This window comes from Neoarius graeffei, chromosome 17 (assembly GCF_027579695.1).
Source record: "Neoarius graeffei isolate fNeoGra1 chromosome 17, fNeoGra1.pri, whole genome shotgun sequence".
NCBI lineage: Eukaryota > Metazoa > Chordata > Actinopteri > Siluriformes > Ariidae > Neoarius > Neoarius graeffei.
This window is the reverse complement of record NC_083585.1, coordinates 4,589,682-4,733,860: the sequence shown is the minus strand read 5'-3', so window position 1 is coordinate 4,733,860 and position 144,179 is coordinate 4,589,682. Positions and strand designations below refer to the sequence as shown.

General features: G+C 43.4%; 1 pseudogene; it reads left to right on the top strand.

Moving 5' to 3' along the window:
- Positions 1-57,686: 57,686 nt before the first annotated feature.
- Positions 57,687-112,606, top strand: LOC132901331 (serine/threonine-protein phosphatase 2A 56 kDa regulatory subunit delta isoform-like; annotated as a pseudogene).
- Positions 112,607-144,179: the final 31,573 nt, after the last annotated feature.

Genomic DNA, 144,179 nt, shown 5'->3' with positions numbered 1-144,179 from the left:
CAAGATTTTTAAAAACAAGTAAATATATCTAGCTTTAGAAACCCCACAGATGTCTTAAAACTAGTGTATTTATACTAAAAACAAGTAGATTTGTACTATTCACTTTAACATGCTAGATACCCCAACCAACCAACAGTTTGACTATTTCATCTGGGCATATTGGTGTGCTCTGTTTAAGTAAGTGTTTATACCAACTGAGACCGCCAAATAAATCAAAACAACAAACCAATCCATTTTGTAGCCTATTTTTGTTGCCAGATTGGCAATACAACAATTCATTTCATTTAGTTATCTGTTTTGTGTTAAGAGATTAAAAGAAAGGATAAGATGCTTGAAATAAGAAATTCTGGCTTTGACAAACTTGTCATGGTTAATATAACACCGATGAAATTATGGTAATTCTCATTTTAAGACAGAACTTACTCAAACCAGTAATAAAATCTCAATAACAAGTTATAATACCTTATTAAGATGATTGAGGGAAAAATGCTTAAAGTAAGTGAAATACTCTTACACAAAACCTGCCTGGAAAGGAGAATTATCTTGGCAGACAGATAACAAGCATATTTTGTCTTGATTTAAGATATTTAATCTTGGTTAGATTTAACTTTTTGCAGTGCAAAGGGTAGCCTGTTAAAGTGGTAACACCCAAATGGCATAATAAAGGTGGTAAAGCGAGCTGATTCTTTAGACAGGGGTATCTGCCAAAAGCCCATGTTGGTGTTGAGCTTAGAAAAGTACCGTGCCCCAGTCAGCATATCTAGGGTGTGTTCAATGGATGGCAAAATGAACTTTTCCCTGCGTACTGACTGATTCAGGGGTGTCATGTCCACACAGACTCGGACTTCATCTTTATCCTTTTTTGGAGCTACCACCATTCCACAACACCACTCTGTCGGTGCCTCGACACGGCTGATGACCCCCAGTTTTTCCATCCTCTCTAATTCCTGCTTCACCTTGCCCATGAGAGGCAATGGCACTCGCCGTGGGACTTTAAGAGAGAAAGGTTTGGGATCTGGCTTGAGCCTTATCGTGTAGGGCTTCTGGACCAGCCCCAGTCCATCACAGAGTTTAGGATATGTCTTCCTAACTGTCTCTTGGTCTATACTGTCAACTCTAGCTACGAGTTTAAGTCTCACTGAAGCTGGCCTGCTCAATAGACCAACATGTAGGTCTTTAACCACGTATGTAGATTTTCTCTGTGGTGTTCCTCTCCTTATATGTGAGTGTTTCGGTGGCTGACCCCAGGACCATCAGTTTCGCACCACCAAGGCCATACAGCTGTTTTGGGTCGTCCTGTAGTTTTTCATCTCTGTGTATGACTGTTTTATATACGTGCTCGGGTATGGCTGTTACATCGGCACCAGTATCTATTTTAAAAGTTACCTTGCTGCCTCATAAGTTTATATCCGCCAACCATGGTGCCTAACCAGAAGACACCACTCCTAGGAACAGTCCATCCATGTCCTCTGCAAGTTCATTCACTGTGTTAGATAGTGTCCTCTTTTGCCACAGTTGTGGCATTCAGCGCTTTTTGCAGGACACTGTACAGCTGGATGGGATGGAGATTTACACCATTTGTGGCACGCTTTGTTTTCAGTTGCACTCTGTGCCATTTTCTTAGCTTTCAGATTTCCCGGAATCTGTCCTCTTCCTTTCATTTGTTTAGCATTGAGCGGTTTCCCTCTGTTTTTGTGCAGTGCATCTACAGTTGCTTTAGCAGCGCTCAACTCTCCCCTCAAGTCAGTTTGTTGCCGCTTTACTTCCTCTGACTGCCTAGCCATGGTGATCGCTTTTGTGAGAGTGAGTTCCCGGTCGAGTTGCATTTTCTCTGACAGTGTTGAATCTTTTAGTCCAACCACTAATCGGTCTCTCAAAAGTTCGTCATGCAATTCACCATACTCACAGCTCTCTGCTAGTGCATAAAGTGACATGAGGAATGCATCCACGGTTTTTGTGGGCTGCTGCACCCTTTTGTTAAACCTAGCCCGTTCGTAAATCACACTTTTCTTCAGGACGAAATATTTATCAAATCCTGTTTTTACTGCGTTGTATTGCTGACGCTTCTCACGAGTTAGCTCTAGCCCTCGTAGCATGTTGTCAGACTCATCACCCATGCAGTACACCAGCGTATTTACTTGATTTGCCTCAGAAGAATTGTTTAGGTTACTTGCCAGTCTGAAACGCTCGAACCGCCGAATCCATTTCTCCCATTTGTGTGGTTTGGCGAAATCAAACGGTTCCAGAGGCTTGATTGTAAACGTTGCTGTGGGGGGTATAACATTAGCTACTCCTTGCCCGCTGGGCGCAGCAGGTGCTCGCTCGTCTTCCATACTTCTCCTTTTTTACTTTCGCTTTCGTCGACACTTTTGGGATCGTGACATTAACGCGCTGCTGCTGATCGTCCGCAGCTCAATGTCGCCACTTCTGACACCATGTTGTGTTGTTTAAGTCAATAATGACGACTTGGTTCTCATTCCATAAGTTTTACTGAACAATGTTTCAATTCAAGTTCCACATATATAACATGAGGTCACCCTCTAGTGACCCAGAGACCTATTGCCCGTGACCTCCACATGTCAAATCCAAAAACAATACAATATATATTAGATTACACCACAGTATGAATATGAACAAATAACATACTTTAGTAGTGAATATACAGCTAAACAGGTGAGAACTGACTTGTACTGCCCCACTACCTACAGTAGTTTTGTGAGTCAGTATTAATGAGAACTTGGGGCATAAACAGGATTGTAGTTAAACAGTGACAAATATGCATGTCAGCATTTTTCAGAAAATGTGAAACTCTGGAAAGAGAAAGCAGTGGTCTGTTGTGTAGTTCCCTCCAAAATGGCAGATCATAAATCACTTTTCAATCAGTTTCTGATACTGGATAACAGACAAACTCAGTAACAATTTAATCTGCCTTAGACAGCTTCAAATGTTTAGATTATGTCCATTACCCAGATGGAGCTCCTTAGCACAAGATCAAAATCATTAGGAAGATCTGGGTAGTTTTGGTAGTAATTATTGTACTTTTTAAGTGGCAATTGTAGTATTTTTTTAACACCTGAAAATAGTTCTTAAGATCATAAATAGTCTTAACACAACTACTGTGACAAATAGATTCAGTGACCACTCCAGCTGAGGTTTTGTATGAAAGATGAATGTCCAACTGCCATTATGGTCATTCTCTAACAGCTGAACCAGATTTGAATATCGATGTTTTTGAACGCGACAAAGACCAGGTGGCATGAGCAGGGGATTCACTTAACCAGAGGAAGCTGTTGAAAACGAGTGTCTGAGGTCCTGACATGCTTTGGCCGCTAAAGAAACATAAAAGCGTAGCCTGAGAAGCTCACTGGGGAGCGCATCAGTGTTTTAATCTGATGGTCCAATGGCTAGTTCACTCCTTGTCAGAGGAATAGGCTTGTTTTTTCGTCATTTGGTCTCCTTGTCCCAAAAAGACAAGCGTGTGATGCATGTCAAACCAGTCCAATACCATGAGAAGAAAGGCATTCCTTGAACCAAGGCAAGACCTCTATGAAGAAGAGTCGTGCTGGTAGCATTGTGCAAGTGAGCCGCTGGTCAAGATCCTTCATGTTATAAAAGAAAGCACATGTCCCATGCTCACCTTAGAGCCTGCACTGCTCAGTAGATAGGTCCAAGGTTCAGCTTTCTTTGAGTTAACTGTATGGTTTGACAGGTTAAACAAGTACTTTTTTGACATTATTTGTGCCAGCCGATGGCCAATCAAGAGGAAAAGGTGCTGAGGGCTGCTTTTTATGAGTGAAGCAGAGACAAGATGACACCTTGTTGTCATTGGATAGTGCTGTTGAACAAAAAATAGGGGACAAGCACCCTGCTGTTCATTTCATGAGTCAGTTACGCAAATAAGCTTTTGATGGCCGCAAGAAGGTCTCTGATCCAGTGCGGAGGACAAATTTTCTCAGCGGAAACAGTTGGATGTGTGCGTCCATGGGCCCGACTGATTCTTTCCCGAAGACTGATTCTTTCCCGAAGGCTGATTTGGGAGCCTCAGTAGCTCAGTTGGTAAAGCATCAGCCTTTTAATCTGAGGGTCCAGGGTTCAAGTCCCTGTTTGGGTGCTTGTTTTGACAGGTTTACCTTCTCGGAGGGGAAAGCCAGAACCTGGTATATCAACAAAGAACATACATTTCATAGGATACTGATGATATCATTTTAGACAAACTGAAACTTCTGAGGACAAATTACCAGTTACCAGCATCACTTCAGACTAGTGATAGTAGCAGTGCATCTCATATACATCAACCACTGGTGAAAAGCACAGATGGCCATACTTCCACTGTAAAGCCTCTGATATCAGTAGCTGACCGTGTGAATAATATTGTATTGTGAAAAGTATTGTAACCTTATCACTATTATAAAAAGAACTTCAGAGAAAGCAGCCCAGTCTCCATTTGGTAAGGAATTTTATATATTTAAAAAATTATATATTCATTCATTTACTTGATATCCACATGTTAACAAAGACATGAATAGCAAAAATGCAGAAATATGATACTGTAGAGCTCTTGTTTAGATTAAAAGGTGCATTTATTTTTTGAAATCATCAAATGTGAATTGATTAAAAACAAGTCTCATGTACCATATTAATCATTTTCACCTGGTAGTCCACCAAGAAGGGGAATTTATTTCCAAATAAACTAAAACTTTTTGCTGATAAAATTTAATGGTTTGGGGGTAAAAAAAAATAGCCAAAAATCATTAGCTCCCAGGGCTCTGCCCCTGGGCCCTGCTGGATGCCTGCGACCCCCAAACCCCCGGCTTTTTTCAGATTTTTTTAATATTTTTCATTCTCATCCCTGGACAGTGTATTGTGTTTCCAGGCAGTATTTGATGGAAGATGGATATGATGTGTTAATAGCAGCTGAAGATACAGTATTAATTGAACAGTGTACATTTTGCTCATGTTGTGAGAGAATCTCTTTCAGAGTCTATAAATACAGAAAAACCCTGATGAGTTAGTTGAGAGAGATAACAGGATGGCGTATCCATTCATTTTATATAGAAATCATGCTTTTAGATGCAATATAATGTCGCACATGTTTCAGTGGGGCGGCACGGTGGTGTAGTGGTTAGCGCTGTCGCCTCACAGCAAGAAGGTCCTGGGTTTGAGCCCCGGGGCCGGCGAGGGGCTCTCTGTGTGGAGTTTGCATGTTCTCCCCGTGTCCACGTGGGTTTCCTCCGGGTGCTCCGGTTTCCCGCACAGTCCAAAGACATGCAGGTTAGGTTAACTGGTGACTCTAAATTGACCGTGAGTGTGAATGGTTGTCTATGTGTCAGCCCTGTGATGACCTGGCGACTTGTCCAGGGTGTACCCCGCCTTTCGCCCGTAGTCAGCTGGGATAGGCTCCAGCTTGCCTGCGACCCTGTAGAAGGATAAAGCGGCTAGAGATAATGAGATGAGATGAGATGTTTCAGTGGACAAAAAGGCAATGACAAGATTCAGAAATACACAGGGAAGTTTATCACAGAGTGTAAATTATAAATTAATCTTGCAGTGGCCTTTTCCTTCACACCAATTCCGTGATTATTGTAGGGACTTTACCTTAAAATTTCAAACAGGTTCAATTCACCTTAAAATCAGCTCTCTGTAAAGGGACACCGCAAGAAGATCATAGGGTTTGGAATTTTGAAAAAAAAATGGTTGCAGAGATACGATGATTTTAGTAAAAACTAAATAACGGTTATTGCGTGCTGACCCCCCGAACACACACACACACCTCCACCTCTACTTAACATTGTAGCACAAAATAGAAAGGGTCTACATGGTTCTATTAGAACCAGAAAAGGTTGGTAGTTTTATGAGCAACTTAGTTTTGGAGGTGAATCCTAACAAATTCCTGCCTATTGTGCGCCACCTGCTCCTGCAGCACTGTAAAGTGAAAATGTACTGCCATGATTGAGCCATCTGCCTGGCAAGTGAGCTGACAAAGAGACACTGCTTTAACATAACTCTGAAAGTCGAACACCAAATCAGTTGAACCATGCAGCCAAGTGAAATCCATGGAGCCAGCAGTCTAGGTCAGCCATTTAAGGTAAAACCTGGGCTCATCTAGGATTTGAACCCAGGACCGCTTGTACCCAAAGCATACCCCTAGACCAAAAAGCCAAGCAACCCACAAAAAGAATACTTTTTAAACTTAAGGATGTTGTTAGGAATCTTCAGAACTTTTGCACATGCAAATAGAAAATAGTCACAATATTTCTGCTATTTGTTTTAGTCATGAGACACTCAAGTCTTGCTCAAGGGGATCTGAAACAATGTTTTGAAACACACACTGACTGTCAAAAGTTGCCAGTAAAAACACTTTTGTTTTTGGTTAAACAATCTATTGTGTCATTTTACATACCATAAAATCAAATGCTGTTTGGAATTAGGAATTGTGGGTGAAATTTGGTGTGTAAAAATCCCTGTAGGGTTTAAGGTCTCCAGTGCTTGAGTTTCACTCCCCTGATGTGATGTATGCCAGGGGTTCTCAACCTTTTCTGCTTTGAGGCCCACCTATTCATACTTGTAACGAATCAAGGCCCATTAAAAAAGATCCCCAATTATTTTGTCTCATCTATTCTATTAGAATCTAATAATCTATTGTAAAGTGTATTAATGGGATGCAACAAATGAAGTTTGGCAGGGGATATAGAAACGGGTCCTGTCCATCCGTCCGTCTGTCCATCCGGTGTTGTTGATGGTATCAAAGGCTCAAAGAGAGAGATTTAAGTGCAAGATGTTTTGAAGAAACTGCCCCTTCCTCAGCAGCAGTGAGAACTCACAAGCAACAATACATGCACCACTTCTCTCAGGTCCCAATATTTTCAGATTGGAGCCTGAGAGGCTTCAGCTGGCATGCCTTTGCAAAAATAAGCACTTGAAATTTTTTTGGAATGGAATGCTTAGACAGTATTTGGAATCCTACTGCAATAAATAGAATTAGATCATAATTAAATTCCTAGCATATACAAAATTACATGCTTGAAAGATTCATATTTTTCTATTCCATTCAGATTTAATTCATTTCATCTCATTATCTCTAGCTGCTTTATCCTGTTCCACAGGGTCACAGGCAAGCTGGAGCCTATCCCAGCTGACAATGGGCGAAAGGTGGGGTACACCCTGGACAAGTGTACCCAGCCTTCAAGAACTGGCTCAAGATTAGGCACCAGCTCAGAACCAGCCCTCAGTGGAAAAGTGGTGACTTGGTGGACAAGTGGTACTTGAGGATCAGCAGAGGGTCCTGAAGGTTCTGCTTTGGGCTGAATCTATGATAGGTAAGTGTCTACTTCAAATCAAATCAAGTTTATTTGTATAGCGCTTTTAACAATAAACATTGTCACAAAGCAGCTTTACAGAATTTGAACGACTTAAAACATGAGCTAATTTTATCCCTAATCTATCCCCAATGAGCAAGCCTGTGGTGACGGTGGCAAGGAAAAACTCCCTCAGACGACATGAGGAAGAAACCTCGAGAGGAACCAGACTCAAAAGGGAACCCATCCTCATTTGGGCAACAACAGACAGCCTGACTATAATATTAACAGTTTTAACAGGTATAACCCTCAACTGTCCTCATGGGGCCGTCCTTCACAGGAGCGGTGCGATAAAACTCCGACCAGACACAGGGCACCAGGATGGATCAAGCAGGTCCGAGGGGCAGAAGAGGCCAGCATCTCAATCCCAGGATCAACATGTAACTCAGAGGGACAGATTGGGGGGGGAGAGAGAGAGAGAAAGAAAACACAGGTTGTTAGGTATGCCCTAAAAATGACAAGTATTAAATCTGTGTGGTAGGCTCGCAGAGACAAGAGTCTTTACATCAGGCATAACACACAACAATGGCATGTTAATATGGTAAAAAATATCATGACCTGCTCTGGCTGGATGCTTGATTAGGTGATGGGAGCACACTCCTCAGCAATGATGAGATGCAGATGGGACCCTTAGGGCTGGCCAAGACAATTCAGTTACATTTCACCGGGTCTGGGACATGCGACAGAATGTCTGACGGCCGATTCCCTGCAGGCTACGATAGCCAGTCGAGGTCTCCACCCTCTCCACCAAAAGATTTCCTGTTGACTCCATGTAACTCAGAGGGACAGATTTGGGGTGGGGGGGAGGGAAAGAAAACACAGGTTGTTAGGTATGCCCAATGTCACCTGAATAAGTAGGAGCAGTATACATATTGCACCGAGTACAAGCAGGGACTCCGGCAACTAACTATGACAGCATAACTAAAAGGAGAGAGCCAGAAGGTAACACAGGCATGAGGGAGCCCCGGGACATAAAGCAGCCAGCCACTACACCGTCAACAAACTCGAGTGAGCAAGCAAGTGGGGACTGACAGCATCCATACATCCCAGTTTACCAAAACACTCTATGTCTGAGGACCCTCCAGATCTACTCCTTTACCTCATAAACACCATTAACAAAAGGCTTGACTAAACAGATATGTTTTCAGCCTAGACTTAAATGCTGAGACTGTGTCTGATTCCCGAACATTACTTGGAAGGCTGTTCCATAACTTTGGGGCTTTGTAAGAAAAGGCTCTGCCCCCTGATGTAGCCTTCACTATACGAGGTACCAGCAGATAGCCTGCACCTTTTGATCTAAGTAGGCGTGGCGGGTCATAGAGGAGCAGAAGTTCACTCAGGTATTGTGGTGCGAGACCATTTAGTGCTTTAAAGGTCAATAGTAGTATTTTATAATCAATACGAAATTTGATTGGGAGCCAATGCAGTGTGGATAAGACAGGCGTGATGTGGTCATATTTTCTAGTTCTAGTAAGGACTCTTGCTGCTGCATTTTGAACTAACTGGAGCTTGTTTATGCACTTGTTGGAACATCCAGACAGTAAGGCATTACAGTAATCCAACCTGGAGGTAACGAAAGCATGGACTAGTTTTTCTGCATCATGCAATGACATTAAATTTCTTATCTTTGCAATATTTCTGAGATGAAAGAAAGCTATCCGGGTGATGTTATCAATGTGAGTTTCGAATGAAAGACTGGGGTCAATAATCACTCCGAGGTCTTTTACTGCTGCACGTGAAGAAACAGAAAGGCCATCCAGAGTCACTGTGTAATCAGAAAACTTACTTCTAGCTGTATGTGGTCCTAGCACAAGTACTTCAGTCTTGTCAGAGTTAAGCAGAAGGAAATTAATAAGCATCCAGTGTCTAATGTCCTTAACACATTCCTCAATTCTATTAAGCTGGTGTCTCTCATCAGGTTTTGCAGAGACATACAACTGTGTGTCATCAGCATAACAGTGGAAACTAATACAATGTTTATGAATAATATCGCCCAGAGATAACATATATAGAGAAAAAAGCAGTGGACCCAAGACAGAACCTTGTGGAACACCAAACTTTACCTCGGTACGTCTAGAAATATCACCATTTATATCAACATACTGATAACGATCAGTTAGATAAGACCTGAGCCAGGAGAGGGCCAGTCCCTTAACTCCCACAACATTTTCTAGTCTATCCAGAAGAATGGAATGATCAATGGTATCAAATGCTGCACTAAGGTCAAGCAACACAAGTAGCGAGACACAGTCTACCTAATGCTCCATAGCTCAGTGGTTAGAGTACTGGTCTTATAAACCAGGGGTGTTGAGTTCAATCTAGAGCCCTATGGGACCCGATGCAGTGCGGCGCGGCACAAATTTTGAAAGCTCATTGGGAGGGGGAGTGCACAATGCGGGCACCGGCGGAAGAGGTGATAAGCTGCAGTCCTGCTAACTAAAAACGTGTTTAAAATAAAATTTATAAACTATTAATTTATGTATATCGTATATAATTTGTGCTGGATATTTTATTTGGCATTAATAAAAACATTTTAAGATGCCTAAATTTGCGGATGTGGTCTAATCTCGCGTACGTTTCCGATTCCTTTCCGCTCTTCCGTGTTTGAGATCTCCGATCATGGCAGAAGAGCAGAGCTCCTCTAGTGAAGCTCACAGTGCTTCAGACGTAAGTGCTGCTTTAAAAAGAGGTACATTTACCGTTAAAAAGTCAAGAGTATTAGTCCTAAGTATTAAAAAGTATTTTAAAAAGTATTAAAAATTATTAACTAGTATTAAAAAGGACTATGTATCGCACAGATTGTTCAATTTAAAGCTAGAAATGGACAGTGTATAATCTGAGGAGCTGGTTGTGGTTGCGCAGCACTTCATATGAGAGGAGAATGAAATCGCGGTTGGAATCATAATGCCACAGACTCAGAAGTGGGAGTGTGAGTGCGCAAAGTGAGAGCTGTCAATCAAAGCGAGAGCTGTCAATCATGAGCGCATGCAGCGCTCAACTTGGAATGTGTCAGCAGAATGTCAGAGTCTAAACAATAAACTTACAATAAATGAAGGATCGGTCAGTGGAGAGCTCAGCTAAGCTCAGCATGTTTAATTTCCCAAGCCAATGACAAGAACTTTCGTGAGAAATAACGCGAACGTCTGCATCATGCGGGATTTGCGGGCGGGAGCGGGACAAAATATGGCAGGCGCGGGTGGGAGCGGGACTGAAAATCATAATTCTTTGTGGAAGCGGGACTGCACAATGCGGGAGCGAGCGGGAGCGGGACTGAAAATTCTGTCCCGCGCAGACCTCTAGTTCAATCTTTATTGGAGCCTTAAACCTACTTTTTGAAGGGAGAGAGCTCTGATCTGAGATATTGCAACTGTATCATTCATTGCTTGTGAGTTCTCACTGTTTTTTCAAAACAGTTCTGCTCAATTCTCTATCAGTGAGCCAGTTGATATCAACAAAAAGACTGCAGCTAAAACTCTAAAGGATTCTTATCAGGCTGCACATATTCATAAGTTCCTGGTTACACAATTATAATTTTGGACTATGTAGCACTAGGAAACTTGGGACAAGTCTGTGAAATATGCATGGAAAAAGCATGAGGTTGAGAAAATTACTTTTTCCCCCACAGTCCAAAGACATGCAGGTTAGGTTAACTGGTGACTCTAAATTGACCGTGAGTGTGAATGGTTGTCTGTGTCTATGTGTCAGCCCTGAGATGACCTGACAACTTGTCCAAGGTGTACCCTGCCTTTCTCCTGTAGTTAGCTGGGATAGGCTCCAGCTTGCCTGCGACCCTGTAGAACAGGATAAAGCGGCTGGAGATAATGAGATGAGTTAGTTTGATATGCTCTCTAAATAAAGACGGCAAAGGGATGTTTTTACACAGAAAGCTAATTTTGGGATTTGATCTTTTTGTTCTATGCATCTTTATGGCAATATAGTAGCTTTGCAGTGCGTTCTGGATACAGATTATTTTGAAAAAGACACAAAAGCTCTTCAAATTTGTTCTCAATCTTTGTTTTTTTGTTTGAGAATGATTTAGAACCTATAGCCATGCGGAAAGAGGTGAACGAATACACAAGCCAAGTTGCTCATGAAGAAGAAGAGCAACAACTGCAGCAGCTGTTTTCTGGAACCCTGGAAGTTCATGGGACGTTTTAAATTTTTTTTTTTACTGATTTGATGCTCAACTTTCACAGTTATGATAATTGTATGGTAATTGTCATGTTTGTATACATGCTATAATGATATAATCTATGGGTTTTTTTTCAAGACAGTCTAGGTTATGATAATATTTGCACATTTACATCAGGCTTTTCTATCAAGGAAAAACATTTTGTGTTTATGAATTTTCCATGTTCTTGAATGTATACCACTATAGGAAGCATGGCAACCGAAATATCTTTTCATACTTGTGTGGATTGTCTGGAATCTGGCAACATAAATATCACGATAGTGGGATAGCCTACTGTATGTCTTAGCAATAATTTGTAAAAATATATCATGTACTGACATAACTACCTAATGTAAGCTACATTACAATATCAGTCCAAAGTTGGAGACAAATTTTTGCTGTAAATTAAAGACTGGATTACTTGAGAAAGGCAAAAGGCACAGATGAATACTTTATAGTATTCGAAATGGTAGGGACTGTTGTTTATTTTGATGTACGGTTTGTCGTGTAAACGCAGGAGTTAGTGAAGTATTGTGCCGATAAGAACGGGTGTGGAGATGGACGCAGAGCTGTATGCAGAATATCATTACATCTGATGTGAATTCATTGATGTTCATTTTATCACAAACTGTTTATCACAGGAACTCGTGGGTAGCACCTTTGGGAAGCTCAAGTCATGTGGTTTCACATGATGTGTGTTAATTGTGTGATGAGTGTTCCACGAGCAATTTAAGAGAGACAAATGGGTGCGATTTGGACACATTGTTCGTATACGGTTATTCCGCAGTGCCAGATACATTACTGTTTCTGAAATGTGATCAGGAAATTTTACTGGGGCACAGCAGATATAGATTGCGGCACATGCCCCAGTAAAATGGGTCTGGCGATGCCAATGGACAACTCATAAATTCAAGCAACAGGCTAAACACAAGCTTGACACTTACTGTGCGGTGAGCTCTTTGGGATGGCGTTGCTGACTTTTGTTTCCAGATCATAGGAACTGCTTCATGTACCAGACATCGCTCAAATCCTTCTATGTGAATCTGCCTCACAAATGTATCTTTCCTAAAATGTATGGAGCAGACACCAAACCATCCTGTCGGCTTGAAGTTACCTATCTTTGTCAGTACAAATCAAACCCATTCATTCCACAAGTGTCCTGCCGACTTTGGGCTACAATGGATCAAAATTCTGCATTTTTTATCAGCTACACTTGAACAGCCTTGAAGGACACACCCCTTAGGAGGCACACTTTGGTTTAGTTTTGTTGCGGAATTTAAAAAAAAAAGTTTAAAATGTGCTACACTTTGCAAAGCAGACGAAGCCAGAAATGCCATGAACTTTCAAGCGTTTTGCATATGATGTCACTTCTTTGAATGAACAGTAACTTACCAGGAACGCGTTTGTGTAATGGTGGACTCAAAGAGCCAAACTTTACCAACTAAACAGAACATGTTCCTGTTCTCGTATTAAAATGCAATTTAGGCAGTAAACCAGGGCTTTTCAAAGTGTGGGGCGCGCCTCCCCTGGGGGCGCCAGAGTTCTTTGGGGGGGCACAACGTGAGGAAAAATAAACCAGAATAAGTTACTATTGCGGACATTTAGCGAACTTCAGCTAGCCTTTGCCAGAGATAAAATGGATCGATTTTTAGTACCTAAAGCTACAGTGAGTGAGGAGACAGAGTCTGGGCCAAGCAAAAAAAACAGAGCCTCCAGGATTTCGCGATGTTGCGATTTGCAAATTCAACCAATCCCCGCGAATTCAGGGTGGTGTTGCAATTATATCCAATCACCGCAACCTTCCCGCAAATTTGACCAATCCTTGGCGTCATCTTGAGGTGACGTCGACAAACTACCTTCCGCCTTACTTCCGTGTATATGTTCAAGAGAAGCAGCATGCGCGCAGTGTTGCCAGATTGGGCGATTTTAAGTGCATTTTGGTGGGTTTTGAACATATTTTGGACTTGAAAACGTCAGCAGTATCTGGCAACACTGCATGTGCGAGACAATGTTTATATAGGCTTAAATTCTGTTACTGAAAGTGTGTTATGTTTACAGTGAAGGACTGTGCACTTTATATTAATTTTTTACTTAATACAAGAAATTAATGGATGCCAACATTTTTGCCAAAATGGTATTTTATTTTCCATTGTTTAGGCAGCTTCAGCATCATACTGTGAGATTCTGTTCAAATTGTTTTTTTTCTTCTATGAAGCCTGAGCCATTTATTTTATTAGTTTATAATTATTGTTTAATTTAGTCTTCAGGAGAGACTGCCTGCACACAGTACTAGTATTAATAGTTTTTTTTTCTTACATGAAAGCTGATGCATTTATATTATATTTTAAGGTAACTTCATGTTGTGCTGTGAGGTTCTATGCACTTTAACTTTTGAACCAACAGGTGCATTTGGATAAGTAAAGCCTATTTTTCTGCATTTTTGTAGTCCTAGTAATCTTTTATATTGGTAAATTTGTTTATAGGACCATTTCTCAGTGTCTTTGTTTTTTTAATCAATAGTTTTTCAGTGATAACTTAATATTTAACATATCAGTCAATTTTAATCACAAAAAGAGAAAATCACAACAATTTCTTGCAACTTTCACTTCCTCCTGCAATGCAATTGCAACAAAAACCTAAAAAACACCGCAACTTTCATCACAATTTTTGGAAACCCCCCCCCGCAACATCAGACATTTTAGCCCGCAACAATCACAAAAAAGGCCCGCGGAATCCTGGGGGGACTGAAAAAAGAAGGAAGTATGACCACGATTATTTAAAGTTTGGATTTTCATGGACTGGATCTGAAGATGCTCCACTGCCACAGTGTGTTGTCTGCCAAGAGGTGCTAGCTAATGATGCTATGAGATGTTTAAAATGTGTAAAACAAGATGTTTTAAAAAGAAAAGCACAGATGTTTAAAATGTGTAAAAAAAGATGTTTTAAAAAGCACAGATGTTTAAAATGTGTAAAAGAAAAAAATAAAAATGTGTACAACAACCATTTTTTTAAAAAATACGAATGGAACATTAAGTATAGCAACAACAAAAATTGTGAGGGGGCGCTGTTGTTTATTTGCTCTCTGAGGGAGGGCTGACTCTCCCACACTTTGAAAACCCCTGCAGTAAACTATTTAACATGTCGAGTTTTATAAGGTATAATTTCCAGGGGTAATGTAATTTTCGTAAGACAAGCACTTTAACAGAAACAAAGGGTTTGGGACATGACAGCTTGCTTGATCAAAAAGACCCTGTAGTTGAGAAAATCTGTGTATGTTACAAGCTGCAAACTAGGACTCTACTGAGATTTGAATTCAAATCACTGGAGTCAAAGTCCACAGTGCGAACCATTACAACATGGAACAGAGGTCAGATTGCTTTCTCATCTCATCTCATTATCTCTAGCCACTTTATCCTGTTCTACAGGGTCGCAGGCAAGCTGGAGCCTATCCCAGCTGACTACGGGCGAAAGGCGGGGTACACCCTGGACAAGTCGCCAGGTCATCACAGGGCTGACACATAGACACAGACAACCATTCACATTCACACCTACGGTCAATTTAGAGTCACCAGTTAACCTAACCTGCATGTCTTTGGACTGTGGGGGAAACCGGAGCACCTGGAGGAAACCCACATGGACAAAAGAAGGTATTGGCGCAAATAACGTCATGCATGCAGTGCCGCTGACCTGTAATTTGCTGCGATCTAATAATGGCGGAGTGGGCGGCACAGTGGTGTAGTGGTTAGCGCTGTCGCCTCCCAGCAAGAAGGTCCTGGGTTCGAGCCCCGGGGCCGGCGAGGGCCTTTCTGTGCGGAGTTTGCATGTTCTCCCCGTGTCCGCGTGGGTTTCCTCCGGGTGCTCCAGTTTCCCCCACAGTCCAAAGACATGCAGGTTAGGTTAACTGGTGACTCTAAATTGACTGTAGGTGTGAGTGTGAATGGTTGTCTGTGTCTATGTGTCAGCCCTGTGATGACCTGGCGACTTGTCCAGGGTGTACCCCGCCTTTCGCCCGTAGTCAGCTAGGATAGGCTCCAGCTTGCCTGCGACCCTGTAGAAGGATAAAGCGGCTAGAGATAATGAGATGAATGAGAACTTTACAGCATATTTGAGCACATCACACACAGAAAACTGGGGATTTTCTGATATAACTTTCATTAGACTAGCACTTTAAGAATGATGCAGCCAAGTGAAATCCATGTAACCAGCAGTCCAGGTCGACCATTTAAGGTACCCGGGACCTCTTGCACTCTAAGCAAGAATCATACCCCTAGACCAACAAGCCAAACAACCCACAAATAATTGTTTTTGTGCTGCTGGAATTTCATTATATCCTTCAAAGGTTTGACTTTTTCATGTCTGCAGGATCCTGCTCAACATTTGAGATGGTTGCATGAGATGTGTGGAGGAAAGCAGGTTCATGTTACTTTCTTCAGAAAATCTCTATGGCTTAACTGATTTTGCTGTGTTCAACCAGGGCTATCATTAAATTGTCTTTGTATGTGTGACAAATTCCATAGCAAGGATGTTTTTTTGATTTTATCGACTGTGCATTGATGGAGCCTTGAGTGCAAAGTGTTTTGCAGAAATTGCACACCAAAGACACCTTCAGGTCCTCAGTCTCATCCACAGTAATCTTACTGATCTTCAGATTATCCATATGGAGCCATTCTCACCAGCAGAAAGTAGTCTTCAGGTGATGAGAAATCATGAGCAGCACTTGTGTCAGTATTCTCAATATTCCCTCTTTTATCTGGATCATCTTTCTTCCTTCAGAATATCCCTTCCAGTCCCCAGCAAAGACTGAAATCACAAACCTGGTTTACAAGACCAGTACTCTCACCACTGAACTATGGAGTCTGTGAGTGAGCCTGTGTCCATGATAGCCTCAGATTCCTGCTCTTGGCAGACAGGAGTGGAACCTGATGTGGACTTCTGCTATTGTAGCCAACCCAAGGTTTGTTGTTTTGTCCATGCTGAGATGCTTTTCTGCTCACCACATTTGTAAAGAGTGATTATTTGAGTTAGTATATCCTTCCTGGCACCTCAAACTAATCTGGCCATTTTCCTCTGGCCATTTTCCTCTGTTATAAACAAGGTGTTTCTACCCAGAGAACTGTCACTCACTCAATTTTTTGTTTGCTTGTTTGTTTGTTTCACCATCCTGTGTAACCTGTAGAGACTGGTGTGTGTGAAAATCCCAGAAGATCAGCAGTTTCTGAAATACTCAAAGCAGCCTTTCTGGTACCAACAACCATGCCATTATCAAAATCACAGAGATCACACTTTTTCTTCATTCGGATATTTGATGTGAACATTACCTGACGCTCTTGCCCTGTATCTGTATGATTTTTTTTTTGTATTATGCTGCTGCCACATAATCAGCTGATTTGATAACTGCATGAATGTGCAGGTGTTCCTAATAAAGTGGACAGTGAGTGCAGAGGGAATTTAGTGTGACCAATCCACCTAAATGCATGTTTGAAAGTTTGAATCACAGAATAAATTGGAAAAAAATAGTGCTTGATAAAAGAGTCATCAGGGTGGCACGGTGGTGTAGTGGTTAGCGCTGTCGCCTCACAGCAAGAAGGTCCTGGGTTTGAGCCCCGTGGCCGGCGAGGGCTTTCTGTGTGGAGTTTGCATCGTGTCCGCGTAGGTTTCCTCCGGGTGCTCCGGTTTCCCCCACAGTCCAAAGACATGCTGGTTAGGTTAACTGGTGACTCTAAATTGACCGTAGGTGTGAATGGTTGTTTGTGTCTATGTGTCAGCCCTGTGATGACCTGGTGACTTGTCCAGGGTGTACCCCGCCTTTCGCCCGTAGTCAGCTGGGATAGGCTCCAGCTCGCCTGCGACCCTGTAGAACAGGATAAAGTGGCTAGAGATAATGAGATGAGAGAAAAGAGTCATCATCCCTTAATCACATAATTTTGTTTTACATGATATACATGACCCATATTCATCAAAGTTCAGTGCAATCAAATCTTGTGATGGAAAAAGGAAAAGCAAATTCCACTGGGAGTTTTCTTATTTTTCTATTTCATTATTTTTTTGTATCTGTATGATCAAAATCACATCTGTTCGTACATATATACCTACATGCATAATCAACACATGAGCAAATTAATGAGTGAATGAATGAACAAATGAAAATTGATGACAGTAGATTATGGGGAAACCCAGAAAAGAGTTCATTAGTTTTATTTCAGTAGTGCAAACCAGCAAAACCTGACACAATGAATCTGGAAGTGTCATTAAAATATTTTGGAGAATGAAACATGTAGGTTTGTGAATTCACTGTAATTAATGTGGAGTTGTTGTGTTAATCTCTCATTATTATTCTGTTCTATTTCCTCCAGGTGCATGTGTTACCACAAATGCTGTTTGTGTCTGTGGTTAACTGACAAGTTGGTAAACGGAGTATCTTTAATCTGTGGTTTTAGAAGCTTCATGTATACCATATGTATGTTTTTGTACAGCCTTTTATTGACTCTGTATTACTGTGCTACTCAGAGCACAGTGATAGAGTGCAGAATCTGAGAGCTTTAGACCTCTGATAGTAAGTTCAGTGGAGTCTCTGGTTGTTTTTAACTCTAATCGACGATCATCAGGAGTGCTCTGGTAGGAGCTTGACCTTGCACCTTTAAGCAGTAAAAACTGTGGTACGCTGTTATGATATTGTTTGTACCAGTAAAGCCGAATGCTCTCACTACTTGCTAATCATCAGTTTATGTGCTGTTAAATGTAAAATAGCGAGTAGAAAGCACTTGTGGCCAACATCATTTGCAGTGTTCCTCCCTTTTTAATTCACAAAATCGTGTCCAATAGGGAAGCAGAGTCGGCTTGTCTCCAGGCCAGCGGACCAATCAGCGTTCAGCGGGCCTGAGAGTGCAGCGCGAGCCCTGACTGCTTGAGCGCGCGAAAAAATAGTCACTGAGGCGCCGCTGAACACCGTGTCTGCAAAAATGCCAAATAGAACGAAAAAAGAAAAGGTAAATAATTTGCAAACATGAACACAATTTTATATCTGTATAGATATATTTTTGCTGAAGTCAAACATGATGGTAGTTTGTGCGTGTGCACACGCCTGGTCTCTTACAAACCGTCCAGCAGCTTGCAGTTTTCGTCCCGAGGCCTAAGTAGCTAATGCTGCTAATGCTAGTGAGCTAAAACTAAGTGCTAGCGTGCAGAAATCTCGTTATTCGGATTGATGGCTGCACTGAATATCCGCTCTGAGGGTAAAATCGGAGCTCCGATCCAGCATATTTTAATGGAGTATTAGATACCATACCATATTATACCAAACTATGTCATGTCCTGTCAAATCTAGTCTAGTATTGTTTCCCTTCCGAACCAGCCAGCAAGTTTCCTGAACATGCAGTTTGGCAGTATCGCCGATACACCGAGCTGGCTATCAGTGTTTCCATTCCTAACTAACCAGCCAGTTTCCTGACCATGTCATTTGGCAGTATCGCCAATACATTGAGCTGGCTATCAGTTTTTCCCTTCCTAACTAGCCAGCCAGTTTCCTGACCATGTCATTTGGCAGTATCGCCGATGCACTGAGCTGGTTATCAGTGTTTCCCTTGCTAACTAACCAGCCAGTTTCCTGACCATGTCATTTGGCAGTATCGCCGATACACCGAGCTGGCTATCAGTGATTCTCTTCCAAACAAGCCAGCCAGTTTCCTGAACATGTCGTTTGGCAGTATCGCCGATACATCGAGCTGGCTATCAGTGTTTCCATTCCTAACTAACCAGCCAGTTTCCTGACCATGTCATTTGGCAGTATCGCCGATACATTGAGCTGGCTATCAGTTTTTCCCTTCCTAACTAGCCAGCCAGTTTCCTGACCATGTCATTTGGCAGTATCACCGATGCACTGAGCTGGCTATCAGTGTTTCCATTCCTAACTAACCAGCCAGTTTCCTGACCATGTCATTTGGCAGTATCGCCGATACATTGAGCTGGCTATCAGTTTTTCCCTTCCTAACTAGCCAGCCAGTTTCCTGACCATGTCATTTGGCAGTATCGCCGATACACCGAGCTGGCTATCAGTGTTTCCATTCCTAACTAACCAGCCAGTTTCCTGACCATGTCATTTGGCAGTATCGCCGATACATTGAGCTGGCTATCAGTTTTTCCCTTCCTAACTAGCCAGCCAGTTTCCTGACCATGTCGTTTGGCAGTATCGCCGATACATCGAGCTGGCTATCAGTGTTTCCATTCCTAACTAACCAGCCAGTTTCCTGAACATGTAGTTTGGCAGTATCGCCGATACACCGAGCTGGTTATCAGTGTTTCCCTTCCTAACTAGCCAGCCAGTTTCCTGAACATGTCATTTGGCAGTATCGCCGATACACCGAGTTGTGTAGTAGTGTTTCCATGCTGAACTAGCCAGCCAGTTTCCTGAACATGACGTTTGGCAGTATCGCCGATACACCGAGCTGGTTATCAGTGTTTCCCTTCCTAACTAGCCAGCAAGTTTCCTGAACATGTAGTTTGGCAGTATCGCCGATACACCGAGCTGGTTATCAGTGTTTCCCTTCCTAACTAGCCAGCCAGTTTCCTGAACATGTCATTTGGCAGTATCGCCGATACACCGAGTTGTGTAGTAGTGTTTCCATGCTGAACTAGCCAGCCAGTTTCCTGAACATGACGTTTGGCAGTATCGCCGATACACCGAGCTGGTTATCAGTGTTTCCCTTCCTAACTAGCCAGCAAGTTTCCTGAACATGTCGTTTGGCAGTATCGCCGATACACCGAGCTGGTTATCAGTGTTTCCCTTCCTAACTAGCCAGCCAGTTTCCTGAACATGTCATTTGGCAGTATCGCCGATACACCGAGTTGTGTAGTAGTGTTTCCATGCTGAACTAGCCAGCCAGTTTCCTGAACATGACGTTTGGCAGTATCGCCGATACACCGAGCTGGTTATCAGTGTTTCCCTTCCTAACTAGCCAGCAAGTTTCCTGAACATGTCGTTTGGCAGTATCGCCGATACACCGAGCTGTTTCGCAGTGTTTCCCTTCCTAACTAGCCAGCCTGTTTCCTGACCAGGTCATTTGGCAGTATCGCCGATACACCGAGCTGGCTATCACTGTTTCCCTTCCTAACAAAGCCAGCCAGTTTTCTGAACAGGTCGTTTGGCAGTTTCGCCGATACACCGAGCTGGTTATCAGTGTTTCCCTTCCTAACTATCCAGCCAGTTTCCTGAACATGTTGTTTGGCAGTATTGCCGATACACCGAGCTGGCTATCAGTGTTTCCCTTCCTAACTAGCCAGCCAGTTTCCTGAACATGTCGTTTGACAGTATCGCCGATACACCGAGGTGGCTATCAGTGTTTCCATTCCTAACAAGCCAGCCAGTTTCTTGAACATGTCGTTTGGCAGTATTGCCGATACACCGAGCTGGCTATTAGTTTCCCTTCCTAACTAGCCAGCCAGTTTCCTGAAAATGTCGTTTGGCAGTATCGCCGATACAACAAGCTGGTTATCAGTGTTTCTCTTCCTAACTAGCCAGCCAGTTTCCTGAACAGGTTGTTTGGCAGTATTACCGATACACTGAGCTGGCTATCAGTGTTTCCCTTCCTAACCAGCCAGCCAGTTTCCTGAACATGTCGTTTGGCAATATCGCCGAGACACCGAGCTGTTTAGCAGTGTTTCCATTCCTAACTAGCCAGCCAGTTTCCTGAACAGGTTGTTTGGCAGTATTACCGATACACTGAGCTGGTTATCAGTGTTACCCTTCCTAACTAGCCAGCCAGTTTCCTGAACATGTCGTTTGGCAGTATCGCTGATACACCGAGCTGGCTATCAGTGTTTCCCTTGCCAACTAGCCAGCCAGTTTCCTGACCATGTCGTTTGGCATTATCGCTGATACACCGAGCTGGCTATCAGTGTTTCCCTTGCCAACTAGCCAGACAGTTTCCTGACCATGTCGTTTGGCAGTATCGCTGATACACTGAGCTGGTTAAAAGTGTTACCCTTCCTAACTAGCCAGCTAGTTTCCTGAACATGTCGTTTGGCAGTATTGCTGATACACCGAGCTCAGCGCTCGAAACTAACGGTGTCCCGATGTCCCGGGGACCATAAAAAATGTCGTCGGGACACAAAATTATCATATCTGGGACAATCCCGGGACAATGGAAAAAAAATCGATCTAGAAAAAAAGTTCTAAATTAAAGGTGCAGTACAAGATTTTGGAATAACGGTTCCCGCAAGCCATATTTTGAAAAGAAACACTCCCATCCCCCGCGTCTCCACCCCTCCTCCCCCTTATAAAGCCTGAGAAAGTCAGGCTTTATAATGGGTGTCTATTGCGTTACACACCAGTGGAGCTCGTTAAGTTAGAGTGTAAAGAGCTTGGAAAAATAGCTCAAACTTTCTCATTTAAACTGTGTTTTCAGCCCCAATTTTCACTCCACACACATAATTTTCTCAAATGTAGTAGCCACACTTGTCCTGATTCACACAATGTGTCTACCTGAGCGATAGGACTTGCAGTTTTTGAATGAGAAGCCTGAAAGTAACGAGAGCACAGCCGCGCAGCCTCATAGACTCCCATTATAAACGTGGCAGAAAAGTCACTCGTTTTTAACTCGCTCTAGTGACCTCATTTTTTACACTACAGACAAAAAAAAAATTACATCCGTGTGTCCAGGAGAGCCTTGTGGCGCTCACTGTGAAAGAATTTTGTGAATATCTCCTTCCGTTTTCGTGTAAATCCCCGTTGTTTGGAAGGAGCGCACTGAGAGAATCCTGCGCTCTGTGTGACACTCTGCTCGCTCTCACACACACACAGAAGGGCCGGGCTAGTCGCGGGCTTCAGTCTGATTGAAGTGTCAGTATCCAATCATTTTGAGCTGGTACCTCAATATGATTGGATGGCGTTTTTCCTTTATTTTACACTGTAGACTGGATTAAAATATTTCGTTTTTTGGGTCAAACCTTCTATTGTACTGCTTGCAACATGGGTGTGCATTTCATCCATTGATGTTATGGCTGATGGCTTTCAAAACATCTCTGAATGGGGCAACAGGTATATTACATAAAAATGGATAACGGTAATGGTGAAAATGATAAGTTGGCCTTATATATGCCAACAGATATTCAAGATATAAGTAGATGAAACGAACATAAAAGGGGTCTTATTTTCAGCTAAAGTGTACTGCAGATGTAGTGAGTTGAAACATTTTCTGAATGAGCTAGTTGGCCCCTTTTAAATGAACGGGTATCTATTCATACAGTGAGATCGCCAAAGTTTAATGAACTGAAAATGCAATAACTGTAATTTTGAAGTAGATGATGTATTGGACATGTCACTTGTGTTTTGTGACTTATTGTAAAAATGATATAAAAGGTTCAAAATCGGATAGTTACAAATATAATAGTAACTTCATATGATAATATTAACGACTGGTTATTTCAGAGAGGAAAAAAATGGGGACACTATTGCTTCCATTCGGGACAATACAACACAGAATTCGGGACCACTGGGGGACACAAAGAAAAAAAGTTAATTTCAAGCCCTGACTGAGCTGGTTAAAAGTGTTACCCTTCCTAACTAACCAGCCAGTTTCCTGAACATGTCGTTTGGTAGTATCGCCGATACACCGAGCTGTTTATCAGTGTTTCCCTTCCTAACTAGCCAGCCAGTTTCCTGAACATGTCGTTTGGCAGTATCGCCGAAATGCCGAGCTGGTTATCAGTGTTTCCCTTCCTAACTAGCCAGCTAGTTTCCTGAACATGTCGTTTGGCAGTATCGCTGATAGACTGAGCTGGTTAAAAGTGTTACCCTTCCTAACTAACCAGCCAGTTTCCTGAACATGTCGTTTGGCAGTATCGCTGATACACCAAGCTGGCTATCAGTGTTTCCCTTCCTAACTAGCCAGCCAGTTTCCTGAACATGTCGTTTGGCAGTATTGCCGATATGCCGAGCTGTTTATCAGCGTTTCCCTTCCTAACTAGCCGGCCAGTTTCCTGAACATGTCGTTTGGCAGTATCGCCGATACATCGAGCTGGTTATCAGTGTTTCCCTTCCTAACTAGCCAGCCAGTTTCCTGACCATGTCGTTTGGCAGTATCGCCGATACACCGAGCTGGTTATCAGTGTTTCCCTTCCTAACTAGCCAGCCAGTTTCCTGAACATGTCATTTGGCAGTATCGCGATACATCGAGCTGGCTATCAGTGATTCCCTTCCTAACCAGCCAGCCAGTTTCCTGAACATGTCGTTTGGCAATATCGCCGAGACACCGAGCTGGCTATCAGTGATTCCCTTCCTAACTAGCCAGCCAGTTTCCTGAACATGTCCTTTGGCAGTCTTGGCGATACACCGAGCTGGCTATCAGTGCTTCCCTTCCAAACTAGCCGGCTAGTTTCCTGAACATGTCGTTTGGCAGTATCGCCGATACACCGAGCTGTTTATCCGTGTTTCCCTTCCTAACCAACCAGCCAGTTTCCTGAACATGTCGCTTGGCAATATCGCCGATACACCGAGCTGGCTATCAGTGAATCCCTTCCTAACTAGTCACCCAGTTTCCTGAACATGTTGTTTGGCAGTATCGCCGATACACCGAGCTGTTTATCAGTGTTTTCCTTCCTAACTAGCCGGCCAGTTTCCTGAAAATGTCGATTGGCAGTATCGCCGATACATCGAGCTGGTTATCAGTGTTTCACTTCCTAACTAGCCAGCCAGTTTCCTGACCATGTCTTTTGGCAGTATCGCCGATACACCGAGATGGTTATCAGTGTTTCCCTTCCGAACTAGCCAGCCAGTTTCCTGAACATGTCGTTTGGCAGTATCGCGATACATCGAGCTGGTTATCAGTGTTTCCCTTCCTAACCAGCCAGCCAGTTTCCTGAACATGTCGTTTGGCAGTATCGCCGATACACCGACCTGGCTATCACTGTTTCGCTTCCTAACTTGCCAGCCAGTTTCCTGAACATGTCGTTTGGCAGTATCGCCGATACACCGAGATGGTTATCAGTGTTTCCCTTCCTAACTAGCCAGCCAGTTTCCTGAACATGTCGTTTGGCAGTATCGCCGATACATCGAGCTGGTTATCAGTGTTTCCCTTCCTAACTAGCCAGCCAGTTTCCTGACCATGTCGTTTGGCAGTATCGCCGATACACCGAGCGGGTTATCAGTGTATCCCTTCCTAACTAGCCAGCCAGTTTCCTGAACATGTCGTTTGCCAGTATCGCGAGACATCGAGCTGGCTATCAGTGTTTCCCTTCCTAACCAGCCAGCCAGTTTCCTGTACATGTCGTTTGGCAATATCGCCGATACACCGAGCTGGCTATCAGTGTTTCCCTTCCTAACTAGCCAGTCAGTGTCCTGAACATGTTGTTTGGCAGTATCGCCGATATACCGAGCTGGCTATCAGTGTTTCCCTTCCTAACTAGCCAGCAAGTTTCCTGAACATGTCGTTTGTCAGTATTGCTGATAGACCGAGCTGGCTATCAGTGTTTCCCTTCCTAACTAGCCAGCCAGTTTCCTGAACATGTCTTTTGGCAGTATCGCCGATACACCGAGCTGTATATCAATGTTTCCCTTCCTAACTTGCCAGCCAGTTTCCTGAACATGTCGTTTGGCAGTATCCCCGATACACCGAGATGGTTATCAGTGTTTCCCTTCCTAACTAGCAAGCAAGTTTCCTCAACATGTCGTTTGTCAGTCTCGCCGATACACCGAGCTGGCTATCAGTGTTTCCCTTCCTAACTAGCCAGCCAGATTCCTGAACATGTCGTTTGGCAGTATCGCCGATACACAGAGCTGTTTATCAGTGTTTCCCTTCCTAACTAGCCGGCCAGTTTCCTGAACATGTCATTTGGCAGTAGCGCCGATACACCGAGCTGGCTATCAGTGTTTCCCTTCCTAACTAGCCAGCCATTTTCCTGAACATGTCTTTTGGCAGTATCGCCGATCCACCGAGCTTTTTATCAGTGTTTCACTTCCTAACTTGCCAGCCAGTTTCCTGAACATGTCGTTTGGCAGTATAGCCGATACACCGAGATGGTTATCAGTGTTTCCCTTCCTAATTAGCCAGCAAATTTCCTGAACATGTCGTTTGTCAGTATCGCTGATAGACCGAGCTGGCTATCAGTGTTTCCCTTCCTAACTAGCCTGCCAGTTTCCTGAACATGTTGTTTGGCAGTAACACCGATACACCGAGCTGTTTATCAGTGTTTCCCTTCCTAACTAGCCGGCTAATTTCCTGAACATGTCGTTTGGCAGTATCGCCGATACACCGAGCTGTTTATCCGTGTTTCCCTTCCTAACCAACCAGCCAGTTTCCTGAACATGTCGCTTGGCAATATCGCCGATACACCGAGCTGGCTAAAAGTGTTTTCCTTCCTAACTAGTCAGCCAGTTTCCTGAACATGTTGTTTGGCAGAATCGCCGATACACCGAGCTGGTTATCAGTGTTTCCCTTCCTAACTAGCCAGCCAGTTTCCTGACCATGTCGTTTGGCAGTATCGCCGATACACCGAGCTGGTTATCAGTGTTTCCCTTCCTAACTAGCCAGCCAGTTTCCTGAACATGTCGTTTGGCAGTATCGCGATACATCGAGCTGGCTATCAGTGATTCCCTTCCTAACCAGCCAGCCAGTTTCCTGAACATGTCGTTTGTCAGTATTGCTGATAGACCGAGCTGGCTATCAGTGTTTCCCTTCCTAACTAGCCAGCCAGTTTCCTGAACATGTCTTTTGGCAGTATCGCCGATACACCGAGCTGTATATCAATGTTTCCCTTCCTAACTTGCCAGCCAGTTTCCTGAACATGTCGTTTGGCAGTATCGCCGATACACCGACCTGGCTATCACTGTTTCGCTTCCTAACTTGCCAGCCAGTTTCCTGAACATGTCGTTTGGCAGTATCGCCGATACACCGAGCTGTTTGTCAGTGTTTCCCTTCCTAACTAGCCGGCCAGTTTCCTGAACATGTCGTTTGGCAGTATCGCTGATACACCGAGCTGGTTATCAGTGTTTCCCTTCCTAACTAGCCAGCTAGTTTCCTGAACATGTCGTTTTGCAGTATCGCTGATACACCGAGCTGGTTAAAAGTGTTACCCTTCCTAACTAACCAGCCAGATTCCTGAACATGTCGTTTGGCAGTATCGCTGATACACCGAGCTGGCTATCAGAGTTTCCCTTCCTAACTAGCCAGCCAGTTTCCTGACCATGTCGTTTGGCAGTATCGCCGATACACCTAGCTGGTTATCAGTGTTTCCCTTCCTAACTAGCGAGCCAGTTTCCTGAACATGTAGTATGGCAGTATCGCCGATACACCGAGCAGGCTATCAGTGTTTCCCTTCCTAACTAGCCAGCCAGTTTCCTGACCATGTCGTTTGGCAGTATCGCCGATACACCTAGCTGGTTATCAGTGTTTCCCTTCCTAACTAGCGAGCCAGTTTCCTGAACATGTAGTATGGCAGTATCGCTGATACACCGAGCTGGCTATCAGAGTTTCCCTTCCTAACTTGCCAGCCAGTTTCCTGAACATGTCGTTTGACAGTATCGCCGATACAAGGAGATGGTTATCAGTGTTTCCCTTCCTAACTAGCCAGCAAGTTTCCTGAACATGTCGTTTGTCAGTCTCGCCGATACACCAAGCTGTTTATCAGTGTTTCCCTTCCTAACTAGCCGGCCAGTTTCCTGAACATGTCGTTTGTCAGTATCGCCGATACACCGAGATGGCTATCAGTGTTTCCCTTCCTAACTAGACAGCCAGTTTCCTGAACATGTCTTTTGGCAGTATTGCCGATACACCGAGCTGTTTATCAGTGTTTCCCTTCCTAACTTGCCAGCCAGTTTCCTGAACATGTCGTTTGGCAGTATCGCCGATACACCGAGATGGTTATCAGTGTTTCCCTTCCTAACTAATCAGCAAGTTTCCTGAACATGTCGTTTGTCAGTCTCGCCGATACACCGAGCTGGCTATCAGTGTTTCCCTTCATAACTAGACAGCCAGTTTCCTGAACATGTCGTTTGGCAGTATCGCCGATACACCGAGCTGTTTATCAATGTTTCCCTTCCTAACTAGCCAGCCAGTTTCCTGAACATGTCGTTTGGCAGTATCACCGATACATCGAGCTGGTTATCAGTGTTTCCCTTCCTAACTAGCCCGCCAGTTTCCTGAACATGTTGTTTGGCAGTATCGCCGATACACCGACCTGTTTATCAGTGTTTCCCTTCCTAACTAGACAGCCAGTTTCCTGAACATGTCTTTTGGCAGTATTGCCGATACACCGAGCTGTTTATCAGTGTTTCCCTTCCTAACTTGCCAGCCAGTTTCCTGAACATGTCGTTTGGCAGTATCGCCGATACACCGAGATGGTTATCAGTGTTTCCCTTCCTAACTAATCAGCAAGTTTCCTGAACATGTCGTTTGTCAGTCTCGCCGATACACCGAGCTGGCTATCAGTGTTTCCCTTCATAACTAGACAGCCAGTTTCCTGAACATGTCGTTTGGCAGTATCGCCGATACACCGAGCTGTTTATCAATGTTTCCCTTCCTAACTAGCCGGCCAGTTTCCTGAACATGTCGTTTGGCAGTATCGCCGATACATCGAGCTGGTTATCAGTGTTTCCCTTCCTAACTAGCCAGCCAGTTTCCTGACCATGTCGTTTGGCAGTATCGCCGATACACCGAGCTGGCTATCAGTGTTTCCCTTCCTAACTAGCCAGCCAGTTTCCTGAACATGTCCTTTGGCAGTCTTGCTGATACACCGATCTGGCTATCAGTGTTTCCTTCCTAACTAGCCAGCCAGTTTACTGACCATGTCATTTGGCAGTATCGCTGATACACCGAGCTAGTTATCAGTGTTTCCCTTCCTAACTAGCCGGCTAGATTCCTGAACATGTCGTTTGTCAGTCTCGCCGATAGACCGAGCTGTTTATCAGTGTTTCCCTTCCTAACTTGCCAGCCAGTTTCCTGAACATGTCGTTTGGCAGTATCGCCGATACACCGAGATGGTTATCAGTGTTTCCCTTCCTAACTAGCCAGCAAGTTTCCTGAACATGTCGTTTGTCAGTATCGCTGATACACCGAGCTTGCTATCAGTGTTTCCCTTCCTAACTAGCCTGCCAGTTTCCTGAACATGTCGTTTGGCAGTAACACCGATACACCGAGCTGTTTATCAGTGTTTCCCTTCCTAACTAGCCGGCTAGTTTCCCGAACATGTCGTTTGGCGGTATCGCCGAAACACCGAGCTGTTTATCCGTGTTTCCCGTCCTAACCAACCAGCCAGTTTCCTGAACATGTTGTTTAGCAGTTTCGCCGATACACCGAGCTGTTTATCAGTGTTTCCCTTCCTAACTAGCCGGCTAGTTTCCTGAACATGTCGTTTGGCGGTATCGCCGAAACACCGAGCTGTTTATCTGTGTTTCCCTTCCTAACCAACCAGCCAGTTTCCTGAACATGTTGTTTAGCAGTTTCGCCGATACATCGAGCTGTTTATCAGTGTTTCCCTTCCTAAATAGCCGGCCAGTTTCCTGAACATGTCGTTTGGCAGTATCGCCGATACATCGAGCTGGTTATCAGTGTTTCCCTTCCTAACTAGCCAGCCAGTTTCCTGACCATGTCATTTGGCAGTATCACCGATACACCGAGCTGGTTATCAGTGTTTCCCTTCCTAACTAGCCAGCCAGTTTCCTGAACATGTCGTTTGGTAGTATCGCCGATACACCGAGCTGTTTATCCGTGTTTCCCTTCCTAACCAACCAGCCAGTTTCCGGAACATGTCGTTTGGCAATATCGCCGATACACCGAGCTGGCAATCAGTGTTTCCCTTCCTAACTTGCCAGCCAGTTTCCGGAACATGTCGTTTGGCAGTATCGCCGATACACCGATCTGTTTATCAATGTTTCCCTTCCTAACTAGCCAGCCAGTTTCCTGAACATGTCGTTTGGCAGTATCACCGATACATCGAGCTGGTTATCAGTGTTTCCCTTCCTAACTAGCCCGCCAGTTTCCTGAACATGTTGTTTGGCAGTATCGCCGATACACCGACCTGTTTATCAGTGTTTCCCTTCCTAACTAGCCGGCCAGATTCCTGAACATGTCGTTTGGCAGTCTTGCCGATACATCGAGCTGGTTATCAGTGTTTCCCTTCAGAACTTGCCAGCCAGTTCCTGACCATGTCTTTAGGCAGTATCGCCGATACACCGAGCTGGTTATCAGTGTTTCCCTTCCTAACTAGCCAGCCAGTTTCCTGAACATGTTGTTTGGCAGTATCGCCGATACACCGACCTGTTTATCAGTGTTTCCCTTCCTAACTTGCCGGCCAGTTTCCTGACCATGTCTTTTGGCAGTATCGCCGATACATCGAGCTGGTTATCAGTGTTTCCCTTCAGAACTTGCCAGCCAGTTCCTGACCATGTCTTTAGGCAGTATCGCCGATACACCGAGCTGGTTATCAGTGTTTCCCTTCCGAACCAGCCAGCCAGTTTCCTGAACATGTCGTTTGGCAATATCGCTGATACACTGACCTGGCTATCAGTGTTTCCCTTCCTAACTAGCCAGCAAGTTTCCTAAACATGTCGTTTGTCAGTCTCGCCCATACACTGAGCTGGCTATCAGTGTTTCCCTTCCTAACAAGCCAGCCAGTTTCCTGAACATGTCGTTTGGCTGTATCACCGATAGACCAAGCTGTTTATCAGTGTTTCCCTTCCTAACTAGCCGGCCAGTTTCCTGAACATGTCGTTTGGCAGTATCGCCGATACACCGAGCTGGCTATCAGTGTTTCCCTTCTTAACTAGCCAGCCAGTTTCCTGAACATGTCTTTTGGCAATATCGCCGATCCACCGAGCTTTTTATCAGTGTTTCCCTTCCAAACTTGCCAGCCAGTGTCCTGAACATGGCGTTTGGCAGTATTGCCGATACACCGAGCTGGTTTTCAGTGTTTCCCTTCCGAACTAGCCAGCCAGTTTCCTGAACATGTCGTTTGTCAGAATCGCTGATACACCGTGCTGGCTATCAGTGTTTCCCTTCCTAACTAGCCAGCCAGTTTCCTGAACATGTCGTTTGGCAATATCGCCGATACACCGAGCTGGCTATCAGTGTTTCCCTTCCTAACTAACCAGCCAGTTTCCTGAACATGTCTTTTGGCAGTATCGCCGATACACCGAGCTGTTTATCAATGTTTCCCTTCCTAACTTGCCAGCCAGTTTCCTAAACATGTCGTTTGGCAGTATCGCTGATAGACCGAGCTTGCTATCAGTGTTTCCCTTCCTAACTAGCCAGCAAGTTTCCTGAACATGTTGTTTGTCAATATCGCTGATAGACCGAGCTTGCTATCAGTGTTTCCCTTCCTAACTAGCCAGCCAGTTTCCTGAACATGTCGTTTGTCAGTATCGCTGATACACCGAGCTGGCTATCAGTGTTTCCCTTCCTAACAAGCCTGCCAGTTTCCTGAACATGTCGTTTGGCAGTCTTGCCGATACACCTAGCTGGTTATCAGTGTTTCCCTTCCTAACTTTGGCATCCAGTTTCCTGAACATGTCGTTTAGCAGTATCGCCGATTCAACGAGATGGTTATCTGTGTTTCCCGTCCTAACCAACCAGCCAATTTCCTGAACATGTCGTTTGGCAATATCGCCGATACACCGAGCTGGCCATCAGTGTTTCCCTTCCTAACTAGCCAGCCAGTTTCCTGAACATGTTGTTTCGCAGCATTGCCGATACACCGAGCTGTTTATCAGTGTTACCCTTCCTAACTAGCCAGCTAGTTTCCTGAACATGTCGTTTGGCAGTATCGCCGATACACCGAGCCGGTTAACAGTGTTTCCCTTCCTAACTAGCCTGCTAGTTTCCTGAACATGTCGTTTGTCAGTATCGCCGATACACCGAGCTGGTTATCAGTTTTTCCCTTCCTAACTTGCCAGCCAGTTTCCTGACCATGTCGTTTGTCAGTATCGCCGATACACCGAGCTGGTTAAAGGTGTTACCCTTCCTAACTAGCCAGCTAGTTTCCTGAACATGTCGTTTGGCAGTATCGCCGATACACCGAGCTGGTTAACAGTGTTTCCCTTCCTAACTAGCCTGCTAGTTTCCTGAACATGTCGTTTGGCAGTATTGCCGATACAACAAGCTGGTTAACAGTGTTTCCCTTCCTTACTAGCCAGCCAGTTTCCTGAACATGTCGTTTGGCAGTCTTGACAATACACCGAGCTGGCTAACAGTGTTTCCCTTCCTAACTCGCCGGCTAGTTTCCTGAACATGTCGTTTGGCAGTATTGCCGATACAACATGCTGGTTAACAGTGTTTCCCTTCCTTACTAGCCAGCCAGTTTCCTGAACATGTCGTTTGGCAGTATCACGATACACACCGAGCTGGCTATCAGTGTTTCACTTCCTAACTAGACATCCAGTTTCCTGAACATGTCGTTTGGCAGTCTTGACAATACACCGAGCTGCCTATCAGTGTTTCCCTCCCTAACTAGCCAGCCAGTTTCCTGAACATGTCGTTTGGCAGTATCGCTGATACATCGAGCTGGCTATCAGTGTTTCCATTCCTAACAAGCCAGCCAGTTTCCTGAATATGTCATTTGGCAGTATCGCCGATACACAGCTGGCTATCAGTGTTTCTATTCCTAACTAGCCAGCCAGTTTCCTGAACATGTTGTTTGGCAATATTGCTGATACACCTAGCTGGCTATCAGTGTTACTCTTCCTAACTAACCAGCCAGTTTCCCGACCATGTCGTTTGGCAGAATCGCCGATACGCCGAGCTGGTTATCAGTGTTACCCTTCCTAACTAACCAGCCAGTTTCCAGAACATGTCGTTTGGCAGTATCGCTGATACACCGAGCTGGCTATCAGTGTTTCCCTTCCTATCTAGCCAGCTAGTTTCCTGAACATGTCATTTGGCAGTATCACTGATACACCGAGCTGGCTATCAGTGTTTCCCTTCCTAACTAGCCAGCCAGTGTCCTGAACATGTCGTATGGCAGAATCGCTGATACACCGAGCTGGCTATCAGTGTTTCCCTTGCCAACAAGCCAGCCAGTTTCCTGACCATGTCGTTTGGCAGTATCGCTGATACACTGAGGTGGTTAAAAGTGTTACCCTTCCTAACTTGCCAGATAGTTTCCTGAACATGTCATTTGGCAGTATCGCTGATACACCGAGCTGGTTAAAAGTGTTACCCTTCCTAACTAACCAGCAAGTTTCCGAACATGTCGTTTGGTAGTATCGCCGATACACCGAGATGGTTATCAGTGTTTCCCTTCCTAACTAGTCAGCAAGGTTCCTGAACATGTTGTTTGTCAGTATCGCCGATACACCGAGCTGGTTATCAGTGTTACCCTTCCTAACTAACCAGCCAGTTTCCTGACCATGTCGTTTGGCAGTATCGCCGATACAGCGAGCTGTTTATCAGTTTTACCCTTAATAACTAACCAGCCAGTTTCCTGAACATGTCGTTTGGCAGTATCCCTCATACACCGAGCTGGCTATCACTGTTTCCCTTCCTAACTAGCCAGCTAGTTTCCTGAACATGTCATTTGGCAGTATCGCCGATACACCAAGCTGGCCATCAGTGTTTCCCTTCCTAACTAGCCAGCCAGTTTCCTGAACATGTTGTTTGGCAGTATTGCTGATACACCGAGCTGGCTATCAGTGTTTCCCTTCCAAACTAGCCTGCCAGTTTCCTTAACATGTCGTTTGTCAGTCTCGCCGATACACCGAGCTGGCTATCAGTGTTTCCCTTCCTAACTAGCCAGCCAGTTTCCTGAACATGTCGTTTGGCAGTATCGCCGATACACCGAACTGTTTATCAGTGTTTCCCTTCCTAACTAGCCAGCCAGTTTCCTGAACATGTCGTTTGGCAGTATCGCCGATACACCGAGATGGTTATCAGTGTTTCCCTTCCTAACTAGCCAGCCAGTTTCCTGAACATGTCATTTGGCAGTATCGCTGATACACCGAACAGGCTATCAGTGTTTCCCTTCCTAACTAGCCAGCTACTTTCCTGAACATGTCGTTTGGCAATATCGCCGATACACCGAGATGGTTATCAGTGTTTCCCTTCCTAACTAGCCAGCTACTTTCCTGAACATGTGATTTGGTAGTATCGCCGATACACCGAGCTGGCTATCAGTGTTTCCCATCCTAACTAGCCAGCCCGTTTCTTGAACATGTCGTTTGGCAGCATCGCCGATACACCGAGCTGTTTATCAGTGTTTACATTCCTAACTAGCCAGCCAGTTTCCTGAACATGTCGTATGGCAGTAGCGCCGATACACCGAGATGGTTATCAGTGTTTCCCTTCCTAACTAGCCAGCCAGTTTCCTGAACATGTCGTTTGGCAGTATCGCCGATACACCGAACTGTTTATCAGTGTTTCCCTTCCTAACTAGCCAGCCAGTTTCCTGAACATGTCGTTTGGCAGTATCGCCGATACACCGAGATGGTTATCAGTGTTTCCCTTCCTAACTAGCCAGCCAGTTTCCTGAACATGTCATTTGGCAGTATCGCTGATACACCGAGCTGGTTAAAAGTGTTACCCTTCCTAACTAACCAGCCAGTTTCCGGAACATGTCGTTTGGCAGTATCGCTGATACACCGAGCTGGCTATCAGTGTTTACCTTCCTAACTAGCAGGCCAGTTTCCTGAACATGTCGTTTGGCAGTATCGCTGATACACCGAGCTGGTTAAAAGTGTTACCCTTCCTAACTAACCAGCCAGTTTCCGGAACATGTCGTTTGGCAGTATCGCTGATACACCGAGCTGGCTATCAGTGTTTACCTTCCTAACTCGCCGGCCAGTTTTCTGAACATGTCGTTTTGCAGTCTTGCCGATACACCTAGCTGGTTATCAGTGTTTCCCTTCCTAACTAGTCAGCAAGGTTCCTGAACATGTCGTTTGTCAGTATCGCCGATACACCGAGCTGGTTATCAGTGTTACCCTTCCTAACTAACCAGCCAGTTTTCTGACCATGTCGTTAGGCAGTATCGCCGATACAGCGAGCTGGTTATCAGTTTTACCCTTAATAACTAACCAGCCAGTTTCCTGAACATGTCGTTTGGCAGTATCCCTCATACACCGAGCTGGCTATCACTGTTTCCCTCCCTAACTAGCCAGCTAGTTTCCTGAACATGTCATTTGGCAGTATCGCCGATACACCAAGCTGGCCATCAGTGTTTCCCTTCCTAACTAGCCAGCCAGTTTCCAGAACATGTCGTTTGGAAGTTTCGCCGATACACCGAGGTCTTTATCCGTGTTTCCCTTCCGAACTAGCCTGCCAGTTTCCTGAACATGTAGTTTGACAGTATCGCCGATACACCGAGGTCTTTAACAGTGTTTCCCTTCCTAACTCGCCGGCCAGTTTCCTGAACATGCCGTTTGGCAGTCTTGAGGATACACCGAGGTCTTTAACAGTGTTTCCCTTCCGAACTAGCCTGCCAGTTTCCTGAACATGTAGTTTGGCAGTATCGCCGATACACCGAGGTCTTTAACAGTGTTTCCCTTCCTATCTAGCCAGCTAGTTTCCTGAACATGTCGTTTGGCAGTATCGCTGATACACCGAGCTGGTTAAAAGTGTTACCCTTCCTAACTAACCAGCCAGTTTCCGGAACATGTCGTTTGGCAGTATCGCTGATACACCGAGCTGGCTATCAGTGTTTACCTTCCTAACTAGCCAGCTAGTTTCCTGAACATGTAGTTTGGCGGTATCGCCGATACACCGAGCTGTTTATCAGTGTTTCCTTTCCTAACTAGCCAGCCAGTTTCCTGACCATGTCATTTGGCAGTATCACCGATACACCTAGCTGGTTATCAGTGTTTCCCTTCCTAACTAGCCAGTCAGTTTCCTGAACATGTTGTTTGGCAGTATCGCCGATACACCGAGCTGGCTATCAGTGTTTCCCTTCCTAACTTGCCAGCCAGTTTCCTGAACATGTTGTTTGACAGTATCGCCGATACACTGAGATGGTTATCAGTGTTTCCCTTCCTAACTAGCCAGCAAGTTTCCTGAACATGTCGTTTTTCAGTCTCGCCGATACACCGAGCTGGCTATCATTGTTTCCCTTCCTCACTAGCCAGCCAGTTTCTTGAACATGTCGTTTGGCAGTATCGCCGATACACCGAGCTGTTTATCAGTGTTTCCATTCCTAACTAACCAGCCAGTTTCCGGAACATGTCGTATGGCAGTATCGCCTATACACTGAGAGGGTTATCAGTGTTTCCCTTCCTTACTAGCCAGCAAGGTTCCTGAACATGTCGTTTGTCAGTATCGCTGATACACCGAGCTGGCTATCAGTGTTTCCCTTCCGAACTAGCCTGCCAGTTTCCTGAACATGTAGTTTGGCAGTATTGCCGATACACCGAGGTCTTTATCAGTGATTCCCTTCCTAACTCGCTGGCCAGTTTCCTGAACATGTACTTTTGCAGTCTTGCCGATACACCTCGCTGGTTATCAGTGTTTCCCTTCCTAACTTGCCAGCCAGTTTCGTGAACATGTCGGTTAGCAGTATTGCCGATACACCGATATGGTTATCAGTGTTTCCCTTCCTAACTAGCCAGCAAGTTTCCTGAACATGTCATTTGTCACTATCGCTGATACACCGAGATGGTTATCAGTGCATCCCTTCTTAACTAGCCAGCAAGTTTACTGAACATTTCGTTTGTCAGTATCGCTGATACACCGAGCTGGCTATCAGTCTTTCCCTTCCTAACTTGCCTGTCAGTTTCCTGAACCTGTCGTTTGGCAGTAACACCGATACACCGAGCTGTTTATCAGTGTTTCCCTTCCTTACTAGCCAGCCAGTTTCCTGAACATGTTGTTTGGCAGTATCGCCGATACACCGAGCTGTTTATCAGTGTTTCCCTTCCTAACTAGCCGAACAGTTTCCTGAACATGTCGTTTGGCAGTCTTGCCGATACACCGAGCTGGTTATCAGTGTTTCCCGTCCTAACTAGCCAGCCAGTTTCCTGAACATGTCGTTTAACAGTATCGCCGATACACCGAGATGGTTATCAGTGTTTCCCTTCCTTACTAGCCAGCCAGTTTCCTGAACATGTCGTTTGTCAGTATCGCTGATACACCGAGCTGGTTATCAGTGTTTCCCTTCCTAACTAGCCACCAAGTTTCCTGAACATGTCGTTTGTCAGTATCGCTGATACACCGAGCTGGCTATCAGTGTTTCCCTTCCTAACTAGCCACCAAGTTTCCTGAACATGTCGTTTGTCAGTATCGCCGATACACCGAGCTGGCTATCAGTGTTTCCCTTCCTAACTAGCCAGCCAATTTCCTGAACATGTCGTTTGGCAGTATCGCTGATACACTTAGCTGGTTAAAAGTGTTACCCTTCCTAACTAACCAGCCAGTTTCCTGAACATGTCATTTGGTAGTATCGCCGATACACCGAGATGGTTATCAGTGTTTCCCTTCCTAACTAGCCAGCAAGTTTCCTGAACATGTCGTTTGTCAGTATCGCTGATACACCGAGCTGGCTATCAGTGTTTCCCTTCCTAACTAGCCTGCCAGTTTCCTGAACATGTCGTTTGTCAGTATCGCCGATACACCGAGATGGTTATCAGTGTTTCCCTTCCTAACTAGCCAGCAAGTTTCCTGAACATGTCGTTTGTCAGTATCGCTGATACACCGAGCTGGCTATCAGTGTTTCCCTTCCTAACTAACCTGCCAGTTTCCTGAACATGTCGTATGGCAGTAATGCCGATACACTGAGCTGTTTATCAGTGTTTCCCTTCCTAACTTGCCAGCCAGTTTCCTGAACATGTCGTTTGGCAGTATCGCCGATACACCGAGATGGTTATCAGTGTTTCCCTTCCTAACTAGCCACCAAGTTTCCTGAACATGTCGTTTGTCAGTATCGCCGATACACTGAGCTGGCTATCAGTGTTTCCCTTCCTAACTAGCCAGCCAATTTCCTGAACATGTCGTTTGTCAGTATCGCCGATACACCGATGTGGCAATCAGTGTTTCCCCTCCTAACTAACCAGCCATTTTCCTGAACATGTCGTCTGGCAGTATCGCTGATGCACCCAGCTGGCTATCAGTGTTTCCCTTCCTAACTAGCCAGCTAGTTTCCTGAACATGTCGGTTGGCAGTATCGCCGAAACACCGAACTGGCTATCACTGTTTACTTTCCTAACTAGCCAGCTAGTTTCCTGAACATGTAGTTTGGTAGTATCGCCGATACACCGAGCTTTTTATCAGCGTTTCCCTTCCTAACTAGCCGGCCAGATTCCTCAACATGTCGTTTGGCAGTATCGCTGATACATCAAGCTGGTTATCAGTGTTTCCCTTCGTAACTAGCCAGCCACTTTCCTGAAGTTGTCGTTTGGCAGTATCGCTGATGCACCCAGCTGGCTATCAGTGTTTCCCTTCCTAACTAACCAGCCAGTTTCCTGAACATGTCGTCTGGCAGTATCGCTGATGCACCCAGCTGGCTATCAGCGTTTCCCTTCCTAACTAGCCAGCTAGTTTCCTGAACATGTCGTTTGGCAGTCTTGCCGATACACGAGCCGGCTATCAGTGTTTCCCTTCCTAACTAGCCAGCCAGTTTCCTGAACATGTCGTTTGGCAGTCTTGCCGATACACCGAGCTGGCTATCATTGTTTCCCTTCCTAACTAGCCAGCCAGTTTCCTGAACATGTCGTTTGGCAGTATCGCTGATACATCAAGCTGGCTATCAGTCTTTCCATTCCTAACTAGCCAGCTAGTTTCCTGAACATGTCATTTGTCACTATCGCCGATACACTGAGCTGGCAATCAGTGTTTCTATTCCTAACTAGCCAGCCAGTTTCCTGAACATGTTGTTTGGCAGTATTGCTGATACACCGAGCTGGCTATCAGTGTTTCCCTACCTAACTAGCCGGCCAGTTTCCTCAACATGTCGTTTGGCAGTATCGCTGATACAACAAGCTGGTTATCAGTGTTTCCCTTCCTAACTAGCCAGCCGCTTTCCTGAACATGTCGACTGGCAGTATCGCTGATGCACCCAGCTGGCTATCAGCGTTTCCCTTCCTAACCAGCCAGCTAGTTTCCTGAACATGTCGTTTGGCAGTCTTGCCGAGACACCGAGCTGGCTATCAGGGTTTCCCTTCCTAACTAGCCAGCCAGTCTCCTGAACATGTTGTTTGGCAATATCGCCGATACACCGAGCTGGCTATCAGTGTTTCCCTTCCTAACTAGCCAGCCAGTCTCCTGAACATGTCGTTTGGCAATATCGCCGATACACCGAGCTGGCTATCAGTGTTTCCCTTCCTAACTAGCCAGCCAGTTTCCTGAACATGTCATTTGGCAGTCTTGCCGATACACCGATCTGGCTATCAGTGTTTCCCTTCCTAACTAGCCAGCCAGTTTCCTGAACATGTCGTTTGGCAGTATCGCTGATACATCGAGCTGGCTATCAGTGTTTCCATTCCTAACTAGCCAGCCAGTTTCCTGAATATGTCGTTTGGCAGTATCGCCGATACACTGAGCTGGCTATCAGTGTTTCTATTCCTAACTCGCCAGCCAGTTTCCTGAACATGTTGTTTGGCAGTATTGCTGATACACCGAGCTGGCTATCAGTGTTTCCCTTCCTAACTAGCCAGCCAGTTTCCTGAATATGTCGTTTGGCAGTATCGCCGATACACTGAGCTGGTTATCAGTGTTTCCCTTCCTAACTAGCCAGCCAGTTTCCTGAACATGTCATTTGGCAGTCTTGCCGATACACCGAGCTGTTTATCAGTGTTTCCCTTCCTAACTAGCCAGCCAGTTCCCTGAACATGTCTTTTGGCAGTATCGCTGATACACTGAGCTGGCTATCAGTGTTACCCTTCCTAACTAACCAGCCAGTTTCCTGAACATGTCATTTGGTAGTATCGTCGATACACCGAGCTGGCTATCAGTGTTTCCCTTCCTAACTATTCAGCCAGTTTCCAGAACATGTCGTTTGGCAGTTTCGCCGATACACCAAGCTGTTTATCAGTGTTTCCCTTCCTAACTAGCCGGCCAGTTTCCTGAAGATGTCGTTTGGCAGTCTTGCCGATACACCTAGCTGGTTAAAAGTGTTACCCTTCCTAACTAACCAGCCAGTTTCCTGAACATGTCATTTGGTAGGATCGCTGATACACCTAGCTTGCTATCAGTGTTTTCCTTCCTAACTAGCCACCCAGTTTCTTGACCATGTCGTTTGGCAGTATAGCCGATACACCTAGCTGGTTATCAGTGTTTCCCTTCCTAACTAGCCAGCCGCTTTCCTGAAGATGTCGTTTGGCAATATCGCCGAAACACCGAGCTGGCTATCAGTGTTTCCCTTCCTAACTAACCAGCCAGTTTCCTGAACATGTCGACTGGCAGTATCGCTGATGCACCCAGCTGGCTATCAGCGTTTCCCTTCCTAACCAGCCAGCTAGTTTCCTGAACATGTCGTTTGGCAGTCTTGCCGAGACACCGAGCTGGCTCTCAGGGTTTCCCTTCCTAACTAGCCAGCCAGTCTCCTGAACATGTTGTTTGGCAATATCGCCGATACACCGAGCTGGCTATCAGTGTTTCCCTTCCTAACTAGCCAGCCAGTCTCCTGAACATGTCGTTTGGCAATATCGCCGATACACCGAGCTGGCTATCAGTGTTTCCCTTCCTAACTAGCCAGCCAGTTTCCTGAACATGTCATTTGGCAGTCTTGCCCATACACCGATCTGGCTATCAGTGTTTCCCTTCCTAACTAGCCAGCCAGTTTCCTGAACATGTCGTTTGGCAGTATCGCTGATACATCGAGCTGGCTATCAGTGTTTCCATTCCTAACTAGCCAGCCAGTTTCCTGAATATGTCGTTTGGCAGTATCGCCGATACACTGAGCTGGCTATCAGTGTTTCTATTCCTAACTCGCCAGCCAGTTTCCTGAACATGTTGTTTGGCAGTATTGCTGATACACCGAGCTGGCTATCAGTGTTTCCCTTCCTAACTAGCCAGCCAGTTTCCTGAATATGTCGTTTGGCAGTATCGCCGATACACTGAGCTGGTTATCAGTGTTTCCCTTCCTAACTAGCCAGCCAGTTTCCTGAACATGTCATTTGGCAGTCTTGCCGATACACCGAGCTGTTCATCAGTGTTTCTATTCCTAACTAGCCAGCCAGTTTCCTGAACATGTTGTTTGGCAGTATTGCTGATACACCGAGCTGGCTATCAGCGTTTCCCTTCCTAACTAGCCAGCTAGTTTCCTGAACATGTCGTTTGGCAGTCTTGCCGATACACGAGCCGGCTATCAGTGTTTCCCTTCCTAACTAGCCAGCCAGTTTCCTGAACATGTCGTTTGGCAGTCTTGCCGATACACCGAGCTGGCTATCATTGTTTCCCTTCCTAACTAGCCAGCCAGTTTCCGGAACATGTCGTTTGGCAGTATCGCTGATACATCAAGCTGGCTATCAGTCTTTCCATTCCTAACTAGCCAGCCAGTTTCCTGAACATGTCATTTGTCACTATCGCCGATACACTGAGCTGGCAATCAGTGTTTCTATTCCTAACTAGCCAGCCAGTTTCCTGAACATGTTGTTTGGCAGTATTGCTGATACACCGAGCTGGCTATCAGTGTTTCCCTACCTAACTAGCCGGCCAGTTTCCTCAACATGTCGTTTGGCAGTATCGCTGATACAACAAGCTGGTTATCAGTGTTTCCCTTCCTAACTAGCCAGCCGCTTTCCTGAACATGTCGACTGGCAGTATCGCTGATGCACCCAGCTGGCTATCAGCGTTTCCCTTCCTAACCAGCCAGCTAGTTTCCTGAACATGTCGTTTGGCAGTCTTGCCGAGACACCGAGCTGGCTATCAGGGTTTCCCTTCCTAACTAGCCAGCCAGTCTCCTGAACATGTTGTTTGGCAATATCGCCGATACACCGAGCTGGCTATCAGTGTTTCCCTTCCTAACTAGCCAGCCAGTCTCCTGAACATGTCGTTTGGCAATATCGCCGATACACCGAGCTGGCTATCAGTGTTTCCCTTCCTAACTAGCCAGCCAGTTTCCTGAACATGTCATTTGGCAGTCTTGCCGATACACCGATCTGGCTATCAGTGTTTCCCTTCCTAACTAGCCAGCCAGTTTCCTGAACATGTCGTTTGGCAGTATCGCTAATACATCGAGCTGGCTATCAGTGTTTCCATTCCTAACTAGCCAGCCAGTTTCCTGAATATGTCGTTTGGCAGTATCGCCGATACACTGAGCTGGCTATCAGTGTTTCTATTCCTAACTCGCCAGCCAGTTTCCTGAACATGTTGTTTGGCAGTATTGCTGATACACCGAGCTGGCTATCAGTGTTTCCCTTCCTAACTAGCCAGCCAGTTTCCTGAATATGTCGTTTGGCAGTATCGCCGATACACTGAGCTGGTTATCAGTGTTTCCCTTCCTAACTAGCCAGCCAGTTTCCTGAACATGTCATTTGGCAGTCTTGCCGATACACCGAGCTGTTTATCAGTGTTTCCCTTCCTAACTAGCCAGCCAGTTCCCTGAACATGTCTTTTGGCAGTATCGCTGATACACTGAGCTGGCTATCAGTGTTACCCTTCCTAACTAACCAGCCAGTTTCCTGAACATGTCATTTGGTAGTATCGTCGATACACCGAGCTGGCTATCAGTGTTTCCCTTCCTAACTATTCAGCCAGTTTCCAGAACATGTCGTTTGGCAGTTTCGCCGATACACCAAGCTGTTTATCAGTGTTTCCCTTCCTAACTAGCCGGCCAGTTTCCTGAAGATGTCGTTTGGCAGTCTTGCCGATACACCTAGCTGGTTAAAAGTGTTACCCTTCCTAACTAACCAGCCAGTTTCCTGAACATGTCATTTGGTAGGATCGCTGATACACCTAGCTTGCTATCAGTGTTTTCCTTCCTAACTAGCCACCCAGTTTCTTGACCATGTCGTTTGGCAGTATAGCCGATACACCTAGCTGGTTATCAGTGTTTCCCTTCCTAACTAGCCAGCCGCTTTCCTGAAGATGTCGTTTGGCAATATCGCCGAAACACCGAGCTGGCTATCAGTGTTTCCCTTCCTAACTAACCAGCCAGTTTCCTGAACATGTCGACTGGCAGTATCGCTGATGCACCCAGCTGGCTATCAGCGTTTCCCTTCCTAACCAGCCAGCTAGTTTCCTGAACATGTCGTTTGGCAGTCTTGCCGAGACACCGAGCTGGCTCTCAGGGTTTCCCTTCCTAACTAGCCAGCCAGTCTCCTGAACATGTTGTTTGGCAATATCGCCGATACACCGAGCTGGCTATCAGTGTTTCCCTTCCTAACTAGCCAGCCAGTCTCCTGAACATGTCGTTTGGCAATATCGCCGATACACCGAGCTGGCTATCAGTGTTTCCCTTCCTAACTAGCCAGCCAGTTTCCTGAACATGTCATTTGGCAGTCTTGCCCATACACCGATCTGGCTATCAGTGTTTCCCTTCCTAACTAGCCAGCCAGTTTCCTGAACATGTCGTTTGGCAGTATCGCTGATACATCGAGCTGGCTATCAGTGTTTCCATTCCTAACTAGCCAGCCAGTTTCCTGAATATGTCGTTTGGCAGTATCGCCGATACACTGAGCTGGCTATCAGTGTTTCTATTCCTAACTCGCCAGCCAGTTTCCTGAACATGTTGTTTGGCAGTATTGCTGATACACCGAGCTGGCTATCAGTGTTTCCCTTCCTAACTAGCCAGCCAGTTTCCTGAATATGTCGTTTGGCAGTATCGCCGATACACTGAGCTGGTTATCAGTGTTTCCCTTCCTAACTAGCCAGCCAGTTTCCTGAACATGTCATTTGGCAGTCTTGCCGATACACCGAGCTGTTCATCAGTGTTTCCCTTCCTAACTAGCCAGCCAGTTCCCTGAACATGTCTTTTGGCAGTATCGCTGATACACTGAGCTGGCTATCAGTGTTACCCTTCCTAACTAACCAGCCAGTTTCCTGAACATGTCATTTGGTAGTATCGTCGATACACCGAGCTGGCTATCAGTGTTTCCCTTCCTAACTATTCAGCCAGTTTCCAGAACATGTCGTTTGGCAGTTTCGCCGATACACCAAGCTGTTTATCAGTGTTTCCCTTCCTAACTAGCCGGCCAGTTTCCTGAAGATGTCGTTTGGCAGTCTTGCCGATACACCTAGCTGGTTAAAAGTGTTACCCTTCCTAACTAACCAGCCAGTTTCCTGAACATGTCATTTGGTAGGATCGCTGATACACCTAGCTTGCTATCAGTGTTTTCCTTCCTAACTAGCCACCCAGTTTCTTGACCATGTCGTTTGGCAGTATAGCCGATACACCTAGCTGGTTATCAGTGTTTCCCTTCCTAACTAGCCAGCCAGTTTCCTGAACATGTTGTTTGGCAGTATTGCTGATACACCGAGCTGGCTATCAGTGTTTCCCTTCCTAACTAGCCGGCCAGTTTCCTCAACATGTCGTTTGGCAGTATCGCTGATACACCGAGCTGGTTATCAGTCTTTCCCTTCCTAACTAGCCAGCCAGTTTCCTGAACATGTTGTTTGGCCGTATCGCCGATACACCGAGCTGGCTATCAGTGTTTCCCTTCCTAACTAGCCAGCTAGTTTCCTGAACATGTTGTTTGGCAGTATCGCCGATACACCGAGTTGGCTATCAGTGTTTCCCTTCCTAACTTGCTGGCCCGTTTCCTGAACATGTCGTTTGGCAGTATCGCTGATACACCGAGCTGGCTATCAGTGTTTCCCTTCCTCACTAGCCAGCTAGTTTCCTGAACATGTTGTAGGTATCATGCCGCCATCTTGTGTCAGATCTACAATTCCCAGGCAACTTCCGCATGACCTACGTCACGCGTGGGCGGGATTACCTACGTCAGTCTGCCATGCATGCATAAATCCAAGCGGAAGCTCCGCCATGTTATCTCTCGCGTCCGGACTTCAATGAGTCTAGATGCACAAAAGGGACGCTCTCCACCAGAAAGACGTCTTCTTTCTTGCAAGATCCATCACTCAGCGCGATTTTCTTTCTTACCCTTGGCAAAGGTAAACTCTAGAGTCACGCGATCTTTAAACTCAACCTGAGTTACAACCGGTTTACTTGTATTAGAAGTGACGTCACGACTGCAGCCCAGGCAGTTAAGAGTTAAGAAGCAATTTAATCGTTTTTAACTCAAAAGCACTGTGCATCTGATTCTGATCAGAGACTTTTCCTCACGAACGCTGAGGTTCGGACCAAGAATCCTCTGCTTTCCACGGGAACCACCCAAGTGCTCCGCTGGACCCGAAAGTTTCTACGCCTCCATCACGAGCGGCTCACGTGCTCCCACGGCGAGGCCCGAGACTACACCGGCGAATAGTTCTTCATATCTTGCTAAAGGCAGGATTAAGTAAGATTTTGGCATTTGGGCATAATTAGGATAGTCTTAGGAATTTGCTTTTAGTTGAAATAGTGTGAATCTAAACCCAGGTTTATTGTTACACTGTTAAAACACGCAGCGTGTTGATTTATTTTGGTTCTATGTTCTCTCAATTGTTTAATAGATAGGCTGTGCATGCTTTCTTATTCTGACTAACACCATTTCCTTCTCATACATTTTGACCTTATCAAGGTTTCAGTGAGTTTGGTAACGTTATGAGTGTGGAATCTTTTTGTTACTGAGAAACCATGTGCTCAACAGGCCTGACCAGGCCTGATACACTTTAGATAGCTTCCCTTTGTCTTTAGCTACCTCGTGCTCAGTAGGCCTCACCAGGCCTAACAAACACACAAGCTAGGCCTCCACCACGTGTAGTTAGCTACACGAGGCTAAACACATGGTCAAGTCCTACACACACACACACACACACACACACACACACACACACAAGCACACGTTAGCAACAGAGCTAGTCCTTTGTTCTATTTAGATAACATTCTTTTGTTTTAGCTAGCAACAAGCTAGGCCACACACACACACACACACACACACACACACACACACACCACACATGTATATACACACACCTCACTGCTTGTATATATTGATTTATTTTTATCTTTGTTATAATAAATTCATTTATTAAACAAACTGTGTTTATTTGTGTGAATGATATGGAGTCCCCAATCTCCCTCGAATTCAAAAGGGTGCATATAAAAGTTATATAATGTGGTAAGTGATTGTAATAATTTGGAAATATACCATAATTGAGCTGTTTGGTAATTTATTATTAAGCACCAGGATTAATGGTATGATTCACTAAATGATTCATTGAACGATTCACTAAATGATTCACTAAACGATTCATTGAACGATTCACTAAATGATTCACTGAATGATTCACTTCAAATGAGTGATTCTATGGTATGATTCAATTCAAATGAGTCAAAGTAAATGATTCAATGGGATTGATTCATCTTAATTATTAACCTTCAAAATTTAATGAGACTGATTTAATGAGATTGATCACTTAATTTCAATAATTAACTGATTGCACCCACAATATCGTTTGGCAGTATCGCTGATACACCGAGCTGGCTATCAGTATTTCCCTTCCTAACTAGCCGGCCAGTTTCCTGAACATGTCGTTTGGCAGTATCGTTGATACACCGAGCTGGTTATCAGTCTTTCCCTTCTTAACTAGCCAGCCAGTTTCCTGAACATGTCATTTGGCAGTATCGCCGATACACCGAGCTGGCTATCAGTGTTTCCCTTCCTAACTAGCCAGCCAGTTTCCTGAACATGTCGTTTGGCAGTATCGCCGATACACCGAGCTGTTTTTCAGTGTTTCCCTTCCTAACTAGCCGGCTAGTTTCCTGAACATGTCGTTTGGCAGTATCGCCGATACACCGAGCTGGTTATCAGTCTTTCCCTTCCTAACTAGCCAGCCAGTTTCCTGAGCATGTTGTTTGGCAGTATCGCTGATACACCGAGCTGGCTATCAGTGTTTCCCTTCGTAACTAGCCAGCCAGTTTCCTGAACATGTCGTTTGGCAGTATTGCCGATACACCAAGCTGTTTATCAGTGTTTCCCTTCCTAACTAGCCGGCTAGTTTCCTGAACATGTCATTTGGCAGTATCGCCGATTCACCGAGCTGGTTATCAGTGTTTCCCTTCCTAACTAGCCAGCTAGTTTCCTGAACATGTAGTTTGGCAGTATCGCTTATACACCGAGCTGTTCATCAGTGTTTCCCTTCCTAACTAGCCGTCCAGTTTCCTGAACATGTCTTTTGGCAGTATCGCTGATACACCAAGCTGTCTACAGTGGGGCAAAAATGTATTTAGTCAGTCACCAATTCTGCAAGTTCTCCCACTTAAAAAGATGAGAGAGGCCTGCAATTTCTTCATAGGTATACCTCAACTATAAGAGACAAAATGAGGAGAAAAAAATCCAGAAAATCACATTGTCTGATTTTTAAAGAATTTATTTGCAAATTATTGTGGAAAATAAGTATTTGGTCAATCACAAAAGTTCATCTCAATACTTTATATACCCTTTGTTGGCAATGACAGAGGTCAAATGTTTTCTGTAAGTCTTCACAAGGTTTTCACACACTGTTGCTGTTATTTTGGCCCATTCCTCCATGCAGATCTCCTCTAGAGCAGTGATGTTTTGGGGCTGTCGCTGGGCAACACAGACTTTCAACTCCCTCCAAAGATTTTCTATGGGGTTGAGATCTGGAGACTGGCTAGGCCACTCCAGGACCTTGAAATGCTTCTTACGAAGCCACTCCTTCGTTGGCCGGGCGGTGTGTTTGGGATCATTGTCATGCTGAAAGACCCTGCCACGTTTCATCTTCAGTGCCCTTGCTGATGGAAGGAGGTTTTCACTCAAAATCTCACAATACATGGCCCCATTCATTCTTTCCTTTACACGGATCAGTCGTCCTGGTCCCTTTGCAGAAAAACAGCCCCAAAGCATGATGTTTCCACCCCCATGCTTCACAGTAGGTATGGTGTTCTTTGGATGCAACTCAACATTCTTTCTCCTCCAAACACGACAAGTTGAGTTTTTACCAAAAAGTTCTATTTTGGTTTCATCTGACCATATGACATTCTCCCAGTCCCCTTCTGGATCATCCAAATGCTCTCTAGCAAACTTCAGACAGGCCTGGACATGTACTGGCTTAAGCAGGGGGCACTGCAGGATTTGAGTCCCTGGCGGCGTAGTGTGTTACTGATGGTAGCCTTTGTTACTTTGGTCCCAGCTCTCTGCAGGTCATTCACTTGGTCCCCCCATGTGGTTCTGGGATTTTTGCTCACCGTTCTTGTGATCATTTTGACCCCACGGGGTGAGATCTTGCATGGAGCCCCAGATCGAGGGAGATTCAGTGGTCTTGTATGTCTTCCATTTTCTAATAATTGCTCCCACCTGAACATGTCGTTTGGCAGTATCGCTGATACACCAAGCTGATTAGCAGTGTTTCCATTCCTAACTAGCCAGCCAGTTTCCTGAACATGTCGTTTGGCAGTATTGGCGATACACCGAGCTGGCTATCATTGTTTCCCTTCCTAACTAGCCAGCTAGTTTCCTGAACATGTCGTTTGGCAGTATCACTGATACACCGAGCTGTTTGTAGGTACACAGTCCGTCTAAGAACTACAACAGCCCGTCTCTTTAAGAAACTACATTTCCCATCAGCCAACTTCCGCGTTGACCTGCGTCACGCCGGGGCGGGATCACCAACGTCACGTCCTCCATGAATGCATAAGTAATGGAACAACGCTTCCGTCTTCCTCTTTTGGCGCCGTGATTCAACACGGACACAAGGAGGAATCGCTCGCTCCACCCGAGCAAACCAGAAAATCACCTGTTCCACAGTTATTGCCACCTGTAACAATTCCTAGAAAATAAATGTAATTGAAGCATTTCTGTCATTTCTACTGTAGTTTATAAAGTTGATCAGAGGAATTAGGAACCTTTAATTAGTAATTCATCACATCCTGTTTCCCTGGGGTATAAATATGATGTGACACAATGGCCTATTTCTCTCATCCACTCTTCAACATGGGAAAGACAAGAGAACACACCATTCAAGTAAGGCAGATGTGTGTCGACCTTCATAAGTCAGGCGATGGCTACAAGAAAATAGCCACTCGCCTACACCTGCCTGTAATATTCAGACTGCTGTTCTGATACAAGTATTGGCACGTACTGCTGATGTCAGTACGTTTATGTAGACGTTCATCGAATGTTACCCCTGGAGCATCAGTCCAGTGATTTGCATCAGCAATAAAGCAGCGTTCATGTGAAGCTCCGTGTCAGTAGTAATTTATAAATCAAAAATACAAGGTATAAACATTACATTGGCGACGAGGATAACGGTGAAGACCAAACGATGACATCAACAACACAGTACCCGGTATTTCTGTTTTTATTAAGTTAGTTTACCTCAGTCAGTTTAGCTAGTCAGGTAGCAACGGTCAACATGCTAGCCCACGGCCCGGCTGTACCACAGTTCGATCCGGAGAGCGAGCCTAGCTCTGTTGGACCCCGATGGACCAAGTGGCTCCAGCAGTACGAAAACTACACCATGGCAATGAACATCACTGGAGACGTGAGATTAAAAGCTCTTCTGCTTCATCTGGCCGGTGAGAGGGTGCACGACATCTATGACACGATGGCGGGAGATGCAGACAAGTATGCAGACGTCACACCTAAGCTGACAGAGCACTTCGCGCCGAAAAGGAACGTCCAGTATGATTTCTATGTCTTCAGGAAAGCTGCATAACTGCCTGGTGAGAGTTTGGATGTTTATACCACCCGACTTTACATGTTAGCGAAACATTGTGAGTTTAGCGATGTGGACAATGAAATCAAATCACAGATCATCCAAAGCTGCACATCATCCAGGGTGCGTAAATACGGCTTGAGAGAAGCAGACAAAAAGCTAAAAGACCTGCTCGAGTATGGAAGGACTCTTGAAATGTCAGAGTTGCAGTCGAAGGGAATCGAAGAGGGCTCCAGCCTCACTGCATCAGTAAACCGAGTGCAGAAACATCAGCCCGAGAGAAAAGCCTACCAGCAGCACGCAGCGAGACATACCGGTGGCGGCGGCAACACTCGGTGCAGAAACTGCGGGGGTGAGTGGCCACACTCCAACGACTGTCCAGCGAGAGGCAAGCAGTGCAAAGTGTGCGGGAAACAGAACCACTTCACAAGGCAGTGCAGGTCGAAACAACACACAGAGCAGACGACAGAGACACGGACACACAGGAAAAACAGCAGAAGAAGAGTCAACCAGATAGAGACCCAACGAGAACCAGCTCAACATGAACCAGCCCGACGTGAGTCATTTTCAAGCAGTGATGAGGAGTGCTATGCGTACACTGTTAAAAGCAGCAAAGATAGCAAGCAGCCACTGACGAAGATCACACTGAATGGACACAAAGAGCAAGCTCTAATCGACTCCGGTGCTGCAGTAAACATCATCAGTGAAAAGACATACAACAACCTGAGCATCCAGCCTCACCTCCTCCGCACAGACCTTAGAATACTGGCCTATGGATCCAAAGACGCTTGGCCCATCATCGGGAAGTCCACCGGCTGTGTAGAGGTGCGGAACAAGAGGAAGACAGACAGCACATTGTACGTGGTCAGAGGTGATGGCTGCTCCCTGCTCAGTTACCAGACAGCGGATGAACTGGGGCTCATCAAAATCATACACTCCATCACGCCCCCACCAACAAGTCTCACAGTTGTGGATCAGCTTGTAAGCAGCCACCCTGAACTGTTCGACGGCATTGGTAAGCTCAAAGATTTCCAGGTCACACTGCACATCAACCCAGACATTCAACCAACATGCCAGCCACACCGCAGAGTCCCGTTCCACGTGCGTGAAAAAGTTGAAGCCGAACTGCGGAGACTCGAAGCAGAGGGCATCATTGAGAAAGTGACCGGCCCAACACCGTGGGTATCGCCCATCGTCACACCGCCGAAGCCCAAAGACCCAGACAAGGTGTGCATATATGTTGACATGCGGCAGGCAAACACAGCCATTCTGAGGGAGCGTCACCTGACCCCAAACATCGATGACGTCATTCATGAACTGAATGGAGTGACGGTGTTCCCAAAGCTGGACCTGACGGCGGGGTACCATCAGCTGGAACTACACCCCGACAGCAGGTACATCACCACGTTCACTACACACCTAGGCCTGAGGAGGTACAAACGCCTCAATTTTGGGATCTCCTCAGCGGCAGAAGTCTTCCAAAACACCATTCGTCAGACACTCCAGGGCATCGCCAGAGTGAAGAACCTCAGCAATGACATCATCATCTACAGGGCGACACAGGCTGACCACAACAAGAGCCTGACAGCAGTGTTCCAGCGGCTGAAAGAACAGGGCCTCACACTAAACAGGAAGAAGTGTGAATTCAACAAGAATCGGCTAGAGTTCTTTGGGTTCATGTTCTCGGATGGTGGCGTCTCAGCAGACCCAAGAAAAGTCGAAAGCATACAACAAACAGACAAGCCCAAGGATGCAGCAGAGGTGAGGAGTTTTCTAGGCATGGCAAACTACTGCTCACGCTTCATCCCTGACTTTGCCACCGTCACAGAGCCACTGAGGAAACTCACCAGAAAGGACACTCCCTGGCAGTGGGGTGTTGAACAGGATGCAGCGCTGAGCAAGCTTAAAGACAGCCTCACCAGTGACACCACGATGGCATACCTTGACCCCAACATGGACACTGAGCTCATCGTCGACGCCAGCCCAGTGGGACTAGGGGCAATACTGCTGCAGAAAGACAAAAGCAACAGGAAGCACATCATCGCTTATGCAAGCAGAGCACTCAGTGACATAGAACGGCGTTACTCCCAGACAGAGCGTGAAGCACTCGCCATCGTATGGAGCTGCGAACACTTCCATCTTTACATCTATGGCAAAGAATTCACCATGGTGACGGATCACAAGCCACTAGAGCTCATCTGGAACAATCCGAGGTCCAAGCCACCAGCCCGCATCGAGCGATGGGGACTCCGACTCCAGCCGTACAGACTCAAGGTGGAGTACCGAAAAGGCTCGGAAAACCCAGCAGACTACATGTCCCGTCACCCAATCCAAACACACCCACACAACAAAAACACACGTGCAACAAAGGTAGCTGAAGAGTATGTCAATTTCATCACACAGAACAGCACACCAAGAGCAATGACACTGGATGAAATCAAGTGTGAAACACTCAAGGACGAAACCTTGCAAAAGGTCAGTACCCTCATCCGTAACAACACTTGGCACACAGTCACAAGAGACACTGTTCTGAAGCAATACGAACATGTAAAGGGTGAACTTACAGTGTCACATGAGAGCGACATCATTCTGAAGGGCTCCAGGATCATCATTCCCTCTTCACTCCAGCTCAGAGCCCTCCAGACCACACACGAGTCTCACCAGGGAATCACCAAGACAAAAGCCCTGCTGAGAGAGAAGGTATGGTTTCCAAACATCGACCGGCAAGCTGAAGTGATGGTGAGAGACTGTCTAGCGTGTCAAGCCACCACACCAGAGACACACACCGAGCCTCTGCAGATGTCAGACCTCCCCGACACGGTCTGGCAGGACGTCAGTGCAGACTTCTATGGCCCATTGCCAACAGGTGAACACCTCCTAGTCATCGTGGATGAGTACTCCAGATACCCAGTAGTCGAGATCATACGCTCCACATCTGCAAACACGGTCATTCCTTTCTTTCAATTACGTTCATTATGTCATATATTAAATATAGTTAGTTTTTTCTTTTTTTTATCAGACATCTAGTTTTTAGGTTTGTTTACCTGACATGTTTCGACGTACGACTGTCGTCTTCCTCAGAGTGTCACCGGATGTTATTGGTGACGCATCTTTTATCAGCTGATGTTTCCGAAGGCGTGGCCTTCCTGTCTGGTTTGACAGGTCAGTCACGCCTTCTACTGTCTGTTCGTCCCCTGCAAGATGGCACTCCAGGTATGGGAGAGCATGTATGCTCCCTCATCCCAGTTGATGGTCCTCGGACTTCGCTTATGGATCTCCATGGCCTCCCTGATCCAGCGCTTCGGAAACATCAGCTGATAAAAGATGCGTCACCAAAAACATCCGGTGACACTCTGAGGAAGATGACAGTCATACGTTGAAACATGTTAGGTAAACAAACCTAAAAACTAGATGTCTGATAAAAAAAGAAAAAACTAACTATATTTAATATATGACACAATGAACGTAATTGAAAGATTAAGAATAAGTTACAGAGATAAAAGCATCAAGGAGTTTCGCCGCCTAGAAAGATTGACACGAAAACGGGCACGCTACAGAAACCACCTGAGATTCAATCTGCGTTGCCGGGATGAAGAAGTCGTACCGGCCAGCCTGAATATCAAGAACCCGATTCCAACCAGAAACGCGGAGAAGATGATCAGGAAAGTGCGGATGACTCTGGTAAAAGAACGGATACGGTGTACAACTGACAAACTTAATAATATCAATAGCGAATTACATAGGGAGATGGAAACTTTCAAATGCCGGTTTCCCCAGAACAAGGACACAAAAATACAAGGTATAAACATTACACTGCCCATATCTACAGTCTGAGGACTCAAGAAGTTTAAAACAACTGGAACAGTGGCAAACAAGCCTGGACGAGGATGCAAGTTTATCTTGCCACCACGCACAGTGAGGAGGATGGTAAGAGAAGTAAAAAGTTCTCCAAAGCTCACTGTTAGAGAATTGCATCAAAGAGTAGCATCTTGGGGTCACAAAGTTTCCATAATAACCATCAGGTGCTATCTACATGCCAACAAGCTGTTTGGGAGGCATGCACGGAAAAAGCCTTTTGTCACTTACAAGCATAAACGTAAATGCCTGGGGTTTGCTAAGCAGTACTGGGACTTCAATTGGGACTGTGTGCTCTGGTCAGATGAGACCAGGATAGAGCTTTTTGGCAACAAACACTCTAAGTGGGTTTGGCGTTACACAAAAGATGAGTATGCAGAAAAGCACCTCATGCCCACTGTGAAGTATGGGGGAGGATCAGTGATGCTGTGGGCCTGTTTCTCTTCCAAAGGCCCCGGGAACCTTGTTAGGGTGCATGGCATCATGAACTCTTTGAAATACCAGGACATTTTAAATCAAAATCTGGTGGCCTCTGCCCGAAAGCTGAAGATGGGTCGTCACTGGGTCTTTCAGCAAGATAATGACTCTAAACATGTGGCCAAATCTACACAAAAATGGTTCACCAGACACAAAATCAAGCTCCTCCCATGGCCATCTCAGTCCCCAGACCTCAACCCAATTGAAAACCTGTGGGGTGAGCTGAAGAGGAGAGTGCATAGGAGAGGACCCAGGACTGGACGATTTAGAGAGATTGTATTCTCCCATCTTGTGAAATGTTATAGCAGATTAAGTGCGGTCTTGTTGGCAAAAGGGGGTTGTACAAAGTATTAACAGCAGGGGTGCCAATAATTGTGGCACACATGATTTTATGTAAAAGAATTATTTCTTAATGTGGGATTTTTTTAAATTTTTTTTTCCCCACTGAATAAATGTACTTGAATTAAAGGTTGGATTTTTCTCTTTTTTTTTTTGCCTTGTCCTATATTATTAAAAAAAAATGAACTTATTAGAAGCCTAAGAACATATCTTAACAAGTAATCTGTGGTTGGTTGAAGAGAGCAACCGGACTTGCTTGAAGATTCTTGAAAACGTTTTGCCTCTCATCCTAAAGGCATCCTCAGTTCTGTCTGTCTAATAGGGAGTATCCAGTATTTATCCTCTCATGGATCATCATAGAATCCGAATCAGAATGCTGATGGCTGCATTGTAGGTGGCTGATAAAAGATGTCATAGACACCCACCTCTGTTCAATAATGGTCGTTCCAGGTTGACCAAAATGAACGATCCTCTCTGGCTAAGATGTCTGCCAGTTTTCTGGAAGTCCTCTCATAGAAACATATATGTGACGAATCTCAGTCATCCAGGTACATAGTAATCTGTGGTTGGTTGAAGAGAGCAACCTGGAACAACCATTATTGAACAGAGGTGGGTGTCTATGACATCTTTTATCAGCCACCTACAATGCAGCCATCAGCATTCTGATTCGGATTCTATGATGATCCATGAGAGGATAAATACTGGATACTCCCTCAGTGTTTCCCACAGACCAGGTAGCAATTTGTGGTGCTCCACTGTGCCGATGAGGGAATCGTGCACGGTGGTGTCGTGGCGGTTGGTGGAGTCGGTCATTGGGGTGTATGCAAAGTGTTTACAGCGGGCAGTGTTCAAACACACAGTATTTTTCTTCAGAGTCACCTGCTGGGACTATTTTAAAGCGACAAGAAGCATTTGAGATTATTCAGTTCAATCTAAATTCTTTTAAGTTCTTTAAGAGAAGGCAGCTAAAACAATTTTTACCAGAACCCTGCCTGGTTTCATTCCTCAACCCAACTTTACATTACAGGGCAGGCCATTAGTTTGCTGGGCTTGATGTTGGTGGAAAACCTGTGTTTTAAATTTATGAAAATTACTCACCAAAATTGAAGTTAAAGTTTAGCTTTTTGCCTTTTTGGTGGCAATCTTTCAATCATTCTTTAGTTGACATTCAAGGAATAAATTGCAAAAAACAAGCTGGAGGTTTTTATTTTAAATATTGAACTCAACACTTACCTCAACCAATACTAAAGTGAAATAAATAGTATAATGTAACAACAAAATAAAATATCATAATTAGATGTAAGAAACCACTTAAGGTAACACCAAGGCAACTATCAATAATGAAAAAGCATTACCCTAATTGGTGCAAAGCCTGCATGCCCTATCAGAACATTTAATTCAGCTGCCAGTGTGTGTGCATATCAGTGATGCAGTGATGGCTTATCTACTTCACCAATAAAGCTAATAAAGATGTTTCTTAAAATATTCAGATTAGAGATGCACCGATTGCAATTTTTTGGGCCGATTCCGATTTTCCATGGAGTGTGACCTGCCGATACCGATTTTGGCCAATTCCGATTTCATTTTTTCAAACCACTTCACAGCACACACAGACTATTTTCTTTTTATCTTTTCTTTAATAGAACATTCTGCCAGAGTTTCAGGAATACATTTTCAACACCTCAGAGGTTGAAAACAAACAAAAAGACATTGTTCTTTGTAAAATCTTTCTTCATGTTTGGTATCAACATATTAATTCCTGAAATAGGAAATTCACACAATTTTTTTCTTTTCCCATCCAATATCTGGCACAAAAACAACTTCCCCCCTCATATATTATTTACCTACTGCTATGGAACACACTTTCATAAGCCTATTTAGATCTGAAACTATGCCTTATAGAACAACCCATTTCTTCATTCAGTATCAAAATACAAAAATAATTTCCAGTCATACTTACCATAGGCATTCTATCATCTTTGTCAAATGTGTATTTGTAGAGAAATTTCCAATGGAATCAAGTGCAACCAAGGTTGTAAAACAAACAAAAAGACATTTTTTTCCTCTCTCTTTGTACAAATCTAACTAGATGTTTGGTAAGAGGCTAACGTATTAATTCCTGTAATGGGAAATTTACACAACCACAAACATTTTCTTCTTTTCACATTCAATATCTGGCACAAAAAAATCACTATATTTGGATATGTAATATATCCAAATATAGTGCATTTTTTTTTTTTTTTGTTAACGGCGCGCGCGCCGGAGCTCGTTAGGCGCGCAGGGCTGACAGTTCTGCGCAAGCGCAACACAATCGTACTAGAAAGCATGTTCAAGCTGCCAGTGTAGCTGCAGTCTTTTTAATTGCGAATTACGAGTATTTCCACTTTCATCTCTATGTGATACACAAGTTTTGATCGGCAGAAAATCGGCATATTTTAATTTTGACCGGCCGGTCGCCGATCATGGCCGATCACATGAAAATCGGCCGATTCCGATCGGCAGCCAGTCAATCGGTGCATCTCTGGTTCAGATTTTATGCTTCAGACAGCATCAAGGCATCCCCGCGAGTATAACATTTTATTTAGGCTAGTGAGAAATCCTTATTTATTGTGAATGTCAAGCCATTATTAATAACTTGCATGAATGCTGAAGCGGGATAAGCGGGATAATGCAATAAGGCCGGTTCCTCGCGTCAAGCTGCTACTGTATGCATCAAATTTGGTTTATAGCCTGACTCAGGGATGTCCATTTCCTGTAAGCCAAGAAGGCTATGATAAAGCTCATCACGAGCACGACGTAGGCTACCTTTTAAAATAAGGGGTCGGAAGGCGAATCGGGAAGGCTGCGTTATTTTTAATTAGCCTAACAGGCCTACTTACAGTCCGGGTATATGCGCACCGGCAGGCCTGTGGACATGCCCCTCTCTCTCTGCGTGGGTGTGCGCGCGCGTGAACGAGAAGAAAGAGCACTATGAATGAACGGAACGGTATGCAACGGAATTTTTTTTTTTTCAAAATCGCGAGTCTGATTGTGTGGCGCTGCGCCACACAATGGTCTATGTATGGGAAACCCTGTCCCTATTAGTCAGACAGACCTGAGGATGCCTTTAGGATGAGAGGCGAAACATTTTCAAGAATCTTCAAGCAAGTCTGGTTGCTCTCTTCAACCAACCACAGATTACTATGTACCTGGATGACTGAGATTCGTCACAGATATGTTTCTACGCACTTTGGGATGAGATCCCTATGAGAGGACTTCCAGAAAACTGGCAGACGTCTTAGCCAGATAGGATCGTTCATTTTTGTCAACCTGGAACAACCATTATTGAACAGAGGTGGGTGTCTATGACATCTTTTATCAGCCACCTACAATGCAGCCATCAGCATTCTGATTCGGATTTTATGATGATCCATGAGAGGATAAATACTGGATACTCCCTATTAGTCAGACAGAACTGAGGATGCCTTTAGGATGAGAGGCGAAATGTTTTCAAGAATCTTCAAGCAAGTCCGGTTGCTCTCTTCAACCAACCACAGATTACTATGTACCTGGATGACTGAGATTCGTCACAGATATCTTAACAAGGGCTGCCAATAATTGTGGAGGGTGCTGTAAGTTATAATTGCTTGAAGAACTGACGACACACTCATTTCCTTGAACTTATTAGCCCCTGGTTTCCAGACGTGATGCATTTTGGTGCTGGAACCAAAATAAAGAACTTTACTGAATGAAATTACTGAGATAAGAGCTTTGGTCTACAATGTTTTCTGCCTTTTGAGGTATTGCATCTAGGTTGATTTGTATAAAACTATAAGACTGCATGTGAGTTACTAAAGTTTAACCTGTCTATGTTTTTAAAGGCGCAGCAGCAGACAGCCAGCAAGCGTTCTAGCAACAGCACTCCACCTCCAACTCAGCTCAACAAAATCAAGTACTCAGGTGGTCCCCAGATTGTCAAGAAAGAGCGCAGACAGAGCTCTTCTTGCTTTAACCTCAGCAAGAACCGTGAGCTGCAGAAGCTTCCTGCCCTTAAAGGTACAGTGTCGCTTTTGTGGCCTCTCTACACCAAGAATGATTAAACGTGTTCGTGAGCTCTTGATATTTTTCAGTGTTTGTGTTAATTTTAGGGAACATCCATTTATGAAGCATCTCGATCTCTTCACCTTTCCCTTATTTTGTTAAGTTATAGCTTGACTGTAATTTTTTTAATTAATATTTTAGATCTGAAATAAATAAAAAGCATAAGCACAAGTTTTCATGAAGTTTTATAAAGTGTATATTATCACTCTTTTGGCGTCTCCCAGGTAATTAAAAAAAAGATTCTAACGTCTGAAACCCTTTAGCCTGAACACCAGCTTTTACAGCCCATGTGCATAGTTCTTGTTTGCCGTTTAGTGTTTACAATACATGACTCAACACAAGTTTAAAAAAAAAAAAAAACACAAATCGCCACTTGTGAGCACAATACGAAGGTCTTAAATAAGACAAGCCTGTGCAGTGGGCAGTATTAATTAGGAAAGTGCTCTGTAAGGAATTCTATATCTTTCCACTGTGGTGAAAGCTGTTCATTCAGTAGACTTGAATGAGGGTCATTAAATTTTATTTAATCTACAAATGCCTAGGCTTGTTTTTACTTCATGTTGTGCTCTGATGGTCATTGAGAGTAAGCAGGTAAAAAGGGAGAAAGTGTGACAATAGTGAAGGGAAGCTTATTTTTAGCCTCCAGCTTGCATGGACAATTCACGACAAACTTGTCGCCCGTTGCACAGGTTTGCTTTTTTCAAAAAAGACTTACTTTTCTAGTGTCTGACAATGCATGACTTAAAATTGGCCAAAAGGGCACTAGGTAGCAGCAGCCATCTTAAAATCAGAATCATACTTGGAATGTAATGTAGGTGGCCATCGGTTGTACTGAAGTGAAAATTGACTGTACCAAAAATAAAGTTTTGGATTTCATTGCCCCCCCCCCCAAGTACTGCCATACTAATCGTATTGCTGTTAGATGCTTTTGCCTTTTGCATTATCCAGACTATTTCTGTTACTTAAAAGTAGAATTTGTGTCACGTAATATACAGTGTGGAACTTCGTTATTGCACTGCTGTGATGTACAGTACTGTGCAAAGCTCTTAGGTGCCCTATTTTTTTTTTTTTTTTTAGTACAAACTTTGTTTTGGACTTCTTTTTTTTTTTTTAATGACTTCTACATTATGGAGCCAGTACAAAAACGCTTTGGATTTCCAAACATTAGTTTTTCAGCACAAAATTAAACGTTACAGAAAAATGTTTGTATGTCGGTAAAGAGAACTTTATATCACATAATGGACCACTTTTCAGGAAAAAACAACATAATGAAGGCTACTGGGTTTTGGTTCAAAATTAAGACGCGAGTGTGACTGTCAAAGTGTCCAGAAGAACTGTGGCTGGTTCTGGAAGATGTTCAGTAAAACCTACAGCCCATTTCCTTATAAAACTGCACTCACTGTACCTGATACTACTACTTATATTTTTTTAAGCAAAGAGTCATCATTTACTATTTTCTTTCATTACTGCTTACTGATCTTCATGGTATTTTAATTTTTTTTTTTTAATGTAGAAACATTTAATTTCATTATTTTTGAAGGTATTTTTGCTCTACAGCATTGCATTGCATGTGGCTAAGACTTTTGCATAGTACTATATAACTGAACTCATCAAAACTTTGATTATTGTTCATCACATGTCTGCTCAATAGAAATGGGTGCACAATAAGACTTTTTGCCATGAGCAGCAACATTCTGTTGCTGCTATGAATATTTTTATAGATAATACAGTAATAATACAGTTCCCTTCAGGGATCAGTAAATTGTGTTGGGTAAGTTAGAATAAAGCTGCTGTAGTTAATTTAATATAGATACGCATGCTGTGTGATGCTGAACAGATGGGAGTTCACCTAAAATGGCAGTTGTTTGTTGCAGTCTGACCCATAAATTTTATTTGCATTCTGGCACTGATTTTAGAAGTGAACATGGCAAATACAGGAAGCCCCAAGGACTTTCTTTCCTGCTTTTGTGCATTTCTGTGTGAAATGTATGTTTTCATGGCTGTGTTTTGTCAGTGTTATGTGCTTGTACAGGCCATCATTGTAGCTGAGAGTTGTTAGAGGTTGGGAGTGAATGTTGAATTGGCATTGTGTGTGTTGAGAGGAGAATCTGTGCCATCAGAGTTCATTTGGCCCTGGAGGTGTGAAGGTTCAGTCTCATGACTGACTGACTGACTGTTATTCAGCAGTAAACTGGGTCAGGTCTGAGGTTGTGTACCAGCAGACATCTCATCATGGGATGGACTTTGGTTATTGGGTGAGAGTTAAAACCAATTTGCTAGAAAATACTGTGACTTTTTAGTTCAGTGTTGGATGATCTTTTCAGTCATGTACAGTACGAACTCTGATTCTCTCATTTGTGCATTTTTATTTATTTATTTCCTGTTTGATTCCCCTTTTTCTTTGTAACTTAGTCTTGGCCATCCAGCTCTTTCCTATCATTACCAAACCTGAGAGGGTGAAGGTTAACGTGCTTCCTCAGAAATACGTGAGGCTGCCAACTGCATCTCTTTGAGCTACTGCTCATGCTGCGTCACAGGATGCTGTCACGCACTCTGAGGAAAGTGCTATCCAGCCACTTCTGCATATATGAGCTCATAGACGCCCATGATTGGCTGTTGTTGCTGTGAGAGCATCACCAGTTATGATCCCGAATGATGGGGCAAACACACTTCTGATCTGTGATCTTAGATGAAACTATAATTAAGCTGTTGAAAATATAAAGAATTTAGATTGAAGACTTGATATGGTAAATGCCAGTCTCTGCTTTTTATGCCTCCACCACCGTAAGGTGCAGGAGGCATTGTTTTCAGGTTGTCCGTCTGTCCGTGCGTGCGTGCGTCCGTCCATCCCGAAACCTTGTGAACACGATATCTCAAAGGCTAATGAAAGGAATTTCACCAAACTTTCACCATTTGTGCGCTTTGGGACAAACATGAACTGATTAGATTTTGAGATCAAAAGGTCTAAGGTCAAGGTCACTGTGAGGTCAAATGTCTGTCCGAAAACCTTGTGAACACAATATCTCCAAGGCAGATACAAGTAATTTCACCAGGTCAAGATTACTGTGAGGTCAAATGTCCATCCCCAAATCACAACTTAAGGTGTGTAGTCTATCGTGCAGAGGCATCCCCATCGGCGCCGTTGGCATCGAGTTCTATCTAGTTTATTTATTTAGCTCTAGAATCTATGTAGTTTGGCCAACAAAATACTTGTAGTAATTATTTTAGCTGTATGGTTTCTGGATGGTAGCTGCCATATGTCAAGAGACTGAGTTGAAGGGCTTAGGACGAGTTGAAAAAAGTGAGTTACGCAAATTAACATAAAATGTAAGTAGATGGATGTTAATGGTCCTTTGGGCCTTGTTTTTATGCCTCCACCACCATAAGGTGCAGGAGGCATTATGTTTTCGGGTTGTCCGTGCGTGCGTCTGCCCCGAAACCTTCCGTCTGTGCGTGCGTGCGTCCGTCCCGAAACCTTATGAACATGATATCTCCAAGGCAGATGAAAGGAATTTCACCAAACTTTCACCATTTGTGCGTTTGGGGACAAGGATAAATTGATTAGATTTTGAGATCAAAAGGTCTAAGGTCAAGGTCACTGTGAGGTCAAATGTCTGTCCGAAAACCTTGTGAACACAATGTCTCCAAGGCTGATACAAGTAATTTCACCAGGTCAAGATTACTGTGAGGTCAAATGTCCATCCCCAAATCACAACTTAATAAGGCATGTAGTCTACCAGGCGGAGGCATCCCCATCGATGCCGTTGGCGTCGACTTCTACCAAGTTAATTTAAAGTTCAAGTCATAATATGAGTTCTCCAGAAGCTACAGTGATTAACAAAAAAAAAATAATTAATACAAATTATTAATTACTATGAATAAGTATGTCTTGATGTATTATTTTCTTCTTCTTTTGGCTGCTCCTGTTAGGGATTGCCACAGCAGATCTGTTCCGCACATTTGTTCTGGCATAGGTTTTTACAATGGATGCCCTTCCTGACACAACCCTCCCTGATCTATCCGAGCTTGGAACTGACACGAAGTATGTACTGGCTTGTACAACCCCAGTGGCTGGGTATTTTACCTAATCTACATGTCTTTAAACTGTGGGGGGAAACCAGCATACCCAGAGGAAACCCACACAGACACGGGGAGAACATGCAAAGAAAGGCCCCTGTCGTGAGGTTTGAACTGGCAACCTTCTTGCTGTGAGGCGACGCTGCTAACCACTACACCACAGTGTCACCCACTTGATATATATATGGGTCTGTCTCAGAAACTGGGTACTGTGGGGGTACCCCACTAAATATACTCGCAATCAATAAACTATACGGTTTTGAATGGTGATGTTGGTTTTAATTTGAAATAAAATGATGAAAGAAATAATACAGATAAAACTAAATCTTTGATGTGAATATTCAGAATTTGGCAAAAATTCTACAAGTTTGTGCAGAAATGGCGGCTTGATCTGGGACATGATAAATGGTTGACTACATCGCATTCCCTTAAAAAGATTGTAGTCCACTGAAAAGTCTACAGTTATCACTAATTGTATTTTAAGTTGTAACTTTATACACCTAAGGATTGGTGCACTCACAGAATAATCATAACCGTAATAAAACATCATGCAAAATATTTGATCATTGTTGTAACGCCATTTTCTGCGTACCCAAAACCAATACGATCGTGTGTTTTGATCTCAACAGAAAGCCTCAGGGTCGAGGTCACTACCTCACCAAAAGTAGTAACTTAAAATCACTACGCCGTATAAAAATATAGTTATAAATCTGCGATTATTTTTTAAAAGGAAAGCTGAAAGTTAGGTATAGAATATGTTTCTTACAGAATATGTTACAATGGTAGCTGGTCTTGTATGAATTTCTGAGCTATAAAATGAGTTGTGGTCTGTTTTTTACCATAGTGTGTTATTTGTGTGCGGGGAAGGACACACATTAACAGTTTGCATGCGTAGAATGGAATTTTCCACTCCAACAGTTGGAAGTTGATCATGCTTCCATTTGCGGTCTTTCTGTTACGCGGGTGATCTGTTCGGACATTATCACTGAAAAGGTGAGTTTTGACAGTTTTATTTTGTTTTAGTCTTGCAGTATAAGGCAATAGAATGTTTCTTTTTCATCTTACTTTCATATTTTAGACTAGTTTACTTCCGGTCGCTGCTCGTGTGGCAGACCACGCCGTTCCTGTCTTTTTGGTTATGCTCTTAAAATCGTAATTTTAACTATTTTTAGATTTTGAAATGGATGTTATAAAGTGCTGGTTGCTGCTGTTGTGCATATACATCTTACAGACTCTGGAAAATCACGGGTGTTATGCCCTGAGAGTTTGTTACTCTTTTGATGAACTGAAAGAGATTGGAGCTGGCCTGAAACAACAACGGGGGATGGGATCACCGGCTACCTGGGCAGAAGATTTCCAAAAGATTCCAAAAGAGATAACAAGACGCAGGAGAGGTAAATCGGGCGGAGTTTTAAAGAGACTGAAATCACGGAGATGTCGGCCGTATATTCCATTTATTATAATGGGCAACGTGCAGTCGATTGGAAATAAAATGGACGAGTTGAGAGTCAATGCTCAGTTCCTCCATGAATTCAGATCAATAAGTTTGATGGTCTTTACAGAAACTTGGCTCAGTAGTATGCAAAATGACGAACTGGTTGCGGTGGATGGTTTTAAAACTTTTCGAGGAGATAGAACCGTGGACTCGGGGAAACAAGTTGGGGGCGGTCTTATAGTGTATGTAAATGAACAGTACTGTCACCCAAATAATGTGTCCATTAAGTCTCATACGTGTACCCCAAATTCTGAAATATTGACTGTTAGTGTTCGCCCTTATTATATTCCTCGTGAATTTTCCCATGTCGTGGTAATGGCGATTTATGTGCCACATCGGACTCTGGCTAAGGAGGCGGTCGAGGAGATACAAGCGGCTGTGCACAGGGTTGAGTCTGCGTCGCCGGATGCGTTTGTGGTAATGTCTGGGGATTTTAACCACTGCGCTGTGAAAATAAGTGGGTCATACTACTACCAACACGTCAAGTGCAACACACGGGGACAAACCATATTGGACCACTGTTATTCAAAGGTCAAGGACGCATACAGATCCAGAAGTCTGCCTAGTTTGGGCAAGGCGGACCATAATCTTGTCCTGTTGTGTCCTAAATATGTCCCGCTGGTTCAGAGACATAAGAAGAGGACGATAACGGTGAAAAAGACTACTCCGGAGGCGATCGAAAGATTACAAGATGCGTTTGACACAACAGACTGGTCTGTCTTTGAAAATAGTGCCATGGACATTAACGAACTTACTGAGTCAGTTTGTGATTATATAAACTTTTGTAATGATGTGGTTACAGAGGAAAAGAGGGTTAAGGTGTATGCCAACTCTAAACCTTGGATAAATTCTGAAATTAAAAGGTTAATTAATGAAAAACGGAAGGCTTTTGCTAAAGGTGACAAAGTTACATTGAAAGGGATTCAGAAAGAACTCAGAAGGGAAATCAACAAGGAAAAATACAGATACAAATGTGAAATAGAAAATTATTTTAAAGAGAATGACATGAAGAAGGTCTGGGAAGGAATGCGGTTAATGAGTGGATATGTAGGGAAAGGGAAGACAGACAAAACTCAGCTAACTGGCACAATGAAATACGCCAATGACCTAAATAATTTCTATAACAGATTTGACAAAATAGATTTTTCTGAGGAAAGATTGAGACTAAGAGAAACTATTGGGAGGAAAGAGGATAACTACGCCTTGCAAACAAATGAACAGGAGGTGTATGGGATGCTTGTGCAACTGAAAGCCACTAAAGCAGCAGGCCCAGATGGACTGTCTCCAAAGGTGTTAAAAGGTTGTGCCTTCCAAATTAGCAAGTATTTTTTCCAGTATTTTTAACTATTGTTTTTCTCAAAATGTGTTACCTGATGTATGGAAACAATCATGCATAATACCAGTACCCAAGAAGAAAACTATTGAGTGTATGAATGATTTAAGACCAGTGGCTTTAACCTCAATAGCTATGAAGGTATGTGAGAAAATAGTGTTGAAAAATCTGAGGCCCCAGGTGGAGAGGTTTCTTGACCCTTGCCAATTCGCTTACCAGCAAGGGAGAGGGGCAGAAGATGCTATTGTTTTTAAACTGGATAGTGTTTATGCTCACCTGGACAGAAGGGGGCGGTGTGCGAGAATTCTGTATTATGATTTTAGCTCAGCTTTTAATACGATACAACCGCACATTCTAGTAAACAAGCTGATGATGATGGAAGTTTCGAGTGTATTTATTTATTTTATTCTTAATTTTTTAGAGAATAGGTCTCAATTTGTTAAATTAAACTCAAAAGTAAAGTCAGAAAAGATTATGACAAACACAGGCTCACCTCAAGGTACAGTTTTATCGCCTTTTTTGTTCACCGTTTATACTGCAGATTATCGTCCACTGAACGCAAATTGTCAAGTTGTAAAATTTGCTGATGATACTGCCCTCATTGGATTGATTGAAAATGATGATTATAGTCACTACCAAAATGAGATTAAAGCTTTTGTTAAATACTGTGACACTCATTACCTAGAACTCAATGTTAAGAAAACCAAAGAGTTGGTTATTGATTATAGGAGAAACAGCATGACAACTGAAGCAGTAGAAATTAAAGGGTCAGTAGTGGAAAGAGTGAACTCATACAGGTATTTAGGCGTAGTTTTTAATGACAAGCTTACATGGTCTGACCATCTAAGTTTAGTGATGGAAAAACTAAGCCCACGCATATATTGCCTGAGAAAGCTGCAGTCTTTCAAGGTAAATTTAGCTGTTGTGAGGATGTTTTTTATGGCAGTAATATGTAGCGTGTGGAGTTACTGTGTGGTGGGATGGGGTGGGAATGCTGGGGCAACTGAAAAGGCCAGGATTGACAGAGTGACTAGGAGGGTTGGAAAAATGATGGGAGAGTCAAATACTGTTGATAAAATATATGAGGACTGCCTAGCAAGTATGAGGAAGAAAATAATTGGGGACCCTATTCATCCTCTACATGAGAACTTGACAGGGAGGGTTATGGAGCGCAGTGGTAGGTTAAAGCCCCCTGTGACAAGGACAAATCGGTATGCTCTCTCTTTCATTCCTCAGGCTATTAGACAGCACAACAAGCACTTTAAGCGTACTTTTCCATAGTGTATTAAATTTATTTATTTATTTATTTATTATGGCCTTATGGTTTCTTAAAGGAGATGTGTATATTTATGCTAATGTTTTTATGAGCATGGGATGGGTATGTGCACTGTAATTTCCATGTTTATGGATGAAATAAACCTGACTTGACTTGACTTGACTTGATTTCGTAGTGTTTGCGTATTTTTGGCCAATATTTTGCAACCATGGTCAATTTAGATCGAACTTTTGATAGAATCTACGGGCAGTCATTTTGCCCCGCCCCCGCCTCGCGCTCCATCCGGTGCGGTAGTGATGTCCCGTTGCTCGCGCGCCACAGCAGAGACTCGCGCGACCTTCAGCCGGTACAGTCGCTGTTCTTTTACCACCGCCGTTATTCTCATCTTTCCGGTGTGTTCTTGATTTTTCCATTGTGTCCTATTTCGCCATATCAAATACCCAAAATGTATCACATTATTCATATTTAAGTGAATAATCAATTCAGTCATCATAACTTGGCATTTTTAACCCAAGCAATCAAAAAGAGGAAATTTATTCAATATTTTCACTCATCTGTGAAGGAGGAGCTTTAATTCTTCATGATGTAGTTATTTTATATGGAAATCAATTTTACAAAAGCATTTGAATTGTAGGCAAGGCAAGTTTATTTGTATAGCGCATTTCATACACACAGGCAATTCAATGTGCTTCACAAAAAATAAAAGCATAAGAACAGTAACAAAGAATTAAAGTAAAAGTGAAATCATTAAAATCCAAAATTAAAAAGAAATTAAAATAAAGAATTAAAGTAAAATCATTAAAATCAAAATTAAAATAAATTATGTTAAAGGAAATTAATTACACTTTAGGTAAAAATTAATCAAGTGAAAGCATCTGAAAACAGCTTTTGTCTTGAGCCTGGATTTAAAACTAACAATAGTAGGAGCATTTTTGATATCATCTGGAAGTTGGTTCCAAAGCTTAGCAGCATAGCAACTAAAGGCTGCTTCACCACACTTCGTTTTGACAGCTGGTATTACTAGCAAGTTTTTCTCCTGTGATCTTAGAGACCTAGTTGGTGCATATAATTGAAACATATCCAGTAGGTAGCTGGGTCCCATCCCATTTAATGTTTTAAATAGAAGAAGTAATGCCTTAAAGTCAATTCTATAGCTCACTGGGAGCCAGTGCAGAGACCTTAGGATTGGAGTGATATGGACTACCCTTTTTGTTCTTGTAAGAACCCTTGCTGCTGCATTTTGGATTAGTTGAAGCTTTTTGATGGTCTTTTTTGGAAGACCTGTGAAAAGGCTATTGCAGTAATCAACCCTACTGGAGATGAAAGCATGAATAAGTTTTTCTAGATCATGCTTTGACATGAGACCCCTGAGTTTAGAAATGTTTTTTAGGTGATAGAATGCAGACTTTTTTACCACTTTCATATGACTGTTGAAGTTAAGTTCACTGTCAATAAGGACACCAAGGTTTTTGACAGTATCCTTTGCTTTAAGCCCCTTAGTTTCAAGAACAGTGGCAATCCTAAGCCTTTCCTCCTTTTTGCCAAATATAATTGCTTCAGTTTTATCTGCGTTCAGCTGAAGAAAATTGTGAGACATCCATTTGTTAATTTGGTCAATGCATCTATGAAGAGACTCAAGAGGGTATAGTCATTAGGTGACATAGCTAAGTAAAGCTGAGTGTCATCTGCATAGCTATGGAAGTTTATTGAGTTATTCTTAATAATTTGTCCAAGTGGGAGCATATAAAGGTTGAATAGTAATGGTCCCAGGATTGAGCCCTGGGGAACCCCACAATTCAAGGACACGGGTGATGAACTGTGGCCTCCAATGGCCACATAAAAAAAAATCTTTGTTGTAGGTAAGAGTTTAACCAGTTGATTACTATACCAGTAAATCCAACCCAATGCTCCAGTTGATGTAACAGTATGAAATGATCTACCGTGTCAAATGCAGCACTTAAGTCTAAAAGCACCAAGACTGATTGTGCTGTCCAGCCCCAGCGCCTTGCCAGAGTTAACAGCCAGATAACGCCTCTCCAATAAACCACACAGACAAAGTTTTCCGATTTCTTTTCTTCTTTATGGCTCATCGAAGTAGGGTAAAACTGAATGAAAATCACAGGATACAACTCATTTAGAACTGGGTAACAACTAGTGACGGTAAAAAGATAAATTTACGTCATTGGTAACAACTGGCTTGACTCCTTACAAGTGATACGTTCGTGGTAACATTTCACAAATAAAATGTATAATTCAAAGAACACATTTGTATTTGACCTTTCTGCTTAATAACACAATGTCACAACTATATAAACTTACCGACGATGCCTTCAAAGCTATCTTTGAAACTTAAAGAACAAGAATTAACACGGTCTTCTTAACGTAGCCAAGGAAAAGTGAGCATCCCGCTCTGTTCACTCGTAGTCACACGTTGATGACGCAAGCACACAGCACATTGCTCTTAAACGATACCTGCCAGTTCCACAAGGTGGCAGTATAGACCACAATAACTTCAGTTCAAACCTTCGAATTTCACATCAGAAAACAGTAGAAGTGCATTAAACAGAACACTCCCCGCCTGATACCCAGGGGGTTTCACTCTTCTTATTCTTTTTTTTCTTTGTAAATGTCCTTTCCTGAAATCGTAATGAACTCATTAAACAATTTATACATTCAATCGACATAGTGCATTTCTTATTCTTTTTTACATAAACATTCTTTTCAACATCACATTGTATTGTAAAGGATACGTCACATGACGATGGTTGAGACGTCACTCACTGTTTATCAGGAGTGCTTAAGAAAATCAGTTCGTGCACAGGCCTAAGAAGAAGTTTAGTCCCGTCCTTCTTGGCGACTCTTAGCTGGACCTTGCGTACCCGTCCATCTTTGCTGGGGTACACGGCTGTGATGATGGCGAGAGGCCAGTCGTTCCTCTTGCATTGAATGTCCTTCAGCAGCACTACGCTTCCCTCTGTGAGGTTTGGCTGGTCCGATGACCACTTCTTGCGGGGTTGCAGTGTAGTCAAGTACTGCTTGCGCCACCTGTCCCAGAACATGTTAGACAGGCTTTGGACTCTGCGCCACTGTTGCTTGTATAAGTCCTTCTGGTCGAAATTCCCAGGCGGAGGTGGGCAAGGGCCTACCTTCTGGGTCAGCAGTGATGCGGGTGTGAGGATGAATGGATCTGTCGGGTCGGTGGACACAGGTACGAGTGGACGATTGTTCACAATGGCGGTGACCTCGGCTAAGAAGGTCGTGAGCACCTCGTGCGTGAGTTTGGCGGATCCCATTTGCATGAACATGGAATCTAAGATGCGGCGTGTGACACCAATCATTCTTTCCCAAACACCTCCCATATGCGAGGAGTGCGGGGGGTTAAAAGTCCATGTGGTGCCCTGGTCAGAGAGGAATCTCTCTACTGCTTTCTCATCAGCATTGGAGGGGATTTCTAGGTCTGTGGAAGCCCCAATGAAATTTGTCCCCCTGTCAGAGCGCAAATGTTTCACTGGGCCCCGGATAGCCTAGAACCTTCTGAGTGCATTGATGAGGCTTGACGAGTCCATGGACTCGATAACTTCGATGTGTATGGCTCTGACAGATAAGCAAGTGAAGAGAACAGCCCACCTCTTACTTTCGGCGTATCCTCCCCTTGTGCGCCGTGCAGCAACAGCCCATGGCCCGAATACGTCCATCCCGACGTTGGTGAAGGGGGGTTCAGCGCTGAGTCTGTCTGGCGGCAGGTCAGCCATCTTTTGCACTTGACATTTTCCTCTAAGTTTGCAGCAGACGACGCATTCGAAGATCACTCTGTTGATGCACCTCTTGCCCCCCAGTATCCAGTAGCCTGCAGATCGGATAGCGCCCTCAGTGAAATGGCACCCTTGATGATGTGCCTGTTCGTGAAAGTGGCGCACGATGAGGGTAGCTACATGGTGGCGCCCAGGCAAGATCAGAGGTCTCTTTTCGTCAGACCCCAAGTCAGCAGCAGCAATACGTCCCCCCACTCTCAGCAGGCCTTCTTGATCAAGAAAGGGGTCGAGGGACCAGAGTGGGCTGCTCTTTGGGATGTTCGCTCCAGATGTGACACACTGCAGTTCTTTCTCAAAGGCTTCCTGTTGTACGGCCCTAATGATGACCGCTGCACTCTGATTAAGAACATTCACTGCCACAGGTGAGCCACAAAGATGCCATTTCTGACACTGTCCTTCATTGCGGTCTCTTTTGAAACACTGAATGATGTGGATTAGTGCCCCAATGGCTTTTGTGAGCGAACTCCAGCGTGAGAAGCGGCTGAAGCGCTGTGAGCCAAGGTGAGGGAGCACTGTGGTTGAGAGTGTGGTCACTTGTGGCCTGATTTCAGGATCGTGTTCTGGGTCTAAGAGTTCAAAAGTCTGTTCAGCAGGCGTGTCGTCAGGCTGACACAAAAAGGCTGGCCCAGTGAACCACATAGTGTCTTTCAGCCGGCCTGCAGGGATTGACCGTGTGGCAATGTCTGCAGGATTGTGTTCTGTGTGCACGTATCTCCACTGTTGTGGTAGGGTGCTTCGTCTGATCCGCTGGACTCGGTTGCTGATGTACACGTAGAACCTCCTTTTCTCATTTGAGATGTAGCCAAGTACGATCCTGCTGTCTGTATAAAATGTGACTGCATCAAACGAGATGTCAATTTCAGACATGATGGTTTCTGCCAGGTTCACTGCCATGACTGCTCCGCATAGCTCTAAGCGGGGTATTGTGTGTTCTGGGCGAGGTGCGAGTCTCACCTTGCTTGAAATCAGTCCTGTGTGGCATCGGCCATCTGCCTCTACAGTTTTTAGGTATGCAACTGCAGCGACTGCCTTTTCGGATGCGTCCGAAAAGACGCAAAGCTCCACTCGTTCGGCTGTGGACATGGACACACAAGTGTAGGCTCTGGGGATTCTTAGTCTTTGTAGTTCTTGGAGAGAATCTCTCCAGTCGTCCCACAGCTTCTCCTTTTCAGTGGGCAGTGGGGCGTCCCAGTCAGGTGAGTCGGTGGCGAGTTCGCGTAGGAGTGCCTTTCCTTGAATTGTCACTGGAGACACAAATCCAAGGGGGTCGTACAGGCTGTTCACTGTAGAGAGGACTCCACGTCGGGTGAATGGCTTTCTCTCGTCCTCCACACAGTAAGTGAAACAGTCTGATTCCAGGTCCCAGTGTAGCCCGAGGCTCCTCTGCACTGGTAGGTCATCAGCAGCCAGATCGAGGTCTTTTAGATCTGTGGCCCGGTCCTCGCATGGAAAAGCCTCCATGACCTCTTTGCTGTTCGAGGCCAACTTGTGTAGTCTGAGATTAGAGCAGGCCAGCATTCTCTGTGCTCTTTTGAGCAGACTGATCACTTCATTGGCTGTAGGAAGGGACTTCAGCCCATCATCTACATAAAAGTCTCTGCTTACGAACTGCTGTGCATCATCCCCGTACTCGCTCTGGCCTTCCTGAGCTGCGCGTCTGAGGCAGTAAATGGCCACGGCAGGGGAGGGACTGTTTCCGAACACATGTACGTTCATGTGGTATTCTGTAATCTCTTTGTCTGGGTCATTGTCTGCGAACCAGAGGAACCTGAGGAAATTTCGATGCCCAGGCTTGACCTTAAAACAGTGGAACATCTGCTGTATGTCCACGGAGAAGGCAATTCGTTCTTTCCTGAAACGGAGAAGGACACCGACGAGACTATTGTTAAGGTCTGGTCCGGTTAAGAGCACTTGGTTTAGAGACAGTCCTTTGTGCTGTGCACTAGAGTCGAACACTACTCTTATCTGTGAGGGCTTTTTTGGATGATAAACCCCGAAGCACGGGAGGTACCAGTGCTCCTCGCCAGGTTTCGGTGGGGGGGCCAATTCAGCGTGTCCATTCTGTAGTATTTTCTCCATGAATGCGACAAATTGTTCTTTCATTTCAGGCTTTCTTTGGAAAGAGCGCTGAAGTGAGTTGAGGCGGTCTTGTGCTTGAGCACGATTGCCTGGCAGCTGCGGTCGCTGCACTCTGAAGGGCAGGGGGGCTACCCAGCTGTTTCCCTTGTCCTTGTAGACTCCCTGGTCCATGATGCTCAGGAACTGCAAGTCCTCTATGGAGGGTGCCTCGGCCTCATCGTCCTTGGTTGTTTGAAACTCGTCACTGTCTAAAGCGCTCTGCGTGGCCCTAGCGTGACTGCTCCCGTGCAGGAGGGAGTGTGAGGGGGGTTCAGTGTCGCTGTATCTCTCCTTCACCGTGTAGCTGTTCGGGCATGGCTGAAAGAGAGAGGGGCGCCCATTTCTCAGCACATTCGTGTAGTAAGAATGGACAAGAGAGGGCTTGTGCATGTCTCCTATGCACACGTCACCCACGATCACCCAGCCCAGGTCCAGCTTTTGGGCGTAGGGTGCGTTATGTGGGCCGTTTACTTGTCTTCGAACCTTATGGGCTCTGATTACATCTCTGCCTAATAGGAGCAAGATGTGTGCCTGTGGATCGAGGTTTGGGATGTGTTTCGAGAGGTGTTTCAAGTGATCGTGGCTGGAGGCTACCTCCGGTGTGGGAATCTCTGTGCGATTGTTTGGGATTTCATTACATTCGATCAGTGGTGGCAGTGGGAGAGCCACGCTGCCATCTAGTGGTTCTACGACAAAGTCGCGTGCTTGTCTGCCTTCAGTCTCTATTGTTCCTGCACATGTTTTCAGGGAGTACGGAGAGGGATGCCCTGAGACATTGAAAACAGTGAAGAACTCAGATCGCACCAGCGAACGGTTACTTTGTTCATCCAATATGGCATACATGCGGACTGCGGCATCTGGGCGAGTGGCAGAGTATACCTTCACTAGGCATATTTTCGAACAGGAGCACCCTGGGACGCCTTCCCCACATACCTTGGTGCATGAAGTTGAGACGGTGGTCTCCCCGCCATTCTCCGGTGCAGGGTCCGCAGGGCTGTTGGCTTTCGGAGCTGGCCCAGGGTGCAGCGCTGTGATATGCATGCTGCTTCCACACTCTGTGCAGCTCGCCTCGTCTTTACAGTTCTTTGCCAAGTGTATGGCCTTGCAGCATTTGTAGCACACTCCATATTTTTTCAAGAGTGCCTTTCTCTCCTCTATAGGCTTGTCTCTGAACCCGCGGCACTTGTGTAGCGGGTGGGGCTTGTTGTGCAGCAGGCAATGTTTGGCTGGGTCCACTCTACTGGCAGGCTTGTCTGTAGTGGGCGACTCAAAAAGGGATGTGAGAGTGTCACTGGGGTTCACTGCAGTCTTGAGAACGGCTACTGCTCTCTTAGTCTCCAACTTAGGTGCAGGCTTGCCATGGCCTGGCTGTTCATTGTTGGGGGCAGCCAGCATGAAGCTGGGGTCGTTGCGCATCTTCGCCTGCTGACACACAAAGTGGGCAAAGAAGCTAAATGGGGGATAGGGGGCCCTGACTTGCTCCTTGTAGTTGAAACCTTGTGTGAGCCACCTTTCTTGCAAGTAAAATGGCAGTTTCTGCACAATTGGGCTAACTCCACGGGGCGTGTCTAGATAGCTAAGGCCAAACAGTTCCCCATCAGCTTTGGCGGCCTGTATCTCCATCAGTAGGTCGCTCAGTTCTCTGAGTTTTCGCCCATCTTTGTTCTGTATTTTGGGAAAGTCCTCTAATCTTTTGAGCAGAGCGCTCTCAATCACCTCTGGTGCGCCGTAATACTCATATAGGCGATTCCATACAGCCTTAAGCCCAGACTCTGGATAATTCACATACACAGTTCTTATGCGCCTAGCATGTTCAGCCGAGTCTTTGCCTAACCATTTAACCAGTAGGTCCAGCTGCTTGCTAGCTGACAGGTTAAGGTCTCTAATAGAGTTCATGAAGGAAGCTCTCCATGCTCTGAAGCACTCAGGGCGGTCGTTGAATTGCGTAAGCCCAGTGGAAATGAGCTCGCGTCTGGCCATGAATCTCACAAAGTCTGACATTCCACTATTTTCATTAAACTGAGCGTACACAGGGTCGTGGTGCTGGTGGGCAGCGCTTGCATGTGAGGAGGGATTGCCTACTGATTTGCTGTGTGCAGCGTTACTGTAGCCATTTCCTAAGGGCTGGTGCGCCATTTCGGATTTAGATGCCATTGTGGGCATGTGGTGAGCGGTGTCACCATAGTGGCTTCCTAAAGGCTGATGTGCTGCCTCAGAGTGAGCTGCCATTATAGGCGTGCGGTCAGGGGGCTGTGGTTGTCGCACATAATGTTCTGTAATGCCTTGCTGTATGGGGGGATTTGTTGTCTGGGTGTGCTGTGCATTGAGCTGTGCACGGTTCTGCTGTGGGGGCAGTCTATTTGGGCCTACAGTGTGGTAAGAAGTGACAGTATGTGTATATTCAGGTGCCTGAACATCTGTGATGCTCATGGGAGCACTGCCTGTTTGCACCGCTGGAGTGTTCTTAATCACCCCTTCAACATAGTCATTGTGCGGGCTCGTGAGTCATCAGCCGGAACATCAATGTCACTGAAACATTCACATTCCTCTTGCACTGCTGCTTCTAATACATCTGCTTTGGCTGCTGTAGCTGCAGCTCGTTTTTCAAGTCGAAGTTTATCCAATGTAATTTCCAAACGCTTATTTTCCAATTCTAATTCTGCTTGTTTTAATTTCAGTTCGTTCTCTTGCGCAGCGAATGCTGCTTCAGTCTTTGCCGCCTCTGCTTCTGCGCGGGCTGTGGCAACAGCAAGTTTGCTAGCAGAGGAACTTGAAGTCCTTTTAGACGAACAAGAGGCATTAGATCTCGTTTTCACAGATCCTGAGTTCAAAGCATGTACGGACATCCTAACTTTTTCCCGTTGTGCTTACTTGAGACGTTGTGCTGTGGTGATTCTGTTGGATGCGTAGATCCCATGAAGTCCTTTGTTCTTCCAAGCGCGAAGATTAGCCCGCCGAAGACGTCGTTTTACTGTGCTGTCCAGCCCCAGCGCCTTGCCAGAGTTAACAGCCAGATAACGCCTCTCCAATAAACCACACAAAGTTTTCCGATTTCTTTTCTTCTTTATGGCTCATCGAAGTAGGGTAAAACTGAATGAAAATCACAGGATACAACTCATTTAGAACTGGGTAACAACTAGTGACGGTAAAAAGATAAATTTACGTCATTGGTAACAACTGTCTTGACTCCTTACAAGTGATACGTTCGCAGTAACATTTCACAAATAAAATGTATAATTCAAAGAACACATTTGTATTTGACCTTTCTGCTTAATAACACAATGTCACAACTATATAAACTTACCGACGATGCCTTCAAAGCTATCTTTGAAACTTAAAGAACAAGAATTAACACGGTCTTCTTAACGTAGCCAAGGAAAAGTGAGCATCCCGCTCTGTTCACTCATAGTCACACGTTGATGACGCAAGCACACAGCAAATTGCTCTTAAACGATACCTGCCAGTTCCACAAGGTGGCAGTATAGACCACAATAACTTCAGTTCAAACCTTCGAATTTCACATCAGAAAACAGTAGAAGTGCATTAAACAGAACACTGATGTTTTACCAACATCAGAATTAAGACGTAGGTCATTCATGACTTTAGTAAGAGCTGTTTCAGTGCTATGATTGGCACGAAAACCTGACTGAAACTTATCAAAACATCCGTTTGATGTCAGGAAGGCAGTTAATTGATTAAAAACAATTTTTTCAATTATTTTACCAACGAATGGCAAATTGGATATGGGCCTGTAGTTGTTGAGTACTGAGACATCCAGGTTATTCTTTTTCAGTAGGGGTTTTACAACCGCTTTTTTCAGAGATGAAGGAAACATGCCAGTTTGTAAGGAGGTGTTGATAATCTGAAGTACCTCGTCTGATATTAGGTGAAGAACAGATTTGAAAAAGACTGTAGGTAAAATGTCCAGTTCAGATGTGGAGGAGCTGAGACTTTGTACTGTTTTTCTCAGAGTCTCAACATCAATTAAACTAAATGTTGACATTGTATTACGACCCCCTCTCTCTTTATCCAATGGTTCCAGATTTTGAAGTGTTTGCACCTGTGTGGCTATATACATATGTATTTTATCAATCTTTCCTTTGAAAAAAGATGCAAAGTCGTTGCATGTATTAACTGAGAGAAATTCAGAAGGCATTTGTCTTGATGGGTTTGTTAGCTTTTCAACTGTAGAAAATAGCACACAGGCATTGTTGATATTCCTATTAATAATGTCAGCAAAAAAAGACTGTCTTGCTTTAGAAATTTCTAAGTTGAATTTACATAACATCCCTTTGTAGATTTGATAATGAATCTGGAGTTTAGATTTACGCCATTTTCTTTCAGACTTTCTACATTCCCTCTTTAACATTTTAACTGCTGGATTTAGTTTCCAGGGTGCTTTTCCTTTGTCTATGACTCTTTTGGTTTTAAAAGGAGCAATAGCATCCATAATATGATTCATTCTTGAATTAAAAATTTCCATTAGATCATCTGCACAATCTGAAGATTGACATGGGAGTTCTGAGAGTGCCTGCTCAAAAAGAGCTGTTGTGCCATTGGTAATTACCCTCTTTTTTACAGTCACAGACTTGTTTTGAAAGTGAGGAGAAATGGAAACATCAAAGAAAACACAGAAATGATCAGATATACCCAGGTTCATGACACTAGTAGATACATTAAGACCCTTAGTGATGACAAGGTCGAGGGTGTGGCCATGGGAGTGTGTTGGCCCTTGTACATGTTGTTAGGTTGAAGGCATCAATCAGTGTAAGAAATTCATTTGCTTACGTGTTATCTAGATTATCAACATGGAAGTTAAAATCCCCAGAAATAATAAGATTGTCAAACTCTAAACAAATATTTGACAACAGTTCCCCAAACTCCTCTAGGAACAGTGGTGCAGAAAGTCTTGGTGGTCTGTAAATAGTCAATACTAATATGTTAGAAGAACATTTTAGGATTGCACTTAGGTATTCAAAAGATGTAAAGTCACCAAGAGTTGTCTGTACTGAAAACATGCCTTGTATATATTTGCTATTCCTCCTCCCTGTTTATTGGCTCTTCCAACACTCATAAAATCAAAGAGTGGGGGAGTTGCTTCAATAAGAGTAATAGAGCTACTTGATTGTTCAAGCCAAGTTTCAGTAAGAAGCATAAAATCCAGTTTGTGTGTACTGATGAAGTCATTAATTAAAAAAGGCTTATTAAGTGATCTTACATTCTGAAGAGCTAGTTTTACAGTGAATGTGGGGGTAATTTCCACAGAAGCGTTCTGTGGTTGTTTTGGAACTGGAAGGAGATTTGACAAGTTTACCCCATTGATAGGATGTATAAGAACACCTCTCCTTCTTGTTAGCACAGGAATAGAAAAGTACGTCATGGGTCCCAGCTTATTTTCAAAACTACCATCTGGACCCAGATTATATCAGTTCGTTCCAACATGAAGGTCATCACTGCTGCCGGTGAACTGTAGCTGTGCACATGGTCCTTGAGTCTTATCTGTAGTCACAGGGGGAGGTGGTGCCCTCCGTTTCTTGGGTGCTGTGGCAGTTGGATATATCATTAAAGATGTTGGGGTACACAAGGCCTGACCATGAGACAGCTCTGTGTATGGTACTTGATTTGAGTGGCCTCTTGGGCTTGCCAAAGACACTCGGCTTAAAGACAATAGTCTCTCCATTTTCTCAGGAAAACGCAGTCTGGGGGGTGAAGGAGATACAGAGGGGCTTGGGGTTACATCCACTGTTGTTGTTGGTGATTGCCTATTGCCAGTCTCAGGAGATTGTGGTGATGCTTGTTTATCTGATTGTCTTTCTGATAGTTCTGCCAGCTTACCCGTTAGCTCAGATATCATGTTGCTAGCCTTGGAAAGTGACGGGGATGTGTGTGGTGATAGATCCACCCTCTGATCATTTTCCTGAACTGTATTGGGGGCAGATGAGTCAGCATGATCCTCTGTAGTTGCTGGGGGCTTAGTTGCCTTCGTTGGTGACAAGAAGTTTTGCTTGACTCCACTGAGAATGGGAACTGAGATTGGACATTTCCCGGAATGTTGTGAATCATCTGTGTGTTTGATGTTGTTTATCATTTTTTCAGTTTGTAATCCATCAGAGTGAGCGTTAGTCCCGCTTCTTTCTGCCTGCAGATTCATTGTTACAGAGTGTTTCGTGTCGTAAGCCACTGCTTGAGTTTGAACCTCAACAGTGTGTTTCCGTACTGCTTTTGAGTCTTTGTTGATGTCCCTGGGAGGTTCAGTTTGCACCCAAACAGAGTTCGTATCAGTGTTGTTAACTCCTTTCAGTGCAGCTACAGAGCGCTTATCAGAGAGTGTACCCAAGGTCGGCATGGAATGGTGGACAGAATATTGATAATGGTCTGCCAAGACTTTGGCACCAGTCCAGCTGAGTTCTGTGCTATTTGGGCTGAAAAAGGCTTTGCGTTTCCAGAAAAGGTTGAAGTTGTCAATAAAATTAATGCCAGAGGAAAAACATGTCTTTGCAAGCCAGGTGTTGAGACTGAGCAGTCGGGAAAACCCGTAATTGCCGATCACAGATCCTGGTAATGGACCACTGATAAAAAAAGACATTCCAAGTCCGTTTAGGGCAGAAAAAAGGTCTTTGAAAGATTTCCTCACAGTGAGCTGTTCCCTGAAAACATCATTTGCTCCAACATGCACAATAATGCGTTTAATTGATTTGTAGTTTGACAGCATTTTTGAAATGTTGTCTGTAGTCTCTGAGATGGAAGCGTGAGGAAAACAGCACACAACCATGGACTCTCCTCCAATATTTTTCACAGTGAAATCACCCATAACAAGGGTTGTAGGATTAACAGGTGTTGGCAGCTGCTTTCTACCTCTACTGCGAGCTTTATTTTTGTTATTCAAATTCTGCCACTTTCTAGGAACTACTGGTTCCATGTCTGTAAGGCACTGAAATCTGTTCTGGAGTGTAATGGGCTGTGTATATCTGTAGTTTTCAGCCTGGTGGTATTCATAGACTGTAGGTCTGACGGCATCAGACCGCAATGGAGTTGAAGTTAATGCCCTTTTGTTTTTGGGTCTAGCACCTTGTCTTTTCCAGCAATCAGTACTCACATTTTGCTTTGTGAAGTCAACCGATTCATCCAAATTCCCATCATTCAGATGCTGAACATTCCCCGCATTCCCCTTAGCGGTATCGGCTGCTGGACTCCCTTCAATCCTTAATAGACGGGCATCAATCATAGATTCCAGGCTAGAAATTCTTTTTTCAAGCTCAGTCCATTTGTTACTAGAGTTCCTTGGTTTCCCCATTTTACAATAATCCAGTCTTCTGTGTCAGTTGCTTTGTCTAACTTCTAGGTTATCTTGTATAAATGGGAGAAAACATCTGTCCTTCCTTGCTAAACTTGTTGAATGTAAGTAAAAAGAAAGCAAATAAGAAAAAATTGAGAAATAGTGAAAAAAGCGGAAAAGAGTAGTTCAAGCAGGAGCAAAGCAAAAAGCATCCTACTCGCTTGAGTAGGAGGAGCAGAAAAGAGGAGTAATCAAATTTTCCACAGTGGAGGCCAGATAAAGCAAGATACTATCTTTATTCTTATTAAACATGACAAAAGAAACATTGAGTGTTAGGTAAATGCAAAAAAAAAAAGTAAAATTTAGAAAATTTATTTTTTGACCATTAATGTCCCAAATGAGAGACCAGTTTCTGAGACGGACCCATGAGAGAGCTTTGTTTCTTCATCTGAGACTTCACATTCTGTGTCAACGAAACGACACAACCTGCCATGATCTTTTGGTAACATCAAGCAATATTTTTGCATGACTTGTACTTTATCTGTAAGTACTGTATCAAAAGGGTGAAATATTTGTTTAAATATGTTGAGACAAGTCTATAAAGTCCATGGGATGTACTTAATTTTTTTTTATGTATGTATGTATGCATGCATGCCACTAAAAACTCTCACCACCTTATGTGTTTTGTCTCTGAATTTTAGATGCCCCACCCATCGACAGGGAGGAGTTGTTTGTTCAGAAGCTGCGCCAGTGCTGTGTACTGTTTGACTTCGTAACAGATCCTCTCAGTGATCTCAAGTACAAGGAGGTGAAGTGTGCTGGACTGAATGAGATGGTGTAGTACATCACACACAATCTTGATGTAGTTACGGAGTGTATCTACCCCGAGGCGGTCATAATGGTGAGAGCACACGCACTGACGTGCACATTCTGACATGTCTATTAGTATTGTGTGTCACTGGTTGCCAGAAATCAGAGGTTTTTCTTGTCACTTCAGATTTATTTGCAGTTTGCTTCACTCCATTTTTTTTCTCTTTAGAACATTGATAAACTGTTGATTGAAAAGTTACTTAAATTATATACACATGCACGTGTGTGTGTGTGTGTGTGTGTGTGTGTGTGTGTGTGTGTAATACGGACATGAGTGTTTTACTGGGAAATACGCCACTCATTTTTCATACGAACTATGTCCGGGACATTGACTGAGATATTTAAATAATATTGGCTGGCGTTGAGTGGTATATCAGATACATTCCATTCAGCTAGCATGATATGGAACGAGTCGAAGATGAGTTCAATATCATGCTAGCTGAAATGAATATATCTCGTATACCATGAAAAAAACAGCCAGTATTATTATACATACACATTCGACGGAACAATTATAGATTTTACAAAAAGAACAGGGGTTTAACTTCCCAACATTGAATGCTGATTCTGATCGAATGTAATTCAATGTTTTGTCAATCCACTGTACATGTACAAAGTCAAAGTTCTAACAATAAAAATGGTACAAGTCCAAAAAGCTTGAACAACAACCCAACTTATATACAGGTACAAGCGATATCCAGGTTAACAGTTCAAGTTGAAAGTTACTTCTGGTTGTAGTTAGTTGTTTACACTGCAGTTGTTCAAAACGAAAGGGCTTTGCTGAGTGAAGTCCACGAGTGAATTCCTCTTGTAAAAGTCTCCGTCAAGTTTCCTCACCTCCAAGTAGAACTTTGACAATATTTCCGCTATTGCTCTCTTTTCCAGTTTTTCGATATCTGTTGGTATGTTTTTCTCTTGTAAATATGTGTGAAGAGTATCCAGTGAAGTTTTGGTAGCCTTTTGGGTGTTCAGTGCGTCTTTCTATTTCAAAATTCTCTTTCAAAAATATATTTTCCACTTTTAATGAAGCAAACCTTGCGGCCATGTTTGTGTACAAACTGTCACAGTCGCTCACTAGCGTGGAAGTTTTACATCTCTGACATGTCTCTTTTCCAGCTTTTCCATATATTTATTGCGGAAGATTAAATGCGTGAAGAATATCCAGTGAAGTTTTTGGTAGCCTTTCGGGTGTTCAGCCCGTCTTTCTCTTTCAAAATTCTCTCTAAATCTTTCGCTTTTAACGAAGCAAACCTCGCGGCCATGTTTGTGTACAAACTGTCAGTCACTCGCGAATGCGGAAGTTTTGTGTCTCTCTCTCTTCCAGTTTTCTAATGTCTGTTGGTATGTTTTTCTCTTGTAAATATTTGTGAATATGAAGTTTTCGTACTAGCCTCAACACCAGGCATTGCTTGATTTGCCCGACCAAGACGCTCGGGCAGAAATATTTTAGCGAGTTAGACCCCTCCGGGCACACCTATGGTCGGCTTCTTTAAGCACAGAAACGATTTTCGAGTGAGTACGTTACAAAAAACAAGATGTATTAACCAACATCCTCGCCTCCCCTGTGATCATCATTTTGGTTTTTCTTCCCAATTTGTAACGCCAATTCTGATTGGCTCGCTTCAGGTGCATGCATGCATTTGTGTGTGTTGTTAAAATGGTGCATATAGTGTTTACCATCCCCTTCTCAAGTAGTATCTGTGACTGGGGATTCTCAGCAGTCAAAAGAATCAAAAGTGACTGGAGATCTCACACACGCGCGTGCACACACACAGAGATGTTTGTGGGTAATTATATGGATATGTGATGCCTGCTGGAAGAGAACTGCAAGGAGGATTGGGAATCGAGCAGCAGTTGTTTGTTTACACCCGATACCAAAATTTGTAGCGTCCTAGCAACCATCGCAAAGATGTGGACAAAAAGCCTAGAAACTCCTATTTACCCAGGCAAAAACAATACAGGATTTATCTTGTAGTGTCTTGACCCCCAGATCTTTAACCCAGCCATATATAAAAAGTTGTACGCCTCCATGCTCTTCCAGGTTTTCATCTCTGTGTCCGTGTAGAACGATGTCTGCAGCACCAGGTAGTTTGAGACATCGGGGAACTCAACGGATGGATAATTTTCCAACTCTTAATGAATGAATAACTTTATATAAACGCCAAGTTGATCAGCAGGGCTGGTGGGGTTGTGCATGTACAAATACAAAAGACTAAAAATGTACACAATCTTTTGAAAAAAAAAGTAATCTGTTGATTATCTGTTAATTATCTTCACATTAACTTGATTAATAGTATGCATAACTATTGTCTTTGGCTACAGTATGATCAAAATTTATTCTACTAATGTCAAATTTAGGTGGAAATTTTTCTTTCATAGGAAAAATTCTTCTTTGTTAGCATGTAAGGATCTAATCTCACTGAGTGGTTTCTATAGCCATTTCTTTTGAGTGTACTTCTTGGTTTTAATAACCTGCTTGTTTGCTGGACAGAAACATGGCAATAAGTTCTCGTGTTAATCGATCAGATTCCACTTTTGGATCATTAATCCCTTTTGACTGAGAATGCCCTGCATACAGGGTTTGGCTTCTGGTACATCCATACAATTTTAAATACAGTCCCTACAATCTAAATTTTTTATTGCATTTATTTAAATTCCCATCTGTAACAGGGAGTGATGTTGCATCCCATTAATACACTTTACAATAAATTATTAGATTCTAATCAAACAGATGAGCCAAAATAATTGAAGATCTTTTTTAATGGGCCCCGACTCAGTACAAGTTTGAATAGGTGGGTCTTGAAGCAGAAAAGCTTGAGAACCCCTGCTCTACAGGACCCGGATCTTGATGCATATAATGCTGAGAGGGCAGTCCACCGATGGTAGATGGAGGGACAGCATGAACGGCGCCCACAATTTACAGAGGCTGCACAGGAAGCTGATTGTCGATGAGGACAGGTTGTTTAATTTCCTCCTAAATGCAATGGCAAACTGAATGATGACAGTGCTGCAGTACAGACTCCTGTTTTATAATGTTTTCAGTTTTATAATTCATCTCTGTAATGTTGCTAGTCATTGTTATTGGCAAAACAAAGTGTGTTTTGTGTCCTAAACTCCTATATATATAAAAAGCCGTATTATGTACTTGTACCGTACGCAAGTCTTGCATATATGATATTGATTTATGTTTCATGTTTACAGGACTTGTCTTGTTGTTCTGTTTCAGAAATAAATGTTTTTTTAAAAATGTTTTGTTTTAAAAAAAAAAAAGTACTTTTGTCTAAACTCAGTTATACCCCTAGAAAACATATCAATAGTGCCTTGAACCGTGTACTTGAAAACTTGCCGAAATACCACAAAATTTTAGGGCAAAAGGAAATTCGGGGGGGGCAAAAAATTTGAGGCCAAAAGGGGGTTAACGTTGAGGCCTGTGGTGGCCTTTCGGGTGTTCAACTAGGGATGTTAACCAATGACCATTTGACCGATGGTTGACCGAATCAACGTCAACCGGTTAATTTTTTTTTTGGTTGTCGGTTAAAAAAAAAAAAAAAAAAATCAATCGTTTTGAAGCTGCCGATTTTGGAGCGGAGAACCTGGAATTCTGTGTTGTAAACGCTTGGGGCATGCTATGCGGTGTAAGGACGACAGCTGACAAATCAGAAACACCCATTCAGTCATGTCCCGCCCTCCCGCCCCAGTTGAAGACAGCTGACACTTGGCGAAAGAAAAGTGTAGACACAGGCTTTTTAGCTTACAAATTACTATTGTGTGGTTTTTTTTAATTATTATTAGAAGGCACATCGAGTTTAGTCCTGCCTTGGCGAGTGCATTCTGAGAGTATGTTTCGGTCTGTAGCCAACTATGCATGTTATTGCAGATCATATCTCTCCACACAAACTAAAGGCGCAGATGCCGACTTTTGGAGGGAAGGGGAGAGAATGAAATGACAGCGGTGTCTGGAGGGGGAGTGACAAACGCAGCTTTTATGTCTGTGAGCCAAGTCGGTGACAGCTTCAGAGCAACTTCAATACCATGCAGTAATGGCGTGTTGACATTGGTAACGGCGTTATAACGATTGTAGCTAATTAATTAGATTACCCGGCGTTATAACAGCCTTTATTTTAACGCCGTTATTCCCATCACTGAATGTTATGTACTTCTTCTAGCACTTGACTTTATTTTCAACGCCATCATGCCCAACTGAAACTGTCTCTAAGCTGGAGCCATTTGTCCTCTGCTCCAATACAAACCCCTCGACATCAGTGCCGCGTTTGAGTAAATGTTTCGCGCTGTAGAAAAGGTAATCTGAGTGGAGGGCAGCGACTGGGACTGAATGTGTGGATGCTCGTGGTTAGATTTAGAATAGATTCTAATGCAAACAGTGCGCCTTTTGGCGGATGCCGCCTTTTTCACGGCTGAATCGTGCAGATCCGATTTTTTTTTGGGGGGGGGGGGGGCGTTGGAGTGTCTGAATAATTTCATCAGAGTAAATTCTGTGTTAAAATTACTAAATAAGCAAATGCCATTACAGTCCATGAAACATAGGAAGTATGAGAAGAAAACAGTAAATCAGAAAGCTGCGCACATTTGTGCAGCTTCCGCGAAAACGTGTGCAGCTTTCTGATTTACTGTTTTCTTCTCATACTTATACTTCCTATGTTTCATGGACTGTAACGGCATTTGCTTATTTAGTAATTTTAATACAGAATTTACTCTGATGAAATTATTCAGTCACTCCAACGCCCCCCTAAAAAAAAATGGATCTGCATGATTCAGCCGTGAAAAAGGCGTGCCGTTTGCATCCCTAACTCATAGGTTAACCGACTTTAACCGGCTAATGAGGCTCGGTGTTCGGTCAAGATTTTTTTTAGTTTTCGCCATCCCTATGTTCAACGCATCTTTAGTTTCAGTTTGTTTATTTAGTTATTTAGTTATTTATTGCTTAAACCTAGCACTGGATCTTCTGTCTTTCCTGGCCGACAAAGAAATAATAGTGTGCGTGTGCAGCAGAAAAGTTGTCATTGGAGCTTTGCATGTGACATCGTGTTGTCTTGACAACGTGCAATAACAATATTGTACGCTCATTCTCCATTGGGGAGAGTGGCGTAATACATGGAGGATAAGCAATATGATGATATTGCATGCCATCAATAAACCCACTGGAAGGGAATAGAATACATGTTTTTATTCCATGGAAAAAGTGGCCCTTTATGTATTTTATTATTATTTATTATTATTATTTATTGACGTTATGTCTTGACAGCCATGCAATATTGTAAACCGTATTCAATGCTCATTCTCCATTGGGTAGCGTGATGTAATACAAGTGGCCGCACTTGTGTGCATTTATTATAATTGGGGCTTGTGCTATTGATATCGATCATGTTTAAATGCTGTACTGGTACTCTTTAAGCTGATTATTTGCAGGGTATCATCTGATATGATTCTGTGAAAAAGAGAGTACACACAATACCAGTCAAAAGTTTGGACACCTACTCATTCATAGTTTTTTCTGTATTTTGACTGTTTTCTACATGGTAGAACAATACTGAAGACATGAAAACTATGAAATAACAAGGAACATATGGAATTATGTCGTAAACAGAAATGCAATGTTTTCATATTTTAGTTTCTTCATAGTAGCCACCATTTACCATGACACTTTTGTACACGATTGGTGTTATAACCAGCTTCATGAGGTTTTCACCTGGAATGCGTTTCAATTAATGGGTGCCTCATCAAAAGTTAATTAGTGGAATTTCTTGTCGCCTTAATGCATTTGAAATCAAACAGTAAATGGTAAATAATGTACAGTGAATAGCCCTATTCCATAACTGTAGTAATCCATATCATGTCATGAACCGCTCAACTAAGTAAAGAGAAACAACATCCAGCATTTACTTTCAGACATGAGATGTCTTTGAATTAATAAAAATAAAGAAAATCCATTGAATTGGGTGTGTCCAAACTTTTGACCAGTACTGTACATACAGACCTACAAACCACTCAATTTATTTTTGTTCAAAATTAATAAATACAAGATGATGAACTTCAGTGTTGAGGAATTTTTGCACTGGATACAACACGAAATTACGATGCAAAAATGAGAGATTCATGTGCAGACTTTTCACACATGCTCTGAGACCGCTGCATTTAAAAAAAAAAAAATTGTGTTCTATTTCATGCTGGTTTCATGCCGTGACTGTCAGTAGTGTCCTAAGAGAATGATTGAGTCATCTAGTGGTGGCAATGACATAATAATTATAGCCCTGCTCTCAAGAAAAAGAGTTTTACGTACACCTGTTTTAAAAAAAAAAAAAACTCATTCAAAAGTTGAAGCTGAGAGACGGGATGTTGGGCAACAAGAAAGAAAGCAATGCTCATGGTGTTGTGTGTTCATGGATGAAATGCAGTATAGCCACTTAGCTCCTGGATGTGAGCAACACTGGTGCACAGCAAAGGCTTGCTGCTACATTTGAGGCGGTTTTGCCAGCTTTTTCTGCTTGTCTATGTGACATCAGTAGAACTCTCATTTGATTGGTCAGGTAATCATTTCCGCAAACTAAATTTTTGCTACAAATAAAATGGATCCAGGGTGGTGGTGATTGTGGGGTGTTTTTTTTTTGTGCGCGTGTCGTCGTCTTCCACAAAAAAAAATAATCATAGCGAATTTCATTCTTGGTGTGTAAAGACTAATAAGAACACATGTAATTAATGACCTGTGTGATTTTGTGTGAATATTTTGTCTGCAAATTTGGACTTTGTGTACGACGCACTTTACTTAGTGTCTATGCAGTATTTTATATTAGAAGATAACACGTCATGAGCTGTGTTTCAGTTTTGTTTGACGTCTAATGAGCCTTTTACAATTGTACCAGGTCACATGGACATTTTGTCTGGAAATTCTGTTTCCATGGTAACACATCCTTTTTCTAGGGCCTATCTGTAGTCCTGTAAGGTATTGCCTGTTTCACGAACAATGCGGAGTGTCTCATCCCTTACATGATGCTCGTAAAGGGAATACTGAACTGATAATCACATGAGTCATCCTAGGTATTCATTCTTCAGTAATGTGTGTTTTTAGACGTTTGAAAGAGCAATTTTCAGTTTTTTGTTACTTGCAAATCAGTTTATCGGAGCATAGCTCTACTTCACCCGAAAGCATTCACACACGTACATGAATAGATTTAACCATGCAAAATTATATAAACCAGTTGAATAACCCATACATCTCTATTTTCTCCTTCCCTCCTTTGCTTGGGTTTGTAAATTGCCACCCCGAAACTGTGTCTCTCTCTCTCTCTCTCTCTCTCTCTCTCTCTCTCTCTCTCTCTCTCTCTCATACAAAGTTGCCAAGGCTGTGTATGAGGAGTTGAATAATGTGCAATAAATGAGGTAGTTGACCAGCCTCTGACATCTCTGCTCTGACCATTGCTAATCACTCAGGAACAGCTGAGGCATCTTGATGTAGTGTTTTCTAGGTCTGTGAATGTGCATTTCAGAGCATGAAGAGATATTTTTTGTGATCTTGCAGAGGTACACTGTCAACTGTCTCCTCCCTCTGTCAAAAGTATTGCTCTTTTTATAGAATGTATACATCTTTATGGCATGAATGAAAGCCAGAGAGACACAGATGTGGGGGGGGGGGGGGGGGGAGTCCTTCCCACACCATGTGGCACCGATCTCCGTTGCCTTCGGCCTCTTGCCTATTACATAGCTAGGGTTACAGTGGGGGGCTAGTCCTCTGGTAACCACGAGAGTTTGACTCCCCACTCACATCTGTATTGCAGCGTGCCTTGCCAGACAGCAGTAGGTACCATTTTTATGATGGTCTTTGGTATGACCCGACCATGAGTAGAACTCGCAAGCTCCCGATCGAGAGGTGGACACACTAATCACTAGGCAGTCAGATATATGAAGATGTGACAATATTGTCACGTTATATTCGGGTGAAGATACCTAATTAGACGCCTATACCTTAGTTTGCAGAAATGAGCACAAACTTTCACACAAACCTGTGTGGTAATTATAGCCATGAGCAACAGGAAAGATTGATTATGTAGGGTTTTTTTTTTTTTGGGGGGGGGGGGCTTTTTCACCTTTATTGGATAGGACAGTGTAGAGACAGGACAGGAAATGATCAGGAGAGAGAGACAGGGAGGGATCGGGAAATTACCTCGGGTCAGAATCGAACCCGGGTCCCCGGATTTATGGTATGGCGCCTTAGCCACCTGAGCCACGACCCCCCTGATTATGTAGGTTTTGATAAATAATTTATCATACCTGTCAAATAAAGCTCCCTAATAATGAACAATTTGTCTTTTTGTTGCTGTAGTTTTCAGTGAATCTGTTTAGGACCCTGCCTCCTTCTTCTAATCTGACTGGAGCAGAATTTGATCCTGAGGAGGATGAGCCTACACTGGAGGCAGCTTGGCCTCACCTGCAGGCAAGTGTACCACCTTAACACTAATACATTGGTAAATTAGTAGATTCACAGGCTGCTTTGTGAACAGTGGGCTACTGCATTTGTGGGTGCCCTTAAAGTGCATATCACGGGCAAATTCAGGAGCAAGCAGAGGTGGGTAGAGTAGCCAAAAATTGTACTCAAGTAAGAGTATTGTTACTTTAGAATAATATTACTCAAGTAAAAGTAAAAAGTAGTCGTCCAATTAATTACTTGAGTAAAGAGTAAGAAGTACTAAGTGAAAAAACTACTCAAGTACTGAGTAACTGCTGAGTAACTTTTGTTTATTGATCAGGATGTCATAACAGGCAGAGATTTCATATATGTTTCACACATATAAACTGTGTGTGTGTAGTTCTGTGTATTAACAATAACAACAAGAAGCTCAAGGCAGTCTGCACATAAACCATAACACTGTGTGCGCGTGCATGTTCACTCCGTGAAGTGACTGTTCAGCTTTAACAGCAGCTGAACATCACACGTAATATCTCCTCGTACGAAAAAGACTGGAAATAATCCTGTAAGATTTGATCAACAATGTTAATCCTTTCATCTCCCAAAAAGTTGTTTACTGGCTCCATCTCGCAGAGGAGTTAGCAAGTGGAAGTAACAAGCAAAAAGGTTGCTAACTAGCTGCCAGTGCCCAGCTTGGCTGGGTGGTGGTGGGGATTGCTAGCAAGCGGTCAAGCTAACAAGCTAATGCCCTTCCTTTTGTGAACAAGCACTTGTAGACAAATAATAAAACAAATTTCACAGAAAAAAACACCTAAAGTCTTCACACATCCCTCTAATCCACAACAAATACAGTAGCTCGGAAAATGGAGATTTCACAAACGATATGTTACGCGTTTTGTTATTTAGTAAGTTTTCACCAGTCTTCCATTCCCAGTTTTTGACCAGAGCCGTATACAACTGTAACACTATTGAGGAGCTGACATTAGGCGAGCGACCTTATTTTCATGAGCATTTTTTGGTTTCACATCAATAAAAAGTGATTGTTAGGAAGATTTTTTGTAGTTTTATTTCTTGGTTCTCTGGTGTGTGTGTATCTTGCTGTCTGAAGCCGCAGTGCATCAATACATTTCCACAAAACAATGTATTTTACAGTTATTTATGATGTTACAACAGGGCTAACATCTGCCTACGAAGACAGCCAAAAGCACACAGCCTACTGACCGCAATGTGTTTCCTCAAATTCGACGTTGAGTTTTTATAAGCTGAAACGTCCACTGGTTTGGGGAGACACATGTGACACCGCATAACATAACTATTATTTTTTGTTGTTTGGAGAGTGAACATGGTTTGTATGTGTGGCCAGGGGTGTGCCTCTTCGGCTTGATGAGAACCACTGGCCGCTGTCTCTGCCATTTTTCTTCTGCTTCCGTGCTCTTTTCCACCTGGACTGCTCTTGCCACAGGAGTTTTGTGTACGGGCGCGCGCGGCAGCTTGGCTCTGTTTGATTGGCCAGTCCCCCCAGGATTCCGCAGGCTTTTTTTGTGATTGTTGCGGGCTAAAATGTCTGATGTTGCGGGGGGTTTTCCAAAAAATTGCGATGAAAGTTGTGGTGTTTTTTAGGTTTTTGTTGCGATTACATTGCGGGAGTAAGCGAAAGTTGTGAGAAATTGTTGCAATTTTCTCTTTTTGTGATTAAAATTGAGTGATATGTTAAATATTAAGTTAATACTGAAAAACTATTGATTAAAAAAACAAAGACACTGAGAAACAGTCCTATAAACAACTTTACCAATATAAAAGATTACCAGGACTACAAAAATGCAGAAAAATAGGCTTTACTTATCCAAATGCACCTGTTGGTTCAAAAGTTAAAGTGCACAGAACCTCACAGCACAACATGAAGTTACCTTAAAATATAATATAAATGCCTCAGCTTTCATGTAAGAAAAAAAAAACTATTAATATTAGTACTGTGTGCAAGCAGTCTCTCCTGAAGACTAAATTAAACAATTATAAACTAATAAAATAAATGGCTCAGGCTTCATAGAAGAAAAAAAACAATTTGAACAGAATCTCACAGTATGATGCTGAAGCTGCCTAAACAATGGAAAATAAAATACTATTTTGGCAAAAATGTTGGCATCCATTAATTTCTTGTATTAAGTAAAAAAATAATGTAAAGTGCGCACAGTCCTTCACTGTAAACATAACACACGTTCAGTAACAGAATTTAAGCGTACAGTGGGGAAAACAAGTATTTGATCCCTTGCTGATTTTGTTGGTTTGGCCACTAATAAAGACTCGATCAGTCTGTAATATTAATGGTAGGTGTAGTCTAACATGCTGAGACAGAATATCACAAAGAAAATCAAGAAATCGACTTTAAAGAATTTGTATTAATTTATTTGCATTTTATTGAGGAAAATAAGTATTTGAACCCTCTTGCCAAAAGGACTTAGTACTTTGTGGCAAACCCCTTATTAGCAAGCACAGAGGTCAGACGTTTTTGTAGTTGATGACCAGGTTTCTGCACATATTAGGAGGAATTTTGGTCCACTCTTCTTTGCAAATGACCTCTAAATCATCAAGATTCCGTGGCTGTCGCTTGGCAACTCTGAGCTTCAGCTCTCTCCATAGATTTTCTATAGGATTCAGGTCTGGAGACTGGCTGGGCCACTCCATGACCTTGATATGTTTCTTCTTCAGCCATTCCTTGGTTGCCTTGGCTGTATGCTTTTGGTCATTATCCTGCTGGAAGACCCATCCACGACCCATTTTAAGCTTCCTGGCAGAGGGAAGGAGGTTTTCACTTAGGATTTTACGGTACATGGCTCCATCCATCCTCCCATTGATACAGTGAAGTAGCCCTGTGCTCTGTGCAGAAAAACACCCCCAAAGCATAATGTTACCACTTCCATGCTTGACAGTGGGGATGGTGTTCTTGGGGTCATAAGCAGCATGTCTCTCCCTCCAGACACGAAGGGTTGAATTGATGCCAAAGAGCTCAATTTTGGTCTCATCTGACCATAACACCTTCTCCCAGTCACTCTCCAAGTCATTCAGATGTTCATTGGCAAAGTTCAGGCGGGCCTGCACATGTGCTTTCTTAAGCAGGGGTACTTTGCAAGCACTGCAAGATGTTAGACCATTGCGGTGTAAAGTGTTACCAACTGTTTGCTTGGTGACTGTGATCCCAGCTGCTTTAAGATTATCCACTAACTCTGCCCGTGTTGTATTAGGTCTATTTCTCACCGTTCTCATGATCCTGGAAACCCCACGAGGTGAGATCTTGTTTGGAGCCCCAGACCTAGGTCGATTGATGATCATGTTGTGAGTCTTGTACTTGCGCACAATTGCACCAACAGTTGTCACCTTAACGCCCAGCTTCTTGCTAATGGTTTTGTAGCCCATACCAGTCTTGTGCAGGTCTACAATCTTCTCCCTTAAATCCACAGAAAGCTCTTTAGTCTTTCCCATGTTGGAGAGTTTGGAGTCTGACAAACTGATTGATTCTGTGGCCAGGTGGCTTTTATACAAGTCATTAGTGATATCAGGTGTCTTCAATTTAGGTGACAAGGTAATTTGGAGAGTCTAACTTGTCTGTATTAACAAGAACTCTTGATGGTTACTAGGGGATCAAATACTACTTTTTCTCAATAAAATACAAATAAATTAATATAGATATTTAAAAGTTATTTTCTGGATTTTCTTTTTTGATATTCTGTCTCCACATGTTAGAATACACCTACCATTAAAATTACAGACTGATCAAGTCTTTCTTAGTGGGTAAACCAACAAAATCAGCAAGGGATCAAATACTTGTTTTCCCCACTGTAAAATAAAAAATAAAAAAAAAGTGAATTTGGTCCAGGATATGCACTTTAAAATATAAAGGCTTGCCTGTGACAGTGATGTGAGGGAGAATCTGATATCCCCCCCCAACACCAACTGTGTCTCAAGAAGCCTTGTAGGTGCACCGTGACAAGCTGTTCTCTAGTAATATGTGACACATGACAGGCAAGATGAACCGAGTGGCTCTGTGCAGAGCCCTGTATTACAGTGATATTTTACCAGTAAACCCAGATTTGGGTATGTATCTGACTGATATTTGTCTTCTGTTGTTTTTACTCATTTAGCTGGTGTATGAATTCTTTTTACGGTTCTTGGAGTCACCTGATTTCCAGCCTAATGTCGCCAAAAAATACATTGACCAAAAGTTTGTATTGTCTGTAAGTATGTATTCCTGCATACCTGATGATGATAAATTCAAATGATGATGTTTGTGGAGCTCCTAGGTTTATAAAGTCATGTTTGAAATCATGTACTATTTATTCATCGCTCTAGTTTTATTTTATTTTTGCTTTGAGCTCCTATTTTTTTTCACTATGGCTTTAAATTGTACCATGACAAATATGCAAATGCTTTGTCCAGCTCTTGGAGCTGTTTGACAGTGAAGACCCCAGAGAGCGAGACTTCTTGAAAACAATTCTACATAGGATTTATAGAAAGTTTCTGGGACTTAGAGTGTGTTGCCAGTAGGGCGATATATATGGAGACTTTTATAATGACACACTGAGAATGAATAGCACTTTTATTTTGATACTTGTTCCTGCCATTTCTGCTTAGCAACGGTTGCTTCTTGCCTTGTTCCTCATCTCATCTCATTATCTGTAGCCGCTTTATCCTGTTCTACAGGGTCGCAGGCAAGCTGGAGCCTATCCCAGCTGACTACGGGCGAAAGGCGGGGTACACCCTGGACAAGTCGCCAGGTCATCACAGGGCTGACACATAGACACAGACAACCATTCACACTCACATTCACACCAACGGTCAATTTAGAGTCACCAGTTAACCTAACCTGCATGTCTTTGGACTGTGGGGGAAACCGGAGCACCCGGAGGAAACCCACGCGGACACGGGGAGAACATGCAAACTCCACACAGAAAGGCCCTCGCCAGCCACGGGGCTCGAACCCGGACCTTCTTGCTGTGAGGCAACAGCGCTAACCACTACACCACCATGCCGCCCTGCCTTGTTCCTATCAGTTGAAAACAGTTCTAGCAAACGTAAACTCTGATCGTGAGCGGCGCTAGAACAAAGTCGTAAGTAAAATTTGTTAAGTTAAAAAATGATAGATTAAGTTATGTTAAAAGTTGAAAGGGAAGATAATAAATAGTTTAAAAAGATCGTTTTTATTTACATGTATGTATAAGAATATTTCATTAAACTTTATGTGAAGCTGAGCCTAATGTTAAAACAGTCAAATTTTATTTTTTATTACAGTTTTCACCCTGTCATGTAATGTAGGAAGCTTCAGTAAACAACGTCAATGTTAACTATATCCAGGGCTCTACAGTGCGCACATTTCACTCGCATTTGCGAGTGAATTTTTCGGCATGCGAACGACGAAAAAAAAACACGCGCATTCATGCGAGGGCTTCTTGCGGCCGACAGTTTAGGAAAGCACTGAGCACAGACATGACGAGTTTAACATTCTAAAATGTATCAAACATTAAACTGCAAAGTATGTAAATCCAGCGCTGGATAGCCTACTGTAGCGAGAATAGCGTGTGGGTGGAGCACAGAGGGCGGCAGGACAGAGATCAAGGTTCTCACAAGGCTTTATTGCCGAACTTTTCAGTCTAACAATATTTTAAAGTAAGCAGGCAGAGACACACACACACACTGTCGGCTCTGCCGGCGAAGAAGCTCCCTTCCGCTCTCCCTTTCCCTCCTTAAGTAGGGCGGTTTACTGGGGAGAACACACACAAAACACAGGTTAATTACACTCAGGTGAAGCGATTCTGCCACTTACCTTCCCCAACTCCGCCCTCCTGTCACAGACCGGCGCTTGACCACGCCCCCGCTGCCACATACCCCCACCGCCCGACTCAAGCCGGGCGCCCGTCCGGCCCGCAGCCGACTCCCTCCCCCCTTGACGGGAGAGGAAGTCCGCCACGACCATCTGCGCCCCCGGCCTGTGGACCACCTTGAAGTTGAAAGGTTGGAGCGCCAGATACCAACGGGTGATCCGCGCGTTGGCATCCTTCATGCGGTGGAGCCACTGGAGGGGCGCGTGGTCCGAACAGAGGGTGAAAGAGCGCCCCAGCAGGTAGTAATGGAGGGCGAGGACCGCCCACTTGATGGCCAGGCACTCTTTCTCGATAGTGCTGTAGCGCCCCTCACGCACTGACAGCTTCCGGCTGATGTATAACACTGGGCGGTCCTCTCCCCCCACCTGCTGGGACAAAACGGCCCCCAGCCCTCTGTCCGACGCATCCGTCTGTAACAAAAAAGGGAGAGAGAAGTCAGGGGAGTGCAAAAGTGGCCCCCCACACAGTGCAGCCTTTACCTCAGAGAAAGCCCGCTGGCACTGCTCCGTCCACTGGACCGGATCTGGCTCCCCCTTTTTAGTGAGGTCCTGGTTTTAGTGAGGGCTGGTGACGTCCGAATAATTAGGTATAAACCTACGATAATAGCCAGCCAGCCCCAGGAACTGTCTCACCCCCTTTTTGGTCTTGGGTCTCGGGCAGGCCGCAATCGCTGCTGTCTTATTAATTTGGGGATGCACCTGCCCGTTACCCAAGTGGAAGCCCAGATACCGTACTTCCACCCGCCCAATCGCACACTTCTTCGGGTTGGCAGTGAGCCCCGCCCGCCTCAGCGACCTAAGGACGGCCCTCAGGTGTTGCAGGTGCCGCTGCCAGTCATTACTATAAATAATGATGTCATCTAGGTACGCAGCCGCGTAGGTGGCGTGGGGCCAGAGGACCCGGTCCATCAGCCGCTGAAACGTAGCGGGCGCCCCAAACAGCCCAAACGGAAGTGTGACGAACTGGTGTAAGCCGAACGGTGTGGAAAAGGCCGTTTTCTCCCGGGATAATGGAGTCAAGGGGATCTGCCAATATCCCTTCGTCAAATCCAGTGTCGAGTAAAAGCGAGCCGTGCCTAGTCGATCGAGCAGCTCATCAATACGAGGCATTGGGTACGCGTCGAATTTAGACACTGCGTTGACTTTTCTATAGTCCACACAGAACCGGACCGAGCCGTCGGCCTTAGGAACTAAGACCACCGGGCTGCTCCAGTCACTGTGGGACTCCTCGATGATGCCCATTTCGAGCATGGCCTGAAGTTCTTCCCGAACTACCTTTTTTTCGTGTTTGGGTAATCTATAAGGACGGCTCCGCACTACCACCCCCGGGGGCGTCTCTATGTGGTGTTCTATGAGGTTAGTGCGACCGGGCAGGGGCGAGAATACATCCGAAAACTCGGCCTGCAACTGGGCGACCTCCGTGAGGTGGGTCGGGGAGAGGTGGTCTCCACAGGGGACCGGAGAGGTACAAGATGCCAATGTCCCTTTTTGGACCTCCGGCCCCAGCTCCGCCTTCTCCGGAACTACCGACACCAACGCCACGGGGACCTCCTCTTTCCAGAGTTTTAACAGATTGAGGTGGTAGATCTGTAGCACCCCCTCCCTGTCCATTCGCCTAACCTCATAGTCGATGTCCCCGACTCGCCGTGTGACCTCAAAGGGTCCTTGCCACTTGGTGATTAATTTGGAGCTCGACGTGGGCAACAGGACGAGTACCTTATCCCCCGGAGTGAACTCTCTAAGGCGTGTGCCCTTGTTGTACAGCCGGGTTTGCCGTTCCTGGGCCTGGCGCAAATTCTCCTGAGTTAGGTGGGTGAGCGTGTGGAGTTTTGCGCGCAGATCCATAACGTACTGAATTTCGTTTTTGCTCTGTGAAGGTCCCTCCTCCCAATTTTCCCGCAGTACATCCAAGATGCCGCGCGGCTTACGCCCATATAATAATTCAAATGGGGAGAACCCCGTGGAGGCTTGGGGGACCTCTCGCACTGCAAACAGCAAGGGTTCGAGCCACTTATCCCAGTTACGTGCGTCCTCACTTACGAATTTTTTGATAATATTCTTGAGGGTGCGATTGAACCGTTCAACTAAACCGTCTGTCTGTGGGTGATAAACGCTGGTGCGGATCGGCTTAATACCCAGTAGCCCATACAGTTCACTCAGTGTTCGTGACATAAACGAGGTGCCCTGGTCAGTCAGAATCTCTTTCGGGATTCCAACCCGGGAGATGATGTGGAAGAGGGCCTCTGCAATACTGCGTGCTGAGATATTGCGAAGAGGCACCGCTTCCGGGTATCGCGTTGCATAGTCCACCAGAACCAATATAAAGCGGTACCCACGTGTTGACCGGTCTAATGGCCCGACGAGATCCATCCCAATTCTTTCGAACGGGGTCTCGATTAATGGTAGGGGGCGCAAGGGCGCTTTTGGAATGGCCGCTGGATTTACTAACTGGCATTCGCGGCACGCCGTACACCACTTACGGACGTCGCCGCGAATCCCCGGCCAATAGAATCGGGCCATTATCCGGGCGAGTGTCTTATCCTGCCCGAGGTGTCCAGCCATGGGATTAAAGTGAGCCGCCTGGAATACCAATTCCCGGCGGCTCTTTGGAATTAACAACTGGGTGACCCACTCTTTCGTCTGAGTGTCCTGCGTCACTCGGTATAACCTATCCTTCAAAATAGAAAAATAGGGGAAGGGCGGGGTGGCGTTTGGCTGGAGCGTTTGACCATCGATTACTCTCACTTGGTCAAACGCGTGTCGCAGAGTCTCGTCTCACGATTGTTCCAGTGGGAAATCCGCGAGGGATTCCCCAATAGAAAGAGGAGGGGCCGGGGGCTCCTCACTCTGTCGCGGAGATGACGTAGACGGCTCTGCGACCGCCACTCCAGCCAAAGTGACACCGGGACCCTCCCCCATCAACCGGCAGGACCCACTCTTTACTAGGCGTGCCATCAAACCCCGAAATCCCGGCCAATCAGTCCCCAAGATCAAAGAGTGGGTAAGGCGAGGATTAACCGCCGCCTTCACTATTGATTTTTCCCCTCTGAAATATATGTGGACTGACACCAATGGGTAGCTGTGAACATCCCCGTGCACACACAACACCTTCACCCCTTGTGCTCCCCCCAATGCCTCGTCTTGCACCAGGCTTTGGCGGATTGAGGTCTGATTGCAGCCTGAATCCACCAACGCCTGATATGTAGCCCCTTGTACACTGACCGGTATGCGATACGCTCCGGCCCGATCGAGGGCAGCCTCTGGCGCGTCGGGGATCTGCACCACCGCCCCCACCTCCATCGTTGCACACTGTTGCTGCAGGTGGCCCGGTTCCCCGCAGCGCCAGCAAACCGGCCCAGGCCTTCCCTCTGCAGCTGTGTTCTGAGGCTCACTCACCTGGGGGGGGGAGAGACAGACACAGAAGGGAGAAACGGGAGGGCACCACGGGTGCGGCGAGCCGGCTGGGGTGGAGCCGGCCCTCGCCTCCGTGGTGGGGGAATGGGGCAAGGACGGGACACGGGAGGAGGGGGGAGAGAAAGAGAGAGAGAAGAGGAGAGAGAAGACGATGTCGGTGGTTGTCCTGCCGCCGGAACAGCCGCCAGATGATCCTCCGCCAGTCCCATGGCCTGATCCAGCGACGCCGGGCGGTGGCACTGGACCCACTCCGCGGTTCCGGCTGGTAAGCGGGCGATGAACTGTTCCAGCGCCACCTGGTCAATGATTCCCTCGGCGTCGCGATCTTCGGCCCTCAGCCACCGCCAGCAGGCGTCCCGGAGCTGCTGGCCGAACGCGAACGGGCTGCCGACTTCCTCCATCCACAGCGCGCGGAAGCGCTGGCGCTGCTGCTCCGGCGTGCGCCCCACGCGCTGGAGGACAGCCCGGCGAAGGTTGGCGTAGGCTAGCCGGCGATCGGCGGGGAGCTGTAGTGCGGCCAGCTGCGCCTCTCCCGTCAGGAGGGGGAGGAGGCGCGCCGCGCGCTGCTCCATCGGCCACCCCGAGGCTTCTGCGACCTGTTCGAACAACGTGATGAAAGCCTCGGGGTCGTCCTGCGGGCCCATCTTAGTTAAGGTGAGGGGAGACGGGCCCGCGGCCGGGGCGCTGGTGGACCCCGCCGACGCGAGGAGACGCCGGAACGCCTCTCGATCTTCCTGTTGAGCCAGCACCAGGGCTTCGAAGCGGCGCTCCTGCTCCTTCCGAAGCGTGACGAGTGCCTGGTGCTGGCTCTGCTGAGCCGTGGCGAGGGCGTGGACCAAGTCCGCGAACGGGGAGGATTCCATGGGGCTGCAGGACTGATGCTCCACCGTTCCCTGGGTTTCGGCACCACTGTAGCGAGAATAGCGTGTGGGTGGAGCACAGAGGGCGGCAGGACAGAGATCAAGGTTCTCACAAGGCTTTATTGCCGAACTTTTCAGTCTAACAATATTTTAAAGTAAGCAGGCAGAGACACACACACTGTCGGCTCTGCCGGCAAAGAAGCTCCCTTCCGCTCTCCCTTTCCCTCCTTAAGTAGGGCGGTTTACTGGGGAGAACACACACAAAACACAGGTTAATTACACTCAGGTGAAGCGATTCTGCCACTTACCTTCCCCAACTCCGCCCTCCTGTCACAGACCGGCGCTTGACCACGCCCCCGCTGCCACACCTACCTAATATCATTTTTTACACTAGAGACAAGAAAAGTACATCAATGTGTTCATCAGAGCCTTGTTGCGCTCAATGTGAAAGAATTTTGTGAATATCTCCTTCCGTTTTCGTGTAAATCCCCATTGTTTGGAGGGAGCACTCTGAGAAAATCCTGCACTTTCTATGTGACACTCTGTGTCTCTGCGCTCAGCGTGTGGGTGGGGGAGGGGCTGATCCCTCTCACACACACACATGAGGGAGGGGCTGCTCCCTCTCAGAGAGACACATGAGGGAGGGGCTGCTCCCTCTCACACACACACATGAGGGAGGGGCTGCTCCCTCTCAGAGAGACACATGAGGGAGGGGCTGCTCCCTCTCACACACACACATGAGGGAGGGGCTGCTCCCTCTCACACACACACACATGAGGGAGGGGCTGCTCCCTCTCACACACACACGTGAGGGAGGGGCTGCTCCCTCTCACACACACACGTGAGGGAGGGGCTGCTCCCTCTCACACACACACGTGAGGGAGGGGCTGCTCCCTCTCACACACACACGTGAGGGAGGGGCTGCTCCCTCTCACACACACACAGGAGGGAGGGGCTGCTCCCTCTCAGAGAGACACAGCCTTGTAGCTTCATGGCAGGGTAACGAGTAACAGCCTGTATTGTTGTGTGTGTGTTCAGTGGTGTGTGTGTGTTCTGCCTACGCCTTGCTCCCTGTCTGTAGTTGCGTGCATTGCCTCTGTCTTGCACTGCGGTGGTTCCCACGGTAGCCGGGGGGGGGGAGTGAAAAAGTTACATTTTTTTTTTGCCGTTCTGCCATGCTAGTGCGTTTTACCGGGACATGAGATTTCAGCATTTTTATTCTTCTCGGTCTGTAGCTTGAATAAGTTTAGGCTACTGAATAACACTTTCAGTTAAAGTTGAGTCTGGTGCTTTTGTGCTGACGCTACAATAGCCTACTATCACAATAAATATCCCCCGTAACATTTCCCGTTTTCTACTCATCTTTCTGTGATTGCCCCTCTTTCCCATGGTTGTATGTTGTGGGTGTGGCATTAGGTGGGAAAAGTGCTTTTTAGGGATTCATCAGATCATTCAACTGAGAGCTGGTTTGGACCGAGCTGAGAAATATATTCGCTATGTAGAGAATAATGGCGTTTTTTAAAAGCAATGATGGTGGAAACAAGAATAAAAGAACAGACGAGGAAGAAAGTGTAGTGAAGAAAGCTAGAACGACGGGAGAAGGTGCGGGAAAATTATATAATGAGATGGAAAGCACACACCCCAGTGCAAACATTTAGATGGGAACATACAACGCAGCAGAAAAACAAATAATATACAGTATATACAAATGGTGCATGTCACAACACAGCAGAAAAACAAATATACAACTGGGCATGTTGAGTTGCAGATGTTAATTGCACATTAGTTATAAAAACTCAGGATATTGCACTGTATTTGGTACTGCATTGTATTGGGTATGGATGTAAAAGTGTAGAAATATAAATAAAATATACAAAAGCTATAAAAACTAAAAAGTTGCTCTGTGAGGTTGCACTGTAATAAGTATTGCACTGTATCAGGTAAGCGTGAGAATATTGTCCTTTTAGGTCCTTGTTGGTGCATTGTTGCACCTGCCAGAAGTGGCATCAGTCAGTGCATGTAATTAGCCTTTTTCACATTACGTCACTTGCAGAAGAACCTCACATCCGTTTTCAGCCTTTTGAATGGAAGAAGAAGCGGCATGCTAATATGCTGGCTAACAAGTAGCAACCATAGAAAGTCAGTAAACTTCCTTTCCAAAACAAGGCAGATAGGTGACTGGAATGGTCGCTAACAATATGTAATGATAAACAACAATGCGCAATATTATTATCAATCTTATCTGTGAATGACACAGTTTTGTTAACATATGTTGCCGCCGTATACCTCTTCTTCCATTCAAAAAGCTGAAAACAGATATGAGTTCTCCTGCAAGTGACATAATGTGAAAAAGGCTAATTGTTCAAGGTGGTTATGGCCTGTGGGAAAAAAACTGTTTTTTAGTCTGTTGGTCCTTGCTTTGATGCACCTGTAACGCCTGCCTGAGGGCAGCAAGTCAAAGAACTCAGAGCCAGGGTGGGAGCTGTCCTTGATGATAGCTCTGCTGAGCTCTGCTCTCTGTTTAGCTACTGTTTGTTCATTCATTCAGTTGTTCGTTATTCATTTGTTTGTTCATTCATTAGTTCGTTCATTCATTCATTCATTCTCAATTGACTTTTGCGTTTTGTGTGTTGGTGTGTCTAAGGTTTGTGCTGCAATAAACCTTTAAAATGAAAACCTGCTTGTGCCCCCATTTTTTTCCCCTGTGCTCCTAAAATTTTTAACTTAGGAGCATGTGTGCTCCTGAAAAAAAAGTTAGTGTAGAGCCCTGACTACATCATAGACTCCTTGTCATTGCATCAGGGTTTAACTGGCTGTATAGCTACAGTTGTTACACTGCAATAAGGACAGCACATAGAGCGTACATCCATCAACAGATCAACAACATATTCTATCGGTAAAGTCTCTGAATATCTTCATGCATACATCATTTGGGTCTTCTCTGTTCTTGTTTTGGGGGATTCATACTATGTTTTTTAATTTGATTTTAAATGCTTCTTTTTTTTTAAATTAAGTACTTTAAACATTAATTGTTGTATGGATTGTAGTCTGGAGATTTTATTTATTTATTTATTTATTTATTCATTCATTCATTCGGTGAGTGCTCTTGTTGCAGGTTTATATATGAAACGGAGCATTACAATGGCATTGCAGAGCTCTTGGAAATTCTAGGATGGTAAGCACATGCATTAAACATGTTGCAGTGACAAATCAGACCTATGGGTTGTTCCGCTCTGTGTTGAATTGAATGGACTGTTACATATCACATAACCAGAACATGTATTATTTTCTTCTCCCAGTATAATTAATGGTTTTGCGCTGCCGTTGAAAGAGAAGCACAAAATGTTCCTGATTCGAGTGCTCCTGCCACTGCACAAGGTCAAGTCACTGAGTGTCTGTCACCCTCAGGTATTTTTCTATTAATTACCCCCTTTTTTAGGCTTGCATTTGATGTAAAAACTCTCTTAAGGACTAGAGTATTCATGTTCAATAGTTTTTTTTTTCCTATAATACTGATGCACTTTAGGATTGACTAATTAAAAGTTTCTGTTCATCAGATAGTCTTAGAGCAGAAATACAAATGTGGAAAGCACAAGTTGCTCAGGGCCTTAATTAAGGTTCAGTGGTGTTGGCTACTTTTAGTATTTGTGATGAGTGGCTCAGAGGTCTTTTTCCTTTTCCTGCAGCTGGCATATTGTGGTGTTCAGTTTTTGGAAAAAGACAGCAGTCTTACTGAACCGGTATGTACTACAGCCTTTCCACCTCTAATCATTTTGAATTACGTTTTTTTTTTTTTTTTTCAATGGGTGGACATTTTAGTGCTTTTCTCACATTCTATTGGCTCAATCTATACATTTTCATGCTCCAGGTTATAATGGGTCTCTTGAAGTTCTGACCCAAGACCCATAGTCCTAAAGAGGTGATGTTCCTGAATGAGCTGGAGGAAATCCTGGATGTCATTGAGCCTTCAGAGTTTGTAAAAGTTATGGAGCCTCTGTTTAGACAGCTTGCCAAGTGTGTATCAAGTCCACACTTTCAGGTAAGCAACCATGCGACCTACCAGCAAGAGTGTATTTCTGTGGATAATACTGATGCCAGGTGCACATATACTTGCTTAATGTTCTGTGGATTAAATGTTTTTTGTTTTTGTTGCCCCCCCAAAATTGTTGTTTTATTTTGAGTATACCAGTTTTGTAGTAAATTCATATCCTACGCCTTGCTACAATGTCCAGGAACAGTGAGTGACTCCATATTCAAATATTGGATGCCGATCTGCTTTGGAGTGCCCAGTCAGAAAACTACGACGTGTTTTCTTGTCCATCCATTAGGGTGGATTACCATTTATGGAAGGAAAGCCTCAAATGTTGTTTCTGACCATGTTGCATTCTGGGGGCTAGCCCAACTAAACTAAACTTGAAGACTTTCATCGCAAACTGCGATAAGCGCCATATTTGAAATTTTGGAACCAATATACATAGGAGATTGTCAATAGTAAGTTCTATTTATATCTCAGATCATTTTTTGTCAAAACGCGACACATCCCATTGCTTTTACTGCATGAAGTTCCACTTATTTTTTAATCAAACCGCGATATCCGCCACTCTAATTTTCTTCCGGATCGCACTGTATCTGCTCAGCCAATCAGCGTTCTTGATTTGTCCAATATGGCGGCACCCATGATTGTTTGAAGTGACGCTGAATCGAGAACTATTCTCTGCTAAAAATGAATGATTTCCACAGATTAGAGGATAAAATTCTGGTTTTACTGAAGCCAAGAAAAAGAGGGAGGACTAGAATATCATGAGCGTGAAATAAAGAAGCAAAGAAGGTATTCTGCTGGTGGAAAGGTGCCTCAAATTGGGTGTACTCACAATGCACGGGATAATCGTTCTCTCGGTCATGCGGACAAACTTTCCAATGATGATTTAGCTTTTAATGCTGGAGAGAAGCAGGCCAGGACATAAAATGGGACAAAAGATTAAAAGAACAAACTATTTTAGACGAGGCATGTGGGGTTTTCTTGTAAACTGATTTGTGCACATCTGTATTTTAGTTCTGTTGCTAGCTTTAAAAAATTGAGCATAGGGGTGAACCATCATGGTGCTTTTACCACATAACTCTTCAGAGCCTTCTTGTCACAAAGGGTAAATGCTACAATTAAGTGTAAAGTTTCACACTTATTATGCTTGGGAGGACTTTTTTTTTAATTTAAGAAACTATATTGTGACCATTGGTGGTGTAGTGGTTAGCGCTGTCGCCTCACAGCAAGAAGGTCCAGGTTCGAGCCCCGTGGCCGGTGAGGGCCTTTCTGTGCGGAGTTTGCATGTTCTCCCCGTGTCCGCGTGGGTTTCCTCCGGGTGCTCCGGTTTCCCCCACAGTCCAAAGACATGCAGGTTAGGTTAACTGGTGACTCTAAATTGACCGTAGGTGTGAATGTGAGTGTGAATGGTTGTCTGTGTCTATGTGTCAGCCCTGTGATGACCTGGCGACTTGTCCAGGGTGTACCCCGCCTTTCGCCCGTAGTCAGCTGGGATAGGCTCCAGCTTGCCTGCGACCCTGTAGAACAGGATAAAGCGGCTAGAGATAATGAGATGTGAGAAAGCATTTTGTGGAAAAAAATGGTTGAATGGTTTTATAGCATTTTGAGAAAAAAATAAAATTTTTTTCATTTTGCATGAGAAGGATTTTATCAGAACATGTCATATGACTTAGAGTAGTTTATCATAAACTTTTCAAATAACATTATCAGTTTCATTAAGAGATTTTTTGGGCTTTTTTTCACCTTTATTGGATAGGACAGTGTAGAGACAGGAAATGAGTGGGAGGGAGAGACGGGGAGGGATCGGGAAATGACCTCGGGTCGGAATTGAACCCGGGTTCCCGGATTTATGATATGGCACCTTATCCACCTGAGCCACGACGCCCCAACCAGTTTCAGTTTTCAATAATGCACAATAAAAAATGGCTTTTTCTCAAATTAGCAAAACTGGATATAGCATTTTGCATTGAAAGTCTTCACTTTATCCTCACCTGTTAACTAAAATGGACACTTTATGTTTCAGGTTGCTGAGAGGGCACTGTATTACTGGAACAATGAGTATATCATGAGTCTGATCAGTGACAATGCTGCCAAAATCCTCCCCATCATGTTCCCTGCTCTTTATAAGAACTCCAAAAGTCATTGGAACAAGTAAGGAACCCACGTGACCTGCACTGTTATGGCTCATGAACACGGGATTGACCATCTCATCATGTGTACAGCAAGAACAAAAACATGCATGTTGGTTCCTATGCATAGCTTTTCCTATATTGCTAGTGCTTTTTGTTGTCCTGTAGTAACGGTGGTCCACTTTTCAGGGTTCCCGCGGGTCCTTAAAAAGTCTTAAATACAACTTTCGGTTTTCAAGGCCTAAAAACATCTTAAATTGTTTGGAATGACTGGAATTTTCGAAAGGGAGGTATTAAATTTAATATTGGACCGAACGAGTGAAATGTCTCCATCCGGTTTGGGGTATTTTTTTAACCGTAATTTTAAAAGTGACCAGCGTACCTTTTGGGGGCAGCATCGGTTCTGTGCGTTCTGTAGATCAAGAGCTAACGCTAGGAGGCTACTGGAGGCAGTGTGGTGTGGTGCGGTGGTTGTGAAGAGTGAGAGATGCGCAGGTAGCTTATGTGGGCGCTAGAAAGCGTTGATAATTATGGGAAGATGTCTGTTTAACGACAAGTGGTTGGGGGATGACAAATACCCCCCAAATAAGGAGAAGAATCGTTTGCGATAGAAAGCGCTGGATCACACAAATGTGTTTAAAGACGGTACCGCAGCGCTGGGGACACGGCGGACTGGGAAACTGGTTTTTCACGGACACGAGAGGTGTGTGTGTGTGTGTGTGTGTGTTAGAGGTCAAGCGCTCCGGAGTGAAACGCAGGGGGGTTCGCGCATGCGCACAAGAGTCAGGTGGAAAATGGGACTTATAGGAAATAATAATAATAATAATAATAATAATAATAATAATAATAATGATTAGCATCATTTTTTTACATAATTAACATTGTTTATTGTACTAAGTTTAATATAAATATATAAACAACCTTTATTTCAAAACTCAATTAAAAAGAACTCCAGAAAATACAATAATTCTAAATATAGTACAATATAAATAATTTGTACAAAGTTTTTTAGTTTTATTACTTATCATCTACAACAGTGTTTTTAATATAATAATAAGAATAATATTAACAACCACTAATAATAATTAGTAGTAATAGTAATTATTATTGATTATTAATCATTACTACTTATGAATTAGTGATTTAACAAGTACTAGGGATTATTAAATGTTATAAAATTAAGTTATTAAAAATTATTACAAATAATTATTAAAACGTAGTAATTGGTAGAATACAAACAAATACTCATGGATTATAGATAACTTTTTTTTAAATAGTGAACATTGATATAAAATAACTATACTACTACTACTACTACTACTAAACAATAATACTACTAGTAATACTTGTTAATGTTATTATTATTAGTTCAATTGTTATATCAATGTTCACTATTAAAAACAAATGATCTATAATCCATGAATAATTGTTTGTATACTACTACTAATAATAATTACTACTTTTTTAATAATAATTTTAACTAATCTTATAACTCAATTTTATAGCATTTTAATAATCACTATTATTTATTAGTATAATTTAGTAGTTGATAATAATTACTAGTTATTATTAAATTACATTTTGATAATCACTGCTTATTAATTAAGTAGTAATTAATAATACTGAATTATAATAATTGCTACGCTATTATTAATTAATATAGCTAATAAGTAGTGATTAAAATGTTATAAAATTGAGTTATTTTTTTATTATTATTAAAAAAGTAATTATTATTAGTAGTAGTAATACAAACAATTATTCATGGATTATAGATAATAATTAATGATTATTTTTGAATAATGAACATTGATATAACAATTGCACTGATGATAATTAGTTTACAGTTATTACAACACATTGATTAATATTGATAATGGTTATGAAAGGTGACAGTTGTTTTTCTGTGTTTAATGTAATGCTCTGATGATTGTATGACTGCATAAACAGGTTTATGCTGTTACCTGCTATAATGCAGAAGATACTCGAGAACTTCCTCAGCCAGCTGTATACTGTACAACACTCAGACTGATTTTGCTGTCGGACACAAAATCACACATCAAAGATAATCTTTGGGGATTGAAATAATGCCGGCTAAGGTTGTTCAGCTGGTTCTACTTGCTGTTTATTGTTTTCGTTTTTGAAATGATTCATGGTGTTTTCTCCAGTAAACACCAGTCTTCTCCTTGCTGCTACAGTAGTTCTGCAGGCCCAGAACACACGACTTTGCTTCAGCTGTTTGCATGTCTAACAGTTGCCATTGATGCACCCTGTTGTTCACCAATTGTGTGCATTCTGCTTAAAATTAGTAAAAAAAAATCTATTGCAGAAAACAGTTTTAAGTTGTCATATTTATCATTTTCTTTGCCATGGTACAGTCTTAATTTTTCCATTTAGAGGTCTTGAAAAGGTCTTAAGTCTTTAAATTTGTACTTGAAAAATGTGCAGATACCCTGTCTTTTTGCTGCAGGACAATCCATGGACTTATTTACAGTGCGCTAAAGCTTTTTATGGAGATGAACCAGAAGCTGTTTGATGATTGCACTCAGCAGTACAAAGCCGAGAAGCAAAAGTAAGGAGTAAAGAGAACTAGAAAAATGGAGTCATATGCTAGAATGAGAAGAGGCAAAGAGAAATACATAGTCTCTGCATAATGTCTCCACACAGTTATGTTACTGTAAGCAACACTTGGCTTTGCTTTTCATTGTATATGTAGCTTTTGTTATCCAGGTGTTTTTATCAATACCCAAAGAGACCCGTATGCCTTTGTTTATGCAGTTCTGATACAAATCCCTGTTTGTGACACACAGTATATTGTTCTGTTTTCCCACTTCCTAGGGAGAAGTACAAACTTAAAGTGCCATTTCACCATTGGATGTATTCTTTGGCATAAAATACAATATATTTTGACAACATATATAAATGGTATCACTAGATAGAGAAATCTTTTAGCTTCAAAATGATATATCAAACATAATTTTTTGACAACGACAAGTATATTAATTTTGCGACCAAAGTCACCTACCCTTTTAATTTCCGCGCGTGATGTCATCGGCAGGTTCCCCTTCTTGTGTACCACGTGACGTGTGACGTGGCACACATTATCAGCAATGGCAGATAGAACGCGATAAAAATAATACCAATAAATCTAGCTAATACCAATAAATCTAGCTAACTGAAAGATTAACTCAAAATTTTTCGCAATTTTTTTGGCCCCCATATACGAGGAGAAATGACTCTCTCACTTTGGGGGTTTCCTGGTCTAAAAATAGACCGACACGTGGTACACAAGAAGGGGAACCTGCCGATGACATCACGTTTCACTACCGCGCGGAAATTAAAAGGGTAGGTGACTTTGGTCGCAAAATTAATATACTTGTCGTTGTCAAAAAATTATGTTTGATATATCATTTTGAAGCTAAAAGATTTCTCTGTCTAGTCATGTTGTCATAAAATATATTGTATTTTATGCCAAAGAATACATCCAATGGTGGAATGGCACTTTAAGGAGCGGGAAGAGACCTGGCACAAGATTGAACAGCTTGCTAAACAAAATCCTCAGGTGAAGATTGCAAGCCTTGCTGTATCACTCAGACAAAATCAAATAAATCTAATTTATAAAAGATAAAGAAATAATTTTAAATTCTTAGATAAGAATTGAAAACACATCCATGTTGACCTAGTTGGCTCCTGCTTAGTTCAAATGAAAATCTGTGGTCTTGGGGTTTTTTTCTTTTTTTTTCCCACTTTTTATACTTTAATGCTTAAAACTTGGCCTTATTCTGAGAACAGGCCTTAAAGAATCATGTAGTTTAGTTATGGGGTGTATGTGTGTGTAATATACTCTATACAGGGTTAGTCAAAAGCATGTTAACACTTAAATGGTAGAAACCAGTCGGATCTGTAGTGGAAGTTCATCAGTGGTATACTGCTGCACCATCAGTAAGTAGACGTCTGACGTCACTGTTGGGGTGTCAAAAAAGTCAGGCCCAATTACACCAGCAGCGGTCTCGGTGCACCACACATTGAGGAGAAAAATAATCCATTAGTGTTAACCTAATTTTGACTGTGTGTATGTATGACGCCATATAACCAAGTTTGTTCTGTGTGAGTGTATTTAAAATTAAATCCATAACCTTTTTTTATTTTGTCAGATTACTAAGATCCATCCTAGTCTCCGACCTGGTCTGCCTCCAGATGCGGTCAGTCATTCCTCTCTTCTGTTAAATTTAAGGCAGTTGAATTATTTTTGCAGAATGGTACTCCTAAGCAGCTTTTTAAACATTTGTTTGGTTTCTCTGAGTAAGGTCATGTGTATGTCTGTCTGTACATGAACAGTATATAATGTATAATGAAAACCAAGGGATACCCCACTATTTCATGGAGACAGAGACTCCCACTGTTGAGGACATCCAGCTGCTGAAGAAGACTGTGGAATCTGAGGCCTCACAGGTATGGCTACAATATTTAGCTGATCAGCCACCTCATTACTGAGCAGAAGCTTTACATTTTTAGTAGTTCTGCCATTCAACTGAAATTCAGCCTAAACACAGTTACTGAGCACTTTCTTAAGAACACCTGTACACCTGCTCATTCATTCATTTACCTAATCAGCCAATCATGTGGTAGCAGTGCAATACATAAAATCATGCAGATAAGGGCCAGCAGCTTCAGGTAATGTTCACATCCCCCATCAGAATGGGGGGGGCGGGACTTTGTGTTCAGCAGTTCTGTGGACGGAAACCCCTTGTTGAGAGAATGGCCGGAGTAGTTGGAGCTGACAGAGAGGCTACAGTAACTCAGATAATCACTCGGAAAAATTGGTGAACAGAAAAACATTTCAGAATGCACAGCATATCGAACCTTGAGGCAGATTGGCTATAACAGCAGGGAGAGCATGTCAGAGTCCAATTCTGTCAGTCAAGAACAGAAAGCTGAGGCTGCAGTGGGCACAGGCTCACTAAAACTGGACATCTAAAGACTGAAAAAATCATAGCCTGGTCTGATGAATCTCGATTTTTGCTGAGGCACACATATGGTAGGGTCAGAATTTGGCACCAACTGCATGAATCCATGGACCCAACCTGCAATGTGTCAACAGTCCAGGCTGGTGGAGGTTGTGTAATGGTGTGGGGAATTATTATTTTTTTCTTCATGGTACATTTTGGGCAGTTAATGCCAAACAGTCATCGTTTGAATGCCCCAGACTATTTGAGTATTGTTGCTGATCATGTGCATCTCTTCATGGCCACAATTACCATCTTCTAATGGCTCCTTCCAGCATAATGCACCATGTCATGAAGCAAAAGTCGTCTCAAACTGGTTTCATGAACATAAAATTCACTGTTTAGTGCCTTCCCAGTCCCCGGATCTGTATTCAATAGAACACCCTTGTGATGTGGTAGAACAGCATGAAAGTGCACCTGAAAAATCTGCAGGAACTGCATGATGTAATTATGTCAACACGGACCAGAATATCAAAGGAATGTTTCCAACATCTTGTGGAATCCATGCCATGAAGAATTGAGGCTGTTTTGAGAGCAAAAGGAGGCCCTACTCAGTGTATAGTATAGTGTTCCTGACTATACTAGTCGTACCCTAACATGTAAAAATACTTGTACCACAGCACAGTTGAATTCTCAACTTGGAAGGTGTGCATAAACTAACTTTATAACAGCATGACTCTCTGACAATAGTTCTGCCTTTTAATATACATGATGGATTTATATTAATGCTACAATTGTAATGTTATTGTTTCCATAGTAACAGCTCATTCATAGGGACTTGTATGGAAGATGCTCCACATAATCTAAGGCTAATAATAAATTAATTAAAATTAAAAAAAACTTGCATTTTCAACAAAGAGAATAATAATCGTTAATGTGGCTTAGCTTTTTTGGGAAATGTTTGTCAGCGTTTTTTAATGGTCAATTTCCTGACAGTCTTCAGAGAAAGAGAGGAGTTTATGATTTCTGTTTCCTCAGTCGCATGACAGGCTGCTGTCATATGCTCTCCCCTCTTCTTAACTTCAAGAGAAAATGAGAAGGTAACTAACCAACTGCTCATAAGCGGTAGAAACGATGATGGGAACAAAGTTGTTTTGTGGCTGTTCCATACCATTAAATCTAACTATAGGCAGTTTAAAAAGTGTGATGCGTAATTTAGAAACAAATTAAACATTGTAATCATTGGCCTATCTTTCTGGTAAAAGAGGAATAACCTATAATGCAGTAAGCCACTTTACTTCTCTAACAGTCCTCTGCTTTGTGTTGTGCCATATCGCACTACCCCAACATGGATTAGATTTGTATAACAGCACGGTCTGTTGTGTGCTGTTCCTTACATGATGTATACTTGCACCAGCTTGTCTTCTTAGTCCCAAACATTTTGTAGAGGTCACCGAGATGGAGAGTTGTCAACAAGCTGGTCATCAGTGCCCTCGTTTATGAACTTTGTGTTGGAAAAAGTTATAAATTTAGAGTTGTGTGTACAATAAAATTCATTGCTTCATTGGTACACAAATGATGAAACCTGAACAGTTTGCAATTTTCATAGAGACTAAGTACATGTGGGGTTGTACAGTGGTTAGCACTGTTGGCTCACAGCAAGAAAATCCTGAGTTCGAACCTCGCAGCTGACTGGGGTTTTTGCGTTACCCCTTTTTGACCAACAGGGAACCTTTTCTTGAACTGGTTCCGTTCAGGATTCTTTGAACCTTGGTACCAGGTAACATTTTCACCAGTTTTGAGTGGAACCAGTGTAATCAAGGATGCGCCATGAATGGAGGGCATTGCAGGACGGATAAACAGTAATAGCAAGATGGCAGAGTGCATTGATTACCTGCAAGATTTTGTTCTGTTAAAGCAGATATTAGTTCTCTTTTTTTTTTTTTTAAATGAAGACGTATCCTTTTTCATTGTGTTCTCCATTACTGCGCTCCGCTTCCTCTCCAACCTAATGAAGCTCTCTGATGTCACAGTTTGTGCTGGGGAGGGGATGCTATAATTTGGTTCCAGCTGGGAACCAGCTTTTCAGGTTCCAAACCAAGTAATTTTTCATTAAAATGCTCTGAATGGTTCACGCACCAAATTTTGAACCAGAACAAAAACGGATCCCTGTTGGTCGAAAAGGGGCATATGTGGAGTTTGCATGTTCTCCCCATGCTGACATGTTTCCTGCGGCTTCCTCCCACAGTCCAAAGATCCAGGATTAGTTCAACTGGCTACTCTAAGTTGCCTGTGTGTGTGAATGGCAGCAGGTGAAAATACATTTTGTGCACAAAGTCTCATCAAATGTCTAATTCCTTTTAGGGAACGAAGGACATAAAGAAGGACAAGGTGCTGATGCGACGGACGTCAGAGCTGCCGCAGGATGTGTACATTATAAAGGCTCTGGAGGCCCACAAGCGAGCAGAAGAGTAGAGTACCTTACTGCTAATCAGGAAGTCCTCTGACTGAGGAACACCACAACAAGTCACCTGTACCACGTCTAGACTGTCCCACTCGTATTAGGCACTCTACAGGAAGTGTAGAGCTGCTTGTTTCTTGCATAACCTAGCTCAGTGCTTCTCAAACTTTTTCTATCATTCCCCACCTCAGAAGAAGGGGATTTTTCTGTGCCCCACTTGTCCCATATCACACCAACAAAATGGTAAAAAAAAAATACACAAGTTCATATTTTTCAATTTATTGAGGTAACATCAATTTGTAGCAATTTCTATTGTATAACAACATCAGATTCATTCAATATGTTCAAAATAAAAATGTTAAAAATAACTCAAGTTCACAATTTTTCAAAATTTATTTAAGTAACATAAATTTCTATCTAGTGTCTCTCAACACCAGCAACATTAAGAACAATGTTTAAAAATAAAAAAATATATAGAAAATGGGCAAATTAAATAAATTGTGCTTAAGTTTGTCACTTTTTAAACTTTACAAAGAGGCAGGGCAGAGGCAGGTGAACAAATGACTGCCTTCACAGCATTAGTGACTGCAATGGGCCTGTTTTGTGCTACAGATTTTTTCGAAATGGGGTTGAATGCTTGAAACTACCACTCTCAAGTCATGCTCAATGTCAAGCTGAGATCTGTACTTTGTTTTTAGCGAAGCAACTGCTGAAAAACCAATCTCACAGAGATGAGATGTAGCAAAGGGAAGAAGAATGCCCATAGCTCTCTGCCCCATGAGTGGGTACTGGCTTTCAACCGGGGTCAGAGGTCATTTCAATCAGTTGTTCCTCTTCAGCAGAGCTAAAATCAGCTGGTGCTGCAGAAAGAAATGAAAAACTTTATTTGCACATTAACAAGACAGACAGAGATAGATACCTGCAGCATGAAATGGGTCCACTATCCAGTCATATTGTGTAGCACTGTTGGGAAAGTATTTTTTTAAAGAATCCTCCCAATGCCGTGATGTGCTGCTGTATACACGGGATCACTGCGGTGGCACCAGAATCGATGCGCTCTGCAACTTCAGTATGTCCTTGATCGATGCGCTTCCCCCATACCTCCAGCTTTCGGATGAAAGCAGTGATCTTGTCAGCCAGGTGAGGTAGGTGCTTGTCTTTTCCCTGAAGCTGAAAATTTAATTAATTCAGCTTTGCAAATACATCGCTGAGGTAAGCTAGTTTCATCAGAAACAGTTCATCGCCAAATTTGGCCGCTGCCTCATACATGCGCTCTTCTTCTAAAAACACCTGGATCTCCATTCGAAGCTCAAAGACGCGTGACAAGACTTTGCTTCGGGAGAGCCACCTCGCTTCGCTGTGAAACAGCACAGCGGTATGGTCTGCTCCCATCTCCTCACAAATAGTGGAGAAGAGTCGTGCTTTCAGGGGTCTTGTTTTGATAAAATTGACCACATCCACAACTGCTGTCAACACCTCGTTTAATTCGGGGCTGAGGTGTCTGGAGGTCAGCGCTTCCCTGTGTAGAATGCAATGCGTCCACTGTGCATCTGGTGCGGCCCTTTTGATCAATGCCTGGAGTCCCTTCCTTTTTCCTGCCATTGTCTGCGCTCCATCAGAACAGAACCCCAAGCAATTTTCCCACCTCAGCCCTTGTTCTTTGAAGTAGTTGTCCATAATCTTGAACAGCTCCTCTGCCGTGGCTCTTGATGGTACAGGTTTGCAAAAGAGCAAATCCTCATTTAGTGACCGCTCGTTTACGAAACGGACATAAGCAATGAAGAGGCACGTTTTACTGCTGTCTGTTGCTTCATCCACTTGTAAAGCAAAGCGACTTTCTTGCAGTTGTTCAATGAGTTGGGATTCGATGTCATTAGAAATGTCGGAAATTTGTGTCGTTTGACAGGGGGATTGATTTTAATTTGGAAGCGCTTTTCTCATCAATCATAACTGATACCATATCAATAGCAGCAGGGAGAATGAGTTGCTCAGCTATTGTATGTGGCTTTTTGCACTGGGCAATATTGTATGCCACTTTGTATGAAGCCATCTGTGCCCTGCTATTAACTGACACAGTTTTCACCATTCCCTTTTCCTGCTGCCGGTATTCCGCAAGTTTTCATTCGAAAAAAGCTACGGGTTTATCAATGTGAGTGGGGTGTGCAGTCTCCAAGTGTCTGCGCAATTTGTTAGGCCGCATACCGTCGGCTGCCAGTTGCCGCAAGCATAATACACATAAAGGTCACTCCTCATCACCTACCTCAGCTACCGTGAATCCTAAGCCGAGGTAGGACTCAACATATTTTCTTTTAGGTTGGCATTTGGTACTTGCCTTCCCCTTCACTATTGGCGCCGTAAAATCCCTGACTTTAGCGGCCCTTTTAACAAACTTATCCATTTTCGTGCCTAGTGCTGATGTCTCAGGCTCAGCTAGCACGAATGCAGGTTTGAAGATTCTAGCGCGCGTAGCGCCCTAGAATCTTTCTGAGGTACGTAAACAATGGTTAGTCACATAGTCAGTGCGAATGAAAAAGGAAAGGTGGCCGGTGTCGAGTGCAGATGTTTCCTATGTAATGTTCTTTAACATGTTTAGCAAGGACAATAACTGAACACATTTTGAGTGAGTGTAACTTGCAAGCAAAACAGAAAGGCATAAATAAAGAATGCAAAAGAAATAAATACATTAATAATAAGAATAAATCTTCCGATTTCACGCGCCCCACCTGCAATGCCTCTGCGCCCCACACTTTGAGAAACGCTGACCTAGCTGTTGATAATGTGCTGTCTTCATGCAATAAGTTTAAAGTCTGATATAATTGTGTAAAAGTCTATGAAAAATACCTCAAGACAAGGCATCATGCTTCCTTTTTAGATGTCATATGTTCAAGCTTGTCATCAGCTCAGCAACTGACATAAAGGAATTAGCCTGGTTTCTTGGTCCAGATGTGTGTGGCAGTCTCAAGTGTATGACCTGAAACCTTGCTGTGCAGTAACCAAATGGCAGAACAGCTGTTTTTTTTTTGTTGTTGTTGTTGTTTGTTTTTAAATGCCTGTAGTCACATTTATGCTGACATTCAACACAGGATTTAATGTTTAGTCTGTTTCCTGCCTTACTGGTGAACTAAGAACACAACACTGTAAGGTGCTGAATGAAAGTGCTGACCTTTTACAACACCAGCAGACCATTCCGTATTTTCATTATCATTTCATTTGACAGAAGAATGCTGTATCTTCAATGTTCTGTACCTCAAAAAAGTGTCCATAAGTTACCAATCATTACACATGACTCTGTGATGATTACATATCTGTAATGTTTTTTTATTATTATTATTATTATTATTATTATTATTGATTTACTGAGAAATCCTAATGGTTCCCTTTAAACAGCTATTTTATGTAATAGCCTAACCTTCTTAACATCTTATGCATCCTATAGTTTGATGTTAAAAAAAAAAAACTCCCATATTTCATCTGCCTTTTCAGGTGGTAAAGGTTAATGTCATTGTAGGATTGTCCTTTCACTCCCTTCTACCGTCAAACTTTTAAATGAATAAGTTAGGCATCTTTTAAGAGCCTAAGCAGTATTTTTGGAAAGGAGACAGAGGCATGTGAAAGGTCTAGTTGAATTCTTTTCAATCCTTATTGTGACTATCAAGCAGACAGGACATGGTTGTTTAACTTTCCCAGCAGTGGGTACAAGGGTAAGAGAGAGGCTGCAATTATTACTCCAAATAATCATGTGTTGTAGTAATGTATCTTGCTTTGGTTTGGTTTTGCTTGTCACGTCACCTAAGAATTTTTCCTTTCACCTCTCACTCAGATCATGTTTTCTTTAATATGTCTTCACCGGTTGAACAGTACCCTCTTATCTAGTGCAGAGTGAATTCTCTCTCCTTCTGGTTATTAGAGAGAGTATTTGCTCCTTGAATAGGTATGTGATCACCAAGCTTCGTTGTGACAGTCTGCTTGTCGATCTCGACATTCAGTGTTCGTTCTAACCAAGCCCATCGAAAACAGTTCTTTATTCCTGCACCTTTATCAATCTCCCTCACTCAATCCTCTTCTTTCTTATCTAGGACTTTTGCCATTGTCGATATGCTAAAATATCCCGCCTGAATACGTGTCTTTCCGATGTTACCAATGCGCATCATCAAACAGTGTGTATGGTCGGTGAATGGCGATTGCAAGCCACGCGTGGAGAGCATGTGTACTTGTGTTTATACACTGCACGTGATGGGATTTCCCGAAAATTCTACCGCAAATAAATCGAACATTGTTGCAAAAGTGAATGTTAATTACGACATGTTGAAAGACTCGAGTGTGTTAACCCGGAGCCCACCAAGAATCAAGACCACATAAGGTGACCACAGATCATTAACCATACCCCCCCCGAAAAGTTCTCAACGGATTTACATCGACCTCAAAAACGATCATTTTGGTCAGAAAAAGTCAGAAATCCGCTGACCGGTGGAAAATTCTCATCCCTGACTGTCTCAACAACCTCTCTCTTCTCCTTTTGGTATTTAATCCAAGTATGCTATAGTTAAAACAGCTCGAGCATCTGTGTCTACGGTTGTACACATAGCAGCTTCTCCTTCTTCAAATACTGCATCAAACACAAACAGCCTTTACACCCTCTCCTTCAACTACAGAAAGCTGGTATAGGGTAAGGTGCCCTGGGCCAATCTCTTACACCTTTACAGCTTTCTTAGCCATTGCACACAGACAGAGAAATGTCTGACCAATGAGCATTTTTGATAGATTGAAAGAAGGGTGGGGGGGTTGAATTTTGAAAAGGAACAGTTGTGTGTTGTGTGATCTGTCTAATGAAAAAGTAGGGAAAAGAATTACTGCAGACTAACGGTCCAGTTGCTTGTTGAGCATGGAGAAAACCAGGAAAAGCACTGCAAAAAAGGGTAGCCTAAATATATCAACACTAAATTTGAGGAGAAAATTACTTAAAACTAGTGAAATTATCTGTCCATGCAGCAAGTTAATTTTACTTGATTAGAAATCTTGAAATAAGATTTTTAAATCTAGAAATAAGTAGTCCCAGATAAGTATTCAAAAGGATTAAAATAGGTTAAAAATGCTGTTTTTTTTTTTAGATCAAATTACAGTCCAATAATAAGTGAAATATACTCAATATAAGCAAATAATTCTCTTTTTATTTTTTGTATTCTTAATTGTAGCAAATTAAGGCTTAAGAACAAGAAAAATATTGCAAATTTAAGTAAAAATTATGTAGTATTAGTGCAGTATACTTATGGTCATACAGGACCAGGGTGAGCCACACAAGCTGGCTCCTCCCTGACCCCCAGAATGCGCATAGCTGCCACTTCAGGACCCAGCAGAGATCCTCGCCCTTTGTCCGCTGCTCCATCCTTGTGGTTTTTCACATCTCCTTTGGTGGGCCTCTATGGGAGCCGAGTACCGTGGTGTCCAGAACCCCTCTGCGTGTGACCCCGGCCCCCTCCTCCGACTGTCAGCATGCAGCACCTCCTGCAGCAAAGGTTTTACTAGCTTTTTGAGTGTGTGCAAGGGCACTGTCACCTGCTTCCCCACCAGCAGGTTGCAGGAGGTCCACAGGGTGGCCTTCACGCTGTTCAGGGTCAGCCAGAGCATGGTAAATTCAGCTGCTGGTAACTTTTTGATGCCTTGGCCCACCCTGTTTACTGCTAGCCAGTAAACTTGCAGATGAACCTCCCCTGCTGGCAGGCTCGGGCATTCTAGGGGGCCGGTTATGGCCCACAGATCCCTTGCCACACAGTTTAGGGCTGGCTGCACCCTGGCCGTGGGCAGATCGGATTTGCTGCCATGCCCTGGGAATGCATCATGGCCCTGACCAGAAGGATCTCATGGACAGCCATCCATGACAGGTCCTTGTGCTTGTTCTGAAGAGCGGGGTGGGCTGCATTCCACCAAACACGTTTGGCTTTACATAGTGTGAGGCCGGGTATGGGGCTCACTTCCTCCCAGTCCTGCACAAGAGAGACAATGCATTAGTTAAAATGGTGATGACATCTCATTATCTCGAGCAGCTTTATCCTGTTCTACAGGGTCACAGGCAAGCTGGAGCTTATCCCAGCTGACTACAGGCAAAAGGCAGGGTACACCCTGGATAAGTCACCAGGTCATCACAGGGCTGACACATAGACAACCATTCACACCTAATTTAGAGTCACCAGTTAACCTAACCTGCATGTCTTTGGACTGTGAGGGAAACTAGAGCACCCGCAGGAAACCCATGCAGACACATGGAGCATGCAAACTCTGCACAGAAAGGCCCTCGCCAGCCACAGGGCTTGAACCCAGACCTTCTTGCTGTAAGGCGACAGCACTAACCACTACACTACGGTGATGCCCATGGTGACAGCTTCCTTTTCAAAATCATATTTCTTTAAAAACTTTTCAGTAAAAGCATATTCTTGGCTCAATACAAAAACAACTGGCATTTTAAGATCTGGCTTTAAAATGTTCAGCCATTTAAGATGTGACCCCATCCAGAACTTGACCATAGCTGCTGTTTTACTGTCTCTGGATGGGAAGTTGGCATAACTGATGTGCAAGGCGATGAATTTGGAACCTAAAAACAGGTGGGGGTCTGGGAGGCCTTTCCTACCATTATCTGGTCTTTTCTTCACCACCACTCGCCGCAGTCTCCCCCTGTGCTGCCTTCAGGCAGCTATAAAACATTTTGGGACTTTTATTCAATGTGTAATTCATGTAACAGGAAGGCAGACTTTTATTTTGATGTCATAGAGTTGGAAACAGGAAATGGGAAGTGGGAAGTTAGTTGGAGCAAGGCAAGCTGGTGTCAACATGCTGTGGAAAGGGCTCCTGTGGAATTGCTGATTCATTTGCCCCAGCAGAAGCATCACTTGTATGTATTCCTTTGTTAATGTTGTTAGTCTTGTTGTAATTGATAATTTTATAGTTTGTCGAATTCATGCAGTTAAAAACAGTTAAAAAGTAAATGGTGAAAGAATAGATAAAAACGATTTTCTGGACATGTTAAAATGTTAGCTAAATGTTAGCTATAGCTGAGTTTAGGCACTGCAGTTAACAGTGAACGTCAAGGTCATTAGCTTAGCTTGCCTAGTTTATGTAAGTTAACTATCTTAGCCTGTATAGAAACATGATAGAACCTAATTATTTTCTTGATTGTTTTATTTTTTAGTTTCACTTTCCTGAAGTTTGTGATTTGGATTCTACATGTAAAGACTTTTCAATAAAGACTTTGTATCACGAGTAAAGCAAAGTTTAGCTCACTGTCTAGCTGGGTTACCACACCTTAGTGAGGACAGTACAGTGAAAAAGTGTGATTCAGCCGGAGTGCAACATCGAAAGTGGCAAGAAAGAAAATCTAACCAGAAGAATGGAACAAGAAAAGAATCAGAAGGCTGAGAATGCATCAGTACACACACACAAGTCAAGGAGCTCTAACTCATCTTCATCCAGCGCTGCAGTCAAGGCGCGCGCGGCAGCAGAGGCTGCAAAGGTACGAGCTGCGTTTGCAGAGAAAGAAGCAAGGCTTAAAGTTGAAAAGGCTGAAAAAGAGGCAGAGCTACAGTTGGGAAAGGCGAAGCTGGAAGCTGAATTAAGCGCACTTGAACAACAAAAAGAGGCAGCCGCAGCACAAGCTGAAGCATTAGAAGCAGCTGAATATCAAGAGAATTCAGTTAAGTCTGTTTCATCTTCACATGAGGTCCTCCAAGAGGAAATTGCAACACGCATAAAAGAGTATGTTGCAGCACAAACTGAATTGCGCCGAAAAAGCATTCCAGTGTCTCTCCCTGATCCAGCACATGACACAGCAATGTCTGAAGAGAGTTATATTACATGGCATCCTTTGTCAGCGATAGGCCCGAACGAGGATGATGTACATGAACAGGGCGAGGCCCCTAGCAGACCACCTGGCCACAACAAGCCATCGAATCGAAGCGCACCTCATATTGGAAACCAAACAAATCCAAATCGAGACAGCGGACGTCATGAAGTGCCAAAGAAAGCGCATTTCCCTCAGAAACCAGCACTAAGCGCAATGGCGCCACCATACTTTCCTTGCAATGTCCCACCAACCTCAAGCGTGGCACCTGAAACAGAACACCTAGCACGATACCTGACTCGTTGCGATCTAGTGAGTACCAGCCTCTACCAATTCGATGACAAACCTGAAAATTTCATGGCATGGCAGTCATCATTCGATAATGCCACTGTAGGCCTGGGACTCACATGCACTGAAATCTTGGATCTGCTCATTAAGTGGCTTGGGCCAGAGTCAGTCAAACACATTAAACGTATTCGCTCTGTACATGCAGGGCGCCCAGACGTAGCACTACAAAAGGCCTGGGAGCGCCTTCGGCAGTGTTATGCTGCACCCGAAGTAATGGAGAAGTCACTGTTTAAACGACTGGATGGATTTCCAAAAATATCGACAAAAGATTACGGGAAACTGAGGGACCTAGGCGATCTCCTTATGGAACTGCAAGGTGCTAGAGGAGAAGGTTACCTCACAGGATTGGCATACCTGGATACAGCCAGGGGAATTGGGCCCATCGTTGAAAAACTTCTCTATGGGCTTCAGGAGAAATGGCTTGCAATTGGCTCAAGGTTTAAAGAAAAAAACAACGGCTATTTCCCTCCATTTGATGTCTTTGCTGAGTTCATCTGTCATGAAGTACGGAGAAGGAACGATCCTAGCTTCATTCTTCCATCTGGCAACAGCAAAGTAGCTTTACGCAATTTTGGGAGTAAGATATCGGTTCAGAAGACAGAGGTTTCATCAGGTAAAGATCCGCCTGCAGATATACCTGAGAAAAAAGTTGAAAGGACAGAGAAAATTTGTCCCATTCACAACAAACCACACGTGCTGAGGAAATGTAGAGCATTCAGAGGAAAAACACTTGAGGAGAGGAAGAGCATTCTCAAAGACAATGGGATGTGTTTCAAATGCTGCATGTCTGCTAGTCATCTCGCTAAAGACTGTAAGGTAACTCTGAGGTGCACAGAATGTGGCAGCGACCATCATCATGCCGCCATGCACCCAGGTCCTCCACCTCAAGTTGCGAAAGGGCCTCCACCACCATCAGACAATGGTGGGGAGGAAGATGTGCTGGCTGGTGACAGCACAGTCATCAATTCTAGCTGCACACGGGTTTGTGGTCCAGGCCAAACAGTAAGATCCTGCTCGAAGATCTGTCTGGTTCGAGTATATCCCCAAGGTCAATGCGAGAAGGCAACTAACATGTACGTAATTTTGGACGACCAAAGTAATTGTTCATTGGTTAGATCCGACTTCTTTGAGCTATTTAAAATCAAAGGCCAGTCATTCCCTTACTTACTCAAGACCTGTGCGGGGCTGGTGGAGACGTCAGGCCAGAAGGCTGAAGGGTTCCAAGTCGAATCTCGGGATGGGCAAACCAGTCTACCACTTCCGCCTCTAATTGAGTGTAATGAAATACTCAATGATCGTTCTGAAATACCGACACCTGACACGGCCCGTCACCATCCACACCTCAGAAGTGTAGCGCCATACATACCTGAGCTTGACCACAACGCGGAGATACTTATCCTGCTCGGCAGAGATCTCGTCAGAGTCCATAAAGTCTGGCAGCAAGTGAGCGGACCTCCAGACATTCCTTTCGCACAAAAATTGGAACTAGGATGGGTGCTTGTTGGGGATGTGTGTTTAGGGAGTGCACATAGACCAGTTGTGGGGACATTCAAGACCAATGTGCTGAAGAATGGCCGTCCCTCTATCCTCACACCCTGCAAAGGCTTCATAAAGTTGACTCAGACTGTGTCTCATGGCGGGGAGCAGAAGAGTAAGTCCACAAAATCATCACTGGATGCCCTTGGACAGAAAGTGTTCAGTGAGACTGAGTATGACAATAGACCTGCCCCGTCTATTGAGGACACTATCTTCCTGGAGATCATGGATCGAGAAGTTTACAGAGACAAGTCAAATAACTGGGTTGCTCCGTTACCTTTTAGGGTCCCTTGGCAGCGTTTATCCAACAACCGCGAACAAGTATACACTCGCTTCACTGCTCTGGAGAAGACGTTACGAAGGAAACAGGAGATGAAAGACCAGTTCCTGGAATTCATGAAGAAGATATTTGAGAAGAAGCACACAGAAGTGGCTCTGCCACTAGAAGACAATGAAGAGTGTTGGTACATGCCAACTTTCGGAGTCTATCACCCACAAAAGCCTGGGAATATTCGCATGGTATTCGACTCTAGCGCAAAGTATTCAGGAACATCTTTGAACGACGTTCTTCTCACAGGACCGGACCTCAATAATTCACTCATGGGGGTGCTGATCCGCTTTCGGAAGGAACAGGTTGCAGTGATCGCCGATATACAGCAGATGTTCCACTGCTTCCTTGTTCGCAGCGACCATAGGAACTATCTGTGGTTCTTGTGGTATAGGGACAATGACATGTCCAAGGACATCATCGACTATAGAATGAGGGTCCACGTTTTCAGCAACAGTCCATCCCTGTCTGTGGCCATCTATGGTCTTAGGAGAGCCATCCAAGAAGGTGTGCACAGACATGGAGTGGACACTGTCCAGTTTGTGGAACGTCATTTTTACGTCGATGACGGGCTCATTAGCCTACCCACTGATGCTGATGCCATCAGCCTCCTGCGTGGAACACAGGCCTCCCTCAGTGAATGAATCAAACTTGAGGCTGCATAAGTTCGCTTCAAATAGCGATGTCGTCCTGCAAGCCTTTGAACCAGAAGACAGGGCAGTCCTGAAGGACCTTGACTTCAGCAGTGAAGCTACGCCTGTGCAATGCAGCTTGGGACTATTGTGGGAGACCACAACAGACAGGTTCACATTTGCTGTCTCACAAGAGAAGAAGGCCTTCACTCGCAGAGGAGTGTTGTCTACGGTGAACAGCATCTTTGATCCACTGGGCATGGTCGCACCAGTGACCATAGAAGGCAAAAGTCTGCTGAGGGAACTCAGTGTCGACATGTGTGACTGGGATGCACCGCTCCCAGAACAAAAGCTGAAACAATGGGAATCATGGCGAGAGTCGTTGCATGATTTAAGCAAGCTGCACATCCCACGTGCATACATTGCGACATCACTCTCCAAGGTTGAGCACACAGAGCTATGTGTGTTCTCTGATGCAAGCACCAAGGCCATTGGAGTGGTGGCGTATTTGAAGACCATGCAAGCTGATGGAGAAATCCAAGTAGGATTCATCTTAGGGAAAGCTAAGCTGGCTCCACAATCAGAACCAACTATCCCTTGGCTAGAGCTGTGTGCCGCAGTATTAGCCGTAGAAGTCGCTGAACTCCATACAAGACGAGTTGGACATGAAGCCCGATCCAGTCAAGTTCTACTGTGACAGTAAGGTAGTGCTGGGATATATTCATAATCAGACCAAATGCTTCTATGTCTACATTCACAATCGAGTTCGTAGAATATGTCAGTTCACAACACCTGACCAGTGGTACTATGTCAGTATGGAAGACAATCCCGCAGACCATGCATCGCGGGCAGTTCCTGCGTCACAACTGGCACAGACCACATGGTTCACGGGACCGGATTTTTTGTACAAACCGAATCCACCTGATGAAGACTCAAGGGAAGTCTTTGAACTTTTAAACCCGGAATTAGATGTGGAGATACGTCCTGAAGTGAGCAGTCTTTTGACTCCGAGTCAAAACAGAGGCCTCAATGCCGCGCGTTTTCAGCAGTTTTCATCAATGCGCTCTCTCACTAGGGCGATTGCTCTACTTGTCCACATCGCTAGATCTTACAAGAACAAGTCTAGTCAGTGCAAGGGATGGCACTACTGCAACTTCCTGCGCACTCCGGATGAGTTGTCTCAGGCCAGACATATTATCGTCAGAGCAGCGCAGGAAGATGCCTACTTTAAGGAATTCACAGCACTTGAAAGTGGAAAAGCTGTAACCAAGGACAGTTCTCTTCAGAAGCTCAGACCTGTTCTTGAAGGAGATCTGATTCGCGTTGGCAGCAGACTTAAACATGCTGACTTGAGCAGTCCGGAAAAGAATCCCATCATCTTGCCCAAGAACAGTCATGTTTCCCTGCTGCTAGTGTGACAGTGTCATGAGGATGTTAAGCATCAAGGATGACACTTCACAGAAGGGGCCCTGAGAGCTGCTGGCTTTTGGGTCATAGGTGGAAAACGGCTTATTGCTTTGGAGCTGTACAAGTGTGTTGTGTGCCGGAAGTTATGCTGCAGAACAGAGGAACAACTTATGGCCGACTTACCTCCAGAACGGCTACACACATGCCCACCCTTCACTTATGTAGGAGTGGACATGTTCGGACCTTGGCCAGTCATCTCAAGGCGCACTTGAGGTGGACAGGCCCAAAGCAAGAGATGGGCGATGCCCTTCTGCTGCATGAGCCGTGCATATTGAGCTCATCGACTCCTTGGACACCTCCAGTTGTGTCAATGCACTTAGGCGATTCTTCGCGATAAGGGGACCTGCTAAGCAAATAAGATCAGACTGCGGAACAAACTTCGTTGCTGCTGCAAAGGAACTGGGACTCAGTCAAAACACTTCAGTCCAGCAGTTCTTAAGCCAGCGAGGATGTTCATGGGTGTTCAACCCACCTCACTCATCACACATGGGGGGGTCATGGGAACGTTTAATAGGCCTCTCAAGAAGGATCCTGGATGCAATCCTGTTGCAGGAGAACGTCCAGCTTACCCATGATGTTTTAAACACCCTCATGGCAGAGGTGGTTGCAATACTCAATGCCAGGCCCCTCGTTCCAGTCTCTACTGACCCAGAGTCACCCTTCGTGCTGTCCCCTGCGATAATTCTCTCCCAGAAGGTGGGAGTTACTCCACCACACGGGGAATTCACGGGAAAGGATCTTCTCAGCAGACAATGGAGACAGGTGCAAGCACTTGCTGACTGTTTCTGGCGTCGCTGGTGACAGGAGTACCTTCCCACTCTGCAAACCTGACGAAAGTGGAGAGAGACATGACGGGATGTGAAGGAAGGGGACATTGTGCTCCTGAATGACAGTCAAGTTGCACGTAATGCTTGGCCAATGGCAAGGATTACAGCAGTCGTCCCTGGGAGGGATGGCAGAGTAAGGAAGGTCGAGCTGAAGACAACGGGCAAAGAATCCAAGCTGTTCCAGAGACCGGTGTCAGAAGTAGTTCTTCTGCTGCCTGAGGACTGAACTTTAGGCCATTTATTGCTTAATAGTGACCTTTAAGGTCAGACGGGGAGTGTGCTGCCTTCAGGCAGATATAAAATATTTGGGGACTTTTATTCAATGTGTAATTCATGTAACAGGAAGGCAGACTTTTATTTTGATGTCCTAGAGTTGGAAACGGGAAGTGGGAAGTTAGTTGGAGCAAGGCAAGCTGGTGTTAACATGCTGTGGAAAGGGCTCCTGTGGAATTGCTGATTCATTTGCCCCAGCAGAAGCATCACTTGTATGTATTCCTTTGTTAATGTTGTTAGTCTTGTAATTGATAATTTGATAATTTTATAGTTTGTCGAATTAATGCAGTTAAAAACAGTTAAAAAGTAAATGGTGAAAGAATAGATAAAAACGATTTTCTAGACATGTTAAAATGTTAGCTAAATGTTAGCTATAGCTGAGTTTAGGCACTGCAGTTAACAGTGAACGTCAAGGTCATTAGCTTAGCTTGCCTAGTTTATGTAAGTTAACTATCTTAGCCTGTATAGAAACATGATAGAACCTAATTATTTTCTTGATTGTTTTATTTTTTAGTTTCACTTTCCTGAAGTTTGTGATTTGGATTCTACATGTAAAGACTTTTCAATAAAGACTTTGTATCACGAGTAAAGCAAAGTTTAGCTCACTGTCTAGCTGGGTTACCACACCTTAGTGAGGACAGTACACCCCCACTTGGACTCCCACAGGAAGTAAAAAAAAATGCCCTCTCCAGATCTAAAAGAAATTGTCTCAGGGGACTAAAAACAGAACAGATGAGTAAAAACAAAGGTAAGATAACAGCTTTTATTATTAAAACCTTTCCCTCCATAGCTTTCTCAGTCCCCAAAACCCTAGCCGTTGTCTGACTTTCCCTCACGTGTCAGTCCAGTTGCCCTGTCCATGGCCGTCCTCATCAAATTTGATTCCTAAAACTTTAATATCTTTTTCTTTAAAGTCCAGATCCAGGTTGGTCTGTAAGTCACCCCATGGTCCAAGGAGCTGGGCCTCAGACTTGCTCCTATTGAGCTTAGCGCCTGAGGCTTTTCCGTACCAGTCAGTCAAGTCCAGAGCTCTTTGAACTGATAAAATGTCCAAACATAAAAGATTGATGTCATCCATGTACAAAGTACAGGTTGCAGTTAGTCCACCTGGCAAGTCTAGTTCTTTGATCAATTTGTCTTTTCTCAAGATCTGCACCAGCAGCTCAATACAGGCTATGAACAGGAGTGGAGATAATGGGCACCCCTGGTGGACACCAGAGCGAACATCACTTTTGTGAGGCGCCCATTTACCAAAATTCTGCTGCAAATATCTTGATACAGCAGACCCACCCACTCTAAAAACCTCCCTGGAAAACCCATCTTTTCCAGTACCTGAAAAAAGGTACTGGTGTGAGACCTGATCAAAGGCTTTCTCAAAGTCTAAATTTATAACTAATAGCCGAAAGTTTCTGTCCCTCTCAAAACAGATGGCGTCTTGAACAAGCACTAGGCTGTCCATGATCTTCCTCAGGAGGATGGCACAGGCTTGATCCGGGTGGATCACATATAAAACTGTCGACATACGTCGTGATAGTTTGCTAAAAAGCTTACAATCAAAATTTAAAAGGATGATCGGTCTCCAGTTCCTCAAGTCTGTCTTGTCACCTTTTTTGTGCAGTAAAGCAACTATCCCTATCCTAAAACTGTCTGGAAGTCGAGCCAGTCTTTCAAATTCTTTAAAATCAATCAAAATGTCATTTGCTAAAACATCCCAAATGGTTTGATAAAATTCCAGAGGGAGTCCATCTCCTCCTGGAGACTTTCCTTGTTTAAAACCTTGAAGACAGTTTTGCAATTCTAAAATAGTAAAATCCTTGACTAATACACCATGATTGTGTATTTTTTTTGTCTAAAAAACTTAACTTCCTGCACTGTTTCAGATTGCACAACTTTACTTCTGTAGACGTTTTCATGTTAATTAAAAAAAAACAAAAATCCTCCATGTTTAAAGGAGATACGCAGAACCTTTATTTTTAAATACATTTCTGAGTGGATAATATCTCCATCCTTGACTTTTGTTTGCTGCATAAATGGGAATAAAAATATATTTTTGAGAGTTAAAATTGACCACAAAGTTGGCATTCGAGCTGCCCCACTGAGCCAGCCAGCCAGCCAGCCCTGAGTGCATGACGTCACAGCAGTAACCGGTATTAAGACAGAGGCCTTTGACAGCTGTAGATCAAAGTCATATTAAAAAAAAAAAATGGTGAAAGGGGCTTTTTGTGTGTGTGTGTGTGTGGGGGCTCATTAACATCCCTTTCCCTGGAAATCTTTAGTAAAAGGTGAAAGATTTCCGCGTCAGTGCAGAGAAACCTGAGCTGCACTGAACACTGGATCAGGTTAGTGACACTTGATTGGAGGCTGTGAGACTCTCAGCGCTACCGCTGTGATGCTTGGAGTTGTGGCTGAGGAGCTCATTGCAGAAACACCTGGGATCTCCTTTAAAAGGAGGAGCCTTTGGGAAATGGTGGGGGCTTGGAGCTCATTACCTGCTGTCTTGGGTTTGGTTATTTGTAATGGCTTTTTGTATTTGGTTTTTCTTTCATGTTGCAGCTCTTCACTCCACTATCATCACATGCTTGCACTGTCTAACACTACTGATTAACTGCCTTACTCACACCATTCATTCATATTTCTATTTTCTTTAAGTAAATGAATTAAGATCTTCAGTCTCTGTCCTTGACCTTCCTTTGTTGTGATTTGTGAATCAGTCGGAACACTAAGTCATAGCAAAAGGTGCGGTCACGTGACTGCAGCTGTGTGAGCTTTGAACCCTGACATTACAAAAGTATAAGTTTAGAAACACAAGCCAAATGTGACCAACATACAAATAAACAAATCAAAGCACATTTCAATGAAGTATTAAACTTGGATGAGCCAGCAGCAATATTTCTTTAAAAATATTCTGATCACTGGACCAAAAACCTAAATAATTATTGACAACTTTTTCCTGGGGCTTGAGGCAAAAATATTCGCTTGTGCTACATCCTAAGGCAAGGTTTAATTTTATAAAATTGAGAGCATCATTATTAGATCACAGATGCCTCTAAACTTTAAGCTAACACTATTTTTGTTATCTCTAGAAATTTATTTTCATTGGTGAACGGCTGCTTATATTGTTTATATGGTAGACTGGGTCTGTATATGATTATATATCTCATCTCATTATCTCTAGCCGCTTTATCCTTCTACAGGGTTGCAGGCAAGCTGGAGCCTATCCCAGCTGACTACGGGCGAAAGGCGGGGTACACCCTGGACAAGTCGCCAGGTCATCACAGGGCTGACACATAGACACAGACAACCATTCACACTCACATTCACACCTACGGTCAATTTAGAGTCACCAGTTAACCTAACCTGCATGTCTTTGGACTGTGGGGGAAACCAGAGCACCCGGAGGAAACCCACGCAGATACGGGGAGAACATGCAAACTCCACACAGAAGGGCCCTCGCCGGCCCTGGGGCTCGAACCCAGGACCTTCTTGCTGTGAGGCGACAGCGCTAACCACTACACCACCCTGCCGCCCCCATGATTATATATGACACTGTAATATAGGAGACCTGACCAGTTTGATGAGTTTGTTGAACATCCCATTCCAAAACCATAAGCATGAGGTAAAGAATAACACACAACAGACTGTGCTGTTATACCACAATAATGCACACAGTGGAAAACTAAACTGCAATAACTGAACTCTGTTTATTGTAAATCTTACATTGTGAAGTGTCGACAGTAATGTTTAAGAGGTGAAGTTGGATGCAGTGAGTTGATCAGCAACAGTAGAATTGTTCTGTGTTGTATTGGTGATTTAGTTCACTGTGACTGATACTGTGAAGTGATTATCTGTACAAAGTTATGCTCCAACAGCAGAACTTCCTGGGTGTGGCCTTCTAGAAATGTTTTCCCTCTTGTGTAAAGTTCAGCACATACAGCAAGCACTATTATACAGGATCCTCACAGAGCTGTGTTCAGAAATGGCTCAACTATACAACTTACTGTACATAGTGAGATACATCCCACTGATTCTCACTGTCACTACAGGTAATTAACTTTCATCAGAGAATTAATTGTATTAACTAATACTCGTGTTTATTAATCTATTAATTTTATTAATTGTATTACTTAATACCCATTTTTAAGCATAAAATATTGAAATGATTATTTTGGATTTGTTTACAAAACGACTTCACAGATTTATTTCTTTATGTTCCTCTTTTACAACAGGCAGTTTCGCTGGTAAAATCTGGCCAACAGATGAAGATGCCATTGTCAGGAAAGAAACAGACACTGTTACTCTGAAATGTTCATTTGAGTCAAGCAGCAATAACATTAGGCTTTACTGGTACAAACAATATCCGAACAGCGCACCACAGTATTTACTGCATAAAGGCGCAAGGTCAAGATCTGACCAAAGCACTCTTGATGATCGTCGATTAGAGTCAAAAACAACCAGAGACTCCACTGAACTTATATCAGAAGTCTAAAGCTCTCAGATTCTGCACTCTATCACTGTGCTCTTAGAGAGGGAGCACAGTAATACAGAGTCAATGAAAGGCTTTACAAAAACATACAAATGTTACACAGGAAGTTTCTAAAACCTCATCAAAGAAAGCTATGAGATTATTTTCACCACCAAATTACTGGCATACTGACATTGACCTGGCAAAATCTAAACATGCCCCTGGTCAAACGCTTAGACGTACACAAACCACACTCCTCAATAAAGAAAGTAAAAGAAACATGAACCTGCTTTCCTCCACACATCTCATGCAACCATCTCAAACTTTGAGCAGGATCCTGCAGACATGAAAAAACCAAACCTTTGAAGGGTATAATGCAATTCCAGCAGCACGTGAACACATGATTTAAGGTTTTACCTTAAATCATCGACCTGTTAGAAAAAAAAGGAACCCTGGACTGCTGGCTACATGGTTTTCACTTGGCTGCCTAGTTCTAAAGAAGTTGATCTTCTGTAACAGAGGGTGGTTTTGCCTGGACATCTTTCAAATAATCCCCCTTTTCATAGACTCTGCGATTTCAAGATTACTCTGCCTCTTAGATATATATCTTAGCATACCAATTTCCACAATGAGAACCTACATACTCTTTAGTCAAGTTTATTTTTATAGCACGTTTAACAATAAACATTGTCGCAAAGCAGCTTTACAGAATTTTAGTGACTTTAAACATGAGCTAATTTTATCCCTAGTCTATCCCCAATGAGGAATCCTGTGGCGGCAGTGGCAATGAAAAACTCCCTCAGATGACATGAGGAAGAAACCTCGAGAGGAACCAGACTCAAAAGGGAACCCATCCTCATTTGATTGATAAAAGATCGCGTGATTATAATATTTTAATAGTTTTAACATGAACTCTCTATGTCAGTACTGCTTTGTAATGACGCCAGTGCTCACAGATGTCACTTGGCTCTTCAAAGACATCGAGAGTGTGTACCTTGACTGAACACAGAGCAATAGGCAATTGGGCACATCAGTCCAGGGATATGATTCTCAATTTCAGTGTGATAATTGCTTTTCTTTCATGTCATCCTTCTGGAAACAAGGGCCCTTTTGCTCAGACACCAGTCCCTATGACCAAGCTTCCCATCATGGTTACTCAAATGCCATGTTGTGATCTCAAACAAGAAGCTATGTTTAGGGAGTGGGTTAATGCTCATCTTTTTCTCACAAATGTCAGTTTTCGAGGAATCCAGATATTTGGGCTGAGTATACCTGCCTTGGCATACAAAATTTAGCAATATGAACCAACACACTCTCGATGCCACTCAACACAAGCTGCAGGACATAGCTAGTCGAAAGGTGGGTGACACCATCTTGTGATGTCAAGTGTCCAGATGAGAATGAAGAGCACACTGATTCTACACTTCGAATCAACAGAGGGCCCCTTTCAGGGAATGCAGGTTCCAAGAGCAGTCCTTTTCAGCAACGATCCAAAAGTGGAACAATGGAAGGTCCAGGACATAAATCACAATTTCAAACGAAATTTCAAGTTCCTTCAACTTAATACTGGATTCTTTTTGCATTCTTTGGCTCATCCTGGGAATTGACCATGTCTTAATAAAAAAAAAAAAAACAGTCATCATGAACCCTGTTTTTGAATATCTCCTTTCCAATTAGTTTTTCATTAGAAATTGTATTTAATATATTATTATTATTATTATTATTACCCATTATCATTGATCTCATGTAGTATTATATTACTTGTACTTTTGTATTTATGAATTAGTTTGTACTTAGGTTTTGTATTTTTTTATTATTCTGTATTTTTCTGCCCGTTTTAGTTTTATATTTTCACTGTCAAGTCAAGTCACGTTTATTTATAAAGCACTTTAAAAACAACAACAACAACAGCTGACCAAAGTGCTGGACAGGCAAAGTAGTATGACTTGATAGACAACAGAATAGACAAAAAGTGAGCATAACAATATACACATACATACAGATAAATAAATAAGACAATCATGCTGTATTGAACGCCAGGGCATAAAAATGGGTTTTTAGATGAGATTTAAAAACAGCCAAGGAAGGAGCCAGGTGTATGTGCAGTGGCAGTTCGTTCCCAAGCTTAGGTGCAATCACTGCAAAAGCCCGGTCACCTCTGCTTTTTAGCCTAGAACGAGGAACAGCAAGACAGAGTTGGTCGGCTGACCTACATGCCCTAGATGTTGTCTGAACCTTTAGAAGATCTGATATATAAAGTGGAGCCAGACCATGTAAAGATTTAAAAACAAATAAAAGAATTTTAAAATTTATTCTATAACGGACAGGGAGCCAGTGAAGGGCTGCAAGCACAGGTGTACCGTAACATGCTCCCACCTTCGTGTTCTGGTTAGAAGGCAGGCTGCAGCATTCTGAACTCGTTGAAGACGGAATAAGGAGGAACAGCTAATGCCCACATATAGGGCATTGCAGTAGCCTAGGCAGGAAGAGACAAAGGCATGAATAGCCATCTCAAAGTTTTTGAGGGGTAAGAAGGGTTTAACCTTGGATAAAAGCCTTAACTGGAAAAAACTAGATTTTACAACTGTATTTATTTGTTTCTCCAATTTAAAATTACAGTCTAAAGTTACACCAAGGTTTTTTGCAGTGTCTTTGACCTATGGTTCAAGGGGGCCTAAGTCTCCATGTGTATCACAAGCAGCACTGGGCCAAAAGACTAAGGCCTCAGTTTTATTTTCATTAAAGTTTAAAAATTGTAACATAAGATATGTGTTTTTATCTTATGCAATAAAGACCTATTATTTTCATTATTATTATTAGAGTGATAACTGCCCATCAATGTGTAACTCACCTGGTCCTTTCACATGGACTGATGGACCTTCCATTATCACATTGGAGTTTGTGGGTTGGGCTGTGAATGAGCTCAAGTTTTCATCAGTTCCTGTGCACTTTAAATGAAAAACACTTGAGTCAGACCCCTCAGAATGAAATAGTGGTCAACTGATGAATTCTCACTGCAGACTTTCTAGAACAGCAGTCAGCTAATGATTATATTATTTAGTGGTGAATAAGAGAGGAGAAGATACAAAGTAGAACACCATCTATCTGTCTTTTTGTCACAAGTGATACCCTAACAGTGGCTACTACCTTCCTGAATCCTTTGGTAAGTGCCATTTTGTAGATTGGTTTTGAATGATTCAAGCAACTAAAGATACATTTTAGAGTTGATTAAAGTTACTTTCAAAATGAAGCACAATTAGATTAATTCAAAGAAGAGCACTGATTTTTCAGAGATTCAGAAGTGCTTGTCTTTGAGGCAATCTCATCTGTGTATTTGAATTTTGTGAGCACTGCAATGTTTCTCTGGCTGTTACCCTAATCGTAGCACATTTAGTATAGCTTGAATGTAAGTGCTTACAAGTTGTTTCCTAGAAGTTCAGCACTTCTTGTACCTGACTTTTGCACTTGTATAAAATGCCTGTTATGTGATATAATGTGATCTCAAAAACAAAAATTCTGCTTGCTGCAAATATTTGACAAGGGCCAAATGCTGTAGTCGACTGATTGGATGGTGCTATGAGCTACTGACAATAGGCTTGCTGAAATAGCTCAGTAGGGAGCGTGTTAGACTGAACTCTAAAGGTCCATGGTTCAATCCTGAGTTTCAGCATTGAGGAGTGTGCAGGGCTGCCAACTTTTCAAAATTCTTTGGAGTGAGATTTTTTTTGGGGGGGGGGTTGACAGTAAAATTTTTCCACACACACCAAGTAAGTGGGAATTTTGTATTCAGTTTGATATTCACTTGTCCCCCTGCATTCTGGTGTTTTGTTTGTGGGTCGTCCAGCTGGAGATGGACAATGAGGGGGGGGGGGGGGTGTTAAGATTTTGGATTTAGTAGATGTTCCTGCATTCTGGTGGATTTTTGGAGTGGCCTGCTGTGCCATACCTACATTCTTACACAACCTTACTTGCCAGGCCTTCAGCTTGTGGCCAACAAAAGCACCAAGTTTTGGCTTAAAAGCCCCCACACTACAAAACTACAGATGACTGCCAATGTTCCTGTAGCCCTATAGACCTGCTCTTTTGTCTGTCGTTCTGTCTGTTCTGAATGCTGCTCTTCTGTCTGTTGTTCTGTCTGTCCTGTCTGCCTTTTCTGGCTTGGCTGGACTGTCAAAATAAAATTCCGCTTTTGTCCTGCCACTGGTCTTACCCTTCGGGACATCTTACCTTTGAAAGAATTCAAATAGTCATGTTGGTTTAATAAATCTACACAGTCACAACAACATGCCTTTTCCTGGAGGACAAGTTTCTTGTGTTTATTCTGAATCTTACCTGCTCTGAGTGGTAGGCAAGCCTACAGCAAAACGGTCAAGTTCTTTGATATTACAGGTGACCATACTTTATTTACTTTAACTGAGCAATTACATACATCATAAATAATTAAAAAAAAACAAATACCCTGTAAATAAACAATAGGTATGTGGCTAATGGCTCTTCTTGCATTTGTAATATTATCTCTTCCTTGCTTTATTTTACAACATTTCCAGTATGGCTTCAAATGAAGTCATAAAGTATGATAACATACAGTAAACAAACTAAAAATGTGCTTAATAAACGTGTGCTAAGGAGGTGCTCTCCTGTGCTGCTTGTTGGGGAAGATAGAGGCTGTGGCACGGCAGTAGGCCTATAATGATTTAGCATGCCTAGTACACAGCTCTCGATATGGCATTAAATATTCTCACAACACTTATAGGCTAAAACGACTCAGAAACTTTATATAAGTTCATAATTACACCAGTAATGCCACACATTGGTGTGCATATGTACAAACCTGTCTGAGACACCCGTCTTCAACTCGGACACCTTCTTCTCCCTCCTCTTCCTCTAAATTGACGGTAGGCAATTATCCAACTTCCGGCGAGTGCAGCATCATTAGATGCGCCACATACCGTAGGAGAGTGTGTACAGAAGGGAACACCTCTCTGCCTGTTTAGCCGTGTGTAAGGCGTAATTGATCGATTGCAAGTGGTTGGCATGACGCAATGGGTAGCCAAGATCAGATAGATAAACTAGATTTTTTTTCTAGCGTGAGAAATCGGAGGTATGGCGTGTGAGCGTGTGAAGACAGTCAAACTCATTGCATGGGAGCTGGCAGCCCAGGGAGTGTGGTTTATGTATATTGAAGGCTGTGTTTGGATTTTTTGCCAGGGCAATGTCAGTGTATGCCAGTAATTTGTTGCTGAAAACAATTTGACAGCTATGTCTTGATTTCATGGTGTAATGGTTAGCACTCTGACCTTTGACACCAGTAATCTGAGTTCAACTCTCAGTGGAACTTCTAAAGCCTTTGTTTGCAGTATCTGAGCTAACATGCCCAGATTGTTTCAATTGCATGCTCCTTTTGGTCGATCACGAGTTCTACTCACGATCGGGTCATACCAAAGACCATCATAAAAATGGCACCTACTGCCGTCTGGCAAGGCATGTTGCAATACAGATGCGAGTGGGGAGTCAAACTTTTGCGGTTACCAGAGGACTAGCCCCCCACTGTTACCTGAGCTATGTAATAGGTGAGAGGCCGAGGGCTACGGAGATCGGCACTGCCCTTTGCGCCACATGGTGTGGGAAGGACTTTGATTTACAGGTCAGCGGTGCTGCATGGGTGATGTCATTTGCACCAATGCCTTCTTTTGTGTCTACACAGATTCTATAGTATTATCTGCATTGGTGTGCACTCTTGATCCACGTGAGTGGAGCCGCATAGGCATAGAGTGTGGATGCATAAAGAAACTCATCAAGTTGTTTTCTGATGGTTTCGGTCCCGTGCATGCCTGCCACCATACCAGTGTTATAGTAATTACCAGTCATGCACACTACCTAGTGGCCAGTGTTAGTAATTACCAGTCATACACACCGCCTGGAGGCCAGTGTGATAGTAATTACCAGTCATACACACTGCCTAGTGGCCAGTGTTAGTAATTACCAGTCATACACACCACCTGGAGGCCAGTGTGATAGTAATTACCAGTCATACACACTGCCTAGTGGCCAGTGTTATAAGAGTAATTGCCAGTCATACACACTGCCTAGTGGCCTGTTAGTCTGGAGGATAAAAATGGTATTACAACCCCCTGCACATCTAGGGGTAAAAGCTGCCAACCATGTTTTTTTAGTTAAAATGGTTCCTAAGAGACAGAAATATGGTGGTTGGCATCTTTGGAAATGCCTCTGACTATCCCTTGGCAGCCATTTTGAAACTGACTATTGGACAATCTTGAACACCTAAATGTATGGACTCCTGGAGCAATCTACACCATAAAAGTTGTGGTTAAACCTAAGTTTTTTGTTCAAGAGATGTTCTGGCATCTACCAACAAGGATTTTATCTGGTGGCCATCTTGTAATTCTATATGGCTGCCAGAAATGTAATAAAAACATGTAATTTTGCCTTCCAGAAAGATACAAACATACTCTTAGTTTCAAAAATTATGTTTTTAATGGTTAGAAATAATGTGGTTATATTAAATTACATCCACACTTATCATTAATGAAGCATTTCCAATATAAAATAATGCTAAATTTCTAATTAAAAAAAAAAATCAGATTTGGTCCACCATTCACTTCAAGCATACTGAAATAGAAAAAAATGCACATAGAATGTTTTAAAATATTTAAAAAGTCATGGAAAAGCAGAAAAATATAATTTAACAACTTTAAATAACCAAAATCATAAGTGTAAGCAGTGGTCGAGTTGTAAAATCAAACCAGGGGGGATGGTGAAATTTTTAGTCGCGTGTCGACCCATCGGTCAGTCCATCGGTGGGAAACTGGTTTGCTTTTAGGAGGCTTTGCACACAACGTAGGTCTGTGGACCTTGTTCATTTACCAGACATACAGTATTTTGTGCTGATAAAGTGTGTAGTACACACTGTATACCCTTTTCATTGTTGTAAAAAAACATAAGACACTGGTATTTTACTGTAAAACATGCATAGTGTGGATGTCATGTGTCATATTTAGTCAGTCTCCTGGCTGACATACCTACCACATTCTCCATATTAGGGTGAAATGCAGATGACACATTTGAAGTGTAACTTCATAGTCATGGTAAGCTCCTTTTAAATCGTTTGGTAAATAATTTATTAAAACCTCAGCAGGCAATGTAAATGAACAACTGAATCTTTTCATATCAAGTCAATAGAATTTTTATTCAAAGCTGAACATTGGGAACACTGAGTTAAATACAGGAGGTAGGTAGGTAACCAATAAGCTAAAACAAGCAACAGTAAATTGTAAATCAGACTAAACTTCCTAAAAGATGTTTGAGGCATTATGCATTTTTTTGTTTTTTCCTTTTTGTTATTATTGTGTTTATTCTTATGAGTAATGCAAATTATACATGTCCATACCAGTTATTATTTTAATGGAAAGAAAAGTACTTATAATGTTATTTCTGATTTATTTATTATCTGAACGAGGATTTGAGCTTTGAAAAGTGACCGGATTCTTTCTGTAACATTGATTCCCGCTGTTATCTAGGTCACGTGACACCTGAACGTTGACGGTTACCAAGGAGCTGCCTTGGATACTTTGATACTTTGCTTTGATACATACCAACACTTTGATACATACTGGATACAAGGTAGCAAAATGAGTTAAAAGCAGGCATCTTTGGAAAGTTTCTTTGGAAAGGGGAAAAGGCCCATTGAGGAGACAGAAGAAGAGCCTATGACGAAGAAAAAGAAAGCTGCATTTTAGCAGACACTTTGTCTAGTCCTACACCAATCCTGCTCTGCCTTACATGTTGTGACCGGCTCTCTAATGAGGCAATGAAGCCTTCAAAACTGCTAGTGTTGTTTATTTTAGCCTTCCTGTCTTGAATAACACTTTTTGTTGCCTGAAGAATAACAAACGAACGTCCAGGCTGATTAAATTAATGACCTTATACAAGAAATCAAAGCTAACATGAACCTGAGTAAGGTATCGATAACTGGCTAGACTCCAAACTAACATTCATTATGATAGCTGTGTTGTTATCCACCACCCACAAATTAGGCTACATATTGGTAACTTGACAGCATGATAGTGGGCTCACAGAAAGTGTGACTGATATTCGTAACTCTTGACTTACCTCCTAAAATGTTTTTTCTTGCGATCTTAAATCCGAACTTGCTTAGGTCTTGCTGTCCACTCCGCTTGGCCATGATGCTGCAATCCGCTGCTGTCACTGATGCCGAATGAAATAAAAAATAACGGAACCCCAACTGAATGTCACCTCCTCAAATGCTTCGCTTGCGCGTACCCTCTCTCACAGTAGCTTATTGTACCGTATGTTCAATTTCAGCAAAGCTACATGGAATGGCATTTCTAATTCCAATGTTAAATAGAAGTAATGTTCACATTTATTGACAAAATTGCTCAAGGGAAGGGAGGGGGGGATGCCCGTTTTAGAGGGGGGATGATTTTGACCATTTTTTATTCCGGGGGGATGGCATCCCCCCCATCCCCCCTCAACTCGAGTACAGAGTGTAAGCCATAGTTCATAACTGCCTACAGGTTGACCATCGAAGCATTATGGGTATCAAAGAAATTTCACTCCATTACCTGCAATATATATTGTTTTTTTTATGAGTGTGCAATATATGTTATGTTGTCCAATCAGAGACCTGCTTTTATTCACTTAAAAATATGATACTTCAAGCATTTGGGTTTGTTTTTTCTTGGAAGAACTGGAAAAAGCAGCCAATAAGGTCACTTGTTCCAGAGGCAGCAATCTAGAAGATCCTAGAAGGCGTGGCAGTGTACCTGAAAACAGAGAAAATCAGTGGCTTTATTCAACATGAAAGTAGTTTTCCTCTACCAATTAAACATTGATGTGTTTTGCAACATGATGCATATTATTTATAAAATGGGAGACAAGGTACAGATGTAATATTGTACAAGACAGCCTTATAAGACAGTGTAAACTAGACAGATTGCCTGCTTGCCAGTTTTTAACACAGCCTGGATGAAGACACCTTGGAGCTGGAACAAAGACAAGAACAAAGACAGTGGGTTTATGTCAGTGGCTGCTGAGGTCAGTGTGAAGACGTAGGGTTGGTTTCCTGCAGCAGAACTGGAAAAATGTGACAAATAATATATTGAAACTTGGTATATAGTTGGTATATACCGTAGGGTAGGGGATACAGATGACTGTCTTCTTGTCTTTTTTAACTTGTAATTTTCTCAACCTCATGCTTTTTCTGTGTACATCTATAGATTTCTTGTCCAGAGTTTCCTAGCACTACATATTCAAAAATTGGAATTGTGTAACCAGGCTCTTACAAATATGTGCAGCATGATAAGACTTCTTTAAAGTTTTAATTGAAATATTTTTGATGATGATTTCAAAGGCGGCGGCACGGTGGTGTAGTGGTTAGCGCTGTTGCCTCACAGCAAGAAGGTCCTGGGTTCGAGCCCCGGGGCTGGCGAGGGCCTTTCTGTGTGGAGTTTGCATGTTCTCCCCGTGTCCGCGTGGGTTTCCTCTGGGTGCTCCGGTTTCCCCCACAGTCCAAAGACATGCAGGTTAGGTTAACTGGTGGCTCTAAATTGATCGTAGGTGTGAATGTGAGTGTGAATGGTTGTCTGTGTCTATGTGTCAGCCCTGTGATGACCTGGCGACTTGTCCAGGGTGTACCCCGCCTTTCGCCCGTAGTCAGCTGGGATAGGCTCCAGCTTGCCTGTGACCCTGTAGAAGGATAAAGTGGCTAGAGATGATGAGATTTCAAAGGCTCATTGATTGAGACTTGAGTGCAAAACTGCACCTTCCTCAGCAGCATCAATACATGCACCACTTCTCTCAGTTCCCAATATTTTTAGATCAGAACATGATTTTTCTCATTTCAGAACATCTGCCAAAGGCCCCAGTGAGGATTGAACGCATGACTCCTGGTTTATAGGGCCAGTGCTCTAACCACTGAGCCTTAAACAGACCCCTATTTACTGTAAATTCAGCCCAAAGCAGAACCTTGAGGACCCTCTGCTGATCCTCAAATACCATTTGTCCACCAAGTCACCACTTTTCCACTGAGGGCTGGTTCTGAGCTGGTGTCTAATTTTGAGCCAGTTCTTGAAGTTTCCACAGCCAAAGAACCAGCTCTCAGCCAGGAAAACTGGCCCCAGAGTGCCACCAAATCTTTGCTGGTCTAGAACCATGAACCACTTACATCAGTGGCTTGGACTTGTTTTGCTGGGAAATAATCTTGAATTTTTTTTTTATGCAACATTTAAGGAACCCATCCTCATCTGGGTCACACCCGATAGTGAGATTCTAAGTCAGAGAGAAGCAAAGGATAGATACAGACAGAAGTTAGCTTATTTATGGTTATGATGTGTGCAAAATTGCTCGAAATGATTGGAGTGATGATGCCCATTTTTGGCCTAGGTTTACCTACATGGATGTTGGAATGTACCTTCTCACTGCATTTTCTCTGTTTTAATGAAAAAAAAATTAAAAACTTATTGTTTATTGAAAGAGAAGGGCAGGGAGGATTGAGAATCTATCAGCTGTGGTTTGTTTACACCCGATACTAAAACTGGTAGCGTCCTAGCCAACAAAAGTAAGATTTGGTGACAGTTTCACAAAATCTTTACAGGTTCCAGTAAGAATTGAACTCAAAACCCCTGGTTTACTAAGCCAGTGCACTCACCACTGAGCTATGGAGCCTTAACACTTTCACAACTACTGAAGATTGAATAGAATATATAGGAACTCGAAACTCGTTGCACTCCTGACACATGCCACTTCCCCATTGTGTACTGAGAAAAAGCACATCCAACAACATATCCTGGTATGGAGCACTTGCATGTGACGTCACATCTGCTCCAGATTGTAGACAGACGCCATCTTGTCAGTTAAACGCCATATTTCCGCCGTCTTTCCAACACTGACTTTCATTATTTTTCGCCGAAATCTTCAAATATTACCGTGCCACAATGCCGGAGAGTTGCATGGCATATAAATGCCACAACAGTAGAGGTCAGAAATCAGGAAGAAAGTTTCATAGGCTGCCACGGGACCCTGACAGGCGTGCAAAATGGATTGCTGCTATCGGCCGGGCTGACCCAAACAACAAGAGCAAGGCATAGGTACCGACTGGAAAGAACAATCACTGGCGCCTGTGCAGTGATCATTTCATCTCAGGTTCGTCATGTATTTATTTCAGTATATCCATGTGGTTATTTGCAACATAAGTTTATGACTTGCTCTAGTAAAAAATTCTGGGAAGTGGGAACCTGAGAAAAGGGTTGGGGTGGGGGGGGTGGATTGGGTCTTTAGCGGTGTGACATTCTATGTAGTCTCTAGATGTATAATAATTTTATACTTTTAGGGGTCACATGTAGAGATAGATAACTTCATAAGTATCAAATCATAAATTCCTCGGGCTCAATTGCCACTAGTCAGTATATTTCTGTCTTTCAGGGAAGAAGAGCAATAACCCGACCTCTCCAGATTATGCACCGTCCATTTTTGCTCACACTTCCTCTCCACTGAAGAGAAAACGAAAGAGAGAAATGGAAATGTACACAAGACGTGAGCGATCAAAGAAGCAACGTCGTGATCAGTGCGCAAAGGCGCTGGCTGCCAGTGCTCTTCTTAAGTTGTCTGAGCAAGTTATTTCTACAACACAGGCACCAGATTCTGTGAATGTGATGGGGGATGACCAGGATAATCCTGCAACAATGACAACAGATGAGTGTCAAAACACGGAGTGCATTGAGCTCAAACAGTCGTTTGAACAATTATCTTCATCATTTGATAAACTCAAAGTTCACTCAGAAATGCTTGAAAATGACTGTCGGGCACTTAGAAATTAAAATTCAAGCCTCAAAGATAAAGTTAAATCTCTCTCTCTACTTGAAGCCGACTTCGAGGATGATGATGACAAGGTGAAGATGTTAACCGGGGTTCAGTCCTTTACAGCATTGATGACCTTGTTCTACGTTGTTCAGGATCATTTAAAGGCAAATTCCGCCCTGTCACCATTTAAACAATTTATATTGACTCTTTTACGGTTGCGGTTAAACTTATCATTTACATTCTTAGCTTACTACTTTGGTGTACAGTACATGTTACGACTGTGTCTCGGATATTTCACCACTGTATCAATGTAATGTACAGAAGATTAGTACCATCTTTAGTTTTCTGGCCAGATAGGGAGGAACTTAAATTAACATTGCCATACGTTTTTCGTAGAAGTAAATTTAACAAGTGTACATGTATAATAGATTGTTTTGAAATTTTCACAGAAAAACCTCCTAGCCTCCTAGCCAGTGCACAGTCATATTCATCTTATACAGTGGTGCTTGAAAGTTTGTGAACCCTTTAGAATTTTCTACATTTCTGCATAAATATGATCTAAAACATCATCAGATTTTCACACAAGTCCTAAAAGTAGATGAAGAGAACCCAGTTAAACAAATGAGACAAAAATATTATACTTGGTCATTTATTTATTGAGAAAAATGATCTGATATTACATATCTGTGAGTGGCAAAAGTATGTGAACCTCTAGGATTAGCAGTTAATTTGAAGGTGAAATTAGAGTCAGGTGTTTTCAATCAATGGGATGACAATCAGGTGTGAGTGGGCACCCTGTTTTATTTAAAGAACAGGGATCTATCAAAGTCTGATCTTCACAACACATGTTTGTGGAAGTGTATCATGGCACGAACAAAGGAGATTTCTGAGGACCTCAGAAAAAGCATTGTTGATTCTCATCAGGCTGGAAAAGGTTACAAAACCATCTCTAAAGAGTTTGGACTCCACCAATCCACAGTCAGACAGATTGTGTACAAATGGAGGAAATTCAAGACCATTGTTACCCTCCCCAGGAGTGGTCAACCAACAAAGATAACTCCAAGAGCAAGGTGTGTAATAGTCGGTGAGGTCACAAAGGACCCCAGGGTAACTTCTAAGCAACTGAAGGCTTCTCTCACATTGGCTAATGTTAATGTTCAAGAGTCCACCATCAGGAGAACACTGAACAACAATGGTGTGCATGGCAGGGTTGCAAGGAGAAAGCCACTGCTCTCCAAAAAGAACACTGCTGCTCATCTGCAGTTTGCTAAAGATCACGTGGACAAGCCAGGCTATTGGAAAAAATGTTTTGTGTATGGATGAGACCAAAATAGAACTTTTTGGTTTAAATGAGAAGCATTATGTTTGGAGAAAGAAAAACACTGCATTCCAGCATAAGAACCTTATCTCATCTGTGAAACATGGTGGTGGTAGTATCATGGTTTGGGCCTGTTTTGCTGCATCTGGGCCAGGACGGCTTGCCATCATTGATGGAACAATGAATTCTGAATTATACCATCGAATTCTTAAGGAAAATTTCAGGACATCTGCCCATGAACTGAATCTCAAGAGAAGGTGGGTCATGCAGCAAGACAACGACCCTAAGCACACAAGTCGTTCTACCAGAGAATGGTTAAAGAAGAATAAAGTTAATGTTTTGGAATGTCCAAGTCAATGTCCTGACCTTAATCCAATCAAAATGTTGCGGAAGGACCTGAAGCGAGAAGTTCATGTGAAGAAACCCACCAACATCCCAGAGTTGAAGCTGTTCTGTAGAGAGAAATGGGCTAAAATTCCTCCAAGCCGGTGTGCAGGACTGATCAACAGTTACCGGAAACGTTTAGTTGCAGTTATTGCTGCACAAGGGGGTCACACCAGATACTGAAAGCAAAGGTTCACATACTTTTGCCACTCACAGATATGTAATATTGGATCATTTTCCTCAATAAATAAATGACCAAGTGTAATATTTTTGTCTCATTTGTTTAACTGGGTTCTCTTTATCTACTTTTAGGACTTGTGTGAAAATCTGATGAAGTTTTAGGCCACATTTATGCAGAAATATAGAAAATTCTCAAGGGTTCACAAACTTTCAAGCACCACTGTAAAGCTCGTCAAACTATAAAATATTTAATAGGCATAACACCACAAGGTGTAATTTCCTTTATATCAAATGGATGGGGTGGGAGAACTAGTGACAAACACATTACAGAAAATTCAGGATTCTTAAACAAACTTGAGCCAGGTGATCTGATCTTAGCTGACAGGGGTTTTGATGTTGGAGACACTATTGGATTGTATCAAGCTAAATTGAAAATCCCTGCATTTACGCGAGGCAAAAAACAGCTAG